Source organism: Aplidium turbinatum, chromosome 6, assembly GCF_918807975.1.
Source record: "Aplidium turbinatum chromosome 6, kaAplTurb1.1, whole genome shotgun sequence".
NCBI classification, from domain to species: Eukaryota; Metazoa; Chordata; class Ascidiacea; order Aplousobranchia; family Polyclinidae; genus Aplidium; species Aplidium turbinatum.
Genome location: NC_137477.1, coordinates 12,537,390 through 12,681,568, shown reverse-complemented (window position 1 = coordinate 12,681,568; position 144,179 = coordinate 12,537,390). Strand labels below are relative to the sequence as shown.

At 37.7% G+C, this 144,179-nt stretch overlaps 7 protein-coding genes and 1 non-coding gene across 9 annotated transcripts; 4 read left to right on the top strand and 4 right to left on the bottom strand.

Annotated features, from left to right (window-relative positions):
* Positions 1-7,739: 7,739 nt before the first annotated feature.
* LOC145772248 (uncharacterized) lies at positions 7,740-9,802 on the bottom strand. Its single transcript, XM_082584106.1, has 5 exons — positions 9,745-9,802; positions 9,298-9,450; positions 8,864-9,051; positions 8,394-8,559; positions 7,740-8,156 (listed from the first exon to the last, which is right to left on the bottom strand). Exons 2-5 carry the CDS (start codon positions 9,359-9,361, stop codon positions 7,981-7,983), a joined length of 594 nt encoding a protein of 197 aa, XP_082440232.1. The 5' UTR covers positions 9,362-9,450; positions 9,745-9,802; the 3' UTR covers positions 7,740-7,980.
* Positions 9,803-35,619: 25,817 nt separating this feature from the next.
* Positions 35,620-42,133, top strand: LOC145772135 (b(0,+)-type amino acid transporter 1-like). Its single transcript, XM_082583974.1, has 9 exons — positions 35,620-35,742; positions 36,522-36,747; positions 36,898-37,080; positions 37,184-37,317; positions 37,775-37,909; positions 38,597-38,797; positions 39,738-39,887; positions 40,554-40,722; positions 40,867-42,133. Exons 1-9 carry the CDS (start codon positions 35,656-35,658, stop codon positions 40,956-40,958), a joined length of 1,377 nt encoding a protein of 458 aa, XP_082440100.1. The 5' UTR covers positions 35,620-35,655; the 3' UTR covers positions 40,959-42,133.
* Positions 42,134-49,715: 7,582 nt separating this feature from the next.
* On the top strand, positions 49,716-53,664 carry LOC145772791 (uncharacterized). The gene is made up of 4 exons (XM_082584669.1): positions 49,716-49,948; positions 50,980-51,237; positions 52,489-52,610; positions 53,383-53,664. Exons 1-3 carry the CDS (start codon positions 49,891-49,893, stop codon positions 52,587-52,589), a joined length of 417 nt encoding a protein of 138 aa, XP_082440795.1. The 5' UTR covers positions 49,716-49,890; the 3' UTR covers positions 52,590-52,610; positions 53,383-53,664.
* A 5,527-nt stretch (positions 53,665-59,191) lies between these two features.
* Positions 59,192-64,037, top strand: LOC145772833 (uncharacterized). Its single transcript, XM_082584715.1, has 4 exons — positions 59,192-59,341; positions 61,574-61,834; positions 63,216-63,334; positions 63,837-64,037. The coding sequence occupies exons 1-3, from the start codon at positions 59,284-59,286 to the stop codon at positions 63,293-63,295; spliced, it is 399 nt and encodes a 132-aa protein (XP_082440841.1). The 5' UTR covers positions 59,192-59,283; the 3' UTR covers positions 63,296-63,334; positions 63,837-64,037.
* Positions 64,038-65,149: 1,112 nt separating this feature from the next.
* LOC145771985 (uncharacterized) lies at positions 65,150-118,352 on the bottom strand. 2 transcript variants are annotated; one of them, XM_082583778.1, is made up of 11 exons: positions 118,074-118,352; positions 116,128-116,230; positions 111,093-111,220; positions 99,160-99,353; positions 86,020-86,203; positions 73,864-73,905; positions 69,655-69,806; positions 69,205-69,285; positions 67,965-68,072; positions 65,993-66,130; positions 65,150-65,603 (listed from the first exon to the last, which is right to left on the bottom strand). In XM_082583778.1, the coding sequence occupies exons 1-11, from the start codon at positions 118,277-118,279 to the stop codon at positions 65,263-65,265; spliced, it is 1,677 nt and encodes a 558-aa protein (XP_082439904.1). In that variant the 5' UTR covers positions 118,280-118,352; the 3' UTR covers positions 65,150-65,262. The 2 variants fall into 2 exon arrangements, with proteins under 2 accessions (XP_082439904.1, XP_082439905.1); XM_082583779.1 differs by lacking the exons at positions 86,020-86,203; positions 99,160-99,353; positions 111,093-111,220; positions 116,128-116,230; positions 118,074-118,352 and adding an exon at positions 76,486-77,241.
* Trnav-aac (transfer RNA valine (anticodon AAC)) lies at positions 93,555-93,627 on the bottom strand. Its single transcript has one exon. It is a non-coding gene; the product is annotated as a tRNA-Val (tRNA).
* A 141-nt stretch (positions 118,353-118,493) lies between the features above and the next one.
* LOC145771758 (uncharacterized) lies at positions 118,494-128,101 on the top strand. Its single transcript, XM_082583492.1, has 6 exons — positions 118,494-118,659; positions 122,718-122,804; positions 123,330-123,444; positions 123,677-123,979; positions 124,213-124,494; positions 127,831-128,101. Exons 1-6 carry the CDS (start codon positions 118,582-118,584, stop codon positions 127,920-127,922), a joined length of 957 nt encoding a protein of 318 aa, XP_082439618.1. The 5' UTR covers positions 118,494-118,581; the 3' UTR covers positions 127,923-128,101.
* Positions 128,102-128,228: 127 nt separating this feature from the next.
* On the bottom strand, positions 128,229-143,592 carry LOC145771757 (autophagy-related protein 9A-like). The gene is made up of 19 exons (XM_082583491.1): positions 143,363-143,592; positions 142,295-142,403; positions 141,337-141,489; positions 140,856-140,997; positions 140,563-140,678; positions 139,375-139,552; positions 138,994-139,205; positions 137,482-137,592; positions 136,879-137,029; positions 136,219-136,353; positions 135,768-135,947; positions 135,236-135,379; positions 133,326-133,424; positions 132,685-132,781; positions 130,661-130,783; positions 130,253-130,386; positions 129,745-130,140; positions 129,381-129,443; positions 128,229-129,127 (listed from the first exon to the last, which is right to left on the bottom strand). Exons 1-19 carry the CDS (start codon positions 143,466-143,468, stop codon positions 129,122-129,124), a joined length of 2,655 nt encoding a protein of 884 aa, XP_082439617.1. The 5' UTR covers positions 143,469-143,592; the 3' UTR covers positions 128,229-129,121.
* Between the last annotated feature and the right edge of the window lie 587 nt (positions 143,593-144,179).

Genomic DNA, 144,179 nt, shown 5'->3' with positions numbered 1-144,179 from the left:
GGTCATTACATACAGACGAACGGATTCGGGAATCTTACGTTACAATTTTCCCACGAAGAGATTATGGTTTACCGCTGTGACCAATACCCACTGCCGCTGTTGCGATTCTATTCATGCATAACTTACAAAACGTTTTGTCCCTTTACCCTTTATTATGTTCGATTTTTCGTCATGTTGATGAAAACAGTTTGTGCTGCATGGGATGGGGCACTGGGGCAGCGCTAATCAAGAGAAAAAAATTTATCGTTGACGGACATTGTCGGCGATAATTTTATCGTTTATCGCTTAACATTTTTTTGATTTATTGTTTATCGTTATCGCTTTAGGCATTTTTCGTTTATTGTTATCGCGCCCAACACTGGGCGTGTCCAGGAGACGACATCGGTGGCATACGGCTAAAACAGGTCGTTAATATCTACATTGTCAAGTAGGGAACAATCATGCTGCAAAAAGCGAAACTTAATCTATTGCAAAGGTAAAGTAGTTTCACACTATATGTTAAATCGATTTCTGACTATGATGTCACATAGTTTTTACCAGGGCAGAGACTTGTAGACCTGCTCCAAGTTATCAAAGATGTATTTGAAACATGAAAACACAAGCTAAACACATTATCAACAATTTCTAATATTGTAATTTCATTTTATTTTAAATTTAAAGTGCAGGTAACTTTTTTATAGGGTAGCCTACAGTAGCGTGTTTAAAATTAAATTATGGAGCAAAATTGTGTTGTAGATTTATGTATAAATTACCATATTTTAGTGTTGCTTCATGCTGTGGCAGTTTGAAGCAAAATATTCAAAAGGAAATCACAAAAATTGCTTATTGCGGTGTAACAAATTTTGGCTTTTAAAATGTTCACCAGGCAAACGGGATCTCAACTTGGTGGCAGATAAACCTGCACTTGAAAAACATCTCTCTAAAGAAGCAGATGTGGCATGTACACTGTACAAGTGTACAGGTACACAAAAATATTTTGAAACTAACTGATATAAACAAGAAAATTGGTTTTCATTTGCTTTCCACCAAACAAGGGCGTTTTCACAGACGTAGTGGATGCTTTCAACAACGCGAGATAGGTAGCTATTACTGAAGGTGGGGAAGCTAAATTTGCTGATTCATCTTCACTACTGCATGTAGCATCTTCAATCCCACAGCTCAACAAGTCGTCCATGACGAATACAACCTAATTCGTACCATGAACAATTCATACCGTCAGTTTGTACCTTGAAAAGATCAAGAGAAAAAATTTAAAAAAGTTGAAGTCGCTGATCGCAGTTTCCGCAAACAAACAAAAACTCTTAGGATCATCATCAGAAATTTTAAAATGTTTGCAGAAACTCCGATCAACCCTAACCCCTAAACCTTTTAAAATGTTTGCGGAAACTCCAATCAACTCTAACCCTTTTAAAATGTTTGCGGAAATTGCGATCAGCGACTAGGATCACTACCAGCGACTAGGATCATTACCGGAAATTTAAAAATGCTTGCGGAAACTGCGGAAAAAGGGAAACTGCAATCAGCGACTTCGGCTTTGTTCTATTTTTTCTCTCAATCTTTTCAGTTTGTTTGTTTATGGAAACACCCTAACCCTAATCCTTTTAAAATGTTTGCGGAAACTGCAATCAGTGACTTCGGCAAACTCTTAGGATCATTACCGGAAATTTTAAAATGTTTGTGGAATCTGCGGAAAAACGGAAACTGCGATCAGGAATGTTCTATTTTTTTCTCTCTATCTTTTCAGTTTGTTTGTTTGCGGATACAGCTAACCGATACCCTAATCCTAACCCTTTTAAAATGTTTGCGGAAACTGCTATCAGCGACTCCGTCCATGACACTGTACTGGCATAGTAAAAGCTAAGACAAAGCAAACTGGTACGTATTTCCGCAAGACTGTGACGACTACAAAGCGCTAGACAAGAAAGATCTCTTTAATGCGAACAACCAAACTTGTGCGTTTTTTCCTATGCCAGATTGCACCAAATCGATCTAAAAGTGAAACACTTAATGAGAGAATTTATACAAACTGGGCTAACGCAAGGTTTTTGACGTCAAACAACTGGGTGGTAGTGGCGTCATCCCATTTGATACAGTATGTATTTTGAAACCAGTTAGGCTTCACAACCGGTTATTCTATATTCGGTATTCTATTTTGCCCATCTCTAGGCTAGTAAGATAATATTGAAACATTTGGATTAATTCTGATGTTGACACTTAAAGATAGGATATATTTACACAGAGTGTTAAGATATCCCTGTGCTGACATGACAAAAGCTAGCGTATTTCTTACACTTTCAAGAGAATTTGACTGGTCAACAACCTATTACATTAACCTACAGCTGACGCAGATCCAAAAATAAACCAGTCAAGCATCACCAAGACCAATCACCACTATCAGATCAGGAATAGACAATGGTCACGAGATGTTGGTATTTTGGTATTGTAACCAGTACTGCCAGATCCTCAATATAATTCACCATCCTTGTCATGCTTGTTTTTGTTGTGTTTTGTATGTGTTAGTTGTGTTTTGTATGTTTTTGTTTATTTGCCAGCAAAAACACAATAATCTAAATTGAAATTAAAGAAGATTTTCAGCCTAGCCCAATTTGATAACTTTAACTTACTTGACAATTCAATTCTAGAAGCATGTAGCCTAGCGGACGGCAAATTGTCTGAACATCCACCTTCTTTCACTTTTATTAAACATCAACCTATCTTGTTTCAACGTAATTTGCCGATCCTTGACATTTGTCTCAGTTCACAATGTCCAGAATCAGTATATGCATTTACCAAACAAACCCAAGGGAAATAAAAGACATTATGCATGGCATGGAAGCAAAACCAAGTACCGTAGTGGCATAGATGAAATACCATCAATGGTACCATAGACTTTACATACGTAGACGAGAAACTCCGAAAAAAGAAAAAAGCGATTTTAATGAAACAAACCAAAGCGGCGTTAAAATCATGCGTCTGCCTTGCCACGCATGACTGGTGCTTACTGGCTTTCCATTGGCAAAACAGAAAATGACACTTTCTTACAATTTTAAACATCTGGGAGCGGAAGCTTCATGCTTATACAAGAAAAGCAATGGCAGTTTCTGGTAAAAACCTATTTCTTGCTGATGAAGATTGGGAAATACACGTGGAGGTAATAATTGAGACCGTGCTTCAGACAGTAAAATATTTCAGCGGAACTTTTACTGGTAACACTTCAACTCTGTCGTTGATATAGTCTGTCTAAAATCTATGGTTTAACATGTTAATCTACTTTAACATGTTTGTTGTGGTTCTCTTTACAACTGCCTATTTTGGAGCTGCGTAAAGGTCTGTGACCCAGACTTTTGTCGCTCATACCGACTTCCGCCCGTAAACTTCATGTATTAAAAGTTATGAGATAGTTTGTATGACTTTGATTACATAGTTTTAAGTTTAAGTCTTAATACATCGGTATACATCAATCAGATACCACTCGAATGCTTTATCGGAAATACAGTAATTCAACGTGGATCGTGCCTACCCAGACAGCCACTTAATCTGGTAATGATCTTTAGGGGAAGGGAAGGTAATTTGATACGGAAGGTAATTTGATACACCCCCTCTACAGAAATGTACAAAAAATATTAGTCAAAAATATTGTCATTAGGTGGAAGATCTGTGAAAATAATGCCTACAAAAATTTCGCCATGCAGCTAACTCGTGCTTTTATGGCATAAAATTGTAAAAGTGTGTTTTTTGAGTATTTTCGTAAAAATTTTAACTCATGATTATTCTCGTCTGAAAAATTAACGAAAAGTTCCTGAAAGATGAAACCAAACTCATTTGACAGTTGATTGATAAGGCTTCAAGGGCATGTCACGTTTTTTCTGCAATGTGCATCCAAGCATACAAAATCAGAATTTTATAACTTTTTTTGAAAAAGGTAAATTGATACATGTTGAGAAGGTAAATTGATACAGTATATTAAGTTCTTTTTTGTGACTGTAATAAATGTTGTCATTGATTTAGTTGATTTAAATAAGTTATTCTTTATTAACAAGACCTGCTACTTTGAGAAACAACTATAATATAGGCTTTCGTCGGCCTACACGCTATCTGCTATCAAAAAATGAGAAAAGCGCAAAGCACCCCCTTGAATAAGAACTCCAGCCAATCATCCTTCCCATGTCCATCCCGCTGCAGAAGCTTCGCCGCACACATAAGTCTCAACAGTCATCCTTGCACCCAAGCACGCCAACCACATATTAAATTTTCATTTATTGCTTTGCTGTCAAAGGGGATTCCTGTATTAGTTTTACTGTATCAAATTACTTTCCGGGTGTATCAATTTACCTTCCGTGGAAGGTAAATTGATACATTTGAGTGACGTTTTTAAAATTTCAATTAAAAAAAAAGTAACGAAAATAGAAAAGTGAAAATGTTTTTAGAAAGTGTGTAAGGGGTCAGACTTTCAATTCAGCTTAAAATCAATTGTTTGTGTCACGTAATTTTCAGTTAACCGGCAAAAATGTTAAAAGTGTATCAAATTACCTTCCCTTCCCCTACCAGATCTGGCATTGTCGGGCAAAATTAATCCGGCTTTGATCTGGCATAAAATTATGCCCGCTCTGGTTGATAGTGGTGAGCCCGATAAGACGTGTTCAATTTTGCCCGATCGGGCGTAAATGTCGGGGCAAAATCTAGCCACGATCGGGCAAAATTGAACACGCCTTATCGAGCTCACCACTATCAACCAGAGCGGGCATAATTTTTATTTCAGATCAGATGATCTGTCATCCGTTGACGCGACATTCAGACAAAAATTAAACATAACTGACAAAGCAAACAAACAATGCCATCGAATTCAATGATTTGTTTATTACAAAAAATATAACAAATCACAATAAAAATGAACATCCCATCATTTAGCAGTCACAACAACATGGTATAAACATAACATGAGGAGACATAAAGGAATACACACAGTAGAGTTGTGAAAAAGCAAATTCCTTTTTTCGAAATTGAGAAGATAGTCTGTAATGCACGACACTTTTTTATTTCGAGCCCATTGTGATTTGGAAGTAATTCACTTTTCCTAAAAGTAGGCCTACACAAACCAAACCTGAGCACGAGTTTGAGGTCTATTGAACGTGTAACAAACAGATATTTCAGAAAGTCAACACTTTACGTTGTTTTCACTTTCTGTTTGACTTTAAGAAATAAACGCAAGTCATTTCAAATCGATGAAACGCAGATTACGATTTCTTAACAACTTTATTGAATCGTCAGCTTGTCGCATTTTCCGACCACCATCCCTGTCCTTTGCTTCATCGAGCCAATGCACCACACCTGCACGAATAGTCCAGTCGTTGAAGGGTTTTACCTTGACTTAATTGGTGTAAAGCTGAAATTTTGAACATTGGTTCTGTTCATTGTGTACAATGACCAAAAAAAAATCCCCGTGAAAATTTTTTGGTGAAAAAAAGTTATCCGCTATTTTCGAAATTCCGCCATTTTTTTCAAAATGGCGGATGTACAAATAGTGAATTATTCAATTTTTATGAAATTATTGTTAGTGTTGGTGCTCATTTAAAAGTAAATTTCATACTGCATAGGCTACTGCAATGATTTCACATTGGCAAAGTTTTGGTCCACCATGATTGCCGGAGGAAGTTTACGGATACACGGAAAAAGGGTTCAGGGAAAATGCCTGCAAAGAAATTACGATCTGTGACAAGGAAATTCAAGCTTCTGAAGCCTCCAGTATACTTAGTCAAAAGGGTTCTGATGGGATTAATGCTGCTAGTACTAATAGAGGGGACAACACTGTTGCGACAGCTGGTCGGAAAGTACACATAGAGTAATAGACTGTTGTAAAAGTTATAGGCTACCAACCCAATCGATATACAGCTAAGGAAGAACAGAGAGGAAAGTGGGTCCTGTGTCACGAGGAAACGAAGTGGAAAACAGGAAAAGGAAACAGCTTGGCTAATACTTGCAACCTTTTGCTTTGTGTCTTTTCCTACAACTAAGGAACTCAACAGTGTTCGCAAAGTTTCAGACAAGTGGGCTACATTAGAGCAGGACCGAGATTGAGTGTCGGTTGCGTAGCCGAGTGGTGAAAACGCCTGCGCGACGTTCGAAAGGACGTGGGCTTGATACCGCTCCAGAGCACGCGGCTGTATCTCGGCACAGACACTTAATGGCAAGCCAAAATAAGGGGAGCAGCTGACTCGAAGACTAGGCCTAAATGTCACTTCGCTGCTCCCTGTCGTCTGTTGGAGGCTATCGCATCTGTGATCGCAGTGTTACTGTAGGCTATGTTATGTATCGCAATGGGCGCAAATAAAACACGATTATTATTATTGAGTGCGTCTGTGCTTGGATAGTGATCATTAACAGATGCAACACTATTTTTGATAAGCCTTGCTGCAGTTTTAATTATTTCTCTCTTTTGTGACTCTTCATCATCCTCATGCCTTGCTTGTAGGTAGCCTAATGAGATCGAGGGATTTCGGATGTCTTCTCTCTCACCGTGACAATGCAATGAAGGCCCTGAACTTCAGCTATATAAATAGATTTACCGCAATGTTTCTATAATTGGGTCTTCACATATTTTAATCCACAAGGAAGGCAATCATCATTTGCTAAAAACTCCTTCATTTTAGATCTGAGGTCTGATATCGTTAACTGTTCTTCATCATTCTGTTCATGATGGGAACACATCTTTAAAAATACCTGGTCCTGTTCCTCATCCTTCGGTCGACCAGATTTTCGACGTTTTGCCTCAGGTACTCTACCACATTGCAAGGGTACGTTAAATCCATATATAAAATTAACACTACAAGAATGATGGTACTGTATAAACAGTCTGCAGCATGCAAATCGCTACCGTAAAATTCAATACGACCTTTCACGACGCATGACCAATCGTCAGAACGTCTCTCACAATACTCTAATATAGTCCTTGCAAAAACATCTGTTTTAACAAAACTAAAGCCAGGTCTGTCCGTGAGCTCGAGTCCCACAAAACAAACAATGAGTCTTACTGTGGAAATTGCCATCAAGGTTTACTACCAAATAATGGTGTGGCTAGGACAGGAGAGTGATATGGAAACTTACGGGTGGGGTTGGAAACTGGAAGGCAGTCAGTTTGTGACATGAATGCATGCTGACCCAGATTCCCTCTTATAGATTATCCACTGCAACTGTACAACTGCCTGTAGCACTGCCAGGTATAGCTGTAGGCAGAATAATCTACCCTGTACCTCAGCATGTGGACAGTGCAACTTGATGCCTGTGACAATACGTAGGCTACAATCAGTCATTACTGGATGAAGATAATGACCAGGACTTATTAAGTAACTGAACGTAAATAACTTAATAAGTGGTCTGCGATTCTTGTACTGCCAGTGTTTCACTATTGTTTTTTTTTCATATAAGCCTTTGCATTAAACTAATTAGTTAATTTCATTTTGAATTGTCTTATTGAATTCCTTACCACCTTAAACCTAGGGATAGACGCCAGAATTAGAGCTCTAGCATGAATATTAAGTGAATTATTGTCATTATACTATTTTGGCGGCCATCTTGAAAATGACAACTTTCCGGTGCTCAGATTCTCCTTGATTTTTAATATATTATTCTTAATGAAAAATACTAGAAAAAACATTTGGAAAACCTTCTGTAGGAAATTTTTGGGGTCTTGACCTGATATATATTGACTTGACTATAAATGAACAAAATTATCGTTTTTGGAACTATTATACATTATCGTACCGGCAGGCCATTATAGGCTATAATATTTTGTTTATGTCACTTCGTTTAAAGTCAAATATAGATGTTATTGAGTACCTACTTGCTTATTAATTGTGACAATGATAATATCATATTTTAAAGAAGCCGTAGTATGACGATACTTCGAAAAAATATTCAAATTTTGTTTATCCGCCAATTTGAGAAAAAAATGGCGGATTTTCAAAAAAGGCGGATAACTTTTTTTCACCAAAAGATTTTTACGGGGATTTTTTTTTGGTCAATGTACATAATCAACAGAAACAATGTGCAAAGTTTCTGCTTTACACCAATTAAGTCAAGGTTCGGCCCTTTTTTTCGCTTCAACGACTGGACTAGAAAGTCCGTTTCCGTTGCCTCGGAATATACTTCCCTAATGGCAGCTGTAAAATGTAAACTTTTTACATTAGAAAAAGATTGATTGTTCCTTATAAAAGAGGGTACGTTAAAAGCTGTGCCACTGCAGCAAACAAAACGTTTAAATGCCATATTCAAAAAATTAATAATAAATGTTAAATTGAAAAACTTGATTCTCAGCTTATGCTACAATATTTAGTAGATAATTTTAGTAATAATTGCTCAGAAACGTGATGACAAATAAGCTACCATTTTCAACTCACCAAAAATAACTTTATACAATCGCAGTTGCTGGAAACCTTTTTTTCCGTGACGCCCCTTGCCACTCAAGTTATAAAACTTAGCCAATTCATTGCCCATAGTTTCCTTGAGCATTCTCCTTGTGGTTTCAGGCAAACTTCTACCGCTGAAGTTCAACAAATCAATAAACTGCAAAAAATTAGTCTCTGCTGTTACTCAAATCTTATGCTATATCGCTAACCTTACCTGCATGCACTTTTACAACGACATGTGGAAATAGACAATGACGAAAAGCTGGCAGTTTAGCAATCACGTGAAAAAGTATCTTGTGTCAAACATCATAGATCAAAATAGCAATCTGTAAAATCCAACCAGGAGAAACAACTTTGTTGATGATGAAAACTTTTATTATTAATGTACGTGAATGATCAATGAATAAATTTGGGACTCTGCAAACAATAAACTTGTCAAGTGAGTGTAATTAACTACTCACCATAGACGTTTGGAACTTTCCATCCAGTAACTTTCTTTTTATATCACAAAGTTGTTCTTGAGAATTAATTGGCAAAATTTGAAACATTGGAAATTTTTCACTCCTTTTTTCCTTTGTTTTTTCAGAAATCAGTCTTTTTAAGCACCGTTGTTGTGCTTGAATTTGTTCAAGAACTTTGAATATCCGAGCTGAAAAAGATAACATTAATGTAAAGAACACATTGCCATAAATAGGATTCACCTAAAACAACAATGAGTTTCACACTTAACTAAAATTTGTATAAATAACCACACTCGTTTAACTGATTCACTGTATGTGCGCATTGTGCAATCATGGCTAACACAAGGTAACAACAAAAAGTAAGAAGCATAGTCCAACATACATTGTATGCTCCATAAAAAATTCAAATCAATGAATCACTTTCATATACGTACTAAAAATAGGCTCAAATTCTGAACAAGAAATCATCCTGTTGCCACTTGGAGTAGTACTTTGCATTGGAGCACAACTTGAACGTTTCTTCGGAGTATGCTCATATTCCAAGCTATAGTTCGCTTCAGCATTATACTCTTGGAAAGTATTTGGAGCTAGAAATATACATAAATACCACGACATTAATGATCTACAATACATGATACTGTGGTTTCTTGCAGTTCAGTTTAAAAATATTGAAACTAAAATTGTCACCCAAAAGTGTATGTCAACAAGAAAGCTTTATGCAGTGCGTTGTACAAATGTATAAAAGTTTGAATATTGGCAGTAAACCCACAATAAAAGCTAACAGGTCCAGTAAGACTGATAATTAGGACAAAATTTTTCTATCGTTCTTTTATTCTATCATTCTTTTATTCATTCTAAGATATCATTCTTTTATAATGCACCTTGAAGGTCATTAAGACAATTAAGACATTTATAAGCATAACTGCAAACAGCGACACCGTTTTGGCCTCAAAGTCTTATCAGACCAGTCAAAGTACACTGGATAAAACACTTGCTATATAGAATATAGCAATGAAATCTGATAGAAAAGATATATAATTTCAATATAATTAATTATAATACCAAATGATTAAGCAATTCTTGATGTTGATATTCATTAGTGTCTTTCTTCAAAAACTTTAAACTTTTCACTTGCTTAATGTAAGCATAGTGTCCCTTTTTATACCTGGTAGAACATCCAGGAACAGAACAGAAACTTGGAGCCATGGAATGACAGAATGTTATACCACTAAGTTACTTGATCTAGGCCTACCTACCTTGCTTAAATGCTTATAATGCAAGTTGCAACTGTTAGCTAGGTCTATAATATGATAATAATAATATGAGATAAGGTCTCACTAGACATCTCAATTACCATACACAAGCATCATTCCATCAAACCAACCGCTAATTTGCTGCAATAGAGTTCTTTATATTATGCTGCCTGCAATCTCGCAACTTTCTGTAAGTACCTGTGACACCATAGGCATAGACCTTTCATTAGAAACAAATACCGTACCCTGCGTCGCTGTCGCCGAGCGAAGTCAGTAAGCACCACTGAAGCGTGACTGGAACGGAGATAAAGCGAGAAAAAAGCCAGTTTCTCGTCTACTAATGTAAAGTCTATGATGGTACCGTAGTCAAATTAGCTCCTGACAATATAATAGGCCTAGGCCTACCTACATTAACGCATGTATTCAACTTGTCTTTATCAAATGGAAAATTCATCAGTTCACTGAAAATAGGAAAATTTACTCCCATTTTTAAAAAAGCTAGCACGAAAGACCCCACTAATTACAGACCCATCAGTGTAGCCTACTGCCGTAGGCTACCGATCTTTTCCAAAATTCTAAAAAAATCATGTATAAAAGGGTGTATGCCTTTCTAAAAAAACACAATTTTTTCTTCAAAATCAGTTTGGTTCAATGACTCTAGCAGAAAATATCACTAGGGCTTCCAATAACAAACAGTTCTTTGCCTGCCTTGCTCTTCTTTGCTATGAGCTAAACGCATCAAGACGTGTTCCCCTTATGACCATCAGCACTCTTGATAACGCACCATGGCCGATCTTCATAGCAACTGTCCATACAAATCTTAAATATATCAGCTAAAGCTATGTGGGCTAATAAAGCTATAGCCTACATATATGTTGTTTTCGTAACATTTTCTTTTTTTTATTTTCCCTTTATATCTTAAATTTTTCTGAAGGTGTTGCGACCGTGCCAAATTTCTTTCAACTCAATAACTTACTTCGGTCTCAAGCACGTTTTAACGTTCGCGTTTTGTCGCTTCTACCTTTTTCTCGACCTTTGCTATGCTGACGTGTATTTTTTTGATATGATGGTCAGAAATAAAAACAACTGAACTGAACTGAACTGACTGTATAGGCTATTAGGGGTTTTTCCTTGATTTAGGCTATCCAAAGCATTTGACACTATATTGATCATAAAATATTACTGGCCAAACTGTATCACTGTGGAATAAGAGGAACTGCACATGATTGGTTTACAAGTTACTTTAGCAACCGATATCAACGAGTAGAATATTGCGGTAGGCTACACTTTCTACTAACATTAATAAAGTTTCAGTAGGAGTGCCACAGGGGTGAAATCTTGGACCATTGCTATTTTTAACTTACGTGAATGACTTTTTACAATGCCTTCAACGGGGCACAGATATTATGTTCGCTGATGACACGACTATAGTCTACTATATAAAAATGAAAGCATATCAAATTTACATTGCGTTGCAAACACTGAAATGAAAAATTTTTCCCAATGGCTATCAACAAATCGACTGTCGTTAAATGTTTCTAAAACAAAGCACACATTATTTTCAACAACAAAAAACAAACCTCCTTCTTCAAATTTAACCTCAAATTTCCAAAACGATAGGCTACCATAGAAAAAGTAACTTCAATTAAATTTTTAGGAATTATAACTTAGTAAATGTGCACTTATCCTGGAAACCTCACATGGAAATCTTACTGAAAAAGATAAGATCATGTCTTTGTGTAATAAAAAAGATTAAACAATATAGAGACAAACATGCTATGCTAGCCATATAGCCTACCATTCTTTGATTAAAAGTCAAATATTGTAATGCATCTCTAATTGGTGCCATGGGAATAAAAGCAGTTTACAAAAGCTGCAACGAACTTGCCATAATTTTCTACAAATTGTATGCAATGTTGATCGTAAAACAGGAAAGAAAGCACACTGGAGCAGAACAAACTTTTAACAATCTCTCAACACTACACCACAGTAATTAACTGCTCAAGAAAAGTATTTTTGGTTATACTTGTAGTTGTACGCTGATACCTTCCGTGGGCCGCCAGTTGGTGACCCCTGGGCTACAATATTACGTGCATGTAGCACTTCGTCTGCTGCGGCGACCTGCGAGTTGCATATAACCTATAGGCTACGCCTACGACGAAGCGGGACGCAATTAACTGAATTCCAGTATTATCCACGACTACGTGACTTAAAAAAAGCTTTAGGCCTACAATACATTTATATCCCTATGATGTTTTAATAATATCTACTGTAGGCCAACGTTTTTTGTTAGTCTTGCAAGGACTGGTGAGTTGTGTTATCAAATGGCTTTGCCCGTGTGGTCACAGCGGTAAACCATAATCTCTTCGTGGGAAAATTGTAACATAAGATTCCCAAATCCGTTCGTCTGTATGTAATGACCGAAGAAACACACACTTGAACTTCTTTTCAAACAGTGTATTTCTGTAAAATTAGCCCGCGGCTACCGAAAACGAGGAGGTGCAACGCCGTACACCACTAAAAACCGTCACTACAGAACAGATTAATTGGATAAAAGACGGAACTTTTGTCCAGCTAGCAAGCACTAAGCCAACAGTTAAATGTGCGGCCAACTTTCAAGCAACCATTTCACGAATGAATCAGAAAAATTTGTGATAACTCAAAGGCACGTCAGCAGTTAGTGTGACGCAATAATGAAAGACAATTATGAAGTCATTCAAACAGATGTTCACGAGGCTGATGCAATATTTCCTGTTTAAACAGGTTTCAAACTGAAACAGGTTTAAACAGGTTTGACACAAGTCTATGAACGATGGTGCAATTTTGGCACATTTTCTGGCAACTTCCATGACGTAATATTCAGTAGACTTGAACGGTTTTTATATGACGTTTGATTAGGTGAACAATTGTCTGGAACATAGTGGCCCCTAGTTATGACAGTCTGTCATGGCATAACTAAAAAAGAATTGACGACAATTGTGAGCCAATGAACAAAAACACATGATACACAAATTGTTTGAATCACTCACGTTTAAGTTAATACGTAACTACAAAGGGCGTGCGAAGAATGAACAACAATACGAATAATACACGACGATACAAGAATTGGTACCATAGGTACACGCTAAAATGACGCTATATACAATTGTTGCGATAATAACCGACTGTTCCGGGCTCAGACAAGGGTCGGCAACCGCAGACAAAACCAGGCTCAAACCCTAACACTTAGGTGTTCTTTACGGGGGCGAGGCACGAAATATCCCTCAACACGTAGTCTACTTTTACTTTCCCCGTACTCTCATCATAGTTGCAGACGGCAACTTTAGCTCTACGAACTACAGGCTTCCCTTTCCTAATTTGTGGAACTACCTCATGCACCCTCCCAAGTTGATACTTCCCACGTTTACCAATGTCTTGGAGAGAACCCACCACTACAAGTTGACCAGGCTCCAAATTCTCGGCCATTTTTAGCCATTTTTTCCGGCCCTGAAGACCTGGCAAGTAAAAATCGATCCATTTACTCCAAAACTGCTGAGAAAGTGACAAATTGAACCGATAATCCCTTCTTAGTTGGTCACGATCATGTGGTTGCCCAACAGCACAGTATGGGTCTAAGTATGGGGTCAAAAGTGAGGCCGGGGTGATGACAGTAAAATCCCTAGGGTCGTCACTCAAAGGTACCAAAGGGCGTTCGTCCACGATCCGAACGGCACTGCCTGTGTACGTAAGCAGTTCAATAAAATTGGGCTTACGTATTGAAGAGTCCAAAATGTGAAAAAAGTATTTGGTCACATCAGCCATGAAACCAAATCTTTCAAGCCGAAATCTAGCCAAGACATCTACCAGAGGGTTTAACAAGTCAGACAAGTCAGGATAAGAAGACATTACATCATTAACACAAGTTCCTCGAAATTCAGACTTGCCATCGTAAACAATGCGCTTTCTTAATTGTGACGTAACAAAGTATGGTAAATACCACTGAAAACCCTTTACATTTCCTGCTTCACCAGCACGCTCAATATAGCCATTAGATTTAAGATCCTTCATGGTGTCAGTAAGGAAATCACGAAGTTCAGGTTGTTTTAAAGCCTTCTTCCTTAAAGCAGCAGCTCTATCTGACGCCAGCACAAAATTGTTAGGTAAATCAATATCTTCCTTCAACGGTACAGGTATCTCAAATCGACCATCTTTCAACTCAATATTCGGTTCGACAAGTTCTCTAGCCAAATTATCATTGCGAGACAATTCACATGTTTCATTTTGCAACGTCAAATCCTGAATGACTTTATTCAGGTCTGCTATTTCCATATCACGAGACTCAATTTTACGCTGAAAGCCAGAGATGACATCCGACTCTGAAGACGTCTGCACTCTGCACACTTTAGCAACGCTTTCATCTAAGGGTGACTTACCACCACAAGCCCACCAACCGAGAGGAGTGAGCAAAGCATGTGGTTCACTACGATTTTCACCAACACGCTCTTTTTTGGCCCACATCAAATAAGCGTTATCGTTGCCAATCAGTACATCTACAGTACTACAATCATTCAAATGAAACGTATTCACGTCATGAAAATGACGAAAACCACTTAAATCCTGCTTATGTGGTAAAGTTTTAACATCGTCAGCCCAAGCTGGGTTAACCACCGAAGTTATATCACAAAACAGTTCATCTGTCTCTAACGATTGGATGTTGAGTTTGACAAGGTCAGCACAAGTAGCTTTCTGACCAGTCAGGGTATCCATTTTAAACGACGCTTTATCGTACGGTTTAAGATCAAGTTCACACACCAAATCACTTGAAACAAACGTCAACTGCGAACCAGGATCATGCTGACAATACACCAACTTCGATTTGCCAGTCATTGGATTCAAAACACGAGCAGCAGTAACGCGGTTAAAGGCTGCTTTAACATTTCCAATCTTAAGATTACGCACAGGAACTCTAGCACCAGCCTCATCTTTACCGATCGAATCCAGAGAATCACGTGACGTCACATAAAAATCATGCAGAAGAAAATAGTGTTTCCTATCGTTGTTAGGCCCACACTGACGACAGTTGTTCGCATGATTACAGTCCCTAACCATATGCTGGCGCAAACAATTCAAGCATTTGCCAGCTTTCACAATGACATCTCTCCGATCTTTAGGTGTCAAGCGCAAAAATTCTTTACAATTAGACAAAAAATGATATTCAACTTGACCACGTGACGAACAACAAATGCATGCCGGTAGGTTCTTACGTCTGGCTTCACCACTGCACGGTGCGCCAACAGCAGTCGAGTACTGCGAACTCCCTGACATCACATCATCATGGGGTTTTACCGACGTCTGCCTAACCGGACAAGAAGGCAATTTTCCTTTGCCAAACTTTTTAAAATGCTGCGACTCACCAGAATCGCCCATTAGCATAATGCTAAAATCAGTCGACTTGCGCGTTTCCTCCCGTACTACAAATTCAAACAAACTCTGAAAAGTAGGCTCATCAGTGCCACCATACTGATCACCTAAAAAGTCAAGATAACGCTGCTTAGCGTCAAACGGGAGTCGCTTAGCCAAATCCAAAACAAAACGTCCTTCTAATTTATCACGCTGACCATAAGCTTGCGCGTAAAGCAAACACTGCGACAATTCATCTTTAAACTCTTTCAAATCACTGGAAGAGGTCGAAGTCAATTTGCTACCATAGCGATACTTTCTAATGTCTGGTTCGGCAAAAAGACCTCCACGAACCCCAAAACGCTGGGACAAGCGAGCTAACGACATTTCTATCCTGTCTTCCTCTGACAAGCCAGGGGTGTCCGAAACCAAATTAGCAATTCGTTTGCGCAGCTGTTCTAACACAAGCTGCTTGTAACAAAGTCAAACGAGTTCTCTTAAAGGGCGAAGCTGCCATTAAGGCCGTAACACGATTTTTAAAGAAGATAAATGGCATATTGTTACCATCGTAACCAATCAAGGCCGCCTTATCGAAGAACGTCCTACTATTTTGGTATTCAAAAAAGCAATCCTGTTGTTGAGAACTCGATTTCGCGGGAGAAGACAAGCTATATCCCTTAAGGGGCTGAGTGGGCTCAGTCACATGCACAGCCCAATCACGATCCTCACACACGTTAAAATCAGAAGACGCGATACGCCTCTCACAACCACCCAAATTACGTGTAGCTGGGCGATCAAAAACTAGCGGCACAGAAAACTTTGAAGGGGGCAAAGCATTACTGCTAATGGCGGCCCCGTGACCTGTACGCTCTGGGGGAGGAGTTCGGTTGTAATTCACAGACTTTGGCTCTACAGCCTTCGTAAGACCCTTAGCCGCGGCCCCGAGACCTCCTGAAACAGCTGGAAAACATGTGGATTGTACACTGTACAGGTCCACTTACGGATTGAACAGGCGTCTGGAAAAGGTTAGGTAAATTAAACTGCGATTGATGTTCACTTCTGAAATGCCTAGAAGAGCCCTTCCTAGAGCTACGCCGGGAGCCCAACTCAGAACGATATTCAGCTAAAACTACCTCTTTACGTTGTTCGGCCCTCAACTGAGCGTCTTTGAGTGCGAACTCAGCAGCTCTAGCTTCAGCTTTCGCGGCGGCCTCAGCAGCTCTCGCTTCGGCCTCAGCTCTCGCAGCAGCCTCAGCTCGTACGGCCTCAGCTCTCGCAGCAGCCTCAGCTCGTATGGCCTCAGCTCTCGCGATGGCCTCAGCAGCTCTTGCTTCGGCCTCAGCTTGTATCTGGAGCTCCTCTCGTCTTAACTGTAGGTTAATTTGTGCAACTATCCGTGACAAGCTCTCAGACATCCTAGTGCTTACATTTGAGGCGCTATCCTCAGGATGTATGTCAGCATCCAACCTATCTGAGAACTGACTTACTTTTTGTTCAAAGTTATTTTTTAACGAGTTAAATTCGGGGTCTACCCTATCACGAAGTTCTGCCAAGATTGCAGAGTTAAAAATTTTAGTCAAAAGAGCATGGAAATACCGTAATTCCTCTTCCAAAGTAGAGAACTTAGATCTAAAAAGTAACAGTTCCTGCTTATCACTCAAAGAACCTATGGCTACAGAAAGTTTCCCAATTTGAGTCAAAATATCCCGTCTAAGATGCCGGGCCTCTCGAACTGACTTAGCCTCATCGTTAATGGGTCCCTCCCCAAAATGGCCTGCCCGACCGCAAAGAACATCATCAGGCTTAAACTCAGTCGAGTCGACGGCGGTCGAGTCCCTGTCGCCACCGAGTGTAGACATATTAAATGTTGGGGCTAAATTTAATAATTAAAAAATTAATTTATACAAACACACAAAATTATTACAGTAGTTATAAAAAACTTAACTGCAAAGACCGTAAAAATACAAAAAAGAATTTAATGCACGATACCGTAGCTGTACGAGTATGAAGTCCAAAAGTCCACAAAACTTGCTTGGATTCTTCCACTTGAATCTTCAAGCACAGATGGATTGCCTTTAATCTTCTTTCTTGCCAATGAATGTCAAAGTTATTTTTCTTCAGTACCAAACTGAGAAGACATGTCTTTACTTTTCTTTGCTTCTGTAAGAGTGTAGACTACCAACCAACAAAATCTTCTTTTATTATTTCTTGTACTTCTAAGTAGTTCTTCTGCACTAGCTGACAACAAACACGTCTTTTATTTTTTTATGCTTCTAAGTGCTTCTGTGCCAAACACTAGACAGAGAATCGTCTTTTATTTTTTATGGTCACAGCGGTAAACCATAATCTCTTCGTGGGAAAATTGTAACATAAGATTCCCAAATCCGTTCGTCTGTATGTAATGACCGAAGAAACACACACTTGAACTTCTTTTCAAACAGTGTATTTCTGTAAAATTAGCCCGCGGCTACCGAAAACGAGGAGGTGCAACGCCGTACACCACTAAAAACCGTCACTACAGAACAGATTAATTGGATAAAAGACGGAACTTTTGTCCAGCTAGCAAGCACTAAGCCAACAGTTAAATGTGCGGCCAACTTTCAAGCAACCATTTCACGAATGAATCAGAAAAATTTGTGATAACTCAAAGGCACGTCAGCAGTTAGTGTGACGCAATAATGAAAGACAATTATGAAGTCATTCAAACAGATGTTCACGAGGCTGATGCAATATTTCCTGTTTAAACAGGTTTAAACAGGTTTGACACAAGTCTATGAACGATGGTGCAATTTTGGCACATTTTCTAGCAACTTCCATGACGTAATATTCAGTAGACTTGAACGGTTTTTATATGACGTTTGATCAGGGATATGAACAATTGTCTGGAACACCGTGGTAGGATTTCTTTCAGGGGTTTTCTCTGCATACCTTGATCTTCATGATGAGCTAACGCATCAAGCGTCTTCCCGTCAAGACCATCAGCACTTTTGATAACCCACCAAAGTCAATTAATATAGCAACTGTCTTGTTTTTTTGTTTTTTTTACTCATATAAATTGTTTAAAAAAATTTACCAACTTGTTTTTCTTTCTTTTTTTTCTAAACTAAAAAAAAATTTCTCAAGGTGTTGCAACCGTGCCACATTTTAAACTGATTGTCCTGCTTTAGTATCATGCACGTTATATATAACGTCCGAGTTTTATTGCTTCTACCTTTTTCTAGACCTCTGCTATGTTAGGCAAACATTGCTTTTTCGTTGTGGTGGTCAGAAATGAAAACAAACTGAACTGATCTGTCACACTAAAAGGTGGATTATTGCGTTTTATTTGTAGGGCTTCCAATCTTTACTCTTCCTATCTTTACTCTTCCATATACCAAGCTACTATACCATTTTGTATAATTTAATATTTTCCAGATAAGAATATATCACTAAGTTACTACCAGCTTGCATCTAACTACTCCCTGATTATTATAAGCTATTATGTTCGTTCAGAGGATCGCTTGACTTTTCGTAAGATTATTATTTAGGTTGGTTTGGAAAAGATGCTTGAAACAACTCAGACACTACATCCTTCATCGGCACTACCAAAGAATCTCCACCTCTCATTAGCGATACCAAAAACACTCCATCCCTCATTGACGCTATAAAAGATAATTCAACTCTTATTAGAAATACCAAAAACACGCTGCTATATCATCATGCTTCTTATGCTCTTACATGTGCAGGAAATTAATTTAAAAAACAAAGCTTTTTTAACTATTTTATCTTGATAATGAGCTGCCATATTATGTATTTGTTCTGCAATATATAGGCTACTTAATATCGTTGCTGCGAACACTTTTTTTCTCTGTATTAAATCTGTAAATAGTCCTTGTTTTGATAGTCCGTTACGTAATTTCAATATGTGTGTGTAACTGTGTACATTAGTTTGTTTTTGTGATGTTGGGTTCAGTCGTGTTCTCATTGCTTTAAGAATTGGTGCTCCAGTTGTTCCAGGAACGAGGAGGCGACTGATTCTTAACTAATTCATCAACTTATTTTAAAGTATCAGGTTTGGTGGCCGTGCTTAACTATATTTATTGATGCATATACCGCAATATTAGATCCTTTCATGCACGTCTTAAACCATTAAGGTTTTGCCACCTTTTCCTTTTGTTAGTTTTGTTACTGTATTTCTTTTTCACAATATCATTTCTTTTGCATTCTGACAAAGAAAAATAAATTGAATTGAATTAAATTGAATCTTGGTTTGATACTCAGACCTGCCTGAACAGGATCTCAAATTGCTTAACCTTAATAGAAACGTTGTTTTGACACGTTACACACGATAAAATATGACTTTAAACTGCACTTTTTGCTGTAGGCTTTAACTCAAATTCAGGTGTTCCCTGGTTCAATGAACAACCTGTTGTTGACATACAGAAGTGTGCCAGGTTCAATTTCAATTCAATTTATTTTTCATTGCTGGCGCGAACATGTCGAAAAGGATAAGGTGAATAAACGAATTTCGCAACAACAAAAGAAAAAAATGAAAAAACCGAAAGGTTTAAAATATGCATGGATAAAACACTGTTTGGAAAGCACTATTTTAAAAATGTAGGATATAGCTACCAACCTAGTAAAGAAAGAGAAAAAATTAAAACTTTTATTTTGTCGGTTATAATTTGTCAAAAACAGGCCTACAATCAACACTTGCAAGTGTAACAACTAACAAGGGCAATTTAAATTTTACAATATAGCAGGGGTTGTATCCACTTTTAGAATTCGGGGTGGGGGCGATTTTTGGAGAGTTTCTAAAATCGTCATAGTCATTTCAACAACAACTTTCAACTCGTCGTAATCATTTCAACCACTCCAATGAGTGGAGGGAGTGATCACCCCCTTTGGATAGAGCCCATGCAAATGCAATATAGCCTACAAAAGAAGTTCAAAAAGTGACAAGTTTCTTGACATTTTTACCTTGAGTGTCTAGCTGTTTATAAGATTCAGCAAGATAAAAATTACAAAAACCGGATCAACAGTGTGACCATGCGGATTCAGAAAAATAAAGTAAATAAAAATAGAGATGCAATCAAACATAAAATAAGATAAAATAAAGTCGGCATCCAGGCCGGATAGCGACTGTCAAAACAGCGACTGTCATAATGGCGACTTCATAATAGCGACTTCATAATAGCGACTTCATAATTTTTGGATTTATATCATGCCAGTCAGCAGGTTTTGACTTGGAGGCCAAATTTCGAGGTCGCTGTTTTTAATTAATCGAGTTCTTGATGAATCGCTGTCGTGTAGTCGCTCTATTGACAGTCGCTGTTTTTAATTAATCGCTGTCGTGTGGTCGCTCTATTGACAGTCGCTGTTCTGACAGTCGCTATTTGGAACCCGAGCCAATAAAGTCATACTGCTTCTGTTCAAATAAACTTTGATCAGTCAATTCCAGTTTCAATTTCCAAAGGTTTTACAAAAGTGACAAGTGAAATAAATAGTTTGCATAATAGAATACGCATCACTAGGGACGGTACATTACGGGACGCGCAACTCCGTTGTTCCTTCAACATTAGAAGGGTCAATTGCCAATTTGACACTTTTTTTACGCTTTACTGCAGGCTTGCTTTCAACTAAAACCTTAAATTACTTTAAAACCAACTTCACTCTTCTTATATAACCCACAAAAGTAAAATATTTTGTAAATTACAAAAAAACGTAACCCTTCTAGTGTTGCGGATAAGCCAAAAGCGGATGAAGTTTCGCATCCCTATGATCTACAATCCCAAACGCATCACGCAAACAACTAAATTAATAAGTTACACAATATTAGAAGAGTAAAATGTAGTGGAAGAAAGCAATTCTGTACCGGCACTTTGAGTTACCGTAAACAAAAAAGTGTTAGGACGTTATGCTATACCCTATATCACGTAGGCCTAGGCTATAGGCTATAGTATTAGGCCTACCATATTTTCATCACCTAAAAAGAGGACATATTTAGTAAGCAGGTAAAATAACAGTGGATTTTTACGTTTAAACAATTTTTACATCTTCTTATATGATTATGGCAGTGTTGTACGCGTCAATGAATTAACTTGACGGCGTCAGCGTCAGCGCGAATTGCCGAAAAACTTCACGGCGTAAAGTACTGCGTCAGCTCTTAAAGAAATTGACGGCGTCAGCGTAAGCGCTAATTTCTAGCGCTATTTTAGCCAGGGTCTCACAAAACAGAAGTACAGTATTTCAACCAAGTTTAGGCTAACAATAACTATAGGTAAGTAAAGAGCAGCGGTATTATGTTTGAGACTGTATTTTAATTGGCTGCTTAGCCTATTAGTTATTTTTTTGTAGAAACACAAGCATTTCAAAATGTTTGTCCGACAATCTGATGCGTTTGGGACGCATAATGTCCTTTCCAAGTGAAAACATGCGTTCCACAGCTGCGCTGGATGGTATTGGTGTGTTGTATTTCAAAAACAAGCCTTGGAAAGGTTTACTCGGAAAGGTATCACTGTTACAAGCGTGCTGTGATGGTGTAGCATATATAAATCTTTTAACGAGGTCCACTGCACCAACATCACTCTTTTCAGGGGCATAGAGCTCTTGAAATAAAGAATCTTCAACCTCCAACTTTCATTGATTTTTCGCTTTCTCTGATTTCATTGATTTGTATTTCCAAGGAGCCATTCCAACCAACGCGAAAGTCGGTAATTCGGATGAGTCGCGCTGGCCAGAATACATTGTCAAACTCTCATTGTGAAACGAGATTTTCCATGAACACAAAAAATGACGCATAGCGCGTGAAGCTTAAAATCGGCAAAATAGTTGACAGCGCTATCACTTCCATCAACTAAAATATAAATTGACGGCGCTAGCCTTAGCGTCAACAAAAAGTTGACGCCGTCAAATTGACAGCGTCAACGTACAACACTGGATTACGGTATGGGCCTATGTAGCAAAAGTGACAAATAAAAAACATAACATATTTATTTGTCAGATTCAGTCAATAAACATTTTGCTGCTGATTTGATTTTCTGCACAGAAAACATGCGTTTTACATAATTTGCATTTTGAGCCAAAGCTTATTGCAGATGAAGAATTGCTCGATTTTTAATAGTTCATTAAAAAAATCTATAGTTCTGCAATATTTGAACTATTCTGTCCATTTTCTAATGTGCCATCATTGCTGAAAAGTGTTATCTTGTTCTTTGGTGTAGGCTAAGATAGCATAAGCAATAAGCATCCAATGAAAAGATGTGAACTCGGAAAATGAAATTAGTGGTCTATTCATCCAAATAGGCAACACAAGAGTCGAACAATAGAAATACATCTGACATGGTCATCGAGTAACATTGCCTTCGTTTGCCACAGAAATAAATGTATCCACCATATCCACAACAAGCAATGTATTGTCAACCTCAAAGTCAATAAACACTTTTCTTACAAGGATAGCCTACTTCTGCCACAGCTCACAGAAAACATAGGCTACTTTTCCTTTTTGGTATCGTTGCTTAGCCTTATTTAGCTTTCGCCAAGGTCACATAAAAATAAAATTCTGTTGAAAATGATAGCAATGCAAAAAAGAGGACATTTGAGCATTTTCAAGTGTTCTCGGAGGACAATTCATTTTTTATAAAAAAAAGAGGACAAATCCTCTTAAAAGAGGACGTATGGTAGCCCTAGGCTATAGGTTTTTTGATTATTGAACAACCTTTTGCTTGATCGGCTTTTTGCTTAGTGAGTGACTCTGAGTCTCTAGCTACAAAAGGATAATTTAGGGTTTCTATCTAGGGCAGTGGTTCCCAACCTTTTTGTTGTCACGGACCCCTTTAGACAAATTATTAATTCTGCAGACCTCTACCTAAATTTTGCCTGAAACTCAATTAACATACTATTGACTATTTTAATAATTATGCTACTCAACTACTGTAATGTGTTATATTGCATTGCCGCTATGACTTCTGCGGCAAATATCAGGTTAAACAGTTGCTCAAATAAGAAAATGAATGAATTGTTCAAGACATGTCAGCAGTATTTGAATATTAAGGAGATCTAAAGTGTCATGCAGTGGCCGAGTGGTTAGCGCGTTAGGCTCGCAGTCGAGAGCCCTCATGTTCGACTCCAGCCCCCCGCACTTGCTGTTGTTTCTATGGGCAAGAAACTTTACGATAATTGCCTTTACCCAGTGATCCATTTCGAGTAATGGGTAGTAGAATAGCCAACTGGAAACAGACATTGCCGTCGGCTGCAGCGTGGGTCAGGTGTACGTCGGAAGGCGTACACCGATGCATGGCGCTCAAATCCGCTTTCTCACTACACAATGCAGGATAAAGATACAAAAAACAAACAAACTTTTTCAACGTAAGCAAATTTAATGGGGGCTGTTGTTGCCTTTCCTGAACTAAACGACTGAACTGTGGTTGAGTTTTTGACAATGCAACACGCATGTCATCTTCAACGTACAGGCGATTTCGATGTTTAGTTTTTATTGTAACAAGAGCTGAGAATCCTGCCTCGCAAAGGTAAGATGTACGGTAGTAGATGTATTGTGGTAGATGTAGTTTAAGGTCAATGTAGCCTACACACTGTAGGCAGCAGCATAGAATTATTTTAATGCATAGCTTATCCGTACAATTTATTCTTGCGGGCTTGAGCTTGACATATTTGCATTTAAAGAGAGAAATGAAAGTAAAAAGATCACTTTTCGTTTTCATCAAGGTAATCACGGACCCCCAAATGCTTTCTCACGGACCCCCAAGGGGTCCGCAAACCCCAGGTTGGGAACCACTGATCTAGGGGTAGGCTATGATTGCCTACAATAAATAAAAAGTTTAAATGTTATGTTAAATGTATTTTTTTTTAATCAAAGTTACAATCTCTTATTTGGAAAATTGAGAAATAATTACCTGGTCTAACTCCAACCAATTTAGTTTAGGCTATTGCGACGGGCGTCAGAAAAGCGACAGTCTCTCATCGTGAATTTTACCTTTTTGTTGTAGACAGGGACGCCGGAACGATTTTTGACTGGGGAGGCAGGATTATGAAAAAAGGGCACTATTTTAAATTTTTAAAATAAGATATAGCAATAATGTTGGGCAGTTCGACATATGTTCGACCGTTGAGTTCGACAATTGAGACAGATGAAGATAAATGAATGAAATGTGTTGAAATAGGTTGAACAAGAATAAGCGAAAGATAAATTTCACGTTCATAGGCCTATTGCAAAGTATAAAATGCGTCCACGGGATAATTTGTATAGTGTATAGGCCGACTGTAGAGTGTAGACAAATATCAAACCAATCCGAAGTACAGTACATTTTACGCGCGCCGGTTGCTCGAATGAGCTTATTTTCTGTCATTGTGGTACGAAGCCATATTTTTACACGCCTCATGGTGCTAAAACTGCCTTCAGCATTCACCTTTCCTAATTTGACGCTATATCATAATGGCTTACTTACACTTTTTCTTCTAAAAATTTTTAACTTCCAGGTTCTCACACTCTTTGCTATGCCAAGACGTTTATAGGCTACCATTCCTTAACTTTTCTACAATTCTATATCACTCAGATCTTTTTTCTAACTAAAACCCTGACCACGATGAACTTTTTTTTCTCACAAGTCAGCCATCAACAATACCCGGCCATCCGACCATAAGCCCTACCTTTGGTCGTATGCAATGCAAAACGGTCGTTAGTAGTGCCTCGAATCGTTGGCGTTTGATTTTCACGGCTGGTGGTAACATCAAATATAGTTGTGACAAAGCCGTCTTTGAAGAGGTAGCCACTTTAACAAGTCGAAATTCTGCCACTGAAATTGACTAGAATGCAACCGCCAACCAATCATAAGCTACGGTTTAAGTGACGTAAAAAATGGCGAAAAGAAGATCATAGAAAGCAAATTAGGTGATGGATTTTTTGTCAGCTGGTCGGCTTAGGGGTTAGGGTTAGGGCTAGAAAGTAGTCATTTCATTGACGCGTGTTCGATTCTCACCACTGCTATTGCTCTTTTTCTTCTGTAATTACCAAATAAAGTTCAAAACAAGCATTAACTCTCTGGATGAGTGCTAGAAGGATCACAATTGAACGGTAGCCTCTTATAACACGTTCTGATTGGTTGGCGGTTGCATTGTAATCAATTTCAGTGGCAGAATTTCGACTTGTTAAAGTGGCTACCCTTTGAAGAAGCATAGGAGCAGTGCTTCCACTTTTACAAAGCTAGATTACCACTTGTTTTACCACATTTGTCCTCAGATTACCACATTTTTTACTGTGATTTTCTTCCCGATTTTAACCGTATTTCGACTTACTTTTACATTAACAAAGTGGCTATTTTACCCACTTGTTGCCACGGTTACAATCAGGTGTTGCCAGAGTTAGGATTAAAGTTAGGAAGGGTTAAGGTAAGAGTTAGACTTAGGAATAAGGTTAGGGTTTTGATCTTTACCCAGAACTAAAAAAAAATTCCAAAATGCAAGTTTTTGTTTTCAACAGCTTTAAACTTTTCTCAAATTACGACAGAATTCCTTCTCTGGCAACAGTGGCGTAGCTAGAGAATGTGCCGCCCGGGGTGGATTCAGATTTTGCCGCCCTTCAAGAAAAAGCATGTGAAAATGAAATGCGTTTTTTTATCAGATTATAATTAAAATCAAAAATCGTAGTCTGAAAGTGCCGCCCCCAGACGTGCCGCCCCCAGACGTGCCGCCCGGGGCGGTCCGCCCCCCCTGGCTACGCCACTGTCTGGCAATGCTATTATTTGGCTATATTTACACTATATAGTGTAAAATAAGGTCTAAAACAACTACTCAGTTTATTAACAGTACCGGTTATTAACAGTTATTAAAATTAAAACGTCCGAAATAAGTAAGCAAAATCCTGTAGCCTACTTGACACCGCAGCTAGAGTCTGAAAGACATCTTGGCTATGAATATGATCACATGGTCACCCTATGTTCAAAGTCAAAAGTCAGCACGCATTCCCAAATCAAACCAAAAACAGTGAAACATGCCATTATATAAGTAGTTTTTTGCATATCTGTTTGATTTCGGAAGACAATAGTTCAAATGCTCTTATTTAATGATAGTATTTTATGACAAATGTTCAAAATTTATAATTTCAACATTTTGGCAACATTTCCACACAAAATTTCCATATTACCACTAAATTACCACAAATTTTTCATTACCACATTTTTACCACAAGCATGATAAAAATTCCACAATTGTGGTAATTACCACAAAAGTGGAAGCGCTGCATAGGAGTGGTAGAATTGCAATAAATTATGTTTGTGAGTTGTGACCTACACAATGGCTCATTATCGAGTAATGATACAAGAACTACATACCGGTGTACAAACAACAACGGCACGGAAGAGCATCATGCTACTGTGATACAGAATTTTGTGTGTGAATATTATTTTGAGGCAAAAATGAAAGATTGTAATTAGGCTAATAGCGAATAGCAGAAATTGTTATTATTGAAAAATGTGCAGTAGCTCAAATGACCTAAAAAGGACACCATTGCCCTTCTTGCCCCCACATCCAGAGAAAATTTTAAGGCAGGGGGGCAATCGCCCCTCCTTCCCCCCCGCTTCCGGCACCCCTGGTTGTAGAGTCGTTAGGTTTGTTCTATATTGAAAGTCTCTTCTGTCTGCGAGTATTTTTCAATTCCCCGCTTATTTCATAATATAGTGCTTTTTTATCAGTAATATGGTGGGAATTATGAAAGCGAAACGGTTACACAGTTATGTCGCTTCAGAAATACGGATGTGGTGAGCTAAATTCCATGAGCGTGACATTTAGGTTTTGAATTTGTACAGTTGTAAAGCATTGGCAAATTGCAATTCTCGTAAGTTTCGGCTAAATGTTCTCATAAAATAAATTTGTTAATTGAAAACATGGTACATGTTACAAGGCTACTAAAGAGTGTATTTTATCTACTGAATGCGCACAACAGCTAACAACAATAATGCGTTTTGTTTAGCGCTGTCCTCAAGCCTATTCATTCCGGTGTGTATTGCTCTCAGCTCTTTACAAAGCAGACAGTGTCAGTGTTGCAACAAAGACACTAAACCCCAGTGCATTAATCCCTAAATTTATACTTTGCTATATGCCAACGAAACACTCAGATTCAGCACAGTAGGCCTTACCACTCCATTACGGATATGATTAATTTATATCAACAACATGCAATAACTTAATCATGCTGCCGCGATGCTGGGAAAAAATAGGACAAACATTTTTTTTAGTTGCAAGTGGAGTGTGCTAGACAAGACTGGTTATTCAAAACGTGGAGAACGAGAGAAGTTTTAGTGGCCGGACCACTCCCTTTCTATGTTTGATGTTGTATGAAAAAGTATTTGTTGTAGGCCGATATTAGGCCTACTATTTTTACATTGTGTAGACCGGTGCTTTTTAACAAACATAGGCCTACGCTTGTAGGCTACCGAGTCGTTTTGTTAATTTTTATGCTTTTTTTTGTTAAAAATAAAGTTAGTAAGAGCGTATTTCTCTTGTTATAGATCAAGGCTAGTAAAAACTCTACAGTAGGTTACTGTGGCATGGCCTAATATAGTCTGTGATAAAAACGTAAAACGTGAAGTGCCACTGTAATTCGTGAAAAGGTTTGCTGATTTAGGCTACCTTATCCCACAACTTTTATTGCAGCCTACTCTCTTTATTGAGAAAATGTGGGGTGGTTACTGGTTAGCACAATTACCGTCAAAGAAGTCCATACTCAGATTACTATAAACGTCTTTTTTACACTTTGCTAGCTAGAAATTTAAGAAACGTAGTTGCAGCTGTAAAAGCAGACCCCTGCAATTACTGCACCAAGCAAAAATTTATCAAGTTTTTATTTTTATTTTTTCTATTTTTACTGCTGAAAGCAACGCAGAAAGGTAATAAACGATCATCAAGTCAGCGGCCCCCATTTATTTTAGCCTGTCATTTCGTAGATTGGCAAGACAAGACCATTTGTTCTGACACCGGTGTCAATCGGATGTCTTTTCGGGCGTCGTACTGGCGCTTTTTCCATTTGGCCACGATGTTTTCGACTGTAGGTCGGTGCTTGCTTGCATTGCTTCAGTTCTAAGCACTGAACAACATTGTAGCACCATTGGGCTCTTGTTGTTCAGTGCTAACCCTAATCAAAAAAGCGGACTGAGTAAAATAAGCAAGAATTTTGGACATTTTAAAGCAAAATTGTACAAAACCATTTGTTGTCTATTGTTTCCTCACTCTTGCAACATAATTTCTCATAATATGCATGTTTTGCTTTTTTCTTCAAACAAAAAGATGGCCTACAATGAATCGAAGGTTAGATACCATATGTATCCTGATGGATTTTTAACTCTTTTGTAAAAGTCTTCTGCGTACCGCAATAACACAATTCATCAAAGGAGATGAAAGACAAAGTAAAAAAACAACCAATTGTCAAGTAAGTTATTGGCCTAAAGTTGTCGCGTGTTGTATCGACTGCTTCGTAAAGCTAGCTGACCCTTTTATTCAGCACTACGCTGAAAGATCACTGATCATTAATCCAGAAAGTATTGCGTATTTTTAACTATGTCCGTGAAGTAAATTGTAGCATTCATAATCTACATATGGAACTTTACGCAATGGCACACAGCCTTCATGCTCATCGCCTGGGCAGTTGACTTACCATATTATGGCTTTTTTATCCGCATTTCCCAAAGGCCCAATAAAAGTGTTTTGAAATGAATACGGTTATACAGTATATCAAATGACAGGAATCGAATAACAACTTCTACCTTAAAGTTTAGTCTCTATTCTTGTTTTGATGTGTCTTTGCTTCCTGCTATATTTCCTACATAAACATAAACATGTCACGATGCTTCTGGGTATTACTGACAACAGGAAGTATTTTCCGCTTGGTGAACGTTAACAATGTTATCACTTTCTTGCATGCCACTCTACAACAGCGAAGGCTTGCTGACCATTACATGTTTCCATTTTCTTGTTGTATTTTGGTTACAACACTAACTAGTTGTGCAAAGTAGGTTTAGCCTATCAATCCGGTGCGAAAACAAAACACTTAAAACAAAACAAAACACCACATTTTCTGGGGAAGCAAATTGGTGAATTTACCAAAATGAAAAAGTACCGCTTAAAAAAATTATATTGTATTGAAATGCTGCTTAATTTCAACTTGTATTTTTTTAACTTGAATTTGTAAGATAACTTAAAAAATCATGCTTTAAATCAGGGGTCGGCAACCTACGGCCCGCGGGCCGGATCCGGCCCGCCAAGCAAAATTATCCGGCCCGCAGCATTTTTGCAAATTGTAGTTGGCGGGCCAAAACGAACATCCCATTATTTTATGCTGCCATTTGGTTTTACATAACAGAATTAAGATTACTAAATGTTATGTAAAACTTTCGCAATTTTTACTTTTCCATATTTATCCGTAACGCTCACTTGTAATCACGTAGCCTGTGTACTTATGCCGCAACAATGCTTAGTTAGGGCATTGTCGCCATTTTGAATTTCCTTGATATTCTTTCTCTGCGAACTGCATTTTAGAGAGAGCGACGTTGCAGGCCTGACAGATAGTTTGATAGATTTGAAGTTTTAAGAATTAGTTTGTTTGAAGGTTGATAATTTAGAAATATGTGTAGCTTAGGAAGCAGGAATTGGCCTTTTTAGTGACAGCCGGTCCAGACTTTTAAATTACTTTATTTTTTAGAGTTATAATTTACTCCCAGTTCCATTTTTCCGTTTTTTTCAACAAGTGATTCTTGTCTTTGAAAAATTTGCTGCTTGTTAGAATCCACCAAGCATAGGAAATTATCACAAAGCGCCTTTGTACCCGCGACCTATCGATCACGGGTCGCTTTGTTATAGTAAACTAGGTTTGGGGCAAAATTTAGCTTAAGCTTGCAGAAGGTAGCATCAAGGTACTTGGCAGTTTCACCTTGAAGTCCGGTTATATTAGCCTATTTACTGCATGCTAGTTGCAGGCTACATGAGTTGCGTTAGTAATAGTCAATTAACCGTATATTTAACGGCAAGTTGAGAACACAACTTACTGATGACCACTTGCAAGATGTTATGATTCTTGCCTCATCCAACCTATCACCTGACCTTCAGAAACTTTCTAGCAGGAAACAACATCAAATATCACATTAATGTTGTGCTGTCAATAAATAAAGTACTTGGTGTTTTTCGTTACCAATTGTTACTAATTTTCTTTATATTAATCTATATAAGCCTATAGTAGCTAAATATGGAGATACTCTGATAAGAACGCCAATTTTAACAATATTATGAAAAGTAAAGAAAACGGAAGTGCAAATGGAAAACTTGTACGGCCCGTTGACATCTGCGCAGTTTTGTTTTGGCCCGCGACTGAAGAAAGGTTGCCGACCCCTGCTTTAAATGGTCGCAAGGGACGAAACACATCTTCAGCACACGGACACCCCTGCAATGCAGCTTACATCACACACATGAGCTCTTTAGTACCTCGACGTATTCTCACCGGCCACACACCAGAAAGTAGGCTATAATTGGTGCTATTTCAATGTCTTTGATATGACCAGATCATAATTTAGCCAGGACAAGAAGAAAATGGGAAGGCACTGAAAGTATAACATACTTGGCCATTGAGATTGTTCGGTTGAATTTGCCGGAAGTCTAAATTTTTGAATTTTGTTTGGTTGAATTTTCCGAAAACTGCATTGAATTTTTCAAACTGAAACAGAGATATATTCTCAAAGTTGCATACGAAGTTCTTAATTGGCTTACTCCGTTTTTATACGACTATTCTGAATAAAAACATGTGCTCAATTATTTTAATCCCAATAAAAAAACGCTTTGATTTATGCAAAAAAGTTACAGATTTTAATTGCATGAAATATCATATTGTAACGTAATTATCATGCATGATTTTAGTAATTTTAGTGAATTAACTCTATGCTCTGGGTTTTCGTTTTTGAGGTAGCTCACTCAGCCAACATTTTAACAAATTTTGAAATTAATCTCAAATACTTCCGAATTATTGATAATTGAGATCACTAGAAACAGTTGTAGTAGCTGAGGCTTACCGTTATCAAGCAAGAGAATTCACGATTCAACTACATTCCAAAATTTTGAACTTCAAGTCTGAACTTGTGTCAACCTTGCCCCTTGCACATTCTCAGTAATCCGACTGGCGTGACGTCAGCTTTGGGTTGAGGATGAATGTAGCTGAAAAGAGCATGTTGAACACCCATTAAGATACAAATGACATATTTTTAATGTGAAATACAAGCAAAAAAGATAGCCGACTCAATGACCAGCCACAATTCACCACGAGAACTTCGTGATACGGTCTACGGCTTTCCTTAAAAGGAATAAACTCATGTTTTGTATTCTTCACTAAATTCATTGTTTCAATTTTTATTTTATTTTAATGCAGACGGGGAGGAGCTTTTTCTATTGAAAGTGATACCCAAAGTTCTGAAGATAGCGAGCAACAATGTAAGTTGAACGTTTTTAACTAGAAATATCGACTGTCGTCCATGATAGTCTGATATCATAGGTTGCAGTCTTATCATTCTGTAGCCCAGAGGTTCTTAACCGGGAGTAAATTTACCCCCTGGGGGTAAATTTCATCTACCGAGGGGGTAGATTTAATGAATCATAAATTAAAGCAAACTTCATTTTTTCAGTTATTAAAGAACTGGTATTGTTGTACTCGATTTTGATTCAAATTTATGCTGTTCTCCCTTATCACACTGAAGTTCGGTGGCTCTCTAGGGGTCTTGTTTTGTCTCGAATTTTCGAACTACATGGTGAAATCGAGATTTTTCTTCGAGAACGCAAATCTCCGTTGAGTAAGCACTTTGGCGAAAATAAATTTATTGATGCATTGGCTTACTTGACAAACATTTTTTCAAGTTTGAACCAGCTCAATATGCAACTGCAATGAAAAAGTGTTACCATTATAAATGTACAGATACATGATAAAATTCAGGGCTTTCAGACTAAATTAGATCTGTGGAGTAAAAGAGTTCAAAAAGGAATTTACGTAAAGTTTCCAACATTTGATGATTGGAAAAGCAACAACAAAAAACTTTCCAATCAACATGTGATGATTGGAAAGTTAGTAGAAGTCGCAACGAGATTTCTGACCTCGAAGTCGAAATATGCCAGCACCTTGCCGCCTAAAGAACTTTGACGGTTACTTCGAAGGTGAAAGTTTTAACAGTAGGCCTACTGCTCATTGGATAACTCATCCCTTCGAAGCCAAGTTAGAAAGTATTGCTGACGATGATCTTTGCAAAGATGAATTGATTGATCTTTAATGTTCAACAACGCTTTGTTCCAAATTCTTATCGTGCAATGGTGACTTTTCCAAATTTTGGTGTGGATTAGTCGAAGAGTTTCCTACGCTGACTAAGCGTGCATTGAAGTCATTATACTATTTCCAACTACTTATCTGTGTGAAGCAGGATTCTCTTCATTGTTGACTAAAACAAAATATCGATCTCGCTTAGTTCCCAAAGACGACATGCAAGTAGCTCTTTCAACGACTGTTTCAAGAATCTCCAATGTTGTTCGTGGAAAACAAGCACAAAAGTCTCACTGATTGACTGTTGAAATTGGGTGTCAGTTATTAATAAAAGAAAAAAAAGCTAAACATTCTTGTGTGCTTTTATCATAGTTATTTAGGACATTTGAGTAGACAGTATTTTTCACAGGACCCCGTCAAGAACAATCGTGTCTTCAGCAAATAAACAGCTTGTTTTTGATATTTGCCAAGATGAATCCAGAAAAAAGGATGTTTTGCATTTCCTCGCATGGTTGACTGGACACGATGACATCACAAGGGGCCACCAAAACGGTGGGGGTAAATTTTTCTTTTTTCATTCGGCAAGGGGTAAACGAGACAAAAAAGGTTAAGAACCCCTGCTGTAGCCTATACATTATGTTATTCAAACGTTTTGTCTAAATAAACCCAGTGATTCTAAATTTTTTGCCATAGACCCTTACAGTGATCGATTTTTCTCCTTGAGTGAAGTGGTTACCTAAAACTTGTTTTTAGATTTACGAGTTTGATCTCAAAAGATATAAATTAAGAGACAGACTGTGACAAGTTTTTTTGTTTTCTGGGGTGTTAAAGTTTCTTTTTACTTGCATAGTGCCGGGTAGTCTAGTTAATTTTCTGTTTGGTGTTCTTTTTTCTTTCATTGTCGTACTTGATTGCAAGCATTGACTGCCTCTTGTATGAAAAGCTTCCAAGATTCTCGGTTTTTGCTGTGTGTATCAGGTGTATGTCGGTGTTGGTTTTGTCGGTTTGTTGGTTTAAGTTAAAGTAGATTAATCTTTGTCTGCCTTATCCACGTTTTTTTTAAATTTTGCCTGTGAGAGAGAGATGTTATAATTTTCCTTTTCGCGGCACGTGTCCTAGAAATTGTAGTTGTTTTTCTTTGATATTCTTCAATTTATTTTTTGTTTGATTAACTTGATTTAAAACACTTTGGTTGGTTTTTATGTCAGTCCAGGAAATCCTCTACATTTTTCGGACTGCCCACCTTTCAAACCTGTTTGTTCTTTTAGTCCTACTTTTGGTGATTGTCTAGATTTCTGAATTATATCTAAAAGTTGGTTAGACTAAATGTAACACTTTAATACTCTGTATCTAATTGAGAAAGATATGTAGGCTACTTGTTGCACAATATTGATTTCATTTGCTGAAAAGCGGATTTTGCTTGAGCAATACGTATATTAAACTCCTTATCATCTTTTTCGTCCCAGTACGTTGTCCCAACCGTGGCATACGAGAATAGGCAATGTCCCAACATATCGAAAACTTTTTACTTGCGTTATAGTTGGTTGGTTGGTTGGTTTTGGTTGGTTTTGAATCTTTATCCTCGGACTGACAAAGCCTTGATAGGTTATTCCTGGTACTTGTTCGCATACTTGTAGAGGCACTTGGGCCGGTTACCGAGATTGGCAAAGTGAAGTTTTCCGATTGTTGAAGTCTTGTTGCCGAGAAATTATTCCATTCACTAGGTGCCGCTGAATGGAGAGCAGTCCTGAAATGCGTTGCTCAAACGCACACCCCGAGAGTCGAACCAGCGCCGTGTGATCTTGAGCCCGGCGCGTGATCTTGAGCCCACTGACAAAGCCTTGATAGGTTATTCCTGGTACTTGTTCGCATACTTGTAGAGGCACTTGGGCCGGTTACCGAGATTGGCAAAGTGAAGTTTTCCGATTGTTGAAGTCTTGTTGCCGAGAAATTATTCCATTCACTAGGTGCCGCTGAATGGAGAGCAGTCCTGAAATGCGTTGCTCAAACGCACACCCCGAGAGTCGAACCAGCGCCGTGTGATCTTGAGCCCGGCGCGTAACCACTGAGCTATCGGGGCGGACTGAAGTTAGTTATTACATTACATAGTTATTACATTCCTTTTAATTTGACAAATTGGAATTTTACTTTCTTTGTGATTACCATTGTTTCTGTTTTTTTCCTTCATGTTCATTCCAAATTCTTTACTTCTTTCATCTACTTTATTTACCAAATTTTTACAGTTATGCTTCCGAATCAGCTTTTAAGACAGTGTCTTCAGATACCTTGGGTTATTAAAGTTAGTTCCTTCTGTTTGGTGTACGAAAGTTCAATATGAGTCTTTAACTTGGTCATTTGGAGATTGAGGGGGATTTAGATTCTTTGTGTGACAAACTTTCTCTAGTTTCTTGAAGGTAGCTGGAAATTGTTAATAAAGCAAAATTTTTTTTTTAATTTGAAAACATTCACTCGCAATTAAACAAGCTCATATTACTGTGAGGTTGAGCTGAGGCGAACATTGTGTTGTGCAACGGGATCAAAGGAGCTAAGAAATATTTCTTACGTTTTTTCAACGTAAACTTTGTTTTTAAATTTGTCGTCAGGACTACAAGCGTGGACGTCGCAATAATAACATCTGGACTGGAAACCAAATGTTAGGCCTCATTTTGCACGGCAACAGGATTGCCATATTGGCGGTTGATGTTAAATAGAAAGATGCATTCTAATACAAACCATTTTTCGATCAATTGCTATTGCTTACAAAGTATGCAAATGCAATATTCAAAACTTTTAATACACGATATTACATGACATGGAATTCTACATCTTTGATAGCAAATAAAGTGGAATGGAAAAGAGAAGTGACATTGCTTTCCGGTGTTAGTTTGATGCTTGCATCAATGATCGGATCAGGGATCTTTGTTTCCCCTAAAGGAGTGATGAGGAATGCAGGATCAGTTGGAGCAGGGTTACTGGTAAGCTTCTGGGGTGTAAAATACAACTAGAGATTAACGTCTTGGTGATGAAATATACTATTGGAAACTAGGCTATATTAAAAAAGAGCAGTACAAGTTTACATCATACGTCATCGTACGTTTTAAGTTGTACAACAACCAATAACGATGACATGTATTTTGTGGGAAAACAATTGAATGGCAGAGTGAACCTTACCATAAACAAACACGCTATAATTTTATTCTATCCGTATGGTGTCAACCGCCGTATATATTTCACTCCATGACAGTCACGTATAGCAGGCTACAATAGTAATTAGTATATTGTACTGTACTTGCTGTGATGTAACTTGCAGTTATCGCGGTATCTAGAAAAACTCTCAATACCTGGAAAAACCTTTAAAAACCTAAAGATTTAATTGATTGTATAAACCTACTGTATATCGACTAAAGAAATAGTTTAGTAAGCTCAAACCTGGGTGTTTTTTAAATCTTTAACACGAATCCCAATACCGAAGGTCGTTTTCACTTGTTGTTGCTACCCATAAGTTATTCCATTCACTAGGTGCCGTTGAAAGGAAGGTTGTTCTTAAGAACGTTGCTAATCCAAAAAAGGCAGAGGTTGAACCACTGTTGATTGACTTTGCATTAATACACAAGTTTGTTTTAATGACACTAGCTAACTGTTCAATACGCAACATGTTTCAAGTTTTAAGTGAAGTTAGCTTTGCTTCTTTTGTGATAACTTTCAGCAACTTTCGTTAATGCATTTGCATTAAAAGTACAATTTTTATTTATAGATTTGGCTGGGTTGCGGAGTTTTGGCAACTTTTGGTGCTTTATCGTATGTGGAAGTGGGAACAATAATTCCTAAATCAGGAGGAGAATTTCCGATTTTGCTTGAAGCGTTTGGGCCTTTGCCGGCTTTCTTTTTTGCTTGGACCTCAGGAGCTGTCTTAAGGCCATCTTCATTAGCTTTGCTTTCTTTGACATTTGCTAAGTACTCCGTAGTGGCCGCATATCCAGGTATGCATTAACCTACAAGGCTAGCATGAATTGTGTGGTCTTTTTGTAGCCTACTTGTTGTGGGCTGTAGCGACACTGATTGAAATAAGTCGTCTACTTTTGTTACTGTACAACTTTTAATATTTTAATGCTCATTCACTTATATTTCAGTTGATTGCGGTGAAAGTTCAGAAGTCTTGCAAAAATGCACAGCTGTTGCAGTGATTATGATTGTTGTGCTTGTGAATTTAACCAGCGTCAGACTCTCAACAAAGTTTGTCACCTTGTTTAGCTTTGGACAGATTATTGGTTTGTGTATTATTATCGTCGGAGGAATCGTTATGTTATGCCAAGGTAGGGAGGTTTTTGTCCATGAAGTATTATAAAGTATATTTCAAAACATTACTCATCCATCAAAAAGGCAAATAGTTGTTTACAAATTTTATTGTACCTGCAGGACATACTCAACACTTTCAGAATGCATTTGATGGAGAAACACCAGGTGTCCGTGAGGTGGCGCTAGCCTTCTATCAAGGATTGTGGGCGTTTGATGGTTGGAGTCACATGAATTACATTATCGAAGAAGTCAAAGTACACAACTTTTAATACTCACACTGCTTTATTGTTTCTCATATTTGAGGTTTTAATTTTGAGCAATACTACTTTTGATGCAGACGGCAATATTTAACAACGTAGGATACTTTATTTATTTTTAAATAATAATGTAACTAGTTGACTGCTTTTACATTGCAATGTCTGTAATTGTATTTTTAAATAAAATGCAGTTGTCCAAATCGCTTCAAACACATTTGCTCAGTTCTCTCTTGGTTTCATCGCCTAGTCACTATAAGGCTGTTCGAAAAAGAAATATTTTGAAAACATTTCGAAATTTCAAAATATTTCGTTTCGTTTCGAAGCGAAACCGGGAAACACGCATGCTCATAAATATGTATGTCTGTAAGCTGACAGAATGAATAGCATTGCGCTTACTAATCAACTATTTTAGTTGTGTTTTCTCTACTGGATAACATTTTACTGATGTTATTAGAATCCCATGGTAAATCTTCCAAGGGCTGCCATGATTGTTATGGCTCTCGTGACTGGGTTGTACTTGCTCACAAATGTAGCTTACCTTACAAGCATGTCGATGCAAGAGTTATTGGATTCTCCGGCCGTGGCCGCAGTAAGTGTGAGAATTAATTATATTGCAGATATTTTAATTTCATTCTAGTCAACAAAATTTGGAGTGCTTAGACTGTAAAAAAGACTACTTTCGCTGAAATGGATGTCCAATTTATATCTTCCGTGCTACTTAATATTTTTGTATTGGCCAATACATTGTGATTAACTGTAATCAGTTAACCAAACGACAAATAAAAGCTTTTAACTTTCATACATGTTGGAATTTAATGTTAGTTTTGATGTTTTATCCAAATGTAAATATCCGTTTAATTTAACCACAATAACAGTAAAATAATGACTTCATTAAGCTTGGCATTGTATCTTACTATAATAAGTCTAAAAGGTTTTACTGTCACTTGAAAAGGGTAGCAATAATTGAAAATACACAACCTATTTAGGTTTCGGCTTGTGGCTGATTATTTATTTTTAAGCTAGATATTGTTGAGTAATCGGCGCTTACGATTACTTTGGCAAGCCATCCAATTAAGTTCTCTTTGATATACGTGTGCTTTTGTGGATGAAATCATTTGCGATTGCATCATGTCTTGCTTCTACTAGGCTGTATCAAGTCTTGTAATGGGCGGTTGCTATGTGCACATAATCTACCGTATGAATGAAAAACAAAATCGACAGATGGCTAGGCTATCACTTTTCTGAATTTTAGTAGAGTGTTTACATTTCTTTGCAGACCTTTGCAAATCGGGTGTTGGGTGGATTTGGGTGGATTATACCTGTGATTGTTTGTTGGTCCGTATTTGGAACCTGTCTTGGGACCTGCTTCACAGCAGGAAGAATATACCATGTAGCTGCAAGAGAAGGGCAAATTGCAAAGTTATTTGCAATGCTGCACATCCACAGAAACACCCCAACTCCGGCTGTGCTATTAAATGTATGTAATCCAGCATGCTTTGTACTAATGTAAGTTATTTTTAAAACGCAGAAAGGTTGTCACAGGAACGTAGCGACAGAGGGCTTGGGAGAGCAATCACGTCCACCTACCTCCCTCCCCAAAAAATGAGTTTTAATGCCATAACAGTACAATGTTTAATAACATTCTATTACATGACGTCTATTTAACGTTTGGATGCATTCAGTAGCTGTATTTTTTAACAAACTTTTTCTTTCAAATATTAAAATGTTTGCCTCTCCCCAACAGTTGCTATTGCTCCCTTAAAAATTTCTTTCTAGCTTTGTCACCGAGTTGCCGTATTTAGTTATGGATTCGATATTTGAAACATTTGAGTTATGTAGAAAGGAAAAGACAAGAAAGGTAATTTCTTATCACTTTTGAACATCTGCCTAAATATCTTGGCAAAACGCTGTCGCACGTTATTGGTCTGCATTGAACTGAGATATTTTGGCGGGCTATTCAAAGTTCAAACACCTCACCTTTCAATAAAAACAACAACAAAAATGTAAAAATTTTAGATACGAAAAAGGAGTTTTTGTAAATAAACATTTCTTCACAACTTCTGAAAAGTTTTAGCGATTTCTGCAGCCGGAATGAACATTAGCAATAAAATGATGCAATTGAAACAAACAACATCAGACAATGAGCGAGCCAGAACGTTGTTGTCAAAGTCATTTACATACACTTTCAAACTTACCTTATTGAGCAAATAGTTAGTCATTAAAATGTTTCATTTTCAGACATTAGGCTACAGTATTAGGCTAATTTTGCAATACTTTTTTATGAGACTCAAATCTCAAAGTCTAACTTTCAGGTTTATTCTTTTGTTGTGGTTTTTAGCTAAACTTTTGTGAAGACTGCGTAATCACTATTTTGACTATTTGGTATTATTTTATCACAACTGATTGTGTATGTTTAGGGATTTGTGGCAACTTTGATGATTATACCAAACGATTTCGACACTTTGGTAGATTATTTTAGTTTTTCAATGTGGATCTTCCATGGAGCCGTGTGCGCTGCACTCCTTTATTTTCGGTACAAACTTCCCAATCATCCGAGACCTATGAAGGTTTGTAATTTGCAGGTTTTAAATAGTCAACAAAACAGATGTTAAATATAAACTAGGTTGGTGCCTTATGCAGCTGAAACAACACTTTTAACCTCAAAATGACTACAAGAGTGAAACAATTGGAGAAGTTAAGCAAAGCTTTTTGTAAAACCAAGCTGAAATCAAGATAAAAATGGAAAAATTTAAACATATTGATTTGTTAGCGATAGTAAATAATGCTCACAAACTTATCGGTCTTTACATTGGAAGGAAAAAATATCTTTAAAATCTTATGCAAAATGATTTCTCATTTATTCAAATGATGAGCTTGTTGTGCCGAAGGCTTGCTAACAGAATGGTGTTCATTTTTCTATTTCTTACTGTTCGTGCTACAAACAAGTCAGTTACATATTGGACTCATATACCCAGAGCCGTCGAGAGGATGATTTGGACACTGCGTATAAGTCTACCAATGAGAACCTCAGGACCCAAATCAGGACACTTCTATCCAAAATACACTATATCCAAAGAATATGCGGTGATTTTTTTAAGTTCACTGGCCTCTTGGAAATGTTACGGCGCCTAAAATTATCTCGACCTGGTCCAAGATACCTCCTGGAGTCTCTGTCAATGCTACTGCATATACTGTACCATATAGCATTAACTAATAGTGTTTTTTCTGTTCAGGTTCCTATTTTCATCCCGATAATTGTGTTGATCTGCTCTATCTGTTTAGTTCTTGCTCCAATCATTGACGATCCACAAATGCAATACTTATACGTTACATTATTTATTTTCTCTGGTGTCATTTTCTATATTCCGTTTGTTCATTATGGCTACAAGAGTGAAGTTGTCGGTAAGTAGGCCGATCCAAATATGTGCTAGTGCCTTTGTATTGTATATTTCAGTTCCATTTTTCTTCAGACCTTAGCTTATCTCTTAGTAGGTTGCGCGTGACTATGTCCTTTCTATCGTGATCTAACGATTTTTCATGTTTCAGATCGTGTAAGTCGATTTTTTCAAAAATTGCTGTTGGTAACACTGCCGGATGATAACATGCCGGAATGCTTGGAAATCTCTCGGGATGGTTGAAATGGCGCCATGTTAAGCTCGTTAATGCAGTCCACCAATCCATCCACCTCGGGATCTGCCAGTTTTGGATGTAATAAGCGGTGGTTGTATTAACCGTGGATTTATTACCAGATTCTGCTCTGTTACGCATTTGGAATTATCTGTTGGCTATTTTACCGCGTTTCTGGTTCAAATAACCTTTTGCCTAAAGCATTTCAAAATCAATTGATTTATTCTTGCAATTTTCATCTAGAACAGTGGTTCCCAACCTTTTTGTTGTCACGGACTACTTCAGACAAATTATTAATTCTGCGGACCCCTACCTAAATTTTGCCTGAAACTCAATTAACATACTATTGACTATTGTAATAATTATGCTACTCAACTACTGTACTGTGTCATATTGCATTGCCGCTATGACTCCTGCGGCAAATATCAGATTAAACAGTTGCTCAAATAAGAAAATGAATGAATTGTTCAAGAAATGCCAGCAATATTTGAATATTAAGGGGACCCAAAGTGCCATGCCGAAACTTTGTCAACGTAAGCAAATTTAATGAGATGGCTGTTATTTCCTTTCCTGAACTAAACGACTGAACTGTGGTTGAATTTTTGACAATGCAACACGCATGTCATCAGCAACGTCCAGGCGATTTCGATATTTGGTTTGAGAATCCTGCCTCGCAAAGGTAAGTAGTTATGAATGGTAACAAAACAACAATCGCTTGCTTTGCCAAGTATGCGTTGTGGTAGATGTAGTTTAAGGTGAATGTTGTACACACTGTAGGCAGCAGCATAGATTTATTTCAATGCATGCCGGTACAGTTTATTCTCGCGGGCTTGAGCTTGACACATTTGCATTTAAAGAGAGAAATGAAAGTAAAAAGATCGCTTTTCGTTTTTTTTTTCAAAATTCATCAAGGTAATCACGGGCCCCCAAATGCTTTCTCACGGACCCCCAAGGGGTCCGCGGACCCCAGGTTGGGAACCAATGATCTAGAAGCAAGTTTATTCTCTTAACTTTTTACTGCTATCAAATACAAAACAGTATCCTGGAATAGAACACCAGTTCAGGCTAACTTTCTATTCAAACATTTCCAGTTGATAATAAAGTGGATGAGTAGTTCTCAATCTGTTCCTGAACGTTATTAGGAGGTCTGCGATAAAATTTTGAAAATAAATTGAAGCAATAAAAATTCCGCTATTTTATATTCAAATCATTTTGGTTCATATTTGAGTGATTTTGCGTAGTTTTTACTTCGGGCCACTCTCAAAATTTAGGGGTTTATAGGTTGGATAATTTTATAAAAGTGGTCCCTGATCACACAAGATGGGATTTAAGCGGTAGGATAGCGCAGCGTTTAAGGCTTTAGGTTTCGAATAATGAAAACCTGGTTCGACATCTGGCCCTAATTGTTGTAAAACACTGTTCCCCTCTATCCAGGGTGTAGGCTAATAACATTGAGTGGGCAGAGTTGTTGAAGAAAAGGCGGTCAAGAGAAAGAAAGTGCCCACCCTACTCATTAGCTGGTTGTTGCATTTGCTAGTTGTTGACAAACACCACTCACCTCCACCCAGAGTGTAATAAACTGGGTGGGCGTAGTTGCTGAAGGAAAGCCGGCCAAGGGAAAGGAACTAGCCACCTTACTCTCATTAGTGCCAAAGGGTTAGTATAATGGGAACCTTATCTTCCCACCCCTCAATGCTTCGATTCAAGTATGGGACTCACCTTTATCTTTACTCTCATTAGCGCTAAAAGCTGAAGAAAATGCTAAAATTATTTTCTTGTTTACCGAGGCTCAGTAAATATATATGGAATCTTAACTGTCCTAACAAAAAAAAAACTTGGAAACTACTGCACCAAAATGAAAGATGCAAAAAGATGAAAGAAATTAAACTGTTATAATGTTTTTTTGTGTGTTTCATATCGTGTAACCTAATTTGAATAAAACAAATATATAGCCTATCACACTAAGTTGATAAATTAAAATTGTTGTACGCATAAAGCTTTTGGCACACACAAGTGTGTCTTCATCCATACGGTAGGCTACATTATTTGTTATTTCAAATAGAATCTTGTGATTTAAAAAATTTTCTTGCAGTGTGATAACTTCAATTTTTGTATTTTCAACAAGGTAGACCTATTGTGCTTTATTAAGAATACATTCCCTAAAAGGGGTTTCAATTTGGCCAAATGTTCTAGCCTATTATAACCTTTTAAGTAATATGGTGTTAGAACAATTTAGTAGTAGCCTACATAATGAATAGGCATAACAAGAGCAATTGCAAAAGGCTGCAAAAAGCCATCTGGTAATCATTTCTGCCTATACTACTGTATTTGGTTTCTTTCTCTCTCTGAGAAATTTAAGAACAAACATAAAGACTCCCACAAATAAAAATCTTTAAGCTGAAATGATGAACGTATCCCAACCCGTCATGATTACTCTTTAAATCTTTATTCCAGCAAAGTTCAGAGCGAAAGTAATTGTACTTCAAAATCTTTTCTTTTGACGCTATAAATTTTTTGTCTTGTTTTCAACATTTAAAAGAAGCAATCTCATTTCGTTGTGAATTTAACACAAACCATTTGCCACAATATAACACAGATCCGTTGAGAAATTTATTTTAGGCCCGGTACAAATAACATTCATAGACCAGCAAAACAAAACACCGCTAAAATAATGAACGTTCTTCAGAAAGCTAAAAAATGTTTGAAATTTCGGGTAGCCTGTATTTAATTATGCCTTTATAGGTAGGCTGTATGTAATTACATTTTCGTAGCATCTGCTGCTTTGGATGATGATCATGAGACGGATGATTCAATTGGCGCCATTGCAGATTGGTTAGATGTATTGCAACCATGAGAAGCTAAAACAGGTCCACGAGCTTCGGGAACGTTCGATTCGAAAGCAGTGACTTAGAAGCAGGGCCGGATTTAGACCATGAGAGGCCCTAGGCTATTCCATTTGTGAGGCCTCTCCCTATTTTTGAGCTTAGAATTTCTCTCTGAACAACATCACATGTCATTGCTTAATATTAAAAATATGAGTGCATTAAACTCTTCGTTCTTTTCATTTTCCACGTTCATGGGTGCAAACTTTTAATTAATAGAATAAAAGTCTAGCTTAGGCAGTTTTGCTTTTAATTTTAATTTCTTTGATCAAACAACCGTTACAATAATTGTAAAGTTTATTTACGAGGACATAAGAAATAGTTACAGCCATCAAATAGAGTAAGACAAGGCTACCAAATTTCTTTTCTAGCTTTGGTCAAAGCGAAATCATGCAAAAGTTCATCAAAATTGATCTGTTTAAGTTTGTCACTCTCAATGCACGGAATGCTCAGCGCGGACAACCTTTCTTGAGACATCGTCGATCTCAATTTATTTTTGATGCTTTTGAGCCTTGAGAAAGATCTCTCTCCTGAGCAGTTTGATTGATTGAATCTTTATCCTCGGACTGGGAAAGCTTCTTGCAGAGCTTAATCCGGGCAGTTTCGCATACTTGTAGAGGCCTTGAATCACTGACGCAGGCCCGGTCGCAAAATTTGTTTTCCCACGTAGCCTACTTTCTGTCTCATTTACATATTTTGGTAAAAGTTTGTATTAAAACCGTGTGAATGCAACATATTCTCGTTGGCACGGTTGGTTCAGTGGTTTCATCCTCTGCCTCGTGTTCGTGAGAACGAGGGTTCGACGCCCTTCGAAGTCAAACTTTTTTTTTTCTTTAAATTAATTTTTGCGGTGCACAAGAGTTTTTCAAAAAAAAGTAGGGTTCGGGAAAGCTTATATTTTATTATCATTGCAGAATTTCATTGGCAAATAGCTATTTCGCAATCTGAATCAACCAATCTCTCAAAACACTTTCGGAAAATCTTACTTTTAGAGTGACTAGAATCAAGGCCTATGAGAGAGGGGTACGGAGGGTACGGCGTACCCTTGAGGGCCCTGGCCTGTGTTTGTTGGGGGGCCCAATTGCGATTTTATAGTTTACGCGCAAAAATGTTTGGTTGAAACCATTTTAAACGACTAAATTAAAGCATAAAAGTTGTTATTCTTTAGTCCTGGGGGGCCGTAATGTAGCAAAAGGGCCCGGAAAGGTAATTGAGTGCATTGCCAGAAAATTAGGAACCCAAAGTGGTGGTTTAATGCTTTACGTGCAAAAATGTCTTGTTGAAAGCACCCTAAATGAAATCATAAAAGTTGGTTATTTTCCTGTCTGGGGGTTATTTTCCTGTCTGTCTACTTAGCGGCCATGGCCGCAGACTGCTTTAAGGCTTGACAGGAGGTTACATCATTATAACATAGCATGATGCCCTTCTTTGTATACCGGACACTTGTAGGCTATCATTACTCAATACATAGTGAGCTGATAGATTAGCATTATCGCTATATTTATCTTAAAACAAAGGTGCCCTTTTTTCGTAATCTTGCCCCCCCAGTCAAAACTCGTTCCGGCGCCCCTGGGAGGTCATGTAACACTCAGTAACGTTAACGGATTTAACATTTTTGATCAAACACACAAAAAAACAAGAAAAAAAACTACTAAGCTTAAATCCAACGTTTTCGACACCACATAGTGTCCTCATCAGAAATAATTATAGGCTACATCTAAGAGTAATAAATAAATGAATTTGAAAATTTTACATTAAAGCTGTAGGCTACAAGCAACACCTCTCATCAGCACCATAAACATTTAAACAACTGACACACGAATTCAATGCAGGATACATAAATTGGCGAGGGATAGATCACATGATATGCACAACACAAAACACTAAATAATAGTTTTTTGCCGCCTGATACTATTATTGCGCACAGATATCAACAGTAAAATGTTGTATGATGTGTGGTACGCCTAACCAAAAGTCATACCGTTTTGCCCAAGACAAAGGGGGCCCGGATTGAGAGGGGGGCCCGGAGTAACTCTTCGTACCCCTAGTGAAAATTTCTCTCAGAGGCCCTGACTAGAATTAATGAGACAGAAAGTTCGTGGGAAAAAAAATTTCGCGGCCCGGTCACCGAGATTGACAGAGTAAAGTTTCCGATTGTTGAAGTCTTGTTGCCGGGGAATTATTCCATTCACTAGGTGCCGCTGAATGGAGAGCAGTCCTTAACGTGCGTTGCTCAAGCGCACACCCCGAGAGTCGAACCAGCACCGCTTGATCTTGAAGCTTCTTCGTTCCAGAAGTGACGCACTAACCAATTGAGCTATCGGTTAGTGACCATTAAGCTTAGAAACAGTCTTAATATTGCTTCCGCGTTAGGAAAGGCAGTGTTAATTTTTTCCTTGCGTATAGCCTAATTTCACAAAGATCTCCATGAGACAAGGAAATAAATTGCTCTTCTGTACCGGCAAGCCCTTGGTTTTGTGTTTGTATCACGTACAAATGAAAATGTAGAAGTTCATCAGCAAGTTTCGGGTCAACATCTTCCGGATACGCTTCCTTTAAAAGTTCTACGCTTCGTACAATTTCTACCTTAGTTGCTTTCAGATTAGCAAGAAAGAGGAACATTTCTGCAATGTCACTGTACACATTAGCTCTTCTTAAATTGGCTTCAAGCGTGTCGAGCATATAGGGATTAATTTCAAACCTTTCCTTTGAATAGAATTCACTTGTCTTAAAGCGTCAGGTGCATTTCTTTGTCTCCTAGTGACAGCTCTGTATAGTTAATATTCGGCATTCGGCAAGGTTGCTTTTGCTTGCAGATCAAACTCATCTCTAATTTCGCTTAGAAAGTCTGTCAAACCAATTTTGTATAGAATTTTTACTCTGAAAAGCTTGATATATATATACTTTAGGTAGGGTTTAAACTGGTCAAGTTTTTAAAAGAATTACAACTTTGAAACCGAATTTCGAGGCCCCTGGACGTTGAGGCCCTAGGCTTCAGCCTGTCTAGCCTATTGGTAAATCCGGCCCTGCTTAGAAGCGCCGTTATTCGAAGTGGATGCCTCGCTTTTGTTGCGCATTTTGTCAAAAACCCTAGGTTTGTGGAGTCGGATGAAAATTGTGGCTCCGATTTCGACTCTAAAAAATTCTGAAAATAATGCAGCCTACCTTTCTATTGCATTCAGGTTGCTTTCATTGATAAGTTTAATTTAATATTTTTTTGTTTCTGACCATCAGTCATCACAGTGAAAGTAATACAAGCCAACATACCACTTGCAGAGCTCTAGTAAAAAGTAGAAGCGACAAAACACAAACGATGTATAATAATACGATGATAATATACCGAAGTAGCATGATAGTTTAAAAAATTTGGTATTGTCGTAACATCTTCAAAAAAATTTAAGACTGGAAAACAAACAAAAACTATTGAATTAGCAAATAGATTTGCTATACATTTGCAAGAATGAGATAAATAGACCATTGCCAAACACACTGGTCGTAGTGAGTGATCAAGAGCGTTTTCAGAAGTGATAAAAAGTTGAAGGTAACAAAAGTTGTAGAAGGCCAATAATTTACAAATTACAAAATTGACTACTTCTTGTCAAAAAGTTATTTGCTTGTTGCCAATGAACGGCCACAACCGTAGGCTTAAAACTTTATTTTTTCTCGTCTTACCCCTTTCTTTGCGTTTCAAATTCTTTCTATTTTTGTACCAGTTATTTGCAAGCTTTTGCTTTGTTTTTTTTTTGTAGGCAAAATCTACGACATCGACGAGGTATCCATTCGGCTTTATCGACTTTTTCCGAATCTCTCCCATCTGTTTTTGTCTTGTCGTCTTGCAAAGCATGAAGTGCGTCCAGAAACGCTGCATCTAACAATTCCACTACGACCTCAGTAGCATTATCATTCTCATTGTCGTCAAACCAGCAATAGTTATCAAGCAGGACAAGATCAACTGTTGAAGACATAAATGAAACTGAAACCATGAAGTAACGATGGTACGAAAAAACTAACTCGATTTTTCAACTCAGCACCCAAAAATACATAAGGGCCATTAAAAAAAGTAGCTAAACCAAAACTGTGATGGTGTTATCAACGAAATATTTTTTTTAACACACAGTGTCTAGTTAGAAACACTCCTAAGTGAAGTAGTCAGTAGATTTTAAATAAACACTTTTTACGCAAGTTCGCGCATTTTTTACTTCATGAAGTAATAACACAACTGTTTTTCCACAAAGAGAAACAAAATTTTGTTTAAAAACGTTGCAACATAAAACTAAGGTTGGCCGTGTTGGCGAGCTGTCTCAACAAACAATGGAAACAGTGTTGCTATAGCCTACGCAAAATTAAGTTAGTCAACAGCGAAAACCCCACTGGTTATTCAAACAGGTGGTTAGCTTTGGTCCATAACAATAACCTAGTTTTGCATCAAACAATCCTACTAGGCTTATAAACAACAAAAGCAAGCAAATTTGTTTCGATACCTACTATAGGTTATCCTTTTTAGCTTTTTTGCTCGTCGCAGATTCCTTCTTGGCTATACAGTAATTGCCACATCACAACAAAATACCTGCTCACTAAACTCGATTTACACAAAACTATCAATAATTAAGTTGCATTGGGGAACAAAAATAGAAGAAAGCGCATTAATTAAACCATGAAACAAACAAAACATTACAAAATACATATGTGGATCTCAATGGGGGTTCTTATAACCTCCCCCCCCCTCTGTTGCGTACGCTACCGCATAAACTATCTAGGTGCTAGGATATACAAAGAATAGACTTAGGCGAACAATGAACGCTGAAAAGAAGTCTATGCCAATTGGTTTTATGCATTAAAGCTACTTTGAACAATACTTTTGGCAAGCCGTTTATTTTTCATTGAAAATTGTGCTTCTTTCGCTATTGAAAGTACAGGCTTTTTGAGTTGTGGCGATATTGGCTTGCTTAAAAACAAAGAGAATTTAGTGCCGAAACATTTAAGCATTTCTGAAGGTTTTGTTCTTTGTATTGACAATAAAGTAAATTTCTAAAGAACTGCATTGACTTGAGGATTCCATACTGAGCCATCCTGGATTCAATGCATTCTTTTTTGTTAATAGAAGTCTATAGCTTGCGATAAAACAAAAATTCTATGGCGATTTTACTTTCTCAGCATTTTTACTTTCCTTTATAATAGGTTTTCCTCCTTTTTCCACCACTTTGTTTGACTGACAGCTGAATGCTCGGTAGTGTATTTTGGTAAAAGGTACTTTATTTTGCCACTATACTAGTTTTCAAACATTTTTTTTACGTTGTTGTATGTTTTGCTGTTATGCTTTTTTCTTCTTCTATAATTTCATAATTGAAGACCTGAAGATGTAGAACTACTTAGTCACATTTTGTGGAAATTGAATGATCCATGAAAATGTGTTGTACGTTGGTCAATGCCTGCAGCTGTCTCCGCGTAAAGTTTGATTTAAAAAAGTAGCTTAATTTCGCTATAACACACGCTGGTAGTAACACACACCCACAGAAATAAAATATTAAACAACGTTGAAAGAACATTAACTTCCTTTATCTCAACACTCTTATTCTGGCCTCACAGTAACTTAGTAGTTCTTCAACTCAGGTCTTCGGCTATATGCTATGATGTTGTTCTTAAAAATTAAATTGATCGAATGATAATAATTAAACACTCAATCAACAGTCAACCAATAAATAATATCTTTGCTTTACTTGCGTTTGTAGAAATGCGAAGTCGTACTGAAAATAGTTAAGCTAAACCAGGGGTTCCCAACTTTTTTTACACCGTGCCCCCCTTTGAAAAATTTGAAAAATAGCATTAGAGCCATGGCCCCCAGGTTGGGAACCCCTGAGCTAAACGCGCAAAACTGTTGCGTACGAAGAAAATGTATATTGGATTTTGCGGCAGCTTAAAAGAAAAAAAACAAAAAACAATGCATGAAAACGCTGAGCTAACGTGGTGCTGGTTGAGGTCTTATAAGAAAGAAAATCTTCTCAGTCTGAACTAGTTTGAAAATTGACACAAGAAACCAGGTACACTGACTGCCTTGAAGAAAATGCGACTTCTATTGTTCCTCTTTTGCTTGTTATGCTACTTCAGTTATTCTCATCAAAGTAAGTCACAATTTAAGGCTTTAAGTTTTTTTTAAACATAGTTTGAACAGCAATAAGATATGTAGATATGCAGTTTTAATTCAAATACTCTGCTGAGAAAATAAAAAAATGTTCTTGTTTTCGAAAAGTGTGTTTTTTCCATGGTTTCGAACTTCTATGGCCGCAAAACAATAAAAATATAGAATTATTTTTGCATGTAAAATATTCAATCTCATTTTATTTCAGTGAGAGATAAAAATGATAGTTTGATACCTATTATTAAATAGCAGAGATTCAACAAAGATTGAAAGCAAAAAAATACAAACGTCACGATTGAAATGATTTACGTAGCCTACAGGTAGAAACAATTTAGCCAGGTCACAACACCCAAAGAAATAAAATTGTTCGCAATTCTTTGTCTTACACCTGGTGGTTGAAGATTTACCGTAGATTAAGCGGACGGGAGGGCAAGAGAGCCAATCTTCACATCCACCTTCAGGCATGCCTTTAAATGTCCTGCAAAAAAAAACAAAACCGTATGCTCATGAGCGGTGTCTAACCGGCACCCTTTCGATTGCCGTTCCAGCGCTCTCACCACTCGGCTATGCAGCCGACGTTCAATACATTGTTCGCAATAAAATCAGGGTACAAAAGTACGATTAACTGTACGATAATCTAGACTAGACATTAAAGGATTTTAAAATTTCGTTTGCATTTTCATAGACTATAATTAATACCTTATTGCCATAAAATATTACCGTGCTGGATCTCGCATTATATATTTTCAACATATTTTATATCAACGTATCTCAACATATTTTCTCAACTTATTGTAGGCTATAACCTATATTAGAATTTCAATCAGAATGAGTCATCCTTTTTTAAATTGTTTAAAAAAACAAGCCATGCATACTATATCCTACTATTGATATGCAAATGCAAAACTAAAAACGACTATCTGACAAAGAAGAAGATTTATAGTTTTTCTAAGTGGTTCATTTTTGTGTTATCAAACATTTTATCAATTTACATAAAAAATTACAATTGCGTAGTATCTGCTTTGGATGATGATCATGAGACGGATGATTCAATCGACGCCATCGCAGATTTGTTAGATGTATTGCAACGACGAGAAGCTGAACCAGGTCCACAAGCTTCGGGAACGTTCGATTCGAAAGCAGTGACGGGGAAGCGTCGTTATTCAAAGTGGATGCCTCGCTATTGTCGCAAATTTTGTCAAAAAAAGAAACAGACTAAAACCTGCTCTGAATTGGCAAAATACAAAAAGAGACCTCAACGAAGAGAAAGAAGTAAGACGAGATAAAAATTAAAAGCTTTCAGTTGTGGTTATTGAAAGCCACAATAACTTCACTGATTAAATGAACAAAATAACGTAAAGTAAGTTCAGTTCAGTTGGTTTTATTTCTGACTATCATGAAAAACAATACTGTATATGCAAAACCTGGTTAAATTTAATAACTATTTGTAACCATGCTAATTTAAGAAATTCCTATGCTATGGATACTCACAGGGAAAGCGCTAAATTGTCCTTGTTAATTATTGGCACAAAATGACAAATGGTAATATCAGTTGTAGCCTATACTGTAACAATTGTGAAATGTGAATATCAAAGTGTTCGCAAAGTCACAAGTCTTTATTGTAATGCTGCGTGAGAATGTGTAGCATATAGCCTACTATAGTTCAGTCCTTCCCACCTTTTCTAAGCTCACTTTCATTGAAAAAATTGTTTCAGGGCCATCTATGAGGTCGCAATCTTTCGGCGATAAATCACTGAAAAAGCTGAACTAAATAACGGGAAAAAAACAATAGAAAACACAATTTATTGTTGATGAGACACTTGAACTTACTTATTGGACATGATCAGATCATGACCAGGTTTGACGGGAGAAAAGCTCACACGCAACGTAGCATTAGGCATGTCATTTTTAAGACTTCTTTGGGCCTTCGATTTTGTTATAAAGTTGTTTTAAAGAAGCCGGAATTAAACTTGTGGACGTAAAAGCCAAGAAAAATTAATCTCAATTCTGACAATGAAGGGTATTCCTTGTGATATAAATCTACAGTAGAATGAAGAAAGACCTATTTCCTGATCCCAAAACTTTAGTCTGCAGTCTAAAGAAAGATCAATCACTTTTTATTGCATAAAAATGACCACTCGCCACTTCCGCGGACAGAATCATTTCTTCGGTTGCAGAATTGAGAATAAATAAATCTAAAATCAGAAGGTTTTTGGACATGACTAACATAAGGCTAAGCACTCGCACAAGGCTAACATAACAATCAGCAGATTTACGGTACCCATCTCACGGATTCATCAGTACAAAACTATAAAATGTATAGTCGATTAACGTTTAAGACCATTTTAGGCAATTGTCGGGTTGTGTAGGCCAACTATTTTAAAATGGTAGCTGCCTTATTTACTTACTTAGACTACATGATATGAGAGAAAACTATTTTCATGAGCTAGTTTATGACAAAAACTAAACGCATGGAATGTTTTTTAAACATGTAACTTACTAATTGTTCATGACTTTCTACAGAGAAGAAAAGATGCTTGGAATGCCGCATGAATCATTGCAAGTGGGTTTCAGGTGGTAGATCTGTTTTCATGGGAAAAGATCAAGAGAACTGGGAAATGTAATAAAGCAAGTTGTTTCACCAAGTGAGTTGGAGAGAAAGCCAACTGTTTATTTCCAAGTGTTTTAGAAGAACATTTTGTATAAGTAAGCTGATGACGTAAAATGCTTTCTTTTAATGTCAAAATTTAAAGTAATAAGAGATGAACAACTTTAGGCTTTAAAAAATTCGGCGTATCTTAAATGAAATTGGTGTAAAAGTTGTTTTGAACCTTTCTTGACCATAAGTAAATTTTTACTGTCTTTAAAAGATCCTTTGAAACAAAGCGAAATCTCACGTTTAGTGTACCAAGTATCTTGTGGTGATTGCAATTTAGGTCGTGTTGGCCAAACAAAACAAGATCTTAAATCTTGCATTAATGAACACAAAAGAGATTTCAAATATTAACGCCCGGACAAATCAGCTCCCTGCATGCATGCCATAACTTCAGATCATAAAATAAAATTGATCAATCGTAAAAGTTGAAAGTGATTATCAAAAATGAATATTTTCTGAAAGTTGGTTTATAAATCAAAAACCCCATGTAATGAATCGTATTGGTGGCATCTCTTTTCCTACTATTTATAAAAAATTATACATTGTCATGATCCTGTGTTTTGCCATGCGAGACAGGTAGTCACTACCTGGTTTAAAAGTCAGTCCTGTCTGATTGACGAAACGTCGGAATAAAAGCAGATTATTACCTTATGGCTACATCTTGTGATAGTTCAGCTTAGCTTGCACCAGAAGAACGTATATCATGTTATTTAACAGAGTTACCGGTATTAACTATTTTTCTAATTCTTTATTCTCTGCAGGACGAAGAACCACAAGCGTTCGACAACACCCGTCTGTACCGATTTTATTATGTGTTGTTTGTGAAATCGAAGCTGAATATCAACGTCTATGAATATCAATATAAAGCATTTTGCAAACGAGTCTTTACTGGTGTAGGCCTACATCCATCACTGGAATTTTTGAAGAATTTGTAAATATAACTTATATCGGCGCCAAATATAAGAAAGACCTATGATTTTCTTTTGTTGTTGGCTAACAGGTTAATTTACTAGGCAACTCCTGGGCCGCAGCCTTCAAGGCGTCGTAAAGTCTTTTCTTTCAGTTTTGTTACTCTTTTGAAACAAATTTTCTTCAAATAAATATGTTTTTCTGTGTTTCAAAGATTGTCGCACGAACTGCAGGCTTATACTTTATGGACAGTGCTTTTTAACCAATGGAAGCAATCCCAAGTGGGCCGTAAAGTATTCCTTAAAGCATTTCTAAGTTTATTAAGTACAAATCACGCTACAACGTAGCCTAACAAACATGCAGGCAATTACAATCAGCCTATGTATTGTGTTGTGTGTGTCAGCAATTCCAGTCCACCTTTACATGTTGCAAAGAGTAGGTATAGGCTGCTGGGCAGATTAGAAATTTGTTAAATTCAGATAAACAGTAACAAAGACCTTATTTTGTTTAATTGTTAATCTTATGTCCTATGGGTTGCACTTTAAATACTTGAGAATATAGCCTACTCATCAAACGTTCTGAAGACAACACTTTCAACAAGTAAAAACAGAGAGAGACTGTTCACCAGGCATTTTATAATAAAAGTAATTTGCGTTCTTCTGGTGACTATTTACTAGGTTACCTCCTGATGTTAAAGATGATAACTAGCTTTTGTATTTCCGACGTTTGTGTTTTAATTCTGATTCTTGCTGCTTACTTTATTCATTTTATCAGTACGTTTTTGTGTTGTGCCATCGTTGCTGAACAGGTTGTGTTAACCTGTTTTAGCCACCTTGATAAAGTCAGTCGTGCTGACTGACGAAACGTCGGAAATACAAAAGCTAGTTATCATCTTTAACATCAGGAGGTAACCTAGTAAATAGTCACCAGAAGAACGCAAACTTTCAACAAGTTTAAATGTCAAAATGTAAATCTTACCTTATGTTAGATTCATTCAAGCAAAGAATATGGGAAAGCGGAGCAAAACGAACCTTTGTTTGGTTTTCTTTTCTAGCACTAGTTGCAATGTTCATCTGATGAAAGCGAAAGTACAAGCAAAGATAAACAATCTTTTTTTACTGCTTCGCTGAAGTTTTGCCCGCCATGAGAAAGCGTGTTCTTAGAGTGAATAGCACACATACTGCAGGGCAGTTGAAGGATGTTGATGAGGATGCATACTGTCATGGTGCTCGAAACGTCAGTAAAACAATGAAACAACCTATGCGTCTTTGCTTTTACTTTCGCTTTCATTAGATGAATGTTGCAACTAGTGCTAGAAACGATAAAAATCTTGATGAACACCCAAAATTATCAGTATTTAACTTGCTTAAAAAACACACAAAAAACTACAAATAAAAATAACATTCCGTTTTCTCTTCTCCTAAAATTACTTCAATAAATCTTCCTTAAAAAAATTGGATAGCCTACTTTTGTGCCACACTCTGCGCCATTGATGTTGAAAGAGTTTTCTCAGCTTTCTGTTATAAAAACTTGTCCACTTAAATGTGTAGACCTGTTTTGACAATTTTAGTTTTCTTTTTGAAAACTAATGGGCAATCGATCTCTATTTCCGAAAAACAGTGTAAGCTATGTACTGTACTTCTAGAGCAGTGGTTCCAAACTTATTTCTGCCACAACCCAAAATCTTACCTTTGAAAGCGGTTGGTTATCTAACACGGTTCGTTATTTAAGAGATTATCTAATAAGCTAGTAATAAACGAACTTAGAAGCTTCAGCGCTAAAAACTGAGAACACCTGTTATTTTTCTCATGACGCAAACACACAACAAATACTATCACAAAATAACACAAAAACAAAAAAATGTAAAACCTCATTTTAATATTCGCTTTGCTACGCTACTGTTTGGCGTCGCGCAATTGTTGAAAGGCAGTGAGGGCTCATCTCATGTCGTCTGAATATGAATATGCATCATGCAAGGACAATATGGAGAGAACGCAAACTCGCCGCTTCATCGAAACGTTCGACTGAAAAGATGACGCAGTGCGAGTGCTCGATGCCAGTCTTTACAATGCTTGTGAGACCAATGCCAAGAAATGCAACCGCTATGATGGAAAAGGAAGGCGAATAAATTGTTATACTGTACAAGCATTGATGTGTGTAGCGGACAACGGGTAGCTTAACTTATCCGCCCATACCTAGCTGTAGTACTAGTCTACAGCGACATTTCGGGCAAAACAATGTGGCAGAATTGATCCGAGAACGAGGTCTGTACTTCTTTATTACAAGTATGATTTTATTGTCACCACATAACTTAAAAGATTGCAATCGTCTTTCCACAACAGAACGTAATCCAAATCATAAATCCAACCTAGGAAACTGCACACTGAACGTTGACTGACGGAGCCAGAATTAATATCACTACCGTACCAAAATCATATTACAGTGAGCTGCACCAAAATTTATACAGTACTCTGACGTACTCCTTACACCAAAAGTAAAATTCTCTGTCTGTCGAATGGTCGGCCAAAACGCGATATACATAGTCGCTGAGGAATGAAGCATCTGTAAGCTAAAACGTTGAAAAGACGAAAAATTGCGCATATGTGATTGAAAGGTGCCGGTTGCAAGAATGCGTTTAGCTGATTGGCATACGATTTCTTAAGAGGCAAGCAAATTCCTAATCATACTTCAGGAAGCCCAAAGCACACTTGCCAAACTACATGAATTGCTTGACTTACTGGGTAACATTACATATATGCAACAGAACGATAATTTCAAGGCGGTAACAGGCGTTTAAGAAAAGTTGAAAAGACCTAAGGTGAAACGCAGGGCGCTACAATGTGCAATATGACTGCTCTCAGAAAATTTCAGGCGCGCATGTGGTCTCAGTGCCACTGCCAGCTCCATTATTTTACACTTTGAATTTTGAGCTCATTATAGGCCTACTTGTTGTGGAGGTCTCTCGCGTATCGTGTTGAATAAAACAGATATAAAAATATAGGCTATACTTTCAGTGTCGTAGCCGGGCTCAGTCGCGACCCATAGCATCCCCAAGACAGTCAGCGCACCCGATGACTTTCAATTCTGAAAATGTTTTAATGTTAAAACTTTGTCGTTTAAAAACCCCTGATCACAACAGTGCATCTTCTTTCTGATGTGCTATTCAGTAAAACAATCACAACCTCCAATGCACGGAAGAGCGATTGGCTTTAAAACTATTTCAATGGAAAAAAAATCATTCAAAACGCTTAAGAATATTGTTGAATTTTAGTGCTTACTTGCACAATTTTGAGAATTCCGAAGCTTTTCTTCGAGTTTGAAATAAGATTGCTTCATGAAATGCTGTATTTGAATCAAAATTTTTTGATGTCATTCTTCATGAACAAAAATATTTTTATTTATTACCTACTCACAGTATCCTATATATATTTTAAGAATCGTGCAATTCCATTCAGCATAGGTTAACTAGCGAACAATTGACTGGTGCCGGTTTCAATTGTCTTATTGAGTCTATATACGAATTTGCTTTATTGACTATTGTGCTTAGGCTATATAAGACATTACTTTTAACCCAATTTTGACTTCCTTTTTCCCAAGATTGTCATATTTATTCATTCTTTTATCAGGCCTATGGAAAAGGATAATAATCAAAAGCTATTTTTGCTGAAACAGACAATAATTGCATGATCAAACCATCTAAGTGCGGTACTGTATAGGGCCAAGAGAATATACGTGGGAGATTAATAAAAGATGAAAAGTAGCTTATGTCATTCAGTTTTATCCATTAAAGCTACTTTCAGCAATACATTTTTCAAAGCACTTTTTCCATTGAAAATTGTGCTTCTCTTCTTATTTCGGCCTAGTTGCATTTTATAACCAGCGAAACAAAACACCAGTAATAAATTATAGCGTTTTGCTGACCTAGCATTGTTTTAGAAAAAAACAAAAAAAAACAGTTACTTCTCAGTGCAGAAACACTTCAGAAAGCATTGTTCTTTGCATTGACAAAATTAAATTTATAAAGAACTAAGCATAGACTTAAGGATTTCATACTGAACCATCCAGAATTGAATTGTTTGTTTATTGTTTATAGAAATTTATAGCTTGCAATGAAAAAAAAAAATTCTACGGCGCTTTTGCTTTCTCAGCATTTTTACTTCCTTTTCTTGACTGACAGCTAAGTGCCCGTGGAATAGAAATTTTTTTTGTTTTGTCACTATTATTTAATAATAATTTAGCTTACGTTCTTGCATACTTTGATGCTATGGATTTTTTTCTTCAGTTCTCTAATTTTTCTGTGATGTTATTCAAAAAAACTAAATTGATCGAATTTGCAAGTCGATCGATAAGTGGTCAGAAAATAAACAATTCCTTACGTGCTTGTGTAGAAATTCAAAGTCGAGTTTACCCCTATTTGTAGCGACGCGGATTTGTGAGGACGTCCCACTCTAGTAGTGAATATTTCACTGAAGGAAATATGCTAGAAATGTGAAATTTCTTGACTTTTACTTTTTATTCTTTGTAAATTTTCTAAACCTACAATGGTGATTTTTCTACCTTCCTGCCCTTCACAATAAGCATTTCGTCTCAGGTGGCTAGACATTTTCGTGCAATGCTAGTTATATATATGTTAATGTTAGTGCAATATAAATGTGCATTTACTTTGAAACGTAAAAACGCCGAAAAAAGCCGACTTTCTGACGTTTGTTCATTTCAAACACTTTATTTCAATACATTTGTTGGGTAAGAATTTAATTTCTATACGCTCAGTCTGAGCATTTTAATAATTTCTATATGCATAATACAGATGGCTATTATCTTGTAAAATATATTGGCTTTGTGATTTTCATAGCTCCCGTTATTAGCGATTGATTAGCATGGGGCTGAGATAGCCCGTGACATACTTTCCGCTTACGAAAACAGCTCGTGTTAAGACAGGGTTAAAATAATTAAATTAAATGTACAAGATTGTTTAGCAAAAAGAAAAACTTTACAGCGTGATTTCGTATCGTTGCATTACGTGTGATAGGCAGACTACTTTACATAGAAATAATGTATGTTTTTATTCTATGGCAGAACGAAAATCTAGCACACCACCATTTTTGCTATGACTTACCTTTGAGTGCTGTCGTATTTTTGTAGACCAAAAAAATAAAGAAGCTATTATTTCTACAACATTAACTGGCGGACTGATGTCTAATCAGCTAATAATAGTTTTAGAAAAAGACATACTGTTACAGTAGGTCAGTTCACAATATCAATGATTTTAAATTTGAAGATTGTCAAGCTCAGCATGCGATTTAATTTTCTAACGTAGCTACGATACGCCACTGGTCAAAACATAGATTCTGTAACCTTCAGATGCTAATTTGTTAGAAAAATGCTTTTATTTATTGTTTATTTGCATCAGACAAGAATGTCCGTTTTCAAATCACACAAAAAAACAAATGTACAGAAATAAAAGCCATACAGATGATACAGTTGTACTCAACCAGCAGCGGATCAAAAGTATTTGAAGTGAAATTGCGAGCTCATTTTCTTCCAGCAACCAACCAATTAATGGCCTGCTAATACACTTCCGTGTATTAAATTTTGCGGCTGCTTAAAAGAAAAGAAAAAGAAAAAACAATGCATTTGAAAACGCTGAGCCAACATGATGCTGGTTGAGGTCTTATAAGCAAGAAAATCTTCTCAGTCAGAACTATTTTGAAAATTGACACAAGAAACCAGGTACACTGACTACCTTGAAGAAGATGCGACTTCAATTGCTGATCGTTTGCTTGTTCTGCTACTTCAGTTATTCTCATCAAAGTAAGTCAATTTGCAGACAATATAGTTTAACTTGGGAAAATAGAACATGCTTTTTGATTTTTTAAAAAGTGTGCTTTTTCACCAACTTTTATGGTCGTACAAAAATAGAGATAACACCTTCACCAATAATATACAGGTAGCATATTTGTAGGCTACATGAAACATTCAGTTCACTTTTATTTTATTTCATTTTTGAAAGGGATAATTTGGTAGAACAGCGGGGGTTCAGAAAATTGTAAAAGAGGAAAATTTTAAATTTTAACATGTGACAGATACCGAAATGATAACAAGTAGAAATAATTTAGTCCATATAACTTTACATAATAGGGTAGTGCGGGGCAAGACTAGACACATTTTGGTATTAGCCTATTGTGTATATCTTCACATAAAGTTAAAAATGTCTCAATTTTTAATGTTAAACAGATGTACTAAGGCTTCCTTAAACAAGATAGCAAAAAAACGTGAGATTTATTTTTAAGTTATGTTAATACAACATCATTTTTACGACAGAGTCAAATGACTGGTTTTGCCCCTAAGTAAGGGTAAAACAGGTCAGTGTTTTTTTGATGAAGGAAAGAGTATATTTACACATAAAAAGTGCATTTACACATACAAAGTGCACTACTGCAGCACATTTGTTCAGAACAGACATCAGCAAACATGCTGGATTCTATTTTATGACATTATTTGTTCAATTGCTGTGCCGAGTAACCATGGTTCTTCTTGACGACAAAACAAACTGAGCAAGGAAAATTATGACAAAATTTGCCATTTTGTTCACTGACAATGAGGTCCACATGGTACATTACAGTTGTCAAATGTTAGAACAATTGCTTTGTGAACAATTGATAGAAACACAATCAAAAATACACTTCAAATGTTTTCTAGTAGCCTATAGTTCAATATTGTTACATTTATTTTAAATCCTTCATTTGGGATTTTTTGCGTTTTTGTCCAAACTTTGACGCACACTTTCTATAAAAAAACATTGAAAATCATTGATAAATTTTGCATGGTAGACTTACCATATCTTAGTGAATAAGTGGACAAAATTAATTTCAGTGCAAATTTTCACTGGGGTCATGGACAACCAAGATATTAAAAGGACCCCACTTTTTGCTTTTTTTTCATTTCGACCCACGTTTCACATTAAATAAACTCCCAAACCCTTTAATATTTTGTACTGATATTTTTTCAGTTCATCAAAAATCTTATAAACAACATTTCTACCAAATTTCAGCCAAAACCAATCAAAAATGAGGTCTTGGCAAGGTTTTAAATTTTGGAAAATCTTAGCCGAGAGCTAGAAACGACCAACTTTGGATGTCTATGACCTTTGACCTTTTAGAGTGACAATGTAAACGATGTTGTTTGTTTAATATTTGGCAGAAGTACTATCACCTGTAAAAAATTTGGGTTGTTACCTAATTTGGTTTAGCATTGATAGGGCCTCAAACATGGCCAAAAATCAAAAAAATCATGCCCCCTTGGCATACCCCCCCAAAAAAAAAAACTAAATGCTTCGGTCACACTAGGATAAGCTGATTTTTGATTTAATAGGCAAATAATACCCTATGAACCAAATGCTAAATTCTTTGGTTAAAGAATTTATCATTTTCACCAATTGAAGCAAAAATTTGGCACAGCACTTCGTGACTGACTTGTGTTGCCCCAATCGAAATAGCCATGACTGAACAAAAATAAATAACCAATAAAACTAATTTCCAAGGAAGAACTACAAAATGAGTAGTTTTGAGACAAAGTACAATAATTGTAATTTTGTTTAAACTAGAAAGTCTTGGTTTAATTAACAATTTTCATAGTGTAATGCTCGGTTTTGTCGAAACCACAAAAAAAAAGTTAGTCCAAAATATGAAGGTAAAATTTTACACCAATTTACGTTTCGCAGCCTAGACCGAGACAGCAATCAAAAACTGCACAGCAGTTGCTGTTGTCGCATCACAAAAGAACCACTAAGTGCTTTAAAGCATTTTTTTGAGTGTATTATTTCCAAAAAAAAGTTATGCTTGATTAAAATCAAACTGACCGGTTTTACCCGACGACTTGTTTTGCCCCGAACTACCCTAATATAATATTATAAAAAATATGTGGGGCACGATCCTCAGACAAACAAGCAAAAACCTCAGATCCATTAGGTTCTTAGTTTTTATTGCACTAAACGTTTTATTAATTTAAATAAAAAAAATGTTAATTTGATTTTTAATCTCATAGTTTCTGCTGCCATGGAAGATGATTATGAGACGGATGATGCAATAGACACCATCAATGAGTGGTTGGATGCATTGCAACATCGCGAAGCGAACGCAGGTCCACGAGCTTCCAGAACGTTCGATTCCAAAGAAGAAACGGAAAAGCGTCGCTGTCGGAAAGGAATGTCACGTGCTTGCCGTTTTTTTTGTAAACCAAAAAACAAGCTAAAAAGTTGCAATCAATTGGTAAAAAGCAAAAATAAGCCCCAGCGTAGAAATAAAGGTAAGATCAGATAAAGTTTTAAAACTTTCAAGTGTAATGAATTAGTGGTACGGTAGCTACGATTTTTCATTGAATAAATTAGTAAAACTATTTCTAAACACTGAGGGTTACCACCTTTCCCTTGAGCACACGCGAGTAACAACTATTGGTTTGTAGATTGAGTAAAATTAATTTTTGCTAATTAAATGGCGATTTAAAAAAATTTGTGCTACAAGAAAGCTCTAATCTGAATTGTACTCCAAGTTGATTGCTATCAGATGTAATAATTATGAATGTAATCTAAATGTTTACAAGGTAAACAATGCTTATCGTTGCTATGCCGTGTGTCAAAGTGTATAAGATGCTGTATATAATAGAGTTCAGCGCTTTCTGTTTTTTCTTCCGCTCACGATTCACTTTTTTGAAACGTTTGTTTCGGGCCCTCTATGACATCGGCAAAGTCTTTCAGCAATAAATTACTGGAAAAAAAGATCTACTTAAAAAAATGAAACGATAAAAGCACAGTTTATTGTTAATGGGACATTTGAGCTAGCTTATTGGATACTATCAAATCAAGGCCAGATTTGATAGGAGGAAAGTTTGCACGCTACGTAGCATTCAAAATATCATTTTTAAAACTGCTTTGGGCTTTCAATTTTGTTACACTTGAGAAGCCGAAATTACACATTTTATGGCAGAACAGTAAAAAGCAAGAAAAATTTAACGGCACGTTTTGACAATGAAGGTTATTTCTTGCGATATAAATTCAAAATAAAGTAAGCTTAGGCTAAGACCTACTTCCTGATCTCAAAACTTGATACGGCAGTCTAAAGGAAGATCGATTACTTTGATAACAAAAGAAAGGACTATGATCTAGTTCCGCGGACAGAACCACTTCCTCTGCTGCAGAATTAAGAGCAAAAGAATGTGAAATCTAAGAGTTTTTGGACATGGATCGTGCAGACCACATGAGCACAATATTAAAGCCATAATCAGCGGATTTGCGGTTCCAATCTCACAGACAAATCCATAGAAAACTGTAAATATTAAGATAGCTTCGAAAAACATTTTGGTCAATTACTAAAAGCTACAATATTTTAAATTGGTTTGCGGCCCTCTTTGAATACCTCCCTGACCGCGGTCCGCTGGTTGAAAAGCGCTGCTCTCGCCTTCTCGCATACTTGAACTTGTTTTCATTTTTACGTTTTTTATTTCTGACCATTAAAGCAAAAACTGTATCACCTGCCACAGCATAACAGGGTTTGGAAAAGGGTAGAAGCGACAAAACATAAGACAAGGTAGAAAGCTATTAGTGAACGATTTGCATGAGTTAGTTGATGACATAAACAAAACGCATGGAATGTTTTTTAAACATGTACTAATTGTTTATGATGTTATGCAGTGATGAACAGATGCTTGAAATGCCACACGAAACATTGCAAGTCGTTCAAGCCTGATCCCTTAATGGGCAGAAAACATTAACGAAACTGGGAAATGTGAAAAAGCAAGTTGTTTCACCAGGTGAGTTGGTGAGAAAGCAGGCTAAGCTATTTATTTTCCAGATGTTTTCATTAAGACTTTGAAGAAATGGGTTAATGATGTAATTTTGTTTTCTATTACTGTCAAAATTTAACACAACAGAAGAAACAACTTTAAGTCCGTGCATAGCGACAACAATTTTGACAATGTGACAACAATCTTATTGTTTGTGTTGTATTACTTTTAATTGCTTAAAAATACACTAAACAAACCGTTCTCTCAACGACCTTGGTACCGATAGTGCTATTGTTTCAATAGCCTACATTAGCTTAAAGAGATTTCCAAATACTTTTCGCAAATTTTGTCGACATATTCTACCAAAGCTGAATTTTGCAACAGCAAAAAATGCCGAGATGACATTTTTAAATTTTATATGACGTTTTATTAATGTTGCAAATTTAAACTTGGTTAAACTACGTTGCATAAAAAAGGCAAAACAAAGTTACTTGTATTAACTAATTTCCTAATTCTTTATTCTCTCCAGAACCAAGATCCACAAGCGTTCGACAACACCCGTCTGTACTGATTTTATTATGTGTTGTTTGTGAAATCGAAGATGAATGTCAACGTCCAATATTTGCGAAAGCATTTTTAAAACTTGTCTTTGCTGATGTACATAAACGTTGGGATTGTTTGAGAATGCGTAAATGTAACTTATGTCGTCGTCAAATATAAAAAATAACCTACATCATGAATTTCTTTGTATTGTGGGCTGACAGGTTTATTTTCGGAGCTCAAATTTTCTTACTTTTTTTACATAGTTTGTGAAAATTTGGAAGTCTATTTGTTCACTATGTTTCACTAAGTGCTGCACGCAGGAAGACTAGGCTATCTGCGGCCCTCGTCTGGGCTCTAAAATATACAATCTTAAAGCTTCGGCCGAAAAGTATGTTAGAATTTTATATGCGGTGTTGGCATGTGGCAAAAAAACTCTGGGCATCCCTTGAATATGTTTCTCAGCAGTCGAGTGCAAAAAAATTGACAGCAATAGACAAGTGTTTTGCCCGTGAGGCTGAGCTCATCAGTATCGCACCACTAATTCTCGCCACACACTCTAGAGGACTGTAGTTGGTGATTGGATACTTCAAAAAGGTTTGGAAAAGGGGCTAGTTCGGCCATTTATTATATCATGCAAATATGCGCTGCAGGTTAAACAAGTCTTTACATTAGCGTAGCCTACTCCCAACGTAGCCTACCATTGAGAAAAATACTTCGAAAATTACTGAAGTCTTTTCCAAATTTAACACACAAGTTATTATCTTATTGGCTTTGCATAGCCTATCTTGCTTGCCAGTTCGTATTTTGCTTGTAAAACAATAAGCTTTGTTTTTTTGGCTTAAGAATTTTCTTTGACTTTCCTTTGACAATAATCACAAACCAAGAAAAAAATTTAGGTACTGGTAGGCTACTCTACAAAGTGTAAGAGTCTTTTCAAAATATTTCAAGGCTCCTGATTCTGAAGAGGCACTTATTTTTTTAAATTACGCCTAGCTCTAGTTTTCGAGATATATGACAATGAATGTAGTTTTAGGTCAACTTAAACTTAGGCCTACCTTCGCTATTATGAGGCGACGGACGGTTGAAAAATGGAAAGACGAAGTTTACATGTCAGGATATCACAAACCAATATTGTAATAACATCTCTATTTTTTTCTGTCTGCTGTTTAGTGACTTTCTGAACAGGGAATGTGAAGATTCTTTTTATCTGCTCAGCTCCGCTAGACTGAATCAGGATTTCAGATCTTAGGTACAATTCAAGACTCTGGAAACTTCTTGCTGTTTCTTATGTACATTGCATTACATTAAAAAAAACATCATTTTATTGCAAGATTATATGCACTACATCGCACATAACAACAAGACATGACAGATATCAATAGAATGTACAAATTGATCCTGCAGTTTTAACGTCACGTAAAATCAACCGAGCTGGAATGACAGTTGGTCTCGGATAAGACGCCATTCTCGTGGGAAACTGGAAAAATGTCTTCATAGTTGAGATAGTCACGGCCATCTTCCAAGTCTTTTCTGCGGTCGGCACTGCTGTGTTGTCTTTGCAATCTCAAAATGAACTCATCGGGATCTTCAATGACGTCACTATCGTCAATTGTCTCTTCGTTTGAAGAAGAGGAGCGATGATGATCGATCGTAGCAAATTTAATCCCGGAGAAAACTTCTTCAATTGGGACGTTCATCTCGAGACGCGACATGCGTCGTTCGCAGTGCCGGGATCTCAGAGGTAAATCTGTTGCTGAAATAAAATACTATTACACGGGCTGTCGAGAGGATAATTTGGGCCCAGTATTAACGAGATCCTCTGGCCTCACATTAAGGCACTTCTGAGAAAAACGCACAATTTACAACGACCAAGAGGTGGTTTCATTAAGTTCCCGGGTCTCTTGAAAAGGTTACAGGCCTCTAAAACCATCCCGGGCCTGGTCCCAAAAGTACTCTCAGAACGTCTCTACCAAAGCTATTGGCTATTAGGCTACTATTCGGTCTTTCTCGTGAAGGACAATCTAATAATATAGATTTTCGAAAGAAGTAATTCAAAATGTCGCAGACAGATGATTGACAACGAATTAATGGGATTGAATAGCATTATTCAAAAACAATACTTTTGTATCATTATCAACTTACTAGTGACTGTCGTGGCGGTTGTATCCGATTCATTACCACCGGTAGCTGGCGCAGGTGTAATAGATTTTCTCTTGTTTTTCTTTGACATAAGAAATCCCATTTTGAAAACGTCCTTTACACTTTTTTTACTTTTTTTGTCTGAAACAATAAATTCTATTATCACATCACCACACCAATGAGAGCCTTGAAACGACGTTGGAAAGGGCGCCGGTTCGACACCGCTCAAGAGCATGCAGCTGTGTCTTTGGCAAGACACTGCAAGGCATGCCTGAAGGTAGTCACCAAGATTGGCTTAATCTAAATGTTCAATTACCGGGCGAAAGCCTGGATACGACAAACAAAATCACACCAATGAGTTTCTATCACCTTACGTTTTTAGTTTTAACCTACACTTTTTAAGCTTTTTGATGTCTGCTGAAGTTTAACCAATGTAAAAAGGACTGATTTGTTAGCTGGGGATGTAACAAAATTTCGCTAAAAAGGCTAGTAATGAATTTTAGTCTAATCACTTTCTAAAGTTCTAAGTTGAAGTGGTGATTAAAATAAGTTTTTATCTACTCCAGCAAATGAAAAACAATTGGAATAAAGTGCACTTTCCCATGTCGTCAATTTGAACTTGAAGCTTAGAAAGATTAAAATGGTTCGAGAGCAAGAAACAATTCTTAGTTTCAACCAAAGCTGCTGCATTAACGGAATTAAACACATTAAAAGCAAAAGAGAGTGAGACATAAATCCGAATTAATCATAAACGCATGTTTTTTATGTTAGCTGTCGTTACCGTGGTCCTAAACGAACATGGAATTCAATTAACTGGTAAAGGCGGTGAGGTCGATAGTCTGTGGCATGGATCAGTGGTGCGATACTGACGAGCCCAGCCTCATGGGCGAAACACGGTGTCTATCGCTGTCAATTCATTGCTATAATCGGCCGCCGAGAAACCATCGGCTTATTGTTAGCGTAAATTCTTAACCCCATTAGGTCTTGCACAATAGATTTTCACTTTTCCAAGTCGGAGAAACTTATTCCTAAAGATATTGGCTGGAGAAACCCTCGTCTGAGCAACATACAAAAAAGCACGTATATTTCACATTTTTTCTGAGTACCCAGAGTTTTCATTGAGCACCAAATTAAAAATTGCTGGCGCAGTAGGTCTAAGCTTGATTGCAGGTTGGGACATACCGAAGACTTTGTAAATTGACTGATTGCATTGCTCTAGCGCAGTGGTTCTCAACCTTTTTGTTTTGGCGGACCCCTTTTGGTACCTTCGAAGCGGTCGCGGACCCCCAAAAAAATTTTATCTGAAATTTTGGTATATCGATTTTCCTATAATTATAATGGAATCAAATGTTTTATGAGTTTCGAAACGACTTAAAAGAATTTGGTGAACTCGCGACACACTTATGACTATTGATGACATTAGAGAAATTATGTTATGAGCTTTATGTTGGCACATCAAAAATCAGTAGGCTATATAATCTATAATTATGTTGATTTGATGTTTTTCTATAAATTTTATCAAAAACCAATAGAATTTTGCGACCGTTACAAACAATTTCTTCCAATTTCTTCCTTACTACTGTCTCAAAAAAATTAAGTTGAACATAGCCTTATTAAAAATTTAATTCATTTATATGATATTTTTTTAGTTAGAAACCAAACCTTTGAACTTTCAAAGGACATCGCACCGTTTCGTTGGGAAGTACAGTTTGAAAATCACGGTAGCCTAATACACAAATAAAGCATAACCAACCAATTTTTACATTTCGTAATTCATCAATCATGCTGCAAACTCGCAAGCTTTCACGGACCCCCTGAAATCGCTTCGCGGACCCCCAGTTGAGAACCACTGCTCTAGCGTGAAGCAGTGAGAACCAGACTAGATATTATGTTTACACTGTCAAATACAACAAAAACAAACAATCAAAATAAAGTTCAAACAACGTTGCAATAAAGAAATGACGAGTGCAATTACCTCCGTTGCTCGTGGAAGGTCCATGGGACGACCTGGGATGGAGATGGGCATTATCAGGCGACATTGGCCGGCTTGGGCCAATTGATGTCTCGATGCCTTCAACAACGTCTGTGCACAGACAATCAAAGTTAAGGAAAAGAAAGTCGAAGATACAAACACATTGAAACAATTTATCCATTTTTTAAATCGAAAAAAAAGCAACAATATTCCTGAGAATAAACGCAGTAGAGGTTACAAATACTGTTCAGTATGAAATGGAAAGGGTTTGTTTGCAATGGCCGCAATTATCAACTCAAAAAGCCAGAAGATGTGAGCACTGGTACACGTCAAAGGACATCAACAAGATCATTTTTTTTTGACTATTTATGGTCGTCGTAGCTGAAGACCAATAACATATGTTTTCCACCTGAAAATTTCATCTTCTTTGCATTGATTCAATATCTGCAGACGATGAATAAATATATAAAATAGACGCAATTCCCATGTGGTTTTGACCAAAACATATATTTTTTCGTCGGTTTAATAGGTTGATGTAAGATGCTTCTTCACCAAGGTCAGCGATGTTGTAAACAACGACGAAATCCAATAAAATAAACCTTCGCGCTGTGCCAAGGGCCCAAGCGTAACATCAACCACAGAAAAGCTTAATTACAAATGTACATTCATGAAAATGGCTTCGTCAAAAATATTGATTTTAAGGTTTGAAGGAATTCGTCAAGCCGATCTGAACACCTGTTTCTGCGATATAAACATGTGTTTTTTTAGTTTTCATGTTTTAATGTTTAACTGCTGTCCAGTACACCTGTCAGCAAAACACTGTATTTCGCGCAGTCGCCTACCCAGTTTTGAATAGAAATTAAATTTCGATTCATGCTTCAAGCATGCTGTTAAATTTTTGTTGCAACACATACTAGCTAAAAGTCAGTTATTTGGCTAGCTAGAACTATACGCTTGACAAGCTTTCAAAAACTAAAAAAAAAAAATCAGAAACTTGTCTTTAAAATGCATTTAGAAACATAAAGTTCAATCCAAAAAACAGCAGCATCCGGAAATCTTAGAAAGCCATACGCTCAGAAATTGACTTCCACAAAACGGCGTGCTGGTGTTATTTTAATTTAAAAAAAAATTGTTTAAAAAAAACTAGACCAGTTCATATACAGAAAATATTTTTGCAGGAAAAATTTGCACGAATACAAGTAGCTATCTAAACACTATTTTTCCTAATTTTGTCTTTTCTAACCTGATTTGTTGGATAAAGTCATTGGTGAGTTTCCTCCAACACTAATTTCACATCCAGTCACGGGATCTGAAATCTCTGAGCCTGAAATAAAAAAGTACTGACTCAGAAATTATTTAGACATTTTTTGTCTTATCAAGGTTTACGCCTGGTAGTTTAAGATTTAAATTAATTAGACCGAAAGAGAACCACTCTTCGCGTCCACCTTCAGGCTTGAGGTGTCCTGCCAAAGACGCAGTTGCATGCTCTTGACCGGTGTTGAATTGGCGCACTTTCTACCGTCGTACCAATAAGGCTGTCACCACTCGGCAACGCAACCGGCATAGGTAAATGATAGCGCAAAAAATTAGAAATAAGAGTTTGACATTTTGTTGGTGTGTTGTTTACAATTTATTGTACTCTTACATCTCAATACAACGCGTAATGAGCGCAAGAATGAAACAACTATATCACCTGATTCAGAAACGGAAGGTTCTGGAACAGGGGGATTCGGAGGTTGTATGTTGGGGGGTGGTTGTATTTTGGATGGGGCTTGTTCTTTAGGGGCTTCTCTTGCGGGCTCAATGGGATCTGGGGGTGTTCCGTTCACTTGCCAGTCAGGAAGACTTAAAATCGGAAAGAGTTATTCACAAACGGTAGGAAAAAAATTATATTTAATAAACATTAGAACAAGAAGTTTTGTTAAGATAATTTACTAAATGGTCTGCAATGGTAAAAGGCAAAATGAGTTTGCAATAACCAAACAAATAAATTTAGCACAGCATCATTATTGTCAGAATAACTTGCATTTAATCTGGATATATTCGAACCCAGAACTGCGTTTACACATTAGAAGTGTTGGAAAACTTAAAAATGGGGGTAAAGTTTATCAAAAATGCTTACAAGGTCACAAAAAATGAACTTGTGACCATTAGATATTTCAAACCTTTTAACGAGTAGTTTACCAGCCTTTATAAAATAATTTTAGTACGTTTAAGTGTACCGTTTTGCTGTGAAGGTGGCATTCAAAAAAGGTTGCAGAGTAGGCAAATACTCTACGTATCACCAGAGGTTGAAACGATATAAAAAGGTGGTTTTTGTTAGCTGGTGAAATCGTGTCAATAGCCTACAATAATGTCCGGTTAAGTTCGCATCATGAATCTGAACAGTTTGTGCGAACTTAGATGGTAGGTAAAAAGTAGGCAATGATTTTGCTTATACCCTTTTCGGGATCATTATTGCAATTTTTGACATTCAACCTTCTTTCAGTCATAGCCTCATAGGTTAGTTTGTCAGTGTCACAGAGAATAGCCACGTGGTTGCAGACACTGGTCTTACCATCTTATTTTAGGCCCTCCACGACGCCTGCATACAAAAACTTTCCAGATTGTATTATATTTGTTTTTAGGTAGGGTATTCCTTTTCTTTGCTCGAAACATGTTCAAACCATTGCAAACTGCTCTAGATAATACCGCTATTCAGCCCTGCTAGTCCAAGTAAAAAAAACTGGTCTAAGCAAGAAGTTATTGGCCAGAACAAAGACTTGTTGACAAAAACAACCAAGAGCTTTTGGATGATGTCCAAGTGTGGGAACAATGCAAATTAAAAAGGATGAGATTGGAATAGTTGCCGAAGTTTGTGCAAATAGTCCAGAACCAACCAACAAAGAATGATGTTATTTTCCATGGGCCTGAGCACATGTCCGAAAAAGTCATTAAATATGAAAATCAGTTGTTGTGTTATGACGTGCAAGCTCAAGTACGAGGCGATTATAATTAATCGACAGGAATTTTCCTTCATACACTTTCAGTGGAAACATGCAGGTAATTTTCGAAGCTCAACGCAAAAGAGACCAAACCATGCATCAGCTGAATTCGTGAAAGTAATGAAAATAACAGGTTAACAAATTGATTTTCACAGTAATGTTTATATCATTTTGCTAAAAACATCTCAGTAAAAAGTTTAATTATCATAATTTGACAAGAAAAGAGTCTAAATGCCATTGCCGTACCAAGTAAATTAAACGATGTTTATCGAAAATCTGTCATTAAATTGGTAAATTATATTCCAATCTAGAATATTCGCAATATCTCTACATTAGTAGGGCCTAAGTGTGGTGATTTAGCATTTTTAAAACCCGTTTATGAAACTATTTATTAGAGAGTTTAAAAAAAAAGATTTTCATTTTGGCAAAACGAAACTTTACACAAGGTTTGCATTTGCAAAAAATCAGTTTCTTCTAAAATACGTAATTCGAAACAGGACAAAGGAATTTTTATAGAAATGGACTCAATAAAATGGGAATAATTCTCTATAAGATTTTTTTTTCTTTATTTCTTACACACTCATTATTTACTGCCACGGACCACTATACAATAATTGAAGCAGCATAGCCACCATACCACTGGCAGAGCGTATCTGACATCGATTCGTTGGATTTTTTTAGTCTTTTTGGCCTACTAAATGCACCCACCTGACACATCAAAACATGATGGAGACAAAAATATAAAAAATCTGATTGACTTTTACATGAGATGCTATCCAATCTTCTCAAAACAAAGAGAAACTTTATTTTACAAACAGCAGTTCAAAATCAAATGACATTTTTAAGAATTTACATTTGAAATGAAACAAAACAAGAATGTTTGCACTGCAACAAATTTGTACAAATTCGACTTTGTTTCGATTCGAACAGCTTGAGCTTTTCACCAATTTAGTAGCATGCCAAAGCAAATACAAACTATACTCCAGCCTTTTATTACTTAAAAAACCTGGATCTAACAACACAAACTATACAACCTGCATTTCAAATCGGTAAGCGGCCACCTTCTACTACGACGTTGAAGAACAAATTGTCCGAAACATCAGTTGGACAATTTGTTTTAAAGCATGTAAAAAAGAACTATGTGTGTGTATGTGCACGCGACTTACGTATTTTACGCACATCCACTCACGTCAACACGCACCATCAGTATTTTACAAAATGAATTTGATTTGTCGATTTAATCAACTGAGAGCAAGAGAGGCAGAAAATGGGAATTACGATGCAGAATTTACAAATAATGTTTCAAGTATTTTTTAATGTATCATGAATGTTTTGTGGGATTTGATCGACAGATTGCAGGCTTTCTGAAATACTGTTTGGGCTGACTCCGACCATAATTCTTTTTCACTTGACAGAGGGTCCATCCTCTTACCCAGGGCCATTAGTAGGATAACTTGGGCCCGTTACGAACGGGATCATCGGGCTCCGAATTAAAACCTATTATAAAACGCTCTAGGCCTAACGAATACGAGATGCCTTCTTCCAGTCCCCATGCGTCTTGAACAGGTTACGGACCTCTAAAATGACTCCGAGCCTGGGTCAAGAAGTATCTACTGGACCCCCGCCCCCCCCCCGTCAACGCTACTGCTGTGTCGGTGAGTTCCCGTCAGCACCCGGGGGATGAACGAACAGAGGATTGTGACATGTGAAATCCATTCCGATTCCGAAGAGATGTTTTGGTCTCCAGCTTCAAAGCAAAACTTGAGATGTCTTTGTTTCACCCGACTGGGGTGCTTGTTTGAAGAAGCAGAGACCTTGACCATTTAGATCACTGTGATAACAATAAGCAACATTTTCGGTGAACATGTCTCTTCTGCTCAACATGTTTCGCACACCTATCAATCCAAGACAAAAAACATGATGAAGCCATCTCAATATGGGGTTATGTTATCAATCACTGGACAAACAATAATATGTTTTTGGTTTCTTCCAGCTAACGCGCTATGTTTACTGTGTTGTTTTTTGATACAATCTAATAAATTGATCAAAACTATTCAGTTAGGCTATTTTGTGTAATTTAGCGTATTTTTGCACGCACTCAAAATTAGAATATGAAAATGAAGACGTTTGGGTTACAATCGATAAATTCAAAATGACGTATTGAAAACATGGTTTTGACCGATGAGAATTTAAAATTAATATCTTGACTTAAATCGATGATAATATTTATTTTTAATGCTAAAAAAAAAAAAAGCAATCAAGCTTTAAAATCTGGTCAGATTATGAGGTTGAAAAATATTTCAACTAAGGCTGCTTTAAACATATTGTCTCCATGTTTGTTCGTATTTTCTGAGATTCCTCAAATATTCATTAACTGTGGATGCAAATGCTGTTTCTAGTCTTATTCATAGAGGCATTTTCATATTTTGTAAGCTTTCATTTTTTTTCATTTGATTTGGAGATTTTCAGTAAACTCAGTCAAGCGTTTGTAACAATAATCATTTCGTTTTCAAAAATGCCTTTTTTCTGGCCAGAATCCAGCAGATTGAATCGTTTCCAACACCCATTCTTATACTTTTTGTATTTATTAATTTTTTTTTATTTCATGCAGCAAAACATTTTATTGTGTCAGCACCATTTTCGCATGAAAGACGATTTGCCATAAAATGTGTCAAGTAAGTCCGTCAAAATTATACAGAAAAATTAGCTTATAAACAACAATTTTATTTGAACCCATGCATTTAATTCCCATGAAATCAAATAAAACTTTTCTTGATTGGCTAAATAAAATAACATTATAGGCTACAAATCAGATAGAAAAGTCAAACTAAGTTTAAAAAATGTAATAAAAAGCTTATGCTGTAAAATATTGATCAACCAACCATGCGTTTTATAACTCAATGAATTACTGCAATTACCTTGTTTTGCTCAAGCTTCTGTTCCCTGGGTACATGGTAATTCTGAAACAAAGACATCACAATGAAAAAGGTAAAATGAATTATAAATTTCACATATTTTATGTGAAAAAATAGTATAATTGAGTACTTTCTTGCGGCACGCTTACAACCTCACAAGATTTTGAAAGAGTCAAGAAATGTTATGACTCGTGATTATTTATATAGCCAGGAGCGGCTCGCTAGTGTGTGCTGCGGTGCTACAGCACTCCCACAAAAGTTTTACAACTCACCAGCCGCTACTGTACATAGCCTATTATTGACAAGGCTTGTTGAGGCAATACTATGGACCCAGTGCCAACGAGAAGCCCGGTTTCCAAAACAAGATACTTTTATAGAAAATAACTGAACTCCGAAAAATTTGTTTTCTGGTCTCATCCTTTCTGCAAAGATTTTTCGGGCCCTTAAAATTATCCCGGGCCCGGCTCCAAAAGTACCCCCGACCCCTTGTCAACGCTGCTGTCAAGGGCTCTTTACTATACCTTGTAGTGATAGTGACCTGAAATGGATCGACGTCATCACAACACCACACGTGAGCATGTGGCCAGTAATAAAGGAAAACTATGTTTTGTGACGCTGAGAATTCATATTGTATTGCGCAATCAGCTAATGCAAAAGTTCATTTGAAAACAAACCCATTGAGCGGAGTACGGCAAGTGGAAAAACATGTAGTCTATGTAGATTGGAATGATTCAAACCATGTACTTAGTTATTAAACTCAGACAGTTTAGTCATTCAGTAGCCATTGTTGTTTCGCATTGTCTACCGCGGTGCATGTTTTATTTGTCACACGCACGGAAAGAAGGAAAAACAAATGTGAAAGGGGAAAGCAAATATTTTTTAAGACTTCAGAACATTTGCGAAATAAAGTCTTGAATGGAAACTACAAACTATTTGCTTGAATTACTTCAATAGAAAATCTCCATTTTAATATAGAATCGATGTTGTCTTTGTTTTCTATCAAGGTGCCTTTGAAAAACTTATCAATGCTTAGAGCTTGGAGTAAGATAAACTTTGTGAAGTGCGTTTCTTCAAGGTAACTTTATTTTATCCGAAAAGAAAAGTAAAGTGGAGAAAAACTCAACATTCAACGTGTATTTTCTACAATCGAACGTTACTTTTAGAAATGAAAGTGTTTTTTTTAGCAAGTGAAAACAAAATCCTTGTCACAATACAAATTTTAATTTTCAAAAATCAATAGTAATCCACTCCGAGCAGAAAAGAAAAGAGACTCAAAAATATTGACTAACACAGCGTCAATTGCGGACAAACCCCGCCAACAACTCACTGCTTTTTGCATTGAATCAACATTAGCAGGCGTCGTCAAAATCACGAAAGCGAAAATCACACACAGAGGGCCTTTTCTTCTAAGCTACCAAATTGGTACTTTTTGCATAATCTGACGTCTGTATACATTGAATCAGTGTAAAAAGTAGCAATTTTCTAGCTGGTTAAGCCACGTGCAAGCTCTGTCTTTCAACAACAGAGGAATAAAAACATATTCGAATGGACTGGAAATTATTCTCCATAGGAATTATCCGTCTTTGAATTAGCGTACGTTGCACAGCAGAAGTTAAAACAACATATTGATACGCGATACTTAGAAGCCATTTATTGAGAGAGCTGTCTGTTATTGCAAGTTGTCTATTTACAATTAGAAATTGGAATGCAATTATTTATATATCAGGTTCAAACGACGACTGTCGATCGATGCTGATGCAGAGGTCTGGTTACTGAGGTTGACTCTCGGAAATTTCTTCTTGCCGTTATAGCGTGAATTATGTGTTGAAGTTAATTGTAAATTATTTGGTCTATTAGATACCGCTGAGTTGTTTAGCAGCACCCTCCAAAATTAAGAATCGTTGCTAGGTTTTGCCTTTTCTTCCTTTGTAAAAGACACGTGGTGATCCACTGGGCGATCTGAGCGATTTATTTTAAGAGCTTTTCAAACTATCTTGATCAAGGTATACTGGTAAATGCAAAATGTTATCATGATGTTTCAGACGCAAATTTAATAAGCTCCGCTTTTTGATAAAAATGTTTGAATCTTTTTTTTAAAGGCAAATTTTTTTCGGAATTTTATTGATGATTATGTCTTTCACTTGTGCGAAACTAGCTAACAGCTGGCTCGTAAAAACATATTTATCACAAAAGAGGTTTAACAGTGCTCAACAAATATTTTCATTTGATCCTTGGATAAAATCAATTTTTTGATTGCTTAGAATTTCATATTGACCTCTCAATGCCATCAAATACTTTAAGCAAACACCACCAACCCTAATTGTATTATTGATGTGCATCTCTGCTATTGATAACCTGTAGTTGAAATCAATACAACTCAATAACCTCATAGCCTTAACTAACAAAATTACAACGTAATTAGTGTGGTATTTGATAGTGGTTCACTTTTAATGTTTTTTGTTTGAGATTACGTTGAGCAAATCTATTATAATTCAACGTAGGGATAGTTTGCTCAAAATATAAAGGCGACAAATGGAGAACCAAAACGTTACAACAAACTACAGTATACGTAAGAAGTAAAGCTGAAAAAGATTGTTTTATGATATGAAGGCTACATCATCTTACGATTTAGATTGTTGAGCTATTGTCAATAGTTTTCCAAGATCAGGTCCAGACGTTGTTTCTGGAGGAACTAAGGACTTGGATCTTCTTTCTAGAACATTGACTTCATTCATTCCTGATGGTGAGAGTTTATCTCTCCTAAAATCATATCCTGCATCCAGAGAGTTAAAATCTTTTCTAATGTTTCTAAGCCGATTCCTTACTGTGCGGTTACGCTCTAATCCAGTTATTGGTTTTGTAAACGGAACCTTCCTGGCGGATCTAACATCCGGAGTAATGGAACCAGAAGAACGGCTACTCTCGGAAAACTTTTCGTGCCGGCTTCCTAGCAACTTCCGGAGACTGGAGGATTGATTCCTGCTTCTCTGGATCCTAAAGTGAGTACGAAAACAATTTGGAGATTCATCATCATCATCAAGATCGTCCAATGGAAGTGGAGGAAGATCAAAACAACAGGAAAACTCTTCTTCCAGTTTCTGTTGTCTGGTCACATCGCGATGGAACAATTCACTGCTGTTGTGTGGAGACACTGGCGACGGCGTGGAATCATCCGGGCTGCTTGTGACGCTCCAGTGCCGTCTTGCGGGCGGATGTGGTAACTGGGTGTCAAATACATCGTCTTCAAAAGACGGAGACATTGTGTAGCTGTACATTGTCTTCAGAAATAGGTGAAATGTTTCTTCATCAACTGATTTTATTCAACACTTAAACGACCAATTTTAATGGTAGTAGATATGTCCTCACAAATCAAAATTTCAAAACCTCCTTTTTTTAAACTTAATATCCATTAGCAAGTATTCAACTACGTTGCCTCTAAACCCTCCTAAGCTATAGTGACAACGGCTCAGATAATATTTTGGGTGTAAATTCTGCAAAAAATTACAAATAAAATATTAACTGACAACGCTATAGAAAATTTCAATCAGTTATTAACAGAAAATGACCGGACTAAGTCGCATGTTACAATTGCCAGATAAAGAAATGTGCTCGTACAATAAGGCAACATATGCCACGTTATTACTTCCAATGCTTCCATTTATTAGCTTACTCTTTGATTGCGTTCAATATTGACATCTAGTAGATTCTGTTTTTGCCAGCGCAAAAACACATACAAAAAGCAAATACAAAGCACGTAATTTAAGACGTTGAGTATGGTGCCCACATACGTAGCTGGTTTGGTGCACATACGTTTTAATCGTACTTTGAAGGACAAAAGTTCTAGTACAGCTTTTTACAATAATCTGGTCAATTTTATTCCTATATGATTACTCAGTAGTTTATAGCCTGCACAAAACCGGAGTTTGAAATGGAAGAGCCCTGAGTTGTCTGGTTTCTGCATGATCACACAATCATGGACTGTACTGATTTCATCTTTAGGTAGCAAAGCAAAAAAAAATTACTCTTTAAGTCTTTAGCGTAAAAAACTTTGCTCATAACTCAACACCACTGTGTTCTGTGTCACAGTGTCAGCATAGTTGTAGACTTCCTGACGGAACAAAACTGAATGTTGTACTCTAAGCTTTTAAGAACTCCATAGTATTCAACTTAATGTGTCATGAGAAATAAAAAAGCTAACGAAAGAAAGCGTTTTATTTGCCCTGATCTTTAACTATCAGTTCAATGAAGCAAAGCACTTTCAGCCGATGTGGCATTTCACAAAGTAATGAATTTCTAATGCAACTATGCAAATGTAAACTAATGTCTTTTAATTTGGTGGCTTAATTGCCTTCACACGCCTGCATTAACACGATTAATTAAGTATTGAATTCGTTTGCACGTGTAGATTTTGCTGCAGCATTGCATCGGCTTTGGAAATGCTGTAGCACTTGACATGTTATCAGGCAATTAGCGACATGGTCATAAAGCTTCTTGGCAACTACTGAAAATTGTTGAAAAGAAATGGCCAACAAACTGATATCAAAGTCAAAACCACAAGCGCTGCACAGAAAATCAAGTCAAAAGAAAATTCTCTTCAAGTTTTGTTTTGCAAAAAAGTGATTTTAGAAATTTTTCATTTGCTGCTTCGTTCGAAATCACAATAAACGGTAGGCTGTTCAAGAAAAAACGGTAGGCTGTTCAAGAAAACGACCCAAAACACCCAAAGATTCAGAGCTTGTAATAATTGACAGAACTTCGACTTGCTTCTAGCCACATTCGTTTCAAAGGTAGGCTACATTCAATATCCTGCTGGCTTTGATATATCTTCAAGCTTGTTGTTAAAAACCTTTTGATAAGTGATTCTGCTCAGCCATCTTTTGCGCTTAAATGCCACAATTTATAGTGCAGACCTAACAACGCCTGTTTTGTCCACCAAAGTTATTCGAGACAAAAATATACTAATTGCAGGATGCTTTACAAGCCATCAACACGTCAGATCAACACAGGTAAACAGAGACGTGAAAATTTGCGAGGTCGTTCGAGTTTACGCTGGAGTCGCAATATTTTGTGCAAGCTGTGTTGGTTGACCTTTAAGCAGTCTAGCAAACCAATGCCTCCGTTTATATAACTGCGATACGTTTAATGATGATACAAAATGTAACAATTTGTCTAGAACTGCTGCCCAAACACAAGCTCATGCGACGCTTGATTAAGTCTTGATGATATTAATTAGAAGTAGAAAACAGTAAACATCCCAAAACGTTGTTACACGAAAAGTATGCAATTAAAAGATATGGTACTAATTGAGCAACAAATTAAATTTTGTTGCTTATTTAAAAAAAAACTTTTGATTCTGTCATAATTTACGCCCAAACTGTCTGCCAAGGTGTGGTAACTCATTAATTTTTAATCATCTCTTCCTATATATCGATTTAAAAAGGTAACCTAAACATTCTCGCAGTTAATCCAACACTTCCTTCAAAGCAAAGGGATATTTTAAAAGAAAAATCAAGATTGACCCAGAAATACTGTCATTTTGTGATATTATCAAGTGACGTTTTGCTTGATATAATCGGCAACGAACATTCAATACAGCAACAATAAAATCAAAAGTTCTAAAATGTTCTGTCACACTACAAGATCAAAATTCGGAATCAGCAAAGTTTGCACAGAAGGTAAAGTGAAAAAAATAGAAAACAAGGTAGACAACCAAAACGATGACACCATGTCGATGCGCAATCTGCTGCAAGCAAAGAGATGGCGACCGATGATCATTTTGATGATGTTTTGCTTGTAGATTGCACTTTTTTAGAAAATGGACAAGTTTGCCATTTCAACACAGTTTAAACTTTTAAAATCAAACTTTCCTTGCCCTTATTACTCAAAAAATCAGAAAAAAAAATAATTAAAAGACATAAAGATAATGTCTAGACAAAATCTAGAAAAAAATCGGACAAAATCCACGTGTAAGCTTACTACGTTTCAATAAGAGGAATCAATCACGGAGTTTCAAACTGCCCTGAATTAAATTTGCAATATGTCATAAACATGGCACAATCCCTGACATGGCAGCACAAACAGGACCATCTCGTGTCGTTTGCAAAGCCAGCTTTTCACCTGCAATTCTTGGAATTAGGAACATGCTGCTGCAGGTTTGAAAATTATGTTTTTCCAACGTTTCAAGAAATAAAGAAATCTTGAGAAAACTTTAAACAAAAACTAAGAGCTGTTTTTGTGATAAAACAATTGGCTTTGTTGCTTTAAATAACTTCTTATGCAAGTAGGCTTAAGGAATAGTCGAGACTGTCGATTATACAAATACCACAGAAACATATACAAAAGTCACAGAAGTTAATTCCAGCACGTTTTAAAATGTCAAAGCAACCTGAATGTTCAGCTTGTTTCATTGTTTTTAAATGAATAAAGTACCTTTTCGTCCTAGTTGCTCAGCAAACTTTCATTTTTAACTTACGTCTGTCGCAGTTCTGTGACATATTTAACTAACCAACTTTTGATGACCTTTTAACACTGAGACGAAAATGGAAAATTGTACCTACAACTTGGCAGCAACAAAAAACCATTAAAAGGATCTAATAGACTTTTCATAAGCGACAGGTCAACTCAGTTAAACAAATTTAGAGTCACAGTTTCAAATAAATTAACAATTGTAAAAACACTTCAAGCACAGCACATTTTCGTCGTCTTTTGAAAGGGGTAAGCCGGGTATGATTATTAGTAATTTTCTGCTTGGTTAAAACTCATTTTCCATGCCCAGCTGGTAAACTCGTACTCTTTCGTGGCGCCTATTGCGAGAAAGGTGATTTAAAAGCAAGTTATTGCGCAATGCTTAATTGTCCTTATTGTGACTGTGCCAATCCGTGCCAACGCAATCAATCGCAAGTCAAGAAAATGGCTTCATTAGTAATCTGGTCTGCTTGACTACACTATCACTAAATAGAAGGTTGTTACAAATTGCAATGCGTTTGCATGCTTTAAAAAATGAAATAGACCACTGATCAGAAACATAGTGATTATCAGACAAATTAACACAACTTTTTACAATATAAAACTTTACAACGAATGCGTCAAACCAGGATGATTTGAAACGTCCTACTGCGCGCCAGCCAATGCACGGAACAGTCTCTGTTTTGTATATAGGCCTAGTTCAACTCCATTTTTGGCATTTACAAAATTTCTGTTAAATCAAAAACTAAACTGCCCAAAATGTAGATACTAAACTCATGTTCAGCAAACGTTTCGAAAACAAAACTGCCTTCATCTTCAGCGCAATAAATGTGCTGTTAGTGCTATAAATCTGCAAAATTTTTCTCGGAAATTTATCCAATCGATCCTCAATGTATTAAACTTTACAATGCAGATTTTATAACATAATTTAAAAAACGCGTGTTAGCCAATCGGTCATGTCATGGTCTTTACAGGAAGAGTGTTTCCAACGCTACTGGAACAACCTGTTTCTTTCTTACGTTATTTCAACATCAGTAAATAATGATTAAACGTAAATTCAACGATTCTGTTTTAAAGTCAACAAGGTATTCAGGAAAGTGAACTTTGTAAACATGTATCACTTACAGAAAAATTAATTACTATCTTCCATAACAAGATTCACTTCGAGCTGACAATGCGGTCTGGTCAATCAATCTGTCATTTTTGCTTGGCAAGAAAATTAAAGACAGAACACACGTAAAAGTGATGTTGTCCTAAGGTCGTTTGACGTCAAAAGTAATACAGCCATGCACGGTGAACTGCTATTTCACATTGATTAAACGCAGGTGGGTACAATAGGTATGGATGCTTAGTTTCTATTAGTTTAGTTCTGCCAATCTCGCACCGCACGCACGCACCGAGCAACCGAAGTCTTCACTGATGTTATCCCAAACCAATGACTTGGCATGCGCTAGCTAGGTCTACCTCATTTGTGTTATATCTCAAGATCATCATATAAGTTTTATGAAGCGAGGGTGTCGTGCCTCAGTCGAAGGTTACTTATGATCACTTGCGATCTAAGTTGTAGGTTTGCAGCATCTTTTCTTTTTTGCGTTATTTGCAGGCGTGTTTTACTAGCGGTGGGAGTTGCCCGACCTACCAGCAGCAGACATCCTCAACAAGTGTTAAGATGCCATCTGGTTTCTCCTGGACGACGTGCTTACGCTACAATTTCTGTGGAAAAGTGGTAGGGACAGATGCTGGAGATGAACTTTGAGTGTAAAATCCTTGCTTTTGACCAAGTAGCCCAGATTGGAGGCCCTGAAACTTAGATGCTGCTTTTACAAATCTTGTTCAAATATCAATTTTAATGTACTTAAGTCAATCGATAACAAGTCTGTAAAAGAACTACTGAAGCTACACTAAACCATTGCAAGTTGCGAGACTTAAAATTTCTAAAGTAGCCCAAAAGCTTATTGAGGTTTTGCTGGAAAACTGATAGAAAAAATGCAGCTGTTTATCAAAATCTGAACAATACTGCGTTAGTCATAGCTACTGTAGAAAAACGGCAAATTGATCGGGAAATATAAGCTCATTACAAAGTTACAAGTCACGCATTTCAGATTCAAAACTTCTGAAGAAGTTAGGTCTCTTCAACGGTTGGCAACGTAAAGTTGTAGCCTCTTCACTAATTCTATGTGTCACTGCACATTAACGAAGTTCATAACATTACTTCTCGGGACAAAGTGGTATAATTTTATGACTTATGAAGCAGAGTAATGAGATAAAAAGCTGTTTTAAAACTTACATGTGTGCAGTTACACTACTGTATCTTTAATAAAAATACACCACGTATCAAATAATGACAAACTATTTTGCCTATTCCACTGTTATGTGATGCCGTAAATTCTTTTGACGCTACAAAATAATTGGTAACAGCTTATTTTGTTATTTTTACAGAAAGGGCTAGAGATAACACAGCTAAGTCAAGAGAAGTTAAATATTTGTTGAAACCATAACTTGAAACCATATTTAGTGTGTATGTTATTTTCATCATTTATCATGAGGTGGCAGCTGATTTGATAACCAACCGGTCTTTTCTCTGTCTCCTCTTCATATGGCACATAACAGTTTACGGCATATCTCTTATTATTCTTAAATAATAAATACTATTAATACTACAAAAAGTGCTCAATGCCAAGCAAAAAGCCAAGCAGAGCAAATTACATCAAATATAGTTGCTACTCTCTAAAACCTCTACAGCAGCCTGTTTCACCCCAAAAAGGAGGATCATCAGAAGGTCCTTATTCAAATAAGATAATAATCTATTCAATAATCGAGAAAAACAAACAAATGCAGCCATATGCAACCACGCAGCATACATTTTAGGAAAATTTGTTGATAGATACACTACAGTAATGATCTTGTTATAGTGCAGAAAAAGAACTTTTCACCCAAACGTTTTGACTGCAACAAACTACCTTTTTATAGCCACAAAACGTTTCTCTGAAATGAAATGAGCCGGCAGTGGGTTTCTAGCTGGTATAATATCGCCTTTGTAACCACAAATGTAAAAACAAAAACTTACTCAGAAATAGTAACCACGTGGTACCGTGACCGCTTTGCTGAAACGACTATGATGATGAACTGTTTTATTTTGATCAACGACGCACGAGTACAAAATAATTGACACGGCGAGAAGAACACAATAAACATAGTCAAGTCAGAGACTTTAAAGAACCGGCCTGCCACGCCCCGTGGAGGCGGGGAGCGGCGTGATTATGGGGTGGCGATGCACCCAGAAGGAAGTCCACCAGCTTAAGTCGCGGGGGCCAGGCTGGGGAGTCTAGGTACCTGTGGAAGGAAAGTGTGGATCGAGAATTTTGTGCGACTCGTCCGCAAAAGTTAGAATGGCGGAACGGGCCAGGGAGACGGGCTTAGCTTTCTGCAAACGCAAAAAGGTCAGCTCACGACGGGCCGGGCGACAGAAATTTTATAAAGCCAGGCAGCGCCCACGTCTCCATTACGTGACCGTAACACAGGTACGTTTGACTCCTATACCCGGTCTGCCCGTAGGCAGAGCGGATAAACTTTGGGGTCTCCCACGAGGAAGAGAAGCTAAAAAAAAACAAGTAGTTACCCAGATAGCTAAATCTGTCATTTTTACATTGGTTTAAAGTAAAAATAAAGGATTTTGCTGTCTGGGTAGGCCTACGCAGCTAATAGTTTAAGCAGAATTTTTAATTCTTGCTTCTAATAAGTGTTTTTATTATGATTTCAATTTCTGCTCGATTATTATCGTAATTAACTGGTCGGCCTAGCTTTCAGATAACCTCCAGAGACGTTTCCACAACTCCGATCTGATACTGTTCTCACCCAAATGTTATCAATCTGTATTTCGAGATCATTCCACCAACTGTTTTTCCTTCTTGTCACCGTTCTCATTGATTCTCTTGGAGTTCTATTTGTGGTTATTTTGACCTATCTTTCATTTCTGCTACATGGCCAATTGTTGTTTTAGTAACAGCTTTGTTGTTCTCAAAGAATTTCTCATCCCTTTTCTTCTGCTGCTGTTCAGTATACTTCTATTCAAGTTCATTTGGATTGCTGCAGTTTGTTTGTTTTTAGCTTAATGAGTGACCGTGTTATGTTACCTCTAATAACACAAAAATATGTTTAGTGAACCGTTTTTGACTATCACAAATCTCAAAATTGATACTTTTGCGAAACATGTTCACGGCTTTAATGGTTTATAAACATGATATTTTGATAGAATAACCATTTTGAGTATCATCAGGCAAAACTACAATATACTTTATGTAAGATATTTTCACCTTTGCTATTTCATTTAAATTAAACCACACTTTAACAAGAACAATAGCCTATACTTTATGGAAACAATAGATTTTGATTGAACATGTTGCTATCGAGCTCAATGATTCTGACTGCAAAGTTGCATAAACATATTTTTTTCATTACATTATATTTACATATTTTTTTCCGTTTCTGGTTGTGCTTAATTTTGAGTTCAGTTAGATGGCATCCTGGCCTGCAGCATACAATAATTCATTCGACAAGCCACAGCAGAGAGTTCTAACGGCTTCCTGAGTTGATAGCTCCATTAAACAAGTGACACATTCGTTTGGTTTCTGACAACGCTTTGCTCACACCAAGTCAACAAGGTAAAATTTAGCTCTTTCATCATTTTGTGACAAATTTAGAAGGCGACAGGTAGGCTCTTTTTGTTCCAATTTCACAGCATACCGCTGAAAATCGAATTCTCAAATATAAACCCATCTGTTCAGTCTACAACCCAATCTTCTCTTTGGTGAAAACAAGCAAGTCGGTACCCGCGTCAATTTTGCTACATAACTACCAAATCAAGCAGAAAAGAAGTTCGAATAACTAACACAAAATTTGCAACCATTTGTCAGATACATACTGTAAAGGTTCATTTTCGATACGAAATCCACTTAACATTTAAACCAGACCGCTTGCACTTTACAGATGACATACCGCTCAATCAAAGGTTATTAACCTGTTCAAAAAGAATAGTCAACCAATTTCTAAGCTACGGCCAACATCTATGTAAATACCATGTGGAAAACAATACTGGTCACCTGACAGAACCTTTGTCAACAGCTCAATGGTGCAGGTACAGCTTGGTCGCCAACTTAAATTCACTTCGTTTTTCGCCGTGTAATAGTTTCTGTTGCACCAGCAACTTTATAATCAATCGAAGATTTTTAGAAGTGTCTTGTTTTTGTGGGATTTGTGACTTTTTTGATGGTTTAATTCGACGCCAGAAGTAAAGATTGTAAATGATTTTAAATGATTGACAGCTTTGCTACAAATCTTCAAACAGTTTAGAAAATCGGTTATCTCTTCTATTTTTTTTTACTTGATCACATTATAAAGCTTTAGCCAACTAGCTATCTTTGCAAAATCCACTTAGTTCACAAATTTTTCTCTTTTTTTTAGTGTGCAGAATATAGAGATATACCTAGTAACTTAGCGTACAAGCTGTCAATAGTTGCCCTTTTTTGCATTGGTTCAACATTGCGAGACATTGAAACAACGTAAGCTGGCAATTTTACTTAATCTGGTTAGCAAATAAAAAAACTTGGCCATGTATGTAGGCGGTTTGGCATGTCTTGGTGAGATTTCACATTAACCGAACACTGATTGGCTTCATCAAGCATTACTCTGACAAACCTACAAAAATGCTGTCTGGTCCATCTCTCATACATCTGCAAGGTTCGGAACAGGGTTTCTTCATCATGATTAGGTTGAATTGAACTGATCACTTTCCTCCATTTTACAAACAAGTCGTTACATTCAGGAGTTGGGCGCTCAGCCAATTGATATTCCTTTATCAAGCCGTCTTGGCTGTGAATTGCTGAAACATAGAAAAAAAAAAGGATATGTCAACAAAATTTCGTTTCTCCGATCTCAATTTGACTACTTTTTCTGCCACATCGTTCGAAAGAAAAGTAGTCTTGAAATACAAACTTCAGGGAATTACAGGTACTCAGTGAATTACAAGGCATCGTTGCAAAAATCTTTCAGTGGTTGAGTGTAAACGACAAAATTAGGTCTAAGTGGCGTTGGTTCAACTCTCGGGGTGTGCGCCTGAATCACGCATTGCAGGGACAGCTTCCAGTACAGCGGCACACAGTGAACAAAATACGTTACAGGCAACAGCATTTCAACAAGCAGAAACTTCACTTCGTCAATCTCGTTGACCGGGTGTGGGTCAGTGAAGCTCTACAAGTAGCCTATGTGAAACTACCAGGACTAAGTTTTCCAAGAGAATTTCTCGGCCAGAAAGTGAAGATGGAGTAGTCAATCAATCAATGCTTGTAAGCCTACCAAGGGGTTTTAAATGAATTGAGAACGAAAAAAATAACTTCGCAGGAAAAAAAATTTTTGCTTCAAACTGCTAATTATTTCGAGTTGGCTAAAGCCTATAATTGTAGCCTACAACGATTTTCTTTTGCTTTTGGTGAGAGGAATAGTCTTAAGTGATAAATCGAAACTGGGTTCGTCGTAGTCGTGTGAGCGTAGTGAAACTGGGTTAAAATTCATAAACATTTTTGCCTTAACTTATTATGCCAAACTTCCAAGCGTTTTAAACTTTTAGTTTGTTTTACAGTAAAAGCTTGTCCGATATGTTGACATGTTATAGCCTATACAGTATAAAAAGCGAAGGCAATGAAGCCAATTAGCCTGCTTTCTATAAAAACTGTCTCCAAAAAGGTTGTAAAATTAAAACTATAACCAGGGGCAGTGCCGGTCTTAGCGTATTTCGGGCCTTGCGCGGAATATGCTTTGCGGGCCCCAATGACAATGATCCAATTCAGTAGCGTAGCTAGGTATTTTGAAAGGGAAGAGGGGTGGTTTGACGGTCAGCGGGCGAAGCCTGACGACGTGATGAAGGCGACACCCAGGGGCGGGGGATCTGGGGGTCTTCCCCCAAAAAAATTTGAAAAATTACTTTGAATTTGGAGCATTCTGAGAGCATGTTCAACAAAAATTTAGGTATGAATATTATTGTAAAATGATGCTGTCCGGTGGCATAGCAAAAGAATAAGATCATGTTTTTTTTGGCATTTTTCGGAAATAAAGCTATGTCTCTATGTTGAGTCTGGATGCAACCTATTTCGTCCCCTGAAAAATTCGTACCCTGAAATCGGAGTAACAAAATCAAATTTCGACCTATTTCGTCCCCTGAAAAGATCGAGAGAAATTTTGAAATTTTTGCTGCAACTCCGATCAGCGACTTCAGCTCTGTTGTTTTTTCTCGATCTTTTCAGGGTACGAAATGTTCAGGGGACGAAATAGGCTGCACCCGTTAAGTCTCTATGTTTTCTTGTTGCTAATTTCTTTGTTGAATTTTTCCATTGGAAATGATAACATTACTGCATTTTCTGAGTAAATTGCGGGCCCTGTGCGATCGCGCGGTTTGCACACTCCAAAGACCGGCACTGACCAGAGGTTACTATAAGGCCACGGCTGCTTCAATCAAATAGACCTGTTGGAAAAAAATAAAGCAAAAACAAGGAATATAATGCAGGCTACTTTTAAACAACGTCGCTGGATCGAAAACAAGTACTGCTTTTTAAAACTAATCTTAAACAATCTCTAGCGGCTAGAGAATGGTTAGAGTCTAGCTTATAGGTTGTTTTTTGTAAACCCAACACAGTCTGCTTCAATATTGACACTCCAACGTTTACTTGAACAATGTGAAGATGAAAGCACAATTTTCGGCTAACCACTAGATCTTGATATTGTGGCAAAATTAATCAAGTTGTAAGTTACGGTAGAATAATTTTAAAATTCAGTCAACTACGACTTCTTTTGGCTTGATCAGTAAGTTATAGGCCTATCCTTTCTGTTGGAAAGTTTAAATCAACTTTTTCTTTCAACTTGCATCTTGACAGGCATTTTTTTCCAAGACAAACTTGCATTGTTTACTTCGGACTTGGCAAAACCCCCAAGAAATCCGACTATTTTTTAGGACTTCACATGGACAATAGGCCTGTATGTAGCCTATCTTGAAATGTTACTTTTCTAATGAATCGTAGTTAATAGTTAAGCCTACTCCCGAAATTTTTCAATTTTAGTGCGTTACGTCAAAAGGTGGAAAGTTTAGTAAAAAGTCCACTGACCATTCAATACCATTATTTAGAGTCTCTTGGGTAACGTATAACTTAAAAGCAAGGAACCCAGCTTTAACATAAGCTTATCAGTGGGATATTTGACAGGTAGCCTATGAAAGTTTCTTCTCTTGACAACCACTTTGTACATCGTAAACTACACACAAAAAACAAACTGAATACCAGTGATGTACGCGCATGCAAAAAATATTGACGCCGTCAGCCGTAAACGCAAAGGTTCGAAAAACCATACGCCATATGCGTCAACGTAACTTGTAAAAAAAGTTGGCAGCGTCAGCGCATACACTAGCATAAACTCATTTTGTTTGATAGGTGCCAAACATTCACACGGTATAATCCGCTCGAAACAAACAAGTTTATTTTGAATTTCCACGAAGAAACACAAGCATCTGAAAGTGTTCATCTGACATTTTGCTGTGTTTTGGTTCCAATATGTCTTTGCCCATTGAAAACATTCTTTCAACTGCAGCGCTGGAAGGTATTGGCGTGTTGTAGCGAAAAAAAGACATTAAAAAGTATGCGTTGACGCTATGCGCTAAAAAAAACGCGAAAACTTTACGGCGTAGCCTCAAGCGACAACTATCCAAAAAAATGTGGCCGTAAGCGTTAGCGTAAACAAAACATTCACAAAACAAAACGTTCCCACCAAAGCAATTTGCGGCGTATACGTACATCTCTGCGGAAAGCAGATTCTTTACACAGCTTTTTGCTCACAAAAGTTTTTTACGTTTCCATTGTGCAATGTTAATCACGTTTGTCTACCGGTGAAAGGTCTCCAGTTCGAGTCCGGTTTGAGACAGCTAGGTTTTAGTTCAATAAGTTATAACTTATGTGCAAAACCTTTAAATCATTAAAAAAAACTCACTTTTTTTCACGAGGTGGATGGAAGGCAGAGGCGTAGCAACCGCCCTCCGATCGGAGGGGGCCCCGCAAGGAATGAGGACCCCTCCGCCGAAGTTTTTGGAAGACTATCGAAATACAGGATATAGGCTAACGTGGTTACAAACGCACGCAAAATAGCAGAGCTTATTGGTATTGAGCAGGTGTTTTCAAAAAACAAGGTACGACGTAGGAAGAGAATGTTTGGCTACGAAGGTGCGGATGATTCGAGTCGTCTTTCAGCTGAAGAAAAAATCAAATCGCAATTTTTTCTTGTTCTCACTGATCAGGCCATGTCTTCTGTTTCTTTGCGCTTTGACCAACTCGTGAAGTGGTACAAGTTGTTTGAATTTCTATACAACGCTCGCTAGTAGCCTGAAGAAGCGTCTCAGAGAAAATGGTTGGTTGGTTTTGAATCTTTATCCTCGGACTGACAAAGCCTTGATTGGTTATTCCTGGTAGTTTCGCATAGCCTACTTGTAGAGGCTCTTGACGCAGGACCGGTTACCGAGATTAGCAGAGTGAAGTTTTCCGATTATAGAAGTGATGTTGCCAGGAAATTATTCCATTTACTAGGTGCCACTGAATGGAGAGCAGTCCTGAAATGAGTTGCTCAAGCGCACACTCCGAGAGTCGAACTTGCGCCGCGTGGTTTTGAGCGGGCACGTAACCACTGAGCTAATGGGGCGGACAATGGAACTGGACAATCAATGCAAAAAAAATTAAAAGAAAAATGGGAGACATTGATGCCAACGAACTAATAATGGAATTGAATCGTTTTATTTATGTCATCGAGAAAGAGAGAGAGGACTTGTCACGGCAAGCATTTTTTTAACGTACAAGAACAGCCTTCAGGAGATATATCCGAATCTTTGCATTTGCACCAGAATTCTTCTGACCGACCACACCAGTTACTGTCGCTAGTGCTGAAAGGACCATCAGCAGAATAAAACTGTCACTGTAAAACTATCACTAAAACTGTCACACTGTCACTGTAGACCTATGTAGGCCTATACACTGTCACCGCAGCTAATATAAGCCTAAAAGTTAGCTCTCAACAAAGAAATCAGCGGATTTCCAATAAATTTACTTTCGCTAACGAGTCCGCTAAAATTTCTAAATATTAGCGAAAATGCTAATCCGTTAACCAAAGCGTTAGCTTGGCTAATTAGCGGAACTATGCCCTCTACTGTGTATACATAATATGAACCCTGCATGTTGTGTAAAATAAATACCACATTCTAGTTTCTGCGTTGGAAGGGGCCCGACTTATGTTCGGAGGGGGCCACGTTCTTCGTTGCTACGGCCCTGATGGAAGGTCAGTCAAAAGTCAATAGTGAAGTGATTATTACGTTTGCTATACAGGCGAAAGGTCCCAGGTTTGGGCCCGGGGAATTTTTACCAAGGAAAACTAAAATCTGAATGAGATAGTTTAGATTTTTAACACAGCTCTTTAAAACATGATCTTTATTGTAAACCAACAATGAAACTATTATCTACCATCTGAGAAATACGTAATCCGCCCTACCAACACCACACTAAGATCACATTGATATAGTGGTTGCTTGATACCATTTTTTAGATATTTAGTTTGGGTTCCCGCCAAAGCAAGTGCAGTTTAAGAAAAAGAATAGGCTATATAAATATATGAAGAATAGAAATCCCAATATTCTGCAATGCCGTATCGCTCTAAAACTACTAAAAACAAAAAGTATGGACTTTGGATGCAACAAAACACGTTGATTTAGCGCCTTCAGAAGTTGATATTCAATCAAGGGCGCGGGAAGTAGGGGTGCTCAAGGGGCTGCAGCCCCCCCTAGAGAAAATTCAGCCCCCCCTGGAATTTTTAATAATTGCTTCAGCCCCCCCCCCCTAGAAAATTCTGACAATTTAAGGTAGGCCTACATAACATAATTTCAGAAATTTTTTTGAACACTAATTGCTACGATGAATCGAGTTCCTGTTACGTGTCGCGCTCATCAATTGCAAGAGTCGTCAATCACAGGGAGCTATACCTCTCAGTGGCGGTGCTAGCCACCTTCCCTACTAACACGGCGGTACATCGTTTATTGGACATCATTCTGCACTATTTAGCCTACGTTTCATGCGTAGGCTACTTCTGGACATTACAATAATACATGATAATGCTTGTCAAGTCTGACCGACATGCCAGAAGATACCGTAGTGCAATGAGAGGAGACGCACGTGCAAACGTATTCGGCTTGGTAAAACAAGCACGCACGACGCGGCTTTATTTTGCGATTACCTGCAGCGGGGAAGTTTTTCAGTCTGCAGAAGCCGTCGCAAGACAGCTCCAAAGATCTTTGCTTCTTCAGCTTTGGAATCAATCACCACTCTCCGCGAACGGATCAAAATCTCAGAAAAGATGAATCCGTTTCCAAGCTTATGGAAACAGCGAACGTCTTTGCGTCTGTCAATAACCTAAAGACGCCAAAGGATTTCCGAGTGAGAAAAACTCCAGCAAGATTTCGAAACACAGAGGAATCGGATGCTTTGTCGTCTGCGGGAGAAGGAGCGTAGAAACGGCAATACATCGAAGCCCTTGATTTGGTTCAAGCTGAGCTTGATCGAAGATTCGACCAGGCGGATCTGCTTACAGCAGCCAACAGAGAGAAGGTCCTTTTGATCTGTGCAAACGGTGAGGAAAGATCTGATACTGAGATCAGCTTACCCAATGCCATCAGAAAAGATCGCCTAAAAACGGAACTTAGCCTACTTTGCTCAGCGATGTTGTAAGTGGAAAATCCGCAAACTCGGTTCAAAAGGTTGCTGAGATACTATTGCAACTAAACCCTTCGTCGTATGAGCTGTTCTTCGGGACTATATGTTTGGGCATGATGTCATCAGCCACTCTACAGTCTCGTCATCCAGGGTCTTCAGTCCAAGCGTTCCATGTGGTGGTTGATGGATTGGGCAGTCATGGACGACATGATCTACTGTCTGGTCTGTGGCGCCACACTCGCATCCCGGTGAGGGAGCCAGGCCCCATCTGCACATGTCTGAACGAAAGCGACCGACGCCGGTTCGTAGGCGGTTAAGCCGGACCCACGCAAGTCTTGCGAGGGACATTCCCGGAGGGTGGGGATCGACGTCGGGTAGGAAATCATGGAGTCGGGAGGTGTTGTTTTGCCACTCCATGTTCCATGTGTAGTTCGTCCAGTTCGTCCAACTAAACCCTCAAACACTGAATCTTTTCAAAGAAACGCAAAATTTCGTGGAGCTCTGCTTTTGCCTCTCGGTTTCGCTTGCATCATCACAACGTTCTTTTTCTGCTCTAAGACGCCTGAAAACGTGGTTGAGAAGCTCAATGACACAAAAACGAGTTACGGTACTCATCTTGCGTTGATGCTTGTCCACCAAAACATTTTGGACACTGTGGATGTCAAAGAACTTATGACACAGTTTATAGAGAAAACACCTGAGCGAAAATCAATCTTCGGAAGCGTGTGAGAGCTCATTTCTACAAACTGTCGTTTTCATATAACTTTCTAATTTGTTCGTTTTCATTTTAATTTCCTGAACAGCTGCTTTGCTGTTTGCCGTTCTTCATTTGTTACAATTTGCAATGTGTGTGTTTTAGCGTCGTTTTTTTTTACACAGGAGACCGCATGCCCAGTACCAGTTGTAAATGTTCCCCCATGTAAGGGGGGTCTGGGGGGCGAAGCCCCCCAGAAGCTGACAACACTACGACAGCTTCAGCCCCCCCTAGAGAAAAATAGTTCCCGCGCCACTGTATTCAATTAAAAATACTGTAGGTAGAAAATGTTACAACTTGCACAATCTACGTCACCATGCAGCAAGCTCAGCAGCGCCCACCGACGTTTACTTTTAGGCCGAGCCTATGAGCACTGTGCCTAATATAATCTCTGCGGCATGAGAAAATAAGGTTCTCATTTCTTCTACGACTTCGATGGTTTTCCATGGCAGAGATTCAAGTCACCAACACACTTGTCAAACTATACACTGAAATAGTAGCCTACGGTACCGTCTACGGTTTGCAGGTCTAAACTTTGTCTTATGAAGCAGTCTGCTTGATGAAAGTATGTATGCACAAGATAAACTGGGTATCCTGTAGTGTAGCTGTGGTTCAAATTTTGATTTGATCTACAAAAAAAATGCAAAATAGTTCACTTTCGAGAACCAAAAAAAAGTTCAACTCCAAAAAACAGTTGTTTCCGCCCGGGCTCGAACCGGGGACCTTTCGCGTGTTAGGCGAACGTGATAACCACTACACTACGGAAACTCTTGACAACAACATGAAAATATTTATATATTACCTTGCCTTACGGGTTCAATACCGCTCGCCCGAGCGAATTCGCAAAAATGAACAAAGAAACTAAATCTAGAAAGAAGAGTGCGGGTTATTCCTTGCTGCTTATTTGTCACCTTCTAAATTTCTAAAATGTTAGTTTTTTATTTATTTTTTCGTTTTGCAAAACTACACCTTTTCCCCCAACAGCTTATGTTTCTGTTTAGTGTTTCTTCTTTGTTTAGTCGATGATATGTTCTACTTTCAAGCAAAACGGTAAAAAGATTTGGCAATACTATTGAGAAAAAAATCACGTGTTTTTTCTCGGTTTTGGAGGGTAAATAACCAATTGACCCCTGGATCCATAGCCGTAAGAGCCAGGGGGGGCAGGGGGAGCAGCTGCCCTTCCCGTTGTTTCAAAACGTCGCAAATTCGGGCAAAATCTTGCAATTATTAGGGCAAAAATTGCTATATGAAAAGCTACAAAATTGAATGAATTAAGAAAAACTATAAATTAATATCTTTTACCTGTCAAACTAAGTAGGCTACAGCCTTTTGTTTGCACAAGAAATGTGCAGCAAATTTTTCATTTGGCACACCCGTATTGATGTAGCCTATTGTATTGCATGGTGATCAAACTGTAGTACGAAATGCATTTAACCACTAGCGTACGTAGGGGGGGGCACTGGGCCATGCCCCCCCCCCCTTAAAAATGTTGTGTGACGTCACGATATTGAGAATGATGCTTTCAGTCTAAAAAAAACTTGCCTAATTTTAAACAAAACTGCATTAAAAGAGCGAGTTTTGCCAAAACCAAACATTCAAACATCTCAGCCAGGAATTAGCAACAAGAAAACGTAGACTTAGCTATATTTCCGAAAAATGCCGAAGAAAACATGATCTTATCCTTTTGCTAGGCCACTGCTATGCCAAAAATGTTATACCTGTTGAATGTCAAGTCAAGTCAATTTATTTTTGTTTGTTTGTTAATGTAGGCTAATGTTAATGTTGTGGTGTTGCTTAGCTTTGTTTGGTTACTTTTATTTAAAACTACCCAAATTAAAATGATGCAGTTGCGCCCCAAAATAAAAATAAAATATTTAGTTTGTTTATGCAACTGTGTCATGTTAATTTCACCAACATTTAAAATGCTACTGCTGAAATATATAATCTCAAACCAATCATAATATACAATATTCATTTATTTCAAAGCTTTCCAACTCAAAACCTGCCATGCAAGCAGGGAGTCGAACCGAACCCGAACCGGATTTTTGTAAACCGGTTTTGGTGCGATTTTGTCTGAACCTTAACCGGAACTGAACCGAAAATTTGAGTTAGCTTAAACCCTAACCCAGTGGTTCCCAACCGGGGTGCCGCGGCACCCTGGGGTGCCAATTGCAATGCTCAAGGGTGCCGCGAGATATTGCAATACTGCGGCCCATTCTTTATTTTAACTTTAACCCATTAAGTGTAGAATTTATTTATTTATTTTACCTCAAATCCGCGGTAAACCTTTCTTTTCTCGTCCAGGAAAAACAACGTGAAAGAGATTTTGATTCGTTGCTGTTCTTTCCATAAAAACATTTGAAACGCATCATTATTGCCAGGTTTCATGATTGTATTTTGCGTTTCACGGCGCACAAAGTCAAATTGCAGTGATGGATTATCGGATTGTGTGACCCAGCACGATTATAAAATTGCACAATTGTTTGCAAACCATTATAAAATAGGAAACTTTTGCATTAGGGATACCTGCGCATACAAGCACGATACATAGCTAATCGAGAAAAAAATAAGTTTTTATAATTATTAATTTGTTCTTTATACATAGGTATGAATAGGTACATAGGTAGGTATGAATATATTTTGTGAATTGCTTTGCAATTACAATTGGGTCTCCAAATTAGTATAGGCTATTTAGTAGATATCTTCAACCGTTTAAATAACGTAAATGCTAAAATGCAGGGCAAAAATAAAACTCTCTTAACTTATAGCCTAACTTAACCAATAAAACGAAAGCACTGACAGAAAAACTGCAAATGTGGTCCTTAAAAGTGTAGAATAGAAACTTTGACATGCTTTCACACTTCTCGGAAATGAAGAACAAACAAAGAAGTTGTCTCACTAATAAGTAACTCAGCAACTGAATTCATTAGAAGAAAAAAAATCGAGTAGTATTTTTCCAGCATGTCCACGGAAAATTACGCATGGGTGAGAAAGCATTTTTGCTGTACTCAGCGTACTCTCATATTGTTTTAAATCTTAAGAAGAAGAAGAATTAATTGACATTCGTAACGATGGAAATTTTAAGCTTATGCACAAGCAGATGCCTCTCTCGAGTTATGGATAAAAATTCAAAATGAATATCCTTGCGTTTGAAAGAAAGCTTTTGTGCTTTTGCTGCAGTTTTTCACGTCATACCTATGTGAGAATGGATTTTTTGGACGAACATTGATTGAATCTTTATCCTCGGACTGGGAAAACTTCTTGCAGAGCTTAATCCTGGCAGTTTCGCATACTTGTAGAGGCTTTGAATCACTGACGCAGGCCCGGTCACCGAGATTGACAGAGTGAAGTTTCCGATTGTTGAAGTGTTGTTGCCTATGGGGAATTATTCCATCCATTAAATGCCGCTGAATGGAGAGCAATCCTTAACGTGCGTTGCTCAAGCGCACACCCCGAGAGTCGAACCAGCGCAGCTTGATCTTGAAGTTTCTTCGTTCCAGAAGTCACGCGCTAAAAACTAAAAAACGAGAACGACTGCTTATAGTCGAGGAAGAAATGCGGGTGACTTTATCGAATGTGCCTCCAGATTTAAGGGACTTTGTGCAAGAAGTCAAGCCCAAATTTCACACTAACTTTTAAATAAATATATTTATTTACGCGCGATACACTGTACAACTCATTTTGTGTTATTTCATACAGTTATTTGAAATACAGAAATTTCATAAAATTGATCCAGTTTTTCCAGGGTGCCGCAAACTATTTATCTCTTTGATAGGGTGCCGCATGGTCAAAAAGGTTGGGAACCACTGCCCTAACCGAACCCGAACCGGTTGAAAAAAGCGGTTCACTCCAGCATTACGTCATTGTTCGCATTGTGGTAAGTGAAGTTGTACGTAGCATGTTGTTATCTTGGAGGCCACATTGTACGGATGAATTATAGCCTATTCCGTAACACACGATCCACTATCATCGATGCTTTGGAGAGGAATTTTTTGAGGTAAACAACTTCTGTTCTGTGACATCATAGACAATATAGTTTGATTGTAACTTGTGCAACAAACAACAAAGGCAAGTTAATTGAGCAAAGGAGTGTTGAGATCAGTGTTGCCAACCTTGCGGTTTTCACGCCCAGTTGGGCTAGTTAGTAGTTGGGCAATCGTAGGCCTAGGCCTAATTTTATCGGACCCGAACCGGAACTTATAAAACCGGTTTTAAGTTTCTTCGAACCTGAACCGAAACTGAACCAAATTTTGAAACAATCTTTGAACCAGAACCGGACCCGAACCGGAAAAATCAAACGGTTCGACTCCCTGCATGCAAGCTGGCAAAATATTTGCTTTGCAAGATCTTGTGTGAAACATGGCAGCTCCACTTTTTTTATAATAAAATTTTGACTTCTGTTCTGTGGAGACAGATCCAGTTGTTTGCATTAACTTGACGTGCTTTTTCTGGTTGCAAAAAAATGTTGGCAAGCTGCATGCATAGAAAGTGTTTCTTGTGATGATGTAGAAAGCATATTTTTATAGTTTTTAGTTCAAGCATTCAACAGTTACTGCTGCACGATGGCATACATTGGTTATGTGTAGGCTACAGTAGTCCGTAGGTTAGCCTACTATAGTTTACTGCAGATGTATAGCCCTTGGTTCTGATGTCAGCAGTTAGCAAACGCCTGCAATACTGCAGAAATTTGACTATGAGAGCAACATACCTAAAACATTATATCTGGATGTGTATGCCTATCTTAATTTTGATATTACCTCATTATGGCATAGATATTATAGGCCTATAATGGAGAATTAATTAAAGCACTTGAATGCATTGCATACTCAATGAGGTGTTTTAACAGAGATAAGTTATTTTTAAGATAAGCAATGGATTCTAGAAAAAGATCGTACGGCATCCAGGCCGGATAGCGACTGTCAAAACAGCGACTGTCATAATGGCGACTTCATAATAGCGACTTCATAATAGCGACTTCATAATTTTTGGATTTATATCATGCCAGTCAGCAGGTTTTGACTTGGAGGCCAAATTTCGAGGTCGCTGTTTTTAATTAATCGAGTTCTTGATGAATCGCTGTCGTGTAGTCGCTCTATTGACAGTCGCTGTTCTGACAGTCGCTATTTGGAACCCGAGCCAGATCGTACAGATAGGCCTATAAGGTAGAATGAACAGTGTGCAAAAAAAGGTTTTACTCTGATTACATAAAAGAACACCTGAAGAGGATACACAGTGAGGATAGTAACATTAAATTTATAACAGTCAATGAAGATCCAAAGCAACGGCAGTTAACGTTCAGTATCGGTACAACAAGAGCTCAGAATTTTTCCAGCAGTGACACAAGCTAGCAGATGAAGAATCAACAATTGCCGAGGTTGCTAATGAAGCAAACACTGATAAGGATATGGAAAAAACTGAGGCCACTCATGTATCAAATTGTAAATTTGACATCTGCCAGAAATGTAGAAATAGTAGATCATGATTTGCATGAGGAAGAATTATCTGCTGAGATTATCAACAAAAAACCAATAGTTATAGATTTAAGCCAGAAAGTAGAAAGTAATAATTCTATTGAAAATTGTGTGTCAAATGACCAGGAAGAAATTACAACTATAACAAATGCTACCATATCAGAAGGTCCTCACCAGCCGATTTTAAGTTTGTATGACAAAAAGCAATGCCAAGGGGAAACTGCAAAACGAGATTTTAATCCTGAACTGTTCAAAAAGTATCCCTGGACAAGTTTTAATGTTTCAACGAAAGGGATTTTTCAAAAAGTTTTTCAGTGTTATCATGCACCGCATACATTATATTTGGGCAATTTCTATAAAAGCGTGCAGATTTGGGCAAATCTACCTTCTGCCCCCCAAAAATGGTTTGGTCTCGTACGGCTATGCCTGGATCAACGCCTCCGCTGCTACCATGTTTGATTTGATGCTGTTAGTTTCAATAATAGGCTACTTAGTAAATTATTTTGTGAGCCTGTAATTTCTTTAAGCAAGTTTACAAATATTATTGAAAATAAGTTGGTTTGAAGCTGTTTCGGAGCAATTTCAAATCTTGTGGTGACTTTTAATCAGACTAGTTTTGGGCCACCACTAGCCTACTTCAATATAGCATTTCTGCTTCTGGAAACCCTTTACTTTCACGCAGCCTTTTAACTTAATGGTAGGTAACGAAGGCTGGTTGGAAATCCTTATTTTAAATCAGTCTCTGTTTTAAATCTCTGTGCCTGATTACTGATGTAATTTTTGCATCGAAACCAGGAATTACAAACCTAAAAAAAATTAACGTCTTCACCTATGACTTTTTGTGCTGGGCGAGAGATGCAGATTCGAAGAAACTTCAAAGGAACTAGACGCCTGATCTGAAGTGTAATTCCTGCAGGGACAACCCCATCTTTTTCAACTTGATAATTTCTGTTCATCTGACATATGATCAACCAGTTTTTCGTCAACGCCAGTGTTCTTTTATCGCGCAGAGAATGTCTACATCTAAAGTAAAAACACGTTTTGTATTGATGATCAAGAAACTATAAAAGGTAAAGGAGGTCCCATACTTGATTCAAGTTTTGGGCATATGAGAAGATAAGGTTCTCATTGTAGGCTACAAAGCCTTCGGCACTAAGGAGAGCAGGGTGGCCAGTTCCTTTCTCTCGGCCGCCTTTCCTGCAGCAATTATGCCCACTCAATTTATTACATCCTAGGGCCTAGGTACAGGTGAGCGGTGTTTTCAACAACCAGCTGAAGCCGGGAGTCGAACCAGGATTGCACAATTGGAAAGCCAACGCACTATCCGTTGCGCCATCCCAAGAAACCATACAGTCTATTGTGTGACTGTGCTCTCGCAGGAGTAGTGTTTCGGAGTAGCTACGGAGCAGTTATTTTAGCTGGGGCTACCATATGTCCTCTTTTAAGAGGATTTGTCCTCTTTTTTGAAGAAAAATAAATTGTCCTCCGAGGACACCCAAAAATGCTCAAATGTCCTCTTTTTTACATTTTCAGTTTTCTTGCTCATGTTTTCAACAGGATTTAATTGTTATGTGACTTTTTCGCAATTTCCAACCATTTCTGTACCAATGCAACATGCTGATTTATAGATTTTCAAAAAAACATTGACGTACTATTTGATCTGCTGTTCGAAACAATCTTAGACGTTCATTGAAACATACTACATTGCTTTGCGATTGTCTTTGGCAAAGTAGCCAAATAGTGGTCAGCGATGAGTGCGAGTGGAACTGCAAATCCAATGCAACAATCGTGAGGAAATTTCCTCATTTGAGGAGATCTGATCAACAAATTTATAAAAATGAAAAATTGGGACAAAATAAAAAAAATGGAGTAGGCTAAATCACAAAGAAATAAATCATTAAAAAAAACTTGCAAAAGAGTTTGACATGTTTACATTTTAAGCTTCTCACACTTTTACAATTATTTTTTTACCCAGATCTATTTTGTATTGATTCAACGCTTGTATTAGACGATGCTGATTACCGACATAGGCTAATAGCAGTGCCGGTCTTTGGGGTGTGCAAACCGTGCGATCGCACAGGGCCCGCAAATTATGGGCCCGCAATTTACTCAGAAAATTAGGGATTGTAGATCATAATGTAATGTACTGTCCCAATCAGAAAATGCAGTAATTTTTGTCATTTCCAATGGAAAAAGCTCAATTCGATTCACAAGCCAGCACCGGTATTTTTGTTGAACATGCTCTCAGAATGCACCAAATTCAAAGTAATTTTTCAAAATTTTCCCCAGACCCCCCGCTTCTGGGTGTCGCTTTCGGCGAACACGTCGTCAGGCTTCGCCCGCCGGCTGTCACTGAATTGGATCATTGTCATTGGGGCCCGCAAAGCATGTTTAGCACAGGGCCCGAAATACCCTAAGACCGGCACTGCTAATAGTTTGACTAATTTGTCATGTGAAGCAAATCGAAAAAATATCTAATGTGCACTATGCATAACATAAACATTTCAAAAATATTTATTTTTAAAATAAACCGTGGCGTGGATGCTTACAACTTATGTGGGTGCAAATGTAGAATGAATTTAATCTATAATGCAGTCACAATAGTACAGGGAATGTAACAGCCTTTTAGTTGAGTCTGTCCTTAGCATTTCATTAACAGCTGTAGCCTGTAGGCCTATAGGCTACAACTTCAATTATATTTCAAGCAAGTAATTTTATGATTTCGTTGAAACTGATCCTTTTTTTTTTCTGAAAAAGTTAAGGTATGGCTACCTGCAGATATACTGCCTGATTTGTCACATTTTTATTACATTATCACATCACATTTTTATTTTGTTGCAACAAATCGGCTTGCGAAAAACAAATTTGTCTGGGTTGTTTGTGTCTGTTTTTTTCCTGTAACTTTTCCTGCATACGCCTATTATAATTATCCAAAAGGATATAAAAAATTCTTCATACGTAACATTCTACTTGTATTTTACCCGCTGGCGAAACGTGTCCTCTTTTTAGGCTATGAAAATATGGTAGGCCTATTTTAGCCCAATGTTGTTTGTCTAACCATGGCTAATCCAGCAATATATCTAAACTTATTTTCTCATTATAATAAATAAAGAAAATATCAATTTTCAAATTTCTCAAAGAATCGTTTGAGAAAATATCAACACAATGTAGCCAAATGTAGCCTACGCTATTGTTGCTGTTCTACAGTAGTCGAGGCTAAGTTAGTTCCCAGCCAGCCAATCAGTCGTTTTTTACGTCCACAGACGTTGAATCAATGTAATTCACGACTGATTTGCAATCTGGGTTGTGTAGGCTATATAAGCTTTCACAACTGGTTTACAAAGTTATATGCAGTGTAGCCTACCTTTATTTAATCATACTTATATTTTTGTAAGGAGCGAATTATCTGCGTGCTGCTGTGTCATTTCCCTGTTGTGTTGACGTTGCTACTGTACGCAATAGCGCTGTACACCTACTATACAACATACTACGCCAATCAATTGATTGAATGAGCCGTCGTGTAGGCCAGGGCTGGTCACAGCGGTAAACCATAATTTCTTCGTGGGAAAATTGTAACTTAAAGTTCCCGGATCCTTTCGTCTGCATATAATGACCGAAGAAACACACACTTGAACTTCTTTTCAAACAGTGTATTTCTGTAAAAATTAGCCCACGGCTACCAAAAACGAGGGGGTGCAACGCGTACACCACTTAAACTGTCACTACACAACAGATTACTTGGATAAAAGACGGAACTTTTGTCCAGCTAGCAAGCACTAAGCCAACAGTTAAATGTGCGGCCAACTTTCAAACAATCATTTTACGAATGACCAGAATAGATATCAATATCTCAAATTCACGTAGAAAGTAACTGTGACGCAATAAATGAAAGACAATTATGAAGTCATTCCAACAGGTGTTTAAGCTGATGTAATATTTCCTGTTTAAACAGGCCCAAACAGGTCCAAACAGGTCTTATGAACGATGGTGCAATTTTGGCACATGCTTTAGGAATTTCCATGACGTAATATTCAGTAGACTTGAACGGTTTTTATATGACGTTTGATTTGGTGAAAATTGTCGGGAACATAGCGGCCCCTAGTTATGACAGTCTGACATGGCATAACTAAAAAGAAATGACGACAATTGTGAGCCAATGAATAAAACACACGATACACAAATTGTTTGAATCACTCACGTTTAAGTTAATACGCAAATACAAAGGGCATGCAAAGAATGAACAGCAATAAGAATAAACACGACGATACATGAAATTGGTACCATAGGTACACGCTAAATGACGCTATATACAATAGTTGCGATAATAACCGACTGTTCCGGGCTCAGACAAGTATCGGCCACCGCAGACAAAACCAGGCTCAAACCCTAACACTTAGGTGTTCTTTACGGGGGCGAGGCACGAAATATCCCTCAACACGTAGTCTACTTTCACTTTCCCCGTACTCTCATCATAGTTGCAGACGGCAACTTTGGCTCTACGAACCACAGGCTTCCCTTTCCTAATTTGTGGAACTACCTCATGCACCCTCCCAAGTTGATACTTCCCACGTTTACCAATGTCTTGGAGAGAACCTACCACTACAAGTTGACCAGGCTCCAAATTCTCGGCCATTTTTAGCCATTTTTTCCGGCCCTGAAGACCTGGCAAGTAAAAATCGATCCATTTATTCCAAAACTGCTGAGAAAGTGACAAATTGAACCGATAATCCCTTCTTAATTGGTCACGATCATGTGGTTGCCCAACAGCACAGTATGGGTCTAAGTATGGGGTCAAAAGTGAGGCAGGGGTGATGACAGTAAAATCCCTAGGATCGTCACTCAAAGGTACCAAAGGGCGTTCGTTCACGATCCGAACGGCACTGCTGGAGTACGTAAGCAATTCAATGAAATTGGGCTTACGAATTGAAGAGTCCAAAATGTGAAAAAAGTACTTGGTCATATCGGCCACGAAACCAAATCTGCCAAGCCGAAATCTTGCCAAGACATCTACAAGAGGGTTTAACAAGTCAGGACCCGAAAACATTACATCATTAACACAAGTTCCTCGAAATTCAGACTTGCCATCGTAAACAATGCGTTTTTTTAATTGTGACGTCACAAAGTATGGTAAATACCATTCAAATCCCTTGACATTTCCTGCTTCACCCGCGCGCTCAATATAGCCATTAGATTTAAGATCTTTCATGGTGTCAGTAAGGAAATCACGAAGTTCAGGTTGTTTTAAAGCTTTCTTTCTTAAAGCAGCAGCTCTATCTGACGCCAACACAAAATTGTTAGGTAGATCAATATCTTCCTTCAACGGAACAGGTATCTCAAATCGACCATCTTTCAACTCAATATTCGGTTCGACAAGTTCTCTAGCCAAATTATCATTGCGAGACAATTCACAGGTTTCATTTTGCAACGTCAAATCCTGAATGACTTTATTCAGGTCTGCTATTTCCATATCACGAGACTCAATTTTACGCTGAAAGCCAGAGATGACATCCGACTCTGAAGACGTCTGCACTCTGCACACTTTAGCAACGCTTTCAACTAAGGGTGACTTACCACCACAAGCCAACCAACCGAGAGGAGTGAGTAAAGCATGCGGTTCACTACGATTTTCACCAACACGTTCTTCTTTTGTCCACATCAAATAAGCGTTGTCATTGCCAATCAGTACATCTACAGTACTACAATCATTCAAATGAAACATATTCACGTCATGAAAATGACGGAAACCACTTAAATCTTGTTTATGAGGTAAAGTTTTAACATCGTCAGCCCAAGCTGGGTTAACCACCGAGGTTATATCACAAAACAGTTCATCAGTCTCTAACGACTGGATGTTGAGTTTAACAAGGTCAGCACAAGTAGGTTTCTGACCAGCCAGAGTATCTATTTTAAACGACGCTTTATCATACGGTTTAAGACCAAGTTCGCACACCAAGTCACTCGAAACAAAGGTCAACTGCGAACCAGGATCATGCTGACAATACACCAACTTCGATTTGCCAGTCATTGGATTCAAAACACGAGCAGCAGTAACGCGGTTAAAGGCTGCTTTAACATTTCCAATCTTAACATTACGCACAGGAACTCTGGCACCAGCATCATCTTTACCGACCGAATCCAGAGAATCACGTGACGTCACATAAAAATCATGCAGAAGAAAATAGTGTTTCCTATCGTTGGTAGGTCCACACTTACGACAGTTATTTGCATGATTACAGTCTCTAACCATATGCTGGCGCAAGCAATTCAAGCATTTGCCAGCTTTCACAATGACATCTCTCCGATCTTTAGGTGTCAAGCGCAAAAATTCTTTACAATTAGACAAAAAATGATATTCAACTTGACCACGTGACGAACAACAAAAACACGCCGGTATGTCACTATGTCTGGCCACACCGCCGCGCGGTGCGCCAACAGCAGTCGAGTACTGCGAACTCCCTGAAATCACATTATCATGGGGTTTTACCGACGTCTGCCTAACCGGACATGAAGGCAATTTTCCTTTGCCAAACTTTTTAAAATGCTGCGACTCACCAGAATCGCCCATTAGCATAATGCTAAAATCAGTCGACTTACGCGTTTCCTCCCGTACTACAAATTCAAACAAACTCTGAAAGGTAGGCTCATCAGTGCCACCATACTGATCACCTAAAAAGTCAAGATAACGCTGCTTAGCGTCAAACGGGAGTCGCTTAGCCAAATCCAAAACAAAACGTTCTTCCAATTTGTCACGCTGACCATAAGCTTTCGCGTAAAGCAAACACTGCGACAATTCATCTTTAAACTCTTTCAAATCACTGGAAGAGATAGAAGTCAATTTGCTACCATAGCGATACTTTCTAATTTCTGGTTCTGCGAAAAGACCTCCACGAACCCCAAAACGTTGGGACAAGCGAGCTAACGACATTTCTATCCTGTCTTCCTCTGACAAGCCAGGAGTGTCAGAAACCAAATTAGCAATCGTTTGTGCAGCTGTTCTAACACAAGCTGCTTGCAACAAAGTCAAACGAGTTCCCTTAAAGGGCGAAGCTGCCATCAAGGCCATAACACGATTTTTAAAGAAGACAAATGGCATATTATTACCATCGTAACCAATCAAGGCCGCCTTATCGAAGAACGTCCTACTATTTTGGTATTCAAAAAAGCAATCCTGCTGTTGAGAACTCGATTTAGCGGGAGAAGACAAGCTATATCCCTTAATGGGCTGAGTGGGCTCAGTCACATGCACAGCCCGATCACGATCCTCACATACGTTAAAATCAGGAGACACGATACGCCTCTCACAACCACCCAAATTACGTGTAGCTGGGCGATCAAAAACTAGCGGCGCTGAAAACTGTGAAGGGGGCAAAGCATTACTGCTAATGGCGGCCCCGTGACCTGTACGCTCTGGGGGAGGAGTTCGGTTGTAATTTGCAGACCTTGGCTCTACAGCCTTCGGAAGATCCTTAGCCGCGGCCCCGAGACCTCCTGAAACAGCTGGAAAACATGTGGATTGTACAGGTCCACTTACGGATTGAACAGGCGTGTGGAAAAGGTTAGGTAAATTAAACTGTGATTGATGTTCACTTCTGGAATGCCTAGAAGAGCCCTTCCTAGAGCTACGCCGGGAGCCCAACTCAGAACGATATTCAGCTAAAACTACCTCTTTACGTTGTTCGGCCCTCAACTGAGCGTCTTTGAGTGCGAACTCAGCAGCTCTAGCTTCGGCTCTCGCGGCGGCCTCAGCAGCTCTCGCTTCGGCCTCAGCAGCTCTCGCGTCGGCCTCAGCTCTCGCGGCAGCCTCAGCTCGTATGGCCTCAGCTCGTATGGCCTCAGCTCGTATGGCCTCAGCTCTTGCGGCAGCCTCTGCTCGTGCGGCAGCCTCAGCTCGTATGGCTTCAGCTCTTGCGATGGCCTCAGCAGCTCTTGCTTCGGCCTCAGCTTGGATCTGGAGCTCCTCTCGTCTTAACTGTAGGTTAATTTGTGCAACTATCCGTGACGAGCTCTCAGACATCCTAGTGTTTACATTTGAGGCGCTATCCTCAGAATGTATGTCAGCATCCAACCTATCTGACAACTCACTTTCTTTTTGTTCGAAGTTATTTTTTAACGAGTTAAATTCGGGATCTACCCTATCACGAAGTTCTGCCAAGATTGCAGAGTTAACAATTTTACTCAAAAGAGCATGGAAATGCCGTAATTCCTCTTCTAAAGTAGATAACTTAGATCTAAAAATTAACAGTTCCTGCTTATCACTCAAAGAACCTAGGGCCACAGAAAGTTTCCCAATTTGAGTCAAAATATCCCGTCTAAGATGCCGGGCCTCTCGAACTGACTTAGCCTCATCGTTAATGGGTCCCTCCCCAGAATGGCCTGCCCGACCGCAAAGAACATCATCAGGCTTAAACTCAGTCGAGTCGACGGCGGTCGAGTCCCTGTCGCCACCGAGTGTAGACATATTAAATGTTAGGGCTAAATTTAACAATTAAAAAATTAAGTTACACAAACACACAAATTACAGTAGTTATAAAAAACTTAACTGCAAAGACCGTAAAAAATACAAAAAAGAATTTAAATGCACGATACCGTAGCTGTACGAGTATGTGAAGTCCAAACGTCCACAAAACTTGCTTGGATTCTTCCACTTGAATCTTCAAGCACAGATGGATTGCCTTTAATCTTCTTTCTTGCCAATGAATGTCAAAGTTATTTTTTCTTCTGTACCAAACTGAGAAGAAATGTCTTTACTTTTTAGCTTAAAGTTCTTCAGTTGCCTACCGAGAAGAAATGTCTTTAATTTTCTTTGCTTCTTTAGACTACCAACCAACAAGATCTTCTTTTATTATTTCTTTGCTTTTGTAGCCTACCAACCAACAACTTCGTCTTTTATTTTCTTTGTGCTTTAATTTCTTCTTGACCTACCAACTGACAAGAACTCGTCTTTTATTTTTTTTATGCTTTAATTTCTTGGCCCACCAGCTAACAAGAACTCGTCTTTTATTTTTTGCTTCTAAGTGCTTCTGTGCCAAACACTAGACAGAGAATCGTCTTTTATTTTTTATGGTCACAGCGGTAAACCATAATTTCTTCGTGGGAAAATTGTAACTTAAAGTTCCCGGATCCTTTCGTCTGCATATAATGACCGAAGAAACACACACTTGAACTTCTTTTCAAACAGTGTATTTCTGTAAAAATTAGCCCACGGCTACCAAAAACGAGGGGGTGCAACGCGTACACCACTTAAACTGTCACTACACAACAGATTACTTGGATAAAAGACGGAACTTTTGTCCAGCTAGCAAGCACTAAGCCAACAGTTAAATGTGCGGCCAACTTTCAAACAATCATTTTACGAATGACCAGAATAGATATCAATATCTCAAATTCACGTAGAAAGTAACTGTGACGCAATAAATGAAAGACAATTATGAAGTCATTCCAACAGGTGTTTAAGCTGATGTAATATTTCCTGTTTAAACAGGCCCAAACAGGTCCAAACAGGTCTTATGAACGATGGTGCAATTTTGGCACATGCTTTAGGAATTTCCATGACGTAATATTCAGTAGACTTGAACGGTTTTTATATGACGTTTGATTTTGGTGAAAATTGTCGGGAACAAGGGCTTCCCAAACTTTTTTGCTCGCGACCCCTTTCAATCTCCTAAAATTTTCCGCGACCCTTCAAGGTAAAAATGATAAGCCATACGAAATATACATTTGTGATATTTATAGAAAGGTTTAATTCGAATGAAAACTAAAAACAACCAAACCATAATCCAAGCCTACCACTTTACATTTTACACCTAGCCTACTGGAAATAAAACTAAAAACCAAACACATTTAGCCTATTCAGGGTGATGGATGCGGCTGCTGTTTGCTACAAAGCAAGTCCAGCCGTGGGTCAATGTTTGTTAATGCTAGTTCCAAGGCTGTTTCAATGATTCTTAGGCTGTTTGGTTTTGATGGTGTTGGTTTTGTTTTGATTGCCATCAACGTTGGAAACACTGTCTCGTACGAATTGTTGTCGGCTCCAGCTCGTGTCCGAACATTCGTTTTGTCATCAAATCAAGTTTCGCCTTGGATGGCGATATCGGATGTAACTTTGGAATCCCATAGGCCAGTGGTTCTTAACCAGGGTTCGGTCGAACCCCTGGGGTTCGACGAAGCTGTTTCAGGGGTTCGGCGCGAACGTCCTCTGAAACATTAACACACGTCCTATACTGAATAGTACATCAGCGAATATTTTTGGAAAATGGTGTCCAGCCGAAACTTGATTGCGTCTTACGTGATGGTTGATAAACATCTTGTATTTGGTTATAGGCAAATTGTTCGTAAGCAATTGTTCGTAAAGCAATTGTTCGTAAGCAATTGTTCGTAAAACAATTGTTCGTAAACTGTTTTTCGTAAAATGAAATCCTTAAAACAATTCTTCGTAAAGCATTTCTTCGTATACATCAAATTTTAACTGCATGCACGAAAAAATGCTTTTGGAAGAATTGTTTTACGAAGAATTAATTTTACGAACAATTGTTTTACGCACAATTGCTTACAAACAATTGCTTTACGAACAATTGCTTACGAACAATTTGTGGGACACCGTGTATTTGACGGTAAAAATGTGTTTGAGTGGTAAAAATGTAATGGAAGCCGAAGAGCAAATGAGTACTTTTCAGAGGAAATTGCAGTCGTGGTAGCAGCGATTGGAAAATAACAATTTTGCTAACTTTCCACGTTTGGACGAGGGAGTAAGTAGTTCCGATACAGCAATTAATGGCAAAGTTGCAGAAGTTCAGAGGCTTAAGCCAGTATAAATTGAGCATTTGCAGAAGTTCGTTTCAAAACTACTTTCCTGAGCAACCGCAATATCCAGCCTGGATACGTCAACCATTTGCTTATGATACTGCAACAGCAGATATAAACAGTCCATACTTGGATCAAATTATCGAGCTTCAAGAAAGCGAGGTGCTAAAAAGAAACTTCAACGCAACAAATCTTCAAACGTTTTGGTGCCAACAAATAGAAAGTTATCCTATTACAAAAGTTGCCCTTGAAGTTCTCATGCCATTCGTAACTATTTATTTATGCGAGGATACGTTTTCTATTCTGGTGGATGTTAAAGCAAAAAAACAAAACCGGCTTGCATACGAAAATGACATGAGAATTGCTGTTTCCGAGACAAAGCCTCGAAGCTTACTATTGGTCGCAGAAAAACAACAACAGAAGTCTCATTGATACAGACACAGTGATGTACAGTAAGCCTACTATTAAATGTGGTAGATTTTTGTTTTTGTGACTCAGCGAAAATTTGGGTTCAACGAAAGGTTGCAGATCAGCGTAAGGGTTCGCCAGGTTAGGAAAGGTTAAGAACCACTGCCATAGGCTATGGTGGAAGAAGTCACATTGTATGGTGGGTGGGGAACGTCGTCTTTTGTAATGTTTTGTTTTTCCTGAGCCTTTGTATGCTTTTTTTTTTTCGAAAAATTCCGTGCTTTCACCAGTTTTTTCCTCCAGATTGACATGGCAAGTTGTTTCCACGATCAATGTTTGCGTGGTTGAGAAAGCCTTTAGCAGATCATTGTAATTAGCCTAAGTCGTTGGTGAGACGATCCTCCCAACTAGTGCTTAGCATTTGCTTCAGTTTTCGCGGCTGAAAATTTTCAACACAAATACGTCGATACAAACGGCAGGAGTGCGGTTAGCCCTACTGATGAATCAGAGAATGGTAGCTATTTCGTTACGCAAAGCCTAAAAGTGTGAAACTTTTTTTGCACAATATTCATAAATTTCCAGAAAATTTAAACTTCAAATCAGAAGATAGATGCTCGGTACTTTGTTTTTGCGTTGTAAATAGAATAGGTTTTGGATCCAATGTAATTTGGTAGAAAATACTTCTGAAACTGTTTCAACAGATTTAATAAATGGTTAATAACCAGAGGTCTAATAACATTTGATTTTACGTCATTGTTACTTTGTTAGACAAAAACTCTTCAGTAAATGAGAACATTTCAAATGGACAATTTTCAATCTGGTGTTCATTTTCAAGCAGATGTTTAAATTTTTTGTCCTTATTTTTGATGAACACTTCAAATTTAGAATTCAATGTAAAAACATCGATGTTTTCTACTTGGAAGAGACAAGTTAAGTTCGTTCAGTTTTTCAAGCAAATTTGACAAATAGCATAATTTTAAAAACCAGACGTCATTACGAAAATGGTGGACTCAGTCTGATTTTTTTTCGTTAGACAACCACGACTCCAATTTTCAACACTATTAGCCTTTTTAAAGCTTTAACTTTTGAAAGCTATCTTACTTCACATTGCAACAAAAAGGCTTTAAATTCTGATTTTATTTTACCACATAAATTTCTAAAAATAGAAGTATTGAGTGTGCGACTCTCAAAGTTAACAACTTGCACAGAAGTGTTAATATACAGTACTTTGTGAAAAATCAGTACACTTTCTGCGACCCCAGTTTGGGAAGCCCTAGTGTAGGCTATATTTTGAAAAACGAAACCTAAATATTAGAAAAAAAGATGCATACTATATTGCCTTACTTCACAGGCTAAATACATCACTGCAAAAATATAATCTTTGTATTTCAGCTTTAATATTAATCAGCATCATGGGGTATAGCCTAAGGTAAAGAAAGCATGTATTGCAAAACAATTAACATTCATTACAATAAAGACACATATCGAGCAGTGCCAGTAATATGGCCGAATAGCATTTATTGAACTATAAAATAACCTATAAACAACACAAACCTGCTTGGATTTTGTTTTTTCTTATCTTGTTTAGGTTTAGAATCCACGTTCCTGTATTGGATGAAATCTCCTTCAACTAAAACAATCCATTTTTTAAAAAGCGAATATTCTCCAAAGCACAGAAGAGCCTGCGCAAAATAATATTCTGGTAATCTCTATCATTAGACAGGGTTGTTAGTCTAACTAGTCAGGTTCACTATGTCAAAAAAAAGAGTTTCGTTTAAATTTTTTGGAGATTAGCAAACCTATACATTTTCAGAAAGCTTAGATCATGAGGAATCCGAAAAGCGTTGATTACATTTGCAGAGATGTCTGCTTGGCCGCCATTTTGAACTTTCAAAATGGCGGCCACAAAATATATATTTTGATATATCTCGGCTCCTAATAAACTTAGAAACTTTATCAAACATGCTAATTCTATGTTTTAAGGGTCAAGAAATCCATTAGAAGCATACCTAGATACCAAGCGTTAACCACTTTGCCATTATCCGCCATATTGGTTTTCAAAATGGCCGCAGAAATTATATTTCGTTACATTACTAATTACTAGTTGAGATATAAACTACATTCAACAATAACATGCTAGTACTAAGTTATGTTGACTAAGAAAATCATTAGAAGCAAGCCTGCACGCCACTGTCATATTTTGGACAAACATTTTCCAACAGCTGCTGTCCTGAGTCTTATTTCCAGCATTACAGTCAACGTCATTTTCGCAGTCTATCCCACACAGGCACAAGTCGGTGCAGGTCAAGTTGTTCCTTCGACACGAACATCTCTGGGTTGAGCAGTTGGTTTTGCATTGGCATCGGTCTAGCTGAATAATGGCTTGTGGTGCAGGTAGAATCTTTGTGGTGATAGGTGAAATCCCACTTCCATGCTGATGGTAGCCATGCCGAAGTGGATGAAGGAGCTGTTGCCACATGACAGTTAGTGTGGCACCAGACACGACTCTGAACTCGCACGCGTTCAATGTGCTCCTCTAATGCACCAATTGTTGGAGGAAAGTTTTGATTTGCCTCCAAGTTCTTGCAAAACAGGTGCCACCTCAGTTCTGGATTGTTGTTTATGTGGACACCCTTCAGGCAGCATATCGTGCAGACAAAGCTGCCAGGATTTCTTTAACATTCGGAGATAGTGTGCTGTCCTCAGGTAAGTGTATTAGTGCACTGATTGTTTCCATTCCTGCCTTCAAGTAGCCTACTGTTGGAACCACTTGGTTTTATCCAATCCTGAGAATCTGCCAACATTATCAGCTCCACTGAAAGTATGGAATACGGGTAATGCTTTTGCCTTCTCTTGTCCTACAGCTCTCCATATTGGTGCGATCACCAGTGTACCTGATAGCATGGAAATGGACGAGTGTTTGCAGAGTTGGTCGTGGTTTGCAACAGCAAGGACAAGAACGCCTGTGTCCAGACTGAAGAAGATTAACTGCGCACCAAGACTCCGCTGTGATGCTGCGAGGCAGATCATCAAGGTGTCAGCTTCGTGATTGTTCACTTCAAACGTGATGTTTGAAGATTGCTTCTGGTGTGGCCTGACGCTGAAGTATCACCAGCTTTGGAGAATGCTTGTTGTATCCGATTACTTCTTCAGCAAGATACTATGTCAAATCTGCTTTCGTTTGGTCATGGGACAGGAACCTACTCAGTGGTATATGTGCTTGGCTCTGGTGTTATCCATGATTTGGTATTAGACGGGATCTTTGTCTTTTTGTCGTCTTGCTCTAGTTATCTTCTGGACGACCACCATGCTATTGACAATGGCAATTTTCTGACTCATGTGCGATGCCGATGGTAACAGTTCTGCATTAGCAGTGTCAACTCTCTGTCCACCCGATGCTGGTTCATGCGCATCATGCTCTGTTCCATCAGTTTCAACCAGATGCTGCAGGCAATGGATGAGCTTTGATTTATCAGTGCATGGTAGAACTGATCCATCTGGAGCGAATAGTGCTCTCGGTGTGAGGGTGAACTCATAGTTACTGATAGCATTCTTCTGGTCAATGTCCCGGCTTGATCTGGATAGGACCATGAAGCGCCCGTAGGGATCTTTTGCTTCTTTCAGATCGACCGACTGGTCACGAACCTTGACTGTTTCCTACTTGCTTTTTGACATGTACATAGGGTTGTTCTGCTTCTTAACTGGTGCCCATAAGCTGACATCGCCATTAATGCGTTCTGCAGCATACTCTTTGTAGAGCTGTTGTCCCTGCTCATCGACGGTCAGGATCTGTTTGACATTTTCTTGTGGAACACATGCGTGTGTGATGAAGTTATACAACTCATCACCTTCAACTGCGAATGGATTTCCGTGACTCAGCTTGTCAACAGCTTCATGCTCCTTCCTGACAATGGCTGGTTGTACTTCAGGGTGACTTTTTTTTGGAAAAAGTGTCTCTAAACTGCTCTTTGAACTTTTCTCAGAGGCGCGACATCTTTGGTGCAGCCAGAAAAACGTTGCCGGGCATTCGTGTTTAGGGACGGTAGATTACGGGACGCGCAACTCCGTTGTTCCGCCAACATTAGAAGGGTCAATTGCCAATTTGACATTTTTTTCACGCTTTGTTGCTCGCTTGTTTTCAACTAAAAACCTTAAATTACTTTAAAACCAACTTCATTTTTCTTATATAACCTATAAAATGTACATTATTTTGTAAATCAGAAAAAATCGTAACCCTTCTAGTGTTGCGGATAAGCCAAAAGCGGATGTAGTTGTGCTTTCCGATATTCTACTGTCCCTAATTCGTGTTGTTAGAATGCCAATTAGTCCAGAGCGGACTTTCATCATCTTGTTGAACTGCTCTCATGCACGATCTGCACCAATGGACACAAATGTAATCTCACCCTTGGTAACAGACACATTGCCTTCTTGAAGTTCACACCAAGTCTCTGGGTGGTTGATTTTCAGGTCATGCATATCTGCAATATACCGTGGCCAAAGGCGCTTGTACTTTATCCGATCTAGGGCTTATTCAGTTCCTCACCAACTTGCAAATGGAGATTGAGATCTGCATTCCGGGACGCTCGACAAATAATAAGATTGTTTCCTCACAGTGAACATAGTTCATCATTGACTTGAACATCGCATTAGAGGACTTTTCCGTTTCCCATGCTTTCGATTGCTGCATCACATCTTCATCTATGCGGATTCGTTCCAGATGGTCATGAGCAGTCGAGATGGATTCAAGAGTAATGTTTCTGTTATCAGATAACGATGTACATGTCTTCTGGACGTTATCTGCTGATTTTGAGCAGATAATCTTCAGATGTGGCTTCTCTGTGAAAAACTGATCCAAGGCCAGTTTTACAAAGCTATTTAAGTGTGGATGTGTGCACGAAGAGTTCTCTTGTAGTGCGCACACTTGAGAATTTGTCTTGTGATCGCAGATCTATACACATCGGCTTCGATCCAGGCATCATCAACCCCAGAGTTCTCTCTGGAAGTTCCGAGAGCTCTTAGTGCAGCCATCACAGCATGCAGCTCACCCAGTCTGGAAACAATTTCTCTTTTCAGGTCGACCCTTGCGTCTAGCAACTATACTGCCTTTTCGTAGAGGGCCATGTCGAAGGTTATCACAGTTGAGTACCCCTGACCAACGACTTCTGCTGGGATAGCCTACTTGTAGAATCACAGTCAGCATAGTAGGCCACTCGTTGCAACTTCAGGTAGCAGGGGCAGTGCACCAACGTGAGTGAGTGGTTGGCAAGATGAGATGAGTGACTTGTATCCTGCCCATTCGGGGATCTTGCTCTGTTTATCATTTTCTCTTGCTCTGGACAAAGTACATGCTGTGACCCACCCTAACTGGGTCAGTTCATTTGACTGAGCAACGCCTGTTGTGTTGGCCTCAAACCTCCGTGCTCTGTTGTCAAGTTCTGGTTTTGGCTTGGCACATGGCTTAATGTGCACATGATATGGAAGGATTGATAACTTCTTACCTGCAGTAAGTTTGAGCTTTGGTGCGACTAGTTCTCCTGGAACATTTGCTTTCTGATACACTACAGTGATTGTTCCATTGTGTGGTGCCTTTCCAGTACGCGGACAAAAAATCGAATAAATACTTTTTCATTTCATAATTTTCATTTTTTATACTTAATTACGGACAGACACGACGTAACACTGTATATAAGTAGTAATGTAACAAAATATAATTTCTGCGGCCATTTTGAAAACCAATATGGCGGATAATTGCAAAGCACTTAACGCTTGGTATCTAGGTATGCTTCTAATGGATTTCTTGAACCTTAAAATATAGAATTAGCATGTTTGATAAAGTTTCTAAGTTTATTAGGAGCCGAGATATATCAAAATATATATTCTGCGGCGGCCATTTTGAAAATTCAAAATGGCGGCCATGGGGACATCTCTGCAAATGTAATCAACGTTTTTCGGATTCCTCATGGTCTAAGCTTTCCGAAAATGTATAGGTTTGCTAATCTCCAAAAAATTTGAACGAAATTACATAACGAACCTGACTAAACCTGCAACAACAGTTTTCATGAATAAAATGCCCGCCTCTTGCTCTTATATCTCTAGTCTACATGTGAGTTCGATAGATACGCCCAGGCCCCAGGTCACATCAAAACTCATATGAAATGATTCCTATTGATGTTGTTTCTGCCTAGCATCCATAATTTAGGAAATGAATTCAGGATAATGATGTCGACAACTTAGTTGAACCTTTTTCATGCATTACGGCTCGGTTGAAACAGGCAACTGACTGGTAAAGAAGAAAACGCAGCATTCGCGATTCTGTTGCATGAATTAGTAGTGCGATATTGATGAGCCCGGCGTCATAGGCCAAACACGTGTCTATCACCGCCAGTTCTTAATACTTTTCAATAGGCTGCAGAAAGTAACCTATAATTTATGATCATATAACGATATCCGGTAGAATGTTTGTAATCTTATAATCTCAAAGTTTGCCGGGCCGCGATGGTGGTTGTGGTGATGGGGGGTATTTTTCATAATTCAAAACAAGCGATAGATCAGCTAAAACAATAAGGATAAAGCATTGTACTGATTTTACCTGGACTTTATTTGATAAAGGAGGATAATCAAGAAATGACTGATTGGATCCTACGCCTTTGGCTGGAAAGTTATTTCCTGAATCACCAATCTTGTGCGCATTTCTGCAATCAAGGTGATATGTTAAAAGATGTTTGAACAACATACATTAAACAAACGATAAAGTAAAAAGACACACCTAAAAGTGAAACTATGCAAAAATATATGTAGTAGAAAAACGCAAAAAACGCATGAAAGTCCTCAAAAAAAAATATGATAGAAAACTACGAAGCGTTTCTAAAAAATAGCCTACATAGGCCTATTGCAGGCTCGCCACCTATTAAAATCTCAGTGTCAAGCTGTAATTTAGAAAACTTTGTATGTAGGCTATCATAAAGAGACTCCAATGTTTTTCGACTAACAGGCCAATCAAAACGACCTGAATTATTTTGGCAATAGGCTAAACTATTTCGATTTCGCAACTCTGCGTAATGTAAAGCAAGTTTCTGCTGTCTTAAAAACGAACTTGCAGCTAACGTTAACTTTTAGAATCAATGCAACAACACATAGACTGCTACAAATACAAAAGTGCATTTTAAAAACACGGAAAACAGCCTAAATACAGAAGTTCCCACTTACTAAGCCCCAGTGGCGGATTCAGAACGTAATTTATAGGTGGGCCTAGTAAATATTTTGGTGGGCCTTCACCAATAATGCCACGGCGGGCCAGCATACAAAACTTAGTGTTACCGAATATCTCTTACAAATTCTGTGAAATAGTGATGCCATAGACAATTCAGTGTCACTTGGTTGTTTTAGTGTTAAACATTATAATAATATGTTTTTTTTTCATGAATCTGATTTTGGGTGGGCCCACTGTCAATCCGGGTGGGCCTGTACCAATCAGGCCCACCCGGTAGATCCGCCTCTGCTAAGCCCATCTCGGGACCGGACGACTACACTGGTCAACACATTTTTGGTGCAACAAAGATAAAAAGGGCTTTGAGAGTTTTCGAGTGTGAGGAATCCGAAAATGAAGTTTGTTTTCATTATCAAATCTGGTTTTGTTACTGCAGGCTGCAGCCATCATATGTTAACGTGTGATGGCTGCAGCCTGCAGTGACAAAACCAGATTTGATACTGAAAAACGGACCTCATTTTCAAACTCAGAGACACAAATTTACCCTAAAAACTATCTTTTTGCTCATGCACCACATAGTTGGATTCAAAGTGTTGACCCTGTAAAATTCCTCTACGTTAGATGACCGAATCGTGGAAAAAGGTTTTAGCACATATTATAGTGTGGTAAGGTAAAACAAAACAACTAGCGTAGACGTACATGCATGTGTTCTCCAAAACCAATTCAGATTGTAACTGTGCGCAGGAGCTTCAAGAGGAGGGAAGTCGGGAAACTATCCGACACAAACTTAGATCATAAATTTTAGAGCAATTGAGAGAAGAAAAAAAAACAGAGCATAACGTTGCAAAGAAAAAACGAGTAGCTTTTCGATTTTTTACTTTTGGGTGGGGGCGTGGGGCCCATTTTTGTTACTAAAATAAAAATGTATCAACTTCAAAATTAATTTTTTTTAAATTAAATGGGTAGTTTCAAGTATTTTTCGATCATTGTAGAATGTAGATGCTACTTCAGATGTTTCTCACCAAGAACAAATCATTCTCGTATTAAGTCAGGCTATGTTAAACTGCTTCAATACCTAAAATCTGATGCTGTTTATTCAAATAGAATAATTCTATTTAAGCTTAACTTAACTGAAGATGCTAGCAATTAGCTGATCGAAATCGATTTTTATCTGTTTATGGTTGAACTGACTCGTGTGAAAATACATTCGTTTGTATTTCAACTAAAAAAGGCAATATAAAAGTAGGCTACTTATTGATTGTGCTGAAAGAAACTTGAAGAATACCGTAACTCCTAAATGAAATTACTCTATAAACTACATGCCATACCTGCTATGACCACGATCCAACCATGAATTAACTTTTTCGAAAGAATTGTTGCGAGGGCCCACTTCTTCAAATGATGAACCTGACGACGAAGAAGTGATATCAAAAGCTTCAGCAATGGCTGTATCAGTAGTTTGTTTTTTCAGCTCAGCCCCTGCTCCGGATTTATTTTTTTCTCTTTTTGATGCAAAATTCATTGTGGCTACCATAAAAATTTTTCTAAAAGTAAATTTTGCAATAAGGTTTAGTTGTTAAAAAGTCGTTTTCAAAATCCTATCTCACAAAGAGCACTAGACAATCTTATGTTTATAATCACTCTTCCACAAAAACATTTGGTAATCATTCACTTGTTATCTATGTCGTAACAATATGAATGTCGTCGCTTAGTAACACCCTAAATAAGCTGTATCCGTACGTCTTTCGCATAGTCAAGCTAAAGCGCATAAAATTCTGAATATTTTTTGAAGTGAAGTTTTTATGTGTCGTTGAAAACAAGCAATTTTCAGTCAAAATGCCAAAAGTGAAGAAACCTTCAGCTTTCGACTGTATCACAGGGTTCTGTGGAAGAAAGCGAAAAATGTCTCACAAGGTAGGCTACGGAAAGCAATTTATATCGTGGTATGCTTAATCATGAGGCCCACTTTAACATAAACATAGGCCATGCTGTTGTGCAGGAGTGGAAAATACTTTTCATCGCATGGGTCACAAAAGAGATCTTGAATGTTAAAAAAGCAATAGTACGGTACTTCATGCATTTAGCCTAATTGCAAGTTAATGAGAATGCGAAACTTGCTGAATGCTGGTGGATCGTTTCTGCAAGTCTTATGGCTTAGGCCAGTGGTTCCCAACCGGGGTGCCGCGGCACCCTGGGGTGCCAATTGCAATGCTCAAGGGTGCCGCGAGATATTGCAATACTGCGGCCCATTCTTTATTTTAACTTTAACTCATTAAGTGTAGAATTTATTTATTTATTTTACCTCAAATCCGCGGTAAACCTTTCTTTTCTCGTCCAGGAAAAACAACGTGAAAGAGATTTTGATTCGTTGCTGTTCTTTCCATAAAAACATTTGAAACGCATCATTATTGCCAGGTTTCATGATTGTATTTTGCGTTTCACGGCGCACAAAGTCAAATTGCAGTGATGGATTATCGGATTGTGTGACCCAGCACGATTATAAAATTGCACAATTGTTTGCAAACCATTATAAAATAGGAAACTTTTGCATTAGGGATACCTGCGCATACAAGCACGATACATAGCTAATCGAGAAAAAAATAAGTTTTTATAATTATTAATTTGTTCTTTATACATAGGTATGAATAGGTACATAGGTAGGTATGAATATATTTTGTGAATTGCTTTGCAATTACAATTGGGTCTCCAAATTAGTATAGGCTATTTAGTAGATATCTTCAACCGTTTAAATAACGTAAATGCTAAAATGCAGGGCAAAAATAAAACTCTCTTAACTTATAGCCTAACTTAACCAATAAAACGAAAGCACTGACAGAAAAACTGCAAATGTGGTCCTTAAAAGTGTAGAATAGAAACTTTGACATGCTTTCACACTTCTCGGAAATGAAGAACAAACAAAGAAGTTGTCTCACTAATAAGTAACTCAGCAACTGAATTCATTAGAAGAAAAAAAATCGAGTAGTATTTTTCCAGCATGTCCACGGAAAATTACGCATGGGTGAGAAAGCATTTTTGCTGTACTCAGCGTACTCTCATATTGTTTTAAATCTTAAGAAGAAGAAGAATTAATTGACATTCGTAACGATGGAAATTTTAAGCTTATGCACAAGCAGATGCCTCTCTCGAGTTATGGATAAAAAGTCAAAATGAATATCCTTGCGTTTGAAAGAAAGCTTTTGTGCTTTTGCTGCAGTTTTTCACGTCATACCTATGTGAGAATGGATTTTTTGGACGAACATTGATTGAATCTTTATCCTCGGACTGGGAAAACTTCTTGCAGAGCTTAATCCTGGCAGTTTCGCATACTTGTAGAGGCTTTGAATCACTGACGCAGGCCCGGTCACCGAGATTGACAGAGTGAAGTTTCCGATTGTTGAAGTGTTGTTGCCTATGGGGAATTATTCCATCCATTAAATGCCGCTGAATGGAGAGCAATCCTTAACGTGCGTTGCTCAAGCGCACACCCCGAGAGTCGAACCAGCGCAGCTTGATCTTGAAGTTTCTTCGTTCCAGAAGTCACGCGCTAAAAACTAAAAAACGAGAACGACTGCTTATAGTCGAGGAAGAAATGCGGGTGACTTTATCGAATGTGCCTCCAGATTTAAGGGACTTTGTGCAAGAAGTCAAGCCCAAATTTCACACTAACTTTTAAATAAATATATTTATTTACGCGCGATACACTGTACAACTCATTTTGTGTTATTTCATACAGTTATTTGAAATACAGAAATTTCATAAAATTGATCCAGTTTTTCCAGGGTGCCGCAAACTATTTATCTCTTTGATAGGGTGCCGCATGGTCAAAAAGGTTGGGAACCACTGGTAGGCTATCATCTTTCACTGGTGATGTGCCTACATAGCTTTCATCCTCACACATACAGCACTCATCTGAGCTGAGACGATGACGTGTGCTTGATGTGTAAAATTTATGTGCAAAAACAAGGATTCGCACGAATTTGAAAAACCAAACAACGTTAATAACCTACCGCGAATCTTTTCATGGTTTCAATGAATTTGACAGAGAGCTCCACTTTGTAAAGATAATATTTTCAGCAGGGGTTTCAACAACAGGAAAGTTACAGTTTACAACCATTCATGTCCGTTTTCATTTTAATGTTATTTTCAGGAAACACTAACCCTAGACTTCCTCTTCTTTAAAATAAACTGAACTGAACTTTAGATATAGTGCGTTTTTTCTTCCAAGTGCCTTGATTTGGGGCACAAGCATCTCATTGGTACCGGTATCATAGGGCGCAAAATACCCTTACAACAGCCCTGCCTGCGGATTAGTGGTTCGCCATCCCTGCTGGCGTTCCCGGCGTTCCCAACTTGGGACTTTATGTATTAAACCTATACAATCTATTAACTGAAACGTCACCATTTAAAACAACCACAAAACTGCGTGCAGTAGCATTGACAGGGGGGGGGGGGGGGGGCAGAGGGTACTTTTGGACACGGACCTGAGATTTAGGGGTACGCAACCATTCCAAGGGGCCTGGAAGCTTCTTGAAGAAACCACCTAGTAGTCTATTCGTTGGGTATGGTGTGTTTTTCTTAGAAGTGTCTAAATTTGGGGACTGATAGTTTCATTGGTAAGCCTACCTGGCCTAAATTATCCTCTCAACGCATTAACTGCGTGTATGTACACATTGTACAGTATATAGTAATGCTTGGTACTTTTCATTCTTGATAAAAATAAACTTGTCTATTTCCGTACATTCAAACAAGAAGGAGATATTCAACACAGTAGCTTACATTCTCCTCTTCTGTAGCCTAGGTTGTCGCATTGATGTAAAGCGGTTCATGAGTGATCGTAAGTTCGTAACCTACAAGGTTTAGAAAGCTAAAACCTCAATTGCTAAGGTAACAGGGATCAGTTGTCAGTAGATGCTACAGAAAATATATTTCGCACTTATTCAGTGCATCTTCAGTTCTCTGAAGATGCACTGAATAAGTGCGAAATATATTTTCTGTAGCATCTACTGACAACTGATCCCTGTTACCTTAGCAATTGAGGTTTTAGCTTTCTAGATATGGAACAGGGATCGTTTCAGAATAAGACTAGGTCAGAAAGCGAGGCAGACTCCGACGCAGCTCAGCATCAGCCTAGAGCAGTTAGCTACAAGGTTTAGCTTGATACTCCATGAATCGATTTCGGACAGAATATTGATATTTGATTCCATAAGGAAAGCAAAAAAATGTTAAAGCCAAATTGAACTGATTTTTCTGAACTTTTTACGATTTATGTCTTGATTGACGTCCTTTGCAAGTTTAAGATGAGGATCACATTTACATTAAAGGATGCTTAACAGCGCCTTTTTATTTTGTAACATCAGGTATTGGTGAAAACGAATAACCTGCTTTTCGTTTTATAACTTTGGCGAGCTACAACTTTATACGGCTGTTCAAAATGTGAATTTTCGGTAGAAACGAAATGGCTCATGAAACAATGAGAAAGGAAATTAATAAAGCATTTTGCATCGGATCAAAGCGAAAAGTTATTTCAGTAAGCCAACACTCGTAATACTTGAATGATGATCGCGAAATTGTTTTGCTTCAAATACACATTTTACTATGACACGAAATTGCTTTTCCTTAACACGAAATCATACGATTAAATTTTACATGACAACACAATGAAATAGTTTTGCTTCTAAAGCTCTATAAAGCTGAGCACTAGTCCACAAGTTTTAAAGAAGAAATTAATCATTGTGAAGAAGGGAGATGTTTTAGCTCAGCCGTTCAAGAGTGGCTGCTTGACTCGAAGAACGTCATTATCCCTTCGCAGCTTTACGTTGTCATTTACTTTACATTATGCTTGAAAGATGCAGTGTAGCTTTATTTAATTATTTTTTTTAAAGTATGATAATAACATTCATAGTTCAAGTCAGTTTTGAATATAAACTAGGTTGACTTGCATCGTTAACCAGCATCAAAATGTGCATTTTCAGGACAAAGAAGACAATTTAATGTTATCTCCTGCCGTATCCGTGCCATCGCTGCAAAAAGAGAATGACATGTCTCCGCATAAATTAGAGGTATGAAGTGTTCCAAAAAATGTAGCCTATAGAATCCTTTTTCAGGAATGACTTGCACGACTGTTATGAGAATTTATCCGTTGCATTTCTGTACGTATTTTATCATCTGTGCCTGTCAGTGTTGCAACCCTAAACGTTGCTGCAAAAGGCTAAAGTGAATCAAAACGTTTCACAAACTAACTCCGATTGAAGAAGGACTTTTAAATCTGGAAAATTGAGTGGTGGCCCATACAGCGAAAGCATTCGATATGAATAAGTCGACAAATTTTTTTAATTTGTATCTAAGAAAAATTGTACGTAGCCCACAAAGTTCACCTCGACTAAAAATATTAACATCCTCTTATAAACAGGCACATACTAACTGACAAGGCTGCTTGCGTAGTTTAAGCCAAGGTTAACAAATCAAAGCACTATAGCCTAAGTTTTGACTTATTACGTTACCTAGGTCTATAAGCTAAGCCTACAGATGCTTCAAAAACTTCTAATGCGTCAGTTTGCAACAACGAATGTTCTTTGAATCGCAAGATTACCGATTTTCTTTCAACGGAATGCCCTCTAGAGGGACCAGCTGCTGCGATTATTGAGACGAAAGAAATAGAATCAGACCCAGTGATTGAAATAAAGACGATAGAAGTAGAAGGTTAGTTCAATGCTGACTACAGATATATTTTTCTGACCTACTGTAATTTCGGCCTTCGTGCCTAATTTTGAAAAAAAAAGAAGATCTAGGCTACTAGCTAGGTAGTAAGCTTCGGCTTTGGTCGAGTCTCTTCTTCAATTGTCACAATTTATTATTATGTGACTTAAAAGGCCACAATCAAGAACAAAATGCTTTGTTTGTTGCAAATTGCGTTTATATTATTGTTTTCTAGTTCTGGTTTCTCCGGAAAACTTAGACGTGGAGTTAGAATCGTTGATTGGAAACACCAAGCCCGAAACCAAAGCTGTTCGATTTGGATCCAGTGATGCGGAGAAAGAAGATGTTGAAACCAAAGCATATCCAAAAACTCCGATCAAGCGGATTGAGATTCTGGGAGAAGAAGAAATTGACACTTTAGCTACTGATCTGGTAACGAAAGTTGTCCGGTCCGCCCTTTCCTACTTCCTGGCAACACTCACTGTCAGAAGAGCTTTGGAATCGTCAACAATATTATTCGAACCTTATACTGCCTCAGGTAAGATCCCATTTAAAACCGAGAGTTGGCAGTTCACCCACAACTTTTAGTGCCAACCACCATTGCAAATCTATCGCTGGCGGTTCATGTTACAATTGGATGCTTAACTATCTCCAGCACAAGGGATCTCAAGCAAAGTGTATAGGCTACCAATAAATTATATTTTAATGAATTAATTTCAAAGTTAATGACGTACCCGGTAGTCTAAAACTCTAAAATATCTCTCTTATTAGATGGATCAGTCAGCGGTGGCGAATCTGATTTGAGTGAAGCAGATCCGAACGTATTCCAATACATTGAAGCATTATTGGGCGATATTATAACTGCGGTTGAAGTTGACAAAGACAAATTGTCACCTCAAGAACTGCACGAAATTGGAGATGGTGGGGTACCCTCTGTGAAAGACGAAGATGCCGACAGCTTGAAGGAGAAGACAACATCCTGTGGCCCGACTGAGCAGTCATCGGAAATGACAGTGACTGAACTGACCATCACAACCACAAATGAATCATGTGGTGAGTCGGATGCATTTGTTTTAATGTTGTGAATAAAGTTGTTATTCAGTTGATGGATTTTTGTAAGAAATAGGAAATTGTGTAAGAGATCTTTATGCTTTCCAGATGAGCAGGCTATTTTATTTTTGACACAACGCACTAGTAAATCCACTTTTAGGCGCTTACTTTATTGGTGTTTTCTCTAGCCTGCAATTTGCTTAGGTTTTCTCCTTGGAATGGAAATAAATTCTAGTTTCTGTTGTGGCCAGTTGGTAACCTAAAGATCCATTGACTTTGCCTTCCATAGTTGACCAAGGCCGTGTAAGCACCATCTTAGCCCCCCCCCCCCCCGAAATCCACTGGTGAGCCCCTTTTTGTGATGGCTCTTAAAAATAGGCAAAAAGTTGTTAGATTATGGCCGAAAGCTCTTTCACTTTAGGGAAAAGATTCCCATTCATCATTTCAGCAAAAACTAAATAACTCAAAAGACTTTCTAAAAAAGAATAGGCTAGTAGGCTAATTATGCCGACAATGCAGTAACAAATCTGGAAAAAAGTTGAGAAATGATCAAAGTTTTAACAAAGCAAACATGATGAGATAAATGAACAATGCAAAACTTAATGTCCAAAAAGTAAAGGTGGAAAGGAGGGTGTATGGGCTGGCCCCACAGAAAATTTTGACAAATGTATTGTTTTGGTCCCTTTTTAGGCATTTTGGCCCAATAATGTTGTTTGTTATCAAGATGTACCATGGTCCATTTGCATGTAGCCTACTAACCATAGGTCGCTTTGTAGGCTATGTACTGTCACTAAATTCATAAAATTAAAATTAGATTTGGGTAAAAGGTTTGATTTCAAATTTAAATTAGCTTGCCGTTTCAAAAATATATATATATATTCACGACTTCAGAAAGATTTCGATATTTTATTTCATGCAAAATTGTAGCCTATAACCTTATAGGCTATGATGTAGCCTTTCAGCAGCAGGCTAAAATTTTGAAAATCTGAGGTGTCCTGACCTCCGCTTCATCTATATTTTCGTCGCTCGTTTCACTTTATAGCCCATCTCCATTAACGCTAAAATTTATCAATTTAATTGTAAATTAACAGAACTACTTCAGTCAGCAATGTTTACTTCGCAATGTTACATTATTTTATTAGGTTTTTTGTGGTAGGCCTACGCAGAAAACTTTTTACTTCCTTAATCCACTTAGGAAACTATGCATGCCATTGCCCAACATCGCTGTTTCGGTGCATAAAATTCAGTTGAGCGAGCAAAGCAAGTGAGAAAATTTTACAAAAAAAAAAATTGTATTAAATGTTATCGTACGTCTGAAATTACAAGCCAATAAAGCTGCACGAACTAAATATGTGAATAAAATATAAATATGTAAAATAAATAAAACTGTAGGCTAATACATGTGGCCCTAACCGGGGGTATGAGAAGCAGTAAATGCGGCCTTGCATGATTTAACCCAGTGCTTTTCAACCTTTAAAACAGCGGCACGCACTTTTTCATTTCGCAAAATTTTCATCGGCACAAATGAAAAACTAGTTAGTTTGCAGCTATTTATTTTCCTTATTTGTGGTATAACAATGGAAGGGTATGGATCAAAAACAGCCTACGGAGTCAGCAAAATCTGCATGACAGGTAAAATTAACGGAAAAAGAAAAGGAGGCAGACCACCAAGGTGATGGCATGACAACATACACACATGAACCGAATTCAATTTGACGTCATTGGGCAAGCTGCCTATTTGATTAAAAGTATCCTTAATCACTTGGACCAAAACGCGCAAACGTGTTCGTGTTAACTTCAACAAGTAGCACAGCACACTTTTAAATTATAAACTATAAAACCGCAACCAAAACGTAAACCTAGCCCAAAAACCCGCAACCGACGACTGCTGAATTTTTACTTTGATTTCAAATCAAAATTAGTACAATTTCCAAGGAAAACCGCGGAACTGGCAATCTTGTAACGGCCAACCACAAGAAAAGACTGAATTAGCATGAGGGAATCAAAGACACGAGGCTATTACTAATTACTATACGGCTTATTCAAATTATTGCACATAACGAAAAGTACAAACAATGGGCTATTTTCATCCGCGTAATCCGCACCACGTTTGCCATCCGCATTACAATTTTTTTCATCCGCACAAGTGCGTACCATCCCAGGGATTGAAAAGCACTGATTTAACCTATTGATTATATCAAGTTTCTGTAGCAGTTTTTCTTTCTATTTTAATTGGTCAAAAAACATTATGCAAACTAAAAAGAGTGGCTCCAAAACAGCCGTGGGCCTCCTCTTTCGGAGAGCACGGGGGGCGATTAACACGGCCCTGGTTACAACTTTTGCTCTTATTTTCAAACAGGTCTGATTTTTGTTGGTTTTTCTGTGTAGAAAACCTTGGACTTCAAGAGATTTCCAAGATATAGGCTCCTGTGGAAGCCTGATTCCGCCACTAGTACCAATTAAATCCCTTTTAGATTGTAAAACTGTTTTCAGGAAAACATCATTTGTTTACACTGCTTGTAGGGATTAATTTTTATCAACAACTTCAAATGTATTTCGTCTAAAAACTAACTAAAAGTCCGTTGTAGAACAAATTAAACACTCCTGCCAGCGACACTAAATCTTTCATTCTAAAGCGCCTAAGTTTATTGAGCGTAATGCATTCAACAACTAAACATTTTAGCAACTGATTTATCATTCCGTCATTTTGAGGAAAGCGTCATCAAAATGCAATGCTAAAGTAGAGAATAAGCCTATTGCTGATTGGCAAGGAGACTTTCCATTGAACCAGTTAGAAAAATCATTGATTCGTTGCAGGCCTACACTAAAACATTGCTATAAAAATATATTTTTTGGACTAGCACATATAAGATCCCCAAACGGCATTGTCATTTCAATTTAGTCTGCTAGTCAGAAACAGCCACAAACGCAAAGATGTCGGTGGGTGGAAAATGTAAACAAAATATAATGATAGCCCTGATTGAAGTGTTTCAACCAATCACAAGGTTGACAAAAATCAGTATCCACATTTTTTCGAGTTTTATTGATCAAAACCTGTCTGGGCGACTCTCTTGCCAAACTGCCTATTCCATCTGACTGTAATTGCTTAGAAATTAAAACTACTGTATAAATAAGTGGGATTGACCACTTTCATGCAAAGTAGCCTGAATGTGGTGGTAAGAACGGTGTATTGAAATTTTCTAATCTTCTTGATCAACGCTTCTGCAACAATTTTCTAAGGGGGAGTGGGAAGCTAAACACGTTTTGTCGGTAATGGCGGGTAGTGATGTTGGTCAGGTTATGCCGCGCGACATCTAACGGAAGTTTAAATTTTTGCAGATGACGAGACTTCTTGTTGCTCGTTAGAGTGGGACAGTGAATATGACATTAAAACTCCCCTCCTGAGGCTGAACGGCATCCCGACGGAATGAAAGCTAGATTGTTTCTTTTGCTTCTTGTACATATCGATGTCCCGTTGATAAATTACGTCATTTTCATGTCATCTCGACGTCAAAAATATCGTAATTTTCAAACGTGGGTGAGGGTGGACTTTCGTTTCTTTTATGATGTACTTTGTTGATTGCTGAATAAACTTTTTGCATACGATAAACACAGCGATTTTATTTGATACGAAGCATCCAGTAAGTAAAGTCAGTGCTTTTTCGTTTACGAAACATCAAATAACATTTAGTCGATCACAACTTGATCATCTGCACGTTCGTTGCAAATTTCACGAAGCAACAATAACGATTAAATAAAACACTGAAGCGACACCACGTGCAGGGTAAGGTAGCAACTGAATCCGAGACGATCAAAATCAAACCGGTGAAATAAGAAATTGATTAATCGGTTGTCAGTGCCGGAGAGGTAAGTTACATTCCATCACACTCCCAAATTGCGATATTCATTATGGTGAGCTAAAAACACCATCAAAAAGCTTGAATGAAAACAGGCTGAACTATTGTGTCTATGAAAAGGATAAAAGCTTGTATACATGTTTCCTGAATACAGTAAGTAACATTGAAACGGTGCTTACAACCGCCACATGGACAATAAAAGGGACAAATTTTCTTGTCTGAGAACTCAATTGAATCACCCTTTTCATGCCAGGACTAGGTAATAACGTTATTTTAATGTTGCACAGCTGCATAAAAACCTTTTCCACAACAAAGTGTTGGTTGTCACAAAGTAGCTGCTAAAACTTGGTTCAATTTACATTAAATACTGTAAGCTATGCACGTTACACAGTCATGACAAACGTGGTTTTTAGCGACGGTATTTTCTGAAGTTATTTTTCTATCATATGATTGGCTCAGTCATGAGTAATCATGTGATGACTGGTTGAAAGAAAGTAAAAAGATTTCCAATACAATTGCTTTACAATTCAAAAAAATATTGTTTTTAAAATGACTGAGCGTCCCAACAGACGCTGAGTTACGGTCATGTAAAAAAATAGATTTAGAATTTGATGCGCTCCTTTTGTTGACCGAAGGATCTGGGAAAACATGAAGCCGTTCTTTGCCATAGCAAAAACAAAGCAAGAATAAAGCAACAGCATCCAACCCGAAAACGGACCACGAAGATACGAACACAAACTATTCTTGCTCCATCATCATTCACAGTTGATCTTTCACATCTGCAAGAGAATTAGTGATCTGAATTAAATCAACTGACAACCTTATTATGATTAGGTAGTTTCAACGTCACCAAACGTGATAGAGTTACAAAAACATGACTTTATCAGTCCAGTTTAGCAACCATAGTCCTAAAAGGGCCGTAGGCATTTCTCTGTAGAGCAGAGTATTGTTCATAATTATAAGAGAAATCAAGGGCTATAGTCGAAAGGGGGCTCCACTCCGCAATCGACTTTATCAGTAATTGCTTATTACCTCAGGATGGCGATAGGGAGCAGTCGGGGGATGAGGCCAGCATGGATTTGAGGAATTGTCATCCTGAAAAATGAGAGCTGATAGTTAAAAAACATATAACAGTTTTGTCAAACGTCAACCTACTATATTATACATTTATACAACCAGTCTGTTGTCAATGGTTGCCAGTTTGACAAGGCTGCTAGCACCTAGTGCGATTGTTAGTGTTTAAGCATATAACTGAGTATATTGTGAGGAAATTAACAAATCCTAGATTACAATGAACTAACAACGCATTGAAACAGTACGGTAAGTGGTGTCAACATTTTTATGGGCGATTTACTAAGCGGATTCTCCTGAACAGAGTAAACTACAATGATCTTACCTGACAAGTGCTGTCTTCATGTAAATACAAATTTTGTGATGTCCTGCCGTCGTCTGTGGTTGCCGTCCCTCCTTCTACAGCCCTGTCTTCTTGAGTGGGTGGATGGCTCAGATCCAGTGTTAGAAAAGGCTGCTCTGGTGCTGCGCCGTGAGAACTGGATCCAGAAGACTTCCGGTCATGTGACTCGTTTTCGTCGCTCTTGCGCAAGTGACCAAATAGGTCTTCGCCCGATACGCCGATGGTGTTGTAAGTCGCGTGCGATGTGGTTGGCTGCATATTGCTGGGTGGAACTCGGGCAACCACGCTTGTCTGGCTGTCGTTAACATGGTCACTACTGTCATCAGTATCAGGAATAGTTTCCCACATTTGGTTGGTTTGCAAGCGTCGATGATGCAACTGTAAGAAACAAGAAATAACATTGGTCAAAAAAGGTTAATTTTAACGTTTAAAACAATTGATGTAACATAAAAAAAAATAGATTTTATAAAATAACTAGGAGTTTTCGAACCTCGTGCATGAACAGAGCGCTGACACTCATCTCCAAAGAAGCTAGCTCTCTCTGGCGGTCGGCTGCATAGCCCCCTCTCGATAGGGTTGAAACAGCAAGAGGGTTCGTTGCAGGAGGGCCAGCCATGATTGAACCTGTAGTGTCAATCAAATTATATGTTAAGGGCAGGCTAAGCCTGTTATTGTCGTCTGTTGTCAACGATAAGATAGGAACATATCATAATAATGATAAGTTGTACAGAATTGTTGAAAAGTAACTTTTAGCCCATGTTTGCACTTTAGTTAAGTGGCGTATATACTGAGCCTTCGAACAGATCTTATAACCTAAAAATAGAAATGTTTTACATCAAAAGTTTATCTTAGAAATCATCAAGGAACTTGGCATTGATACAGTTTTAAACTCGCTTACCATGTGGAGACAACACACTTGTGATCAAGCCTTCTCGCATAGTGCCATCTACCGGTCCTTCGCAATTAATTGCCCCTCGATATTTCACCGTATTGCGACGCTGTTGTGCTTCTCCACTTGCATCTAAACAAAATTCTAGTCCATGAGGATTGTGGTAAAGATAGAACTGTTTTGCGATTTTTTTTTTTCTAAAGCTTATTGTGGTTATTTTTTCTGTGCTTCTAGAAATAACTCTGACGACATTTTTAAAATTCAAGTACCCGTTTCATCAAAACAATTGAAGATATATTAAACATAATGAAGAGCCGCCAATAAGCCACAAAAAATTCTTTGCGCAAGGGCGACTGAGGGTTTGGCTGGCAGCCAAACTTCCATTAGGGAAAAACACACAAAGAGTATTTCCTTTGTACTGAAAAATGACGTCATGTAAGCAAATTATAAGTGGTTTCATCTTCTTTAACTATTGCTATGAAATTTGACCTTTGCTCAATTCAAGAGTTTTGTTCGAATTGAGGTAGCTGCACCCAGACAAGCCTGTTGTTTCTGAATGGGCATAGCAAGCATTGTACAAAGTTGTTGCAATTCAAAATGAATATTGTTCAACATAAATAATTTCCAGTAGGTAGGTCATAGGCAGCCCAACCCAATTATACAATTTAGGTAAAGAGAACTTTTTTAAACCATAAACAGACACAATTCAACAACAGCACTACATTACATTATAAAAAAAAAAGAAACACTTACGTAACGAAATAACATGATGATTTCAGGGTTACTAGAGGTCAAAACTAAGTCAACTGTCGGTCACTCAGGTCAATTACAAAGCAATCCGATAATTCCGAATTAAATAGAAATAATATAGTTTCGGGAGAGAGTTTGCTTTTTTATACCAAAGACAGGCAAGACACAACAATAACACAGGGTTGAGCATTACAACAGTATATTACATATTTACAATTTTCGTTTGTACAATTACAATTTTCGTTTGTACAATTACAGTTACAATTTTCGTTTGTAACTTAGTCATGCAGTTGCCTTCTTATTGTAATTTTTCGTCTGTCTGTATGTTTTCCACTCCAGTGCTTTTCGTGCGTGTTTCTCGATGCTTTTAGTTAGTCAGTTAGTTACGGTAGTCACTGTCAAGAAGTGAAATTTATTGTAGTTTATAATTATTTACAGATTCCTGATGAGGACTTAAGTTAAGTCGAAAACGTTTGAATGTTGAACTATTTGTAAATATGTAATATACTGTTGTAATGCTCAACCCTGTGTTATTGTTGTGTCTTGCCTGTCTTTGGTATAAAATAGAAATAAGTTTTGTAAATGTTTAACTTTACAGACACTGATAACTTCTACAGTCTGCCTATTACAAGAACTGTTTTTGTTATTGGCCAGCTGAGCAGCATACCGGCTTATGAGCAAATTGCTAATTACAGCCATCACAGATTAAAACGGCATAACAAGATAAGTTATTAGCATACATAGTCAACAACAATAACCTTAAAAACATTAAGTTATGACAGTACCAGTCAGTGCTGCATAGTGCATATATTACCAAAGTTACAGCGAAAAATGACCACTGCGCAGCGCGCACGGAATAGAACGACTTCAAACATTATAACTTCAACAATTAAAAATACCTGTGGTGATAGAATGGCAAAACATATAACAACGTTATCTATACGTTTAGCTTCCGGCAAAGAAATGATTTTTTGTTAAAGTCATGCCAACACTAAGCAATACACCGGAGTACAGAAACATGAACTGTCAAATTTGATGATGAACAGGTAAGTTTGGAGAAACTGTGTTGGTGGTGTCCGGCTACGCCCGAATGGATGATGATGAAACTATACTTAACAAAAGGAGCAAATATCTGAATTTTTGCCACTTCTAAACCAGTATACAATCGATCTGTGATGTGATGCAAGTAGGCTACTGCTGATTGCCTGTCGAACGTTGATTAGAAACTGCAATATTTTATGCGAAGATTTAGCCGGAAATCACTCAAAAATAGTGATACTGACCAATTGTGTGAGATCCTTCAAAAGAAAGTTGTGAGTCAAACAGGTTGCGATGTTCACTGAAAACCATGTTTCCCGGATACTGAAGCATCCCTGGGTTCTGTAAGCATGCACACATTTACAAGGGTAAGATGCAAGTTCAGCACAAAATCGAAAGCTACAACTGAAAGCAACATGTTCCATCTTCAAGACGTTTCGTGTTTACGTGAATATGGACTCAACAAATCTGTGAATACATTGATTAGAATCTGGCGTTTAAAGGCTTTATTTTTATGATAATAAATGTTTATATAGCGCTATCTTTCAGTGCTTTACAAACCAGACAAAGTCAGTTTAGCCATCCAGGATATTATCTTGAATCCAATACTTTGCTGAGTGCCAAGCAGGGATAAGATGCAGTGCTACTTTTAAAAATTCTTTGGTATGATCCGACAGGGCATCGAACTCGCGCCTATCGTTTCAGAGGCGAACACTCTGACCACTAAGCCACCGTTTTTAACCTGATTGCAAACAGGACGACCAGTACCTAGCATTGCAACTTTAAACGGCCAAACGAGATGTGAGTTTTGCAATAGGGTGAGTTTCTAGAACACATGCAAGTTGATGCAACTAAGCAATAACACATAGAAAGCTGCGGTGGTTACCAGAAAGGCGCTTCCTTCAATCGACTGCAGTGAGGCCAGCAAAGGATTCTGTGTAGTTTGATGGTTTGCAAGAGCAGAAGCGTCTCTCTGGGCGAGTACCTAGAGAGAGAGAGAGAGAAAACTTTTATTTTGTCTGTTGCAACAATAGCACGGTACAATTATACACAACATGAATAGAATAGCACCATAGCCATCTAGGTACCACAACAGACAGGAAGCAGCGAAAGACTATATCAGTCATCGAGTCAGCTGCTTCCCTGTTCTTAATGTGACAAATGTCAAGCATCGGTAAATTACGTTTTAGTTATTTTTCCAGTTTCCTTTTTGTTAGTTTGCCGTTCACTACGTGTCCGCGCCAACAATTAAAAACAAAATTGAAAAGAAATTAAAAAAATTACAAGTTTCGTGAACTTTTTACTTTGAGTCTTCATAGGCAAGTTAAAAAATGAATTGTGATGTCACAGAAGACCGCAAGATAAAAATTAAGAAAACCGGTTCAGCGTGACCGCACGACTTGTAGAAAAAAAAACAAAGATACAATTGAGCGCAATAACATATAGACAATAGACCTAAGGTGATAGTGAATATCTGTAATTGATGTACAGTACTACTTTTTATTCAAACAAACTTTAATCATTTAATTTCAGTTTAAAACGGTGGTATTAAAACATATGAATTAGGTTAAAATGCCTACGCAATTAAACATATGCAGCTTTGAAAACAAAATGTGGTCTGTTGCAGTTAATGGATCAAGTAGCCTAATTAAGACATCAATTAGGCCTACTGTAACATGGGGAAACAAAAATAGAAAAAACAAGAGAAGGAACAGCTCGAAAGGTAAAATTTTCAAAAATATTATTGTTGCGTCATAAAATTTGAAAATTAGGCAAAAATTATAAAATCAGTCAGACCGAGCTGATTACATTCCTCTAAATTCAAAATTGCGCAGATCTACAAACTATTGGCCAACAAAACAAAATTTAACAAAAACGGGGTTGTAACATACAGTAGCCTACAATGAACAGTCCAGATTCAATTCTTTAAAAATTTGATTTGATAACCATAAACAACATTCTTTTGAGTCGATGATTGCAGCATCAAGCCTGGGTAGGGTTTGAACTTGGTTGAGTGAAAATGACGGTTGACTACGGTTGCGTGGAATACAAAAGGCCAAAAACATTTCTTGTGACTTCTCTTTACTTTGTCTTCAATATTCAATAATAAAAGTGGCTACTGGCTATCTATGAGCGATCCAACTCAGAATATGCAAATAACAAAATGGCTGCCGAATTCACTGGTAGGCCTTTATGCTGTAGCTACTAGCTAGGCTAAATCAAGGTTTCTTTGAATTGTCTCTTCTCCGCGAGTTCTTTATCGATTTTCAAATTTTTTCCACTAAAATGACCACAATTAAATTCCTTTCTCAATTTGTACAAATCCAGCTATTCTCCAGGCCTAAATTTTTCTTGATTCCAACTTATACATTTAGACCTGGAGAGCAAAAACTTTGCTGTTCACTTTGAAAAAGCGCGGGAAAACTGAAAAACGTAAGAAAAACCTAGAATGAAAAACCATCAGTGTTTTTGCGACGGAGCTCAAGTGATTGCTTGAGTTCAACCGTGTACACTGTGCAACCGATCATGTTAAGTGAAATAACCAATTTGTGTCGTTTGAATACTCAAATCCAGCACCGCAAGATGGAAATAAAAAGTTGGAATAACGTTGATTCATATTTACAAATGTGACGCCGTCTCGATGTAAAATGACTGATTTGCTGGGAAAGCTACCATTGGACTACGCTGGAAAAAGATCCCTGCCGTTTCTTTGAACTTGGGGATTGCCTTAATTTTTGGTCAAGTGAAACGTCTTCATATCAAAGCTTAAACCCCAACACGATAAAAATGTCTAACCTTTAAGTTTGCAAGAAAAGTGTCCTCTGTCTGTGGTGCGGTCCATTTCGGATTGGTAACGGCAAAATGCATGAGCGAGAGTTCAACCTTCCCATCGTCTGCTTGTTGCAAGAAATTTGGCTCGCTGTCTTTTGCTTCATGCCACTAGATGGGAATAAAGAGTAACATTAGCTGAGATTCACGAAAGGGCGTGTTGCAAGCATGCTATAATAGTTTAGCACTCGAAAATAACACAAATGAATTGCACGTGCGCGCGTCGAATTAACCAGTCAAGAAACCAGTCCTTTTTACGTTGACTCAATGTTTGCAGACGTCTGCAATGTAAAAATAAACTAATTTTCTTGCTCTATTGCCCTAAGTTCTTGCCCTAAGTTCTAGAAAAATCCAGTTTCATTCCACTACTGGTCACATAAAAATTTATGAAAATTCTAAAAAAATGTAAAAACGAACTAATTTTCTTGCTCGGTTAGATTCAATGCAATAAGTATTAAAGACAACAGAGTCAACAATGCAAACAAAACCCAGTCTTCACCTTGGGGTCGCCATGTTTGTTGATGTCGAGTTGGGCAAAGGAGCATACATCTCCGACTCCCGCGATGTCGACGGTAAAACTCCGGAAGAAATCCACAAACTCCAGCGATCTTTTTCGCATCCACAAAATCAAGATGAATGGAGTAACGACAGGAGACAAGATTTCTTCCAGGATGTAAACCTGAAGCATGCAGATGTCAAATTGCTTTGTTGAGTAAAAATTATTAACATAGAAAAAAAAACACAACCCTACTGTAGAGATAGTACAACTGTATATTTGAACTTGGTGAGGTAGCGGTTCAGTGGAGTGGTGTCTCACTCCACCGGCCTGTGTTCAAAACTCGGCGTTGTCACGTGAAACCGACTAAACTCTTAAAGTAGTTTTTGTATTCATAAGCATATTTTTCGATTGTTCTAACTACCTCACGTGGCATCGTGAGGCGACATCTTACCGCTTTGTACTGGAAGATTTGAGCGAATTGATCCCTGACTTGGTAGGTGTGCGCTAGAGACCTCCAGGAGTCCGGAGAGTAATGGATTTGCGCCAAAACTTTCCGCATCAGTTGTTCCGGACAGGACACAGCATGCTGGAGGAAAAGCGTATTTTACGTACAACTTACACGATAAACTGTTCAATGGCATGAATGGATAAAGCGTTTCAAAAATAATTATCATGTAAAAAATTTCCTCTCACAATTCGTCATCGCCAGCGTTAAACAACTATTATACTTGATAAAATTAATTAGTTATGAAAACTTATAACTCTTGAAAACTTTATGACACCGGTATTTCACTTTTTATCACAGATAGAGAGGAGAAATCTAATTTTTGCTTTCAAAACAACTAAAAATAATTAAATATTACAAAACTATCGCGGCTTGTTTATCAAGACACTTCAATGACTGAATAAACACATGGAAACACAACTTCTTTATAATTTTTTGCGTTAGATTTACTGCTCGAGTGCTCGTTGTTGAACTTCACCTATCACCTATTCACCTATCAACTATCACCCAAATTAAAAAAATCCGTGCTTTTACATTGATTCCACTTCTGTAGACGTTGAATCAATGTGAAAAGAATGAATATTTCCATCTGTCCAATGCCCTCACCCGATCAGGAATGAGTTTAGTACAAAGATGGACAACAAAGGAGAGAGCGGCAGCAAAGACAAGAACATGCTCCACGTCCAACACATCGATATCCCAGAGCGTTAATGCGATGATGACAGCCAGCATAGAAGCCGCCATGAAGGCTATTGTTCTGGAAATGAGCAACGCTGATGTTACTAGGCGCAAGCGAATGGATAACTGTTACTTATAAGAAATGCTGCATGAAAATGAAGTGATCAAATTAAGTACTGTATATATATAATTAAATGCAATTCCAAACATTCAATCATTTTGCGCTAAATCGCTAAAAAACAAACAGATAAACTATAATAAGGAAATATCAACCAGCGAGTGAAATATCTGGTACCAATGTCATATGGCGTGTGGCTTTGGAACATGGCGCTTTCTACAAACAACATGGCGGCAAACGCTTTCTACAAACAATTTTCTGCAAAGGTAGCATGGCACTTTCTTCTTAAGGAACGAGCCCAGAACGATGCTGACCATAAGCTGCATACAGTTATAACATAGCCTACTGTATATCCAATAACAGGCTTCAGAACTAAGTAATGTAGCAAAATCGAGGAGACCCAAATAACTCACTTGGCAAATAAAGCAAGAATTGGGGACGCAAAAGTTTCCATGTATGCAGTTGCAGGCTTATAACCTCTGTTTAACCGAGCACGAAATTCGTGTGGAAGTTCGTTAAAATGCCTGTCAAACGCGCAAATTAAACAAACAAAAACGACCACGGTGGTTACAAATGTTACTCTAAAGCCTGGTCTACACTACACAATATTTTGAGCTGAGCGTGGCGCATTCTTTGTTTATTTAAGACAAAGCTTCTCTCGGCTACAGCGCCGCCTTCGGCCTGAAAATGTCTGGTCATCGCGAGCTTTTTTTACGCTCTGGAGAGATTCGCTTGACCAAGGTTCTGGCTCAAAATTTAGTTTGAGCTCAGGTCTTGGCATTTTGTGGGACTTTGGCGGAAAGGCAGTTTCAGTTTTCTGGAAAGATGGTACTCTGTTTCAGTTAATAGGTTAGTTGGTGAGTGTAGATAAAAATTAAAAGGTTAGGTTTAAAAAGTCTTACATAGGCCTACTTAGCTGTTAGTTTGGTTAAGGTGGCACTTCACTAGGATGTTGGTATGATTAAAGTTGGCCTTCCAGCTAGTATGGTGGTCCTACCTCTTAGACGGATTCAAACTATCTTTAGCTGTTGGTCAGGTTCAGGTAGCACTTCACCAGGCTTTTGGTCAAACTTGGGTTGGCCTACCTGCTAGTCTTGCATTGATTGCAGTGTTCAACTGTACAAGTTAAAGGATTGCTGTAGGTCTACAATACTATTCTAGATTATTTTCAGTTGACCTATTACACTGTGTCAGTACAGCGATGGATGCGTTTGATTGATAAGTTTGAATCAATTGAAGGCGAATTTCCAGCCAGATGATGTAACCAAGCAGAAAGTGACGTTGTTAGCGCTTGAATGCACACGGTTGCAAGATCAAATTTGCCAGTGTAGACAATTTTTAGTCAGTCGAGGCTGGACAAGGCAGGCGTTTGCGCTTTTCGGGCTTGTAGTGTAGACCAGGCTTAAGTTCTAGGCTAGCTAGAAAAATCCAGTTTCATTCCACTACTGGTCACATCAAAATTTTATGAAAATTCAACTTGGAGCAAAAAAGGCATAGAAGATGAACTCGTAGCTTCAATGCAGACATATGTGAAGCTGAAGTAGAATTTATGCAAACCGATGTAATTTAACTGAAAACAATTTCAACCTTGTGGGACGGTTTACTGTAGATACTTAAATAAAACAGAACTTGCAATTTATCAAGCCAACAAAGCGTTTAGTCCGGAAGGTGGCTGTGTGATAACCATTTGAAAGCAAGTAGTGTGAATGCGAAGCATGCAAAATTTTTCTTACTACAATATAAGAAATATTTTAAAAGAAACTTAAACTTTTACCAACCCTGTTTTTTATAATGCAGCTGAAGGGCAACGAAACAAGAAAACTAAGGTTTTCAGCATTCAAAGCAATTGCATTTTCTCTTTTCATAGAAAACCACACACTCTTAAACCATTTAACTTATAAAACGTTAGCAGAAATTGAACTCACCGCATATACAAAAGACCATAGGCTGACCATTTTCTTGCTGTGAAAGCCCCTGGCTCTCTCTTCAACATGTCTGCATATCGGAAGAAAGTATAGAGGACTTGCCAGCCGCATATCAAAGGCATGAATAGAAGGTTGAACAACCCCAACACGAGGAGCTCGTTAGACAAACGGCTGGCCAGCTGCTCGCGCCTCGCTTTCACTTTGAATTCGTCCTGAAAAAGTCAGCAAAAAGTCGTTCGTTTTACATCGTATCAACATTGCAATTTTTCATTGTTGAGACTAAAAATTCAAGAAATCGTCTTCATCAAAGAGCAAATACACTGAAAACCACTGCAGATTGCATTAAAAATCAGGCAATGTTGATAAGCTTGTTGTCACTACCTTCATATGAAAGCTGCTTGCAAAGAAAAAGCGACGGCCCCAAAAAAACAGCCATTCGATGTTAACTTTGAGACCATCGGTGAAAAACACGACCTCTCCAAGAAATGGAAGATGGATGCGAGGAGGCAGCAATCCTTTATTTGACATAGCAACCATGTAGTTGTCGAACCTTAGGATTCTGAATAAACAATACCGGTAAGTCAATTTGAAGATATCACTGGTATTAATTAAGTGTTAAAAACAGTTCTTACGTTTTTTATTCCTTGCTGTTCTACATTTTTATTTATTTTTTATACTAGGCTATTTTGCAATCACTCGTACAGTTACAAAGCACCAGTGCTATACAATAGTCATCATAAAAAATTGTGGGATTGAAAATGAAAGCAAACCTACAAAGGTATGGTTGTTGATTTACTTGTAGCAAAACTAAGTTGAAACTAAACTCAGTGACTGAGGCATATCAATATCCATGGATAACTGGATATGCTGTTCTGCATTTATTTTCAATCCCACGGTCGTTTATCATAGGTACACATATATTGATAATTCTGAACCACCGTTACTTGAAAACTAAATAAAACGATTGCAAATAGCATAACAGTTAAAAAACGCAAAAAAAAGACGATAAAACGTTTTTTTTTAATTTGTAAGACAAAAAAACATCAACACAACGACAATTAACATTTCGAACATTTTAAAGTGATCAACAGAAACACATTAGTAATTTAAAGACAATATACCCCCATTTTAAGAGACGAACATGTCAGGACTTAACATCCATGTAAAAAAAGTGAAAAAAAACCTCTTAAATTATACAAAAAAAAAAATAATACGTAAAAAGGCAATTACGTCAATACATCTACGTACATACATCAGTCAGATCATGATTTATCTTTCTCACACCGGCGGCAATATTGTTTTGAAACGTAAAACAGAACATAGTTTACGATGAATGTACTCTACTTTGCAAGTCGCAAAAAAAAATGAAGTATTAGACCTTCATAATTTTCTATCTATGATTAATTGATTATGCATGCACAATCTACCACAAAAACGGGTCGTAAGCTGTTGAAAGAAGATGTTTGATCTTTGTTTACAAAAATAGACACGTCTTCTTGAGTACTGGGCAGCCTTGCTTAATCTTTTGATATCAATACAATGTGTAGAACAAGATATTTAGCTATTTACCTGTTGTAAATGTCCAATTCTGTTAGCGTTTGCTTATGAATGCACATCTGCTGGTCTTTCTGCACCATCATCAGCCGTTGCTGAACTTCTTGCCACGATAAGTCGCTCAACTCGTTCTGAATTGAAAAAAAAATGACATCTGATCAATGTAAACATCTCAACAAGGCAAAATACAAAACCAGCAAATCTGAACCAGTTTGAAGCTAAAATCTCGGCACCATCTTCTGGACACGATTTCACAAAAAAAAACAGCTTTGCAGGAATGTTGTCGGAACTTAAACATGTTTTCTTACCGGTTTAATACGTAAAGCTGTAGTGTAAAAACGTTTTATCTCCATCAAATGAAAATAATCGAAAATGAACTTGGCTGTTTTCACAACCAATACGAAGGCAGCAATAACAAGCAAAACAACGACGATAGCGCTTCCAGATATCCTGCAAAGAAAATCGATGCACTGGTGAGTGTGGAAAAGGTGGAAAAACAGTTTCAATAAAAGAACTGATTACATTCAATCTTAGTACATGATCAAAACTTTATGTAAGTTAAATTAAAGTGAATTCAGAACACTATGACCATTACGGTGAGGTCTATGAAAAACCTTTCATGTAGCCCATTCAATAAACTATATATATAATTAGTTAGAGTGCAATTATAAAATTTGTTTAGAAAGTGGTGCTAATTTGATAACTTAACGTCTGCTTCAGTTTCTCTGCTTACATCTGTCTCATGACAGCACGACATGTTACTGTGACATTCCATGTAATAGCTCATACCTTGCTGAACATTCTCTGCCAGAGTACATTACATCCTTGAAGTAAAGCTTTGAGGATGAATTGAAACCAGGGGGTAAAGTGTTTGCGTACAAGATATCGAAGTTGACACAGCGAACCAACACAGTTGTAAAAACGGTGAGAAAAGTATATTTGCTGAAAAAAAGTTCAGTCAATCCTTAAACAAGCTACTACATAACTTTGTTGCAAATAAGTTCCTTCACGTCATTTCTGAGAAGCCTTTTAATGCAAAAAAAACTTTATACACACTGCAGTCTATATTTGTTTAAAGACTATATATACTGTTTAGATTGCAAAAGTACAAGAGAGTGACAATACAAAAAACATTTAAAAATATATTTATATTATATACGCCAAAGCACACAAGGTAATTTTCACTAATAAATTATTTTATAGAAAATGGAATCGAAAACTTACAGTAATTTAATACCGTATATATACAATAAAGCCTGTTTACAAATTTTAAACCACATATACAAATACGTATACGGCCGCTACGGTGTATATACCAATAATTTTAAAATTGTATCATATATATATATATAATTAGCTTTATATGAATCTGCAGAATAGATTCGATTTACAAAATCTTTTTATTTAGTTTACATGTGAGATGATATTACGACACTGTAAAAGTTAAGTGATGATGATACCAGTACTAACAACAATTAAATGAAATTTTGATCCAAGATTATATATTTGATGAAGCTGTTCCATGACTATGATACTAGCAACTCAAAGGTAACTTCTATTCATTCAAAATACATTTTCAGACCGACAAAGCTTGTTAAGAACGTAAACTTTCACATTTAAGCAGACACTTCAAAATCACAGAGGCAGGTTCAGCCACTGATGAAATATGGACAGAATTATGATGAAACCTGGTAAGTGCTAAGCAAGTCAATTGTGACAACTTACAATTCCCTGATATGATACTCACACAAGTTGAAGGAATTTGTCAAAGAATGAATAAAGAAATCCATGGTTTTGATGATATTTATATACTCTTGTGAAGAACCCATCGAGGTCTTCAATATGATGCCATAAAGCTGGAATGAAGTGTTGTTCACATGTTATTTATTCTTTACACTAATTTTGTAATGTCCCATTTCATGCAAACAAATATCTTAAACTAACAATAGGATACCAAACTAAAAACCAATGATCCGTACATTATTTACTCATAGTTTATTGCAATAAAACATAAATTAATAGGTAATTGTGCATAACAAATATAAAATAAAAGAACATACATAAAACCTGAACTGTAAAAACATCTTAGGTCTTAATTGGGAACAGCTAAAAACACTGGATGTTCTGTTGTCATACATATCATAGTTTGGGGTCTGCTACTATTCGGTGAGTCCGATTCGGTGAGTCTGATTCGGTGAGTTCCTAACCTCTAACCCCTAACCCTAAAACGGCAATAATAATTAGGCTACGGTACCCGATAATTTAAAAAAAAAATTGAAAAAATCCCCCGTTAAGGGATCGGACTCACCGAATCGGACTCACCGAAACGGGCCATTCCGCATAGTTTGGATGGATCAAAGAATATTTATTGCATTTTTTTGATTTAGCTATTAGCTATGAGGTCACTTTTTGTCTCATGATATCACTAAATTGTAATTTTTTTACAATTTCAATCAGGGAGGCAACATTTACAACTTTGTAATTGAAAGCATTTTGTTTAGTACTGATAGGAGAAAAGGTTTGAGACCAAATTGACTAGCAAAGCAGCATGGCCTTGTCTTAGCTAATCGAGTTTGGCAAAACGATTAAGTAAGTGTATGCACTTGTCACATAGAATGCAACAGTGCAACAGCCAACAAGCAACTTTAAAAATTTTGGACTTAAGTTAAATAGTTTATACATACGGTACCACTTTAGTTTTCAACCTAACATAGCAAGTTTAAACACACAAATTGAAATTTCAAATGCAAATCTTTAGCTTTCTTGAAGTGCAGGCACATGCATTATGCAATCATGTAAAAAAAAATATATTAACCTTTGTTTTTGTCAGGTACATGCATCAGATATGTAACTTCATCATCATGGACATCTTCATCATTCGGAGAATCAAACTTGTAGTAACTTGTCTGATATTCACTCATTTTTAGGATTTGCTCTTATTATTCTTTTGTGGTAAGGACAAAATTACGTAAACAAGTAGTTTGGAGACAGACAAACACACACCAAGTATAAATTAAAAACTCTAAGCAAATTTCCTTATATACATTTTAAGACTGTGAAATATACTTTGTTAAAAATTGCTACCAGACTTTCATTGATTAGGAACAACACTAAACTCATCACTCCAAACCACAGGTTTTTTATCCCCAAATCCAATGTAGCTAGCCACATGGTCAAGTGTTGAAAAATCCTACACAAATCTCACAAGCATTAGATAACACAAGCCAACACACTTTTTGTGTCAGCATAGTAAATGTCATTCCAGGGTATATTTTGGGTGCTGAATTCAAAAATCACATCAGATTTTTTGTATCACATCAGGATTTTATGATATCTGAACGCTGTTTTGATAAAATTGGTAAAATCGACTCCTGATCTATATTGGTAGATTATGGCGTTTCATGGAATTTGAACTCTTTTTTGTCAACAAGGTCTGCGATAAAGTCTAAATTCATCACGATAAAGTCTAAAGTCTACACAAGAGATACAAACATAATATTAATGAAAACATTGAGGTATTTCAAGACCTGTTTTATTTTTTTTTTATGTTTTATTTTATTGAAGTGTGGTAACTTGAACCCAATTCTTCAAAGTTTATCTGCTAACACTAAACGTTCAACGTCATTCTTTTT

Bases quoted from the DNA above. Each gene is read 5' to 3' on its own strand.
- LOC145771757 (XM_082583491.1), bottom strand. From the start codon at position 143,468: ATGAGTGAATATCAGACAAGTTACTACAAGTTTGATTCTCCGAATGAT. The intron at 142,404-143,362 runs GTTAATATATTT...ACTTCATTCCAG, and splicing joins TGTACCTGACAAAAACAAAG to CTTTATGGCATCATATTGAA. The intron at 133,425-135,235 runs GTTAGACATTTT...CTCTCTCTCTAG, and splicing joins CTTTTCTTGCAAACTTAAAG to GTACTCGCCCAGAGAGACGC.
- LOC145771985 (XM_082583778.1), bottom strand. From the start codon at position 118,279: ATGGTAGCCACAATGAATTTTGCATCAAAAAGAGAAAAAAATAAATCC. The intron at 116,231-118,073 runs GTATGGCATGTA...CCTTGATTGCAG, and splicing joins TTGGATCGTGGTCATAGCAG to AAATGCGCACAAGATTGGTG. The intron at 111,221-116,127 runs GTAAAATCAGTA...TATTTTGCGCAG, and splicing joins CTTTATCAAATAAAGTCCAG to GCTCTTCTGTGCTTTGGAGA.
- LOC145771758 (XM_082583492.1), top strand. From the start codon at position 118,582: ATGCCAAAAGTGAAGAAACCTTCAGCTTTCGACTGTATCACAGGGTTC. The intron at 123,445-123,676 runs GTTAGTTCAATG...ATTGTTTTCTAG, and splicing joins AAAGACGATAGAAGTAGAAG to TTCTGGTTTCTCCGGAAAAC. The intron at 124,495-127,830 runs GTGAGTCGGATG...AAATTTTTGCAG, and splicing joins AACCACAAATGAATCATGTG to ATGACGAGACTTCTTGTTGC.
- LOC145772135 (XM_082583974.1), top strand. From the start codon at position 35,656: ATGCTTGCATCAATGATCGGATCAGGGATCTTTGTTTCCCCTAAAGGA. The intron at 37,081-37,183 runs GTAGGGAGGTTT...TTGTACCTGCAG, and splicing joins AATCGTTATGTTATGCCAAG to GACATACTCAACACTTTCAG. The intron at 40,723-40,866 runs GTAAGTAGGCCG...TTCATGTTTCAG, and splicing joins CTACAAGAGTGAAGTTGTCG to ATCGTGTAAGTCGATTTTTT.
- LOC145772833 (XM_082584715.1), top strand. From the start codon at position 59,284: ATGCGACTTCAATTGCTGATCGTTTGCTTGTTCTGCTACTTCAGTTAT. The intron at 59,342-61,573 runs GTAAGTCAATTT...TTAATCTCATAG, and splicing joins CTTCAGTTATTCTCATCAAA to TTTCTGCTGCCATGGAAGAT. The intron at 61,835-63,215 runs GTAAGATCAGAT...GATGTTATGCAG, and splicing joins GCCCCAGCGTAGAAATAAAG to TGATGAACAGATGCTTGAAA.
- LOC145772248 (XM_082584106.1), bottom strand. From the start codon at position 9,361: ATGCAAAGTACTACTCCAAGTGGCAACAGGATGATTTCTTGTTCAGAA. The intron at 9,052-9,297 runs GTACGTATATGA...TATCTTTTTCAG, and splicing joins AGAATTTGAGCCTATTTTTA to CTCGGATATTCAAAGTTCTT. The intron at 8,560-8,863 runs GTGAGTAGTTAA...AATTTTTTGCAG, and splicing joins GAAAGTTCCAAACGTCTATG to TTTATTGATTTGTTGAACTT.
- LOC145772791 (XM_082584669.1), top strand. From the start codon at position 49,891: ATGCGACTTCTATTGTTCCTCTTTTGCTTGTTATGCTACTTCAGTTAT. The intron at 49,949-50,979 runs GTAAGTCACAAT...ACAATTGCGTAG, and splicing joins CTTCAGTTATTCTCATCAAA to TATCTGCTTTGGATGATGAT. The intron at 51,238-52,488 runs GTAAGACGAGAT...GACTTTCTACAG, and splicing joins ACCTCAACGAAGAGAAAGAA to AGAAGAAAAGATGCTTGGAA.